The following is a 144,179-nucleotide window of genomic DNA, read 5'->3' on the forward strand; positions in this document are numbered from 1 at the left end:
GCTGCTCATTGGCTATGTGACTTGGCTGTGTCAGCTAACCTGTCTATGGTTCCCTTTTCTCATCTGTAAATGGGAATACAATGTTTTTCTATCTTTTTTTTTTTTTTTTTTTTGAGACGGAGTTTTGCTCTTATTGCCTAGGCTGGAGTGTAGTGGCATGATCTTGGCTCACTGCAAGCTCTGCCTCCCTGGTTCAAGCAATTCTCTTGCCACAGCCTTCCAAGTGGCTGGAATTATAGGCACTTGCCACCATGCCCAGCTTATTTTTGTACTTTTAGTAGAGATGGGGTTTTACCACGTTGGCCAGGCTGGTCTCGAACTCCTGACCTCAGATGATTCTCCCGCCTCAGCCTCTCAAAGTGCTGGGATTACAGGGGTGAGCCACTGTGCCTGGCCAATATTTTTCTATCTTACAGGGTTGCTGGGAATGTAAAATGAGATCATGTGTAACAGCTAAGATTTCTGAGTACTTGCTTTGCAGCAGGCATTTTTCTAAACATTGTAGGTCTATTAATGCATTTCACTGGTAGAGGTAGGTCTCAGACCCAGGCAGGCTCAGAATTCATGGTCTCATCCACTATATTATAATTTATGCAATGTGTTTGATAAAGTACTTAATATTAGTAGGAATGCAATAAATATTAATCTACAGAAAATCTGTCTATGTGTTTGTCCTGATTCTGATTCACTTTTTATCTAGGTTACAGAATCTAGACTATTGCTTTATAAGTTATGACTACTCTTTTATCCTACAGTCCAATTATTGGTAGACTCTGCAGTGTTCTCTGAGACTCCAACTTACTACCTTGTCCAGGGAACCGAGGTTCCCTCAAGACCTGGGTTCTTCCTGTTTCAGCCGTCTTCTAAGAGATCCCTCATGTGAGGCCTTCCTTCCTGTCCCCTGTGTCTTTAATCCTAGCAATCTTTCTATTCTGGTTTCTGTCATCACCATGAGAAGGACATAGTTGTGCTAATTTAATGAAGATGAGAGATACACAGAAGAGAATTAAGTCACTCTAGTCCTCTCAGCCAAGGTCATCCTATCCCAGCTGGGAGCTAGCCAGCTGACCCCTCAGACAGGCAAGCAAGTTTACCCAAGATCAGCAAAGTTACCTTGCCAGTTTCCCCAGATGCATGGACAGTAATAAACCCTTCTTGTTGTATGCTGTTGAGGTTTTGTTATATAACATTGTTGAAGCAATAGACGCATAAATGTTCAAAGTGATATCACATGGATGCAATCAACAAAAACCAGAATGTGGAAAATTGTCCAGGATAAATAATGTAGTTTCTTCTCTTGTCCTGTACATTCTCTTATCCCTGTATTCTGGAGGAAGAAATGTTATAGATTTAAGAAGACTTAAGAGACATATGAGCCAAAGGCAATGTAAGCCTTTTTGTGTGTCTCTCTGTGTGTGTGTGTGTGTGTGTGTGTGTGTGTGCGACAGGCGACAGGATCTCACTCTGTCACGAAGGCTGGAGTGCAGTGGTGATGTGATCATGACTCACTGCAGCCTCAACCTACTGGACTCAAGCAGTCCTCCTCAGCTTCCCAAGTCGCTGGGACCACAGGCTTGTGCCATGATGCCCAGCTAATTTTTAGAAAGTTTTTTGTAGAGACAGGGTCTCCTTACAGTGCCCAGGCTGGTCTTGAACTCCTGGGCTCAAGCAATCCTCCTGCCTCGGCCTCCCAAAGTTCTGGGATTACAGGCATGAGCCACTGTACTCTGCCAATGTCTGCAGCTTATATGAACCTTAATGCAAACAAAACTGCTATAAAAATATTTATGAAATAATCAAGGAAATTTAATATGGCTTAGTAGTATTAAGAAATTATTAATTTTTGCACATTATAATTGTACTATGGTTAAGTGTTTTTAAAGAAGACAATACTTCTAAGACATACATACTGAAACATTCATGGATAAAGTGATACGATGTCTGGGATTTTCTTTTTTCTTTTTTTCTTTTTTCTTTTTTTAGACGGAGTTTCGCTCTTTGTTACCCAGGCTGGAGTGCAATGGCGCGATCTCGGCTCACCGCAACCTCCGCCTCCTGGGTTCAGGCAATTCTCCTGCCTCAGCCTCCCGAGTAGCTGGGATTACAGGCACGCGCCACCATGCCCAGCTAATTTTTTGTATTTTTAGTAGAGACGGGGTTTCACCATGTTGACCAGGATGGTCTCGATCTCTTGACCTCGTGATCCACCCGCCTCGGCCTCCCAAAGTGCTGGGATTACAGGCGTGAGCCACCGCGCCCGGCCCGGGATTTTCTTTAAAATAATCCGATAAGGTAGAGAGTAGGAGAGAGGTATAAATGAAACAAGATTAGGCATGTATTGATAAGCGTTAAAGCTGGGTAATGAGTACTAGAGACTCATTACACTATTCACAGTATTCTATGTATGTTTGAACATTTTTATAATAAAAAGTAAGAAAGGAAAAAAAGGAAGGAGAGAAGGAAGGGAAGGATGAAGGGAGGAAATGAAACGTCCCAGGGACAGAGGATGAGCCACAAAATGAGGTCAGGACTTGGGACTTGCCATGAAATATTACTTACAATGAGAATTCCAAGCTGAGCTGTTAAGATAAGACCTACTTGTGTATCCTTTAGTGCTGAAGTAAGAGCAACCATGATACAGCCTCAGAGTAAATGTGGGAAAAAATACAGTAGGAAATATGCATGCAAGCAATAATCTTAAGGCCAAAGAAGGTTTAATGGCACAAAATAGAGTCAGCAGATCTTACAAATGGGAGAATTCACACCTGAGGAAATAAACACAATAGAGCAATCCTTAAGACATTAGAAAGAAAATAGCAATAATACAATAAAAATAGGAAGTTATGAGAAAGAATGTGCAATTTCATATGCATAACATATAATTATGAAGTAAGAATTAGAATAGTGAAGAATAAGAAGCAACTAGAAATCATAAAAGTGAAAAATACAGCTGATTATTATAGCACTAAAAAATTCATTAGCTAGGCAGCTGATTTATAACTGCTTACAACTGAAAAGACAATAAGCACATTGGAAGAAAGAACTAAGTCTCTCAAAATGTAGCTCAGAGAGATAAGAAATACATAACAGATGTAGAAACAAGGAAAAGCCCAGAGTTCCAGAAGGAAAGGAAAGATGGCATTATAGAGAAACAATCTTCAGAAAGATAATGGCTGACAATTTTCCAAAACTAAAAGAAGACTTGAATCTTCAAATTAAAAAGAACAAATGAGTACCAAACAGAATAAATTGGAAAAAAAAATCTATGCTCAGATACATTACAGAAAATTTTAAAACAATAAAGACAAAGTGAAAAAAAAAATCCTAAAAGCTGCCACAGAGAAAAGGCAAAATAGCTAAGGGAATGACAATTTGATTGATAACAAATTTCTCATCAATAGATTCCACAGGGAAAAGAAAATAAAGTGAAGAAAAAACCCTGAGGGGCAGGGCGTGGTGGCTCATGTCACGCCTGTAATTCCAGCATTTTGGGAGGCTGAGGCAGGTGAATCACCTGATGTCAGGAGTTCAAGACCAGCCTGGCCAACATGGTGAAACCCCACCCCTACTATGGTGGGCACCTGTAATCTCAGTTACTCAGGAGGCTGAGGCAGGAGAATCGCTTGAACCCAGGAGGCAGAGGTTGCAGTGAGCCAAGATGGCACCACTGCACTCCAGCCTAGGCGACAGAACAAGACTCTGTCTCAAAGAAATAAAAAGCACCTAGGAGGAAAATAATGAATCTAAAATTCTATACCCAGCTAAATCATTAATAATCAAAAATCAAGATAAAGAAGAAACAAGTTCATACATACAGAGATTCAGAAGTTACTAAAGGATATATTTCAGAAAAAAAGAAAAATGAGCCCAGAAGGAAGTGGCAGAGAAAATAAAAGTAAATCAAAAAATTGCCTGGAAAAGCAAAAGCATCTATATTTAAATATGAATATTATACTGTATTTAATTTTGTTTTTCTTCATTTCCACTGGCGTTACCCTGAATAGGACCAAAGTCAGCTCTCAGATAACTAGGATGGTTATTTCTAACTACTTTCCCCGCCTCTATTGTTACTCACCTCTTCTTCTCCACTCTGTAGTCACAGTGAACTTTCTGAAATGCAAATCATATAACCCTTTGAAAGTTTCCTAATGTTTTTGAGGATAAAGCTTCCAGAATAATATATGACAAGATAAGTTTTGTTTTGAGTGTCATTTTTTTGCTGCTCCAGGTATTTTTCCTTCCCCCCTCCCGAGAAAGTAGTCAGATTTTTGTGTTTTCCTGGGGTCTGTGTTAAAGAACTAAAAGGAGAGATTACAGGAAGAAGATAACTCATGTCCTAGATTTTCTTTGTGACATTTGGGCCCATGGATGTTAGCTTGTCCCAGAGAAGGAAAGGAAGGGGTCAAGAGCTGGATGTTTAAGAGAGACAGAAGTAGACAAACTAGAGGGCTGAGAGATATTTACAGAGTTAAGAGATGGGTTTCTGGAAGGTTTTCAATCACATGGAGACCCCGAGTCACTTGTTAGTAACACTTCAGACTAAGGACTGATAGAGGATGTTGGAGTGGATTAACGGGAACTAGGACGAGGCTGTCCCTTTGGTATCACAGAGAGCCATCCCTTCGGTATCCGGCGGGGAAATCTCTGCAGGCCCAAACTTGGCACTGGTGTTGCTTGCACCTGCTCTCGAGAGACCGTGTGAACATGGACAATGACCACATCAGCATAGGCCACTGTGCAGATTAGGCCCAGAAAGCTGTGGCTGTGTAAGCTCCCAAGACTCGCATATGACCCTTGTGGGGTGGGGCTGGAGTAGAAAGGAGCCCCAGTAATGACTGAGTGAATATTCTGATAACTAAGAGGGACATGGATTCAAAACTGATTAAATTTGGCTTATTAAGGTCAATATGCCCTTGTGGTGTGAATTAAAATGCCTGTCTCTTCTACCTGGGTTACCATCTTTGCATAATGTGTCCTCTCACACCCTCAGCATCACCGTCGACTGCCTACCCTGCCCTGTCCTCGGCACACAGGCCCACAGACCTATTGGCTTTAGCACACCATTCCTCTTTAACTCTAGGTCTTCGTGTGTGCTGCCCTTTCCCTTCTTCCCCTAGCAGCCCTTACCTGGTGAACTCCTGTTCAACTTCAAGTCTCAGCTTCTTTGAATCCACCTGTGATCCCATAACACCCTGCATTTTCCCAGTTATACCCTTTTTTTATACAAAGTTGTCATTGCCATGTTGCTTATTATATCTCCTGCTGGTCTGTGAGCTCTGGGAGGACAGAAATAATTCATGCCATACTTATAATTGTTTATCAGTGCACAGAGCCTGGCACACAGTGCACTCAACTGACATTTTAAAGTGAATAATAATAATAACCCACATTTGTTGAGTGCTTACTCTGTGCCAGGCTGGGTGTTAAACTCTGAATCTAGATTATTTTTATTTAATTCTCATGATATCTCCATTTAATAGATGTGGGAAAATAAGGTAAGTGAAGTAACTTGTCCAACCAGCGAGCGATGGAGATGGGATTTGAACTCGAAGTCTAACTCCAAAGACCATAAATGTAATTATCACCCTACAGTCATGAAAGGAGCATAGCTCCTGGTAGGCCAGGTGCCTCCAGGCTGCTGGGCTCTAGCAAGAGTGGCATTCTGATGAGAGAATGATCTTTTCACTAATGACAGCTTCCTGCACCCCATGTGTGCTGCCCGCTCCTTCCATGTTCCCACCCCTGCTGCTCTTGCGACCTTCCCCCACTTCTATAAACACGTGTGCTTCATGTACTCCTCTTGTGTCTAAGACATTGCTTTTCAAGGTGATGTCTCTAAAACCGACTAAACCTGTCTTTATTCATGTACACAGGAAAGACAATTCTCATGCGTCTCTTCAGTATATTTGAATCTCAGTGCAGTATGGTTCCCTGGACTACCTCCACTGATTTATAATCTGCTTATTCCAGATATTCTGAGCCCAACCTCATGGTTCAACAGAATAACATACTCAGCGTGAAGCATGACCACAGAGAAACAAAGCCCTTTTACTGGGTTTTCGGAAAAATAAAACATGAGGAATGGCATTACCTGCTCAGTTTGCCATTCCTCTTCCAATGCCTGATAGAAGTCTTGCATGTTCAGACTTTCTTCATTTCAGTATATCTCTGGTTTAATGTGGACTTGCTCTTGATATCCTTCCAAGACGAGGACTTAACTGTTGGCATCTCACCTTTTCCACCTGAGAAGATACAAACAGTAGGGTCCAATCTATAGCATCGTCAAATATACATGATATGATGCCTGTCCCAGAAGGCTTGGTGTATGTGAATCTCCAACCTGCTGAAGTATTTTCCTCTCCCTACTCCATTTGCATTCCCATTCTTACTGGCACTCCCACTTTTCAGAGAAAAGCCAGTTTCCCACTGGGCTCTGTTATGCGAGAAGTAAAGGACTTCTCCCTCACTTATTCACTCCTAAGACCCGGGCAAATGGAAAATGATCTATCTTACCTTAGGAAGAGAAATTTAACTATGACACTCTTTCCATGGGCTATGAAAACACTAACTTGTGTTTTGACTCTTGAAACATTTTAGAGTCGGTATTTGCCTTCTTCTAAATCCCAACAATTAGTGTGGCTCTTTTCTAAAGGGGTAGGAAAGTATTAGTCTCAGAAAATCCTTAAAATACAGTCTGACACCTATTAAGCTTTTTTCTCTTCCCAACTTCCAAGATTAGGTAATCACAAGCAGACTGACACTTCTGGAGACAACATTTCCAACTTTAGTGTTTAATATGGCTGAATGATTCTAATTGTAAGAATTCCAGGTCAGTGAGAAGGACAGAACATTAGCATACAGCAACATTAACTAGCCACTGGGGTCTTGGATTATTGATGTTCAAAGAGCACCATCCAGGAGCTCCATTGCTATACGCGTTGAGGCCACTGCATAGCCTATAGTAGGCAAACTTTAATTATATGTGGAATTGCCATTTGCCTGCATATGCATGAAACTATTCATTTTATCAACTACTTTAAACTCATCAAGATGTTATACACCTATCCCTTGGTTATTTTTCTTCACATCTTGACAGCATCAGTGCAGGAAACATGAGACAGAAGAACATGTAATAGACCAGGAGCCTAACAGATCATTAACTACGTCTGTGATCCAGAGCACGTAAATCTTGTTACATGGAAGGTCCTTTATTCTACTAACTAAATACCTTGATGATGTTGGGTCATGAAGGGTAGTGTAGAGATAGCTTACCCTAAGGTAAGCTAACATGCGGTGCACAAGAGAGGAGAAAAGAGAGTTTGCAAGGGCAAGTTTGGGAGAAGAAATCAGGAGGAGAGTGAGCAGGAACCTGGGGAGATGATTGATGGTTGAACACTCTTCTTTCCCATTCTCTTAGAAATCGGCTTGTTTGGAACCAGTGGGTTTCTCTGGTAACTGAAGAAAGGACTGAGTTTGAGCTGATGCAGAATAATTGAGGAGCTAGAGATGAGTGGAACAAGGCAGCAAGATTTCCTAGAAATATTGGGATGGGGTTTGGACTTGTACAGACCACAGAATTGAAGTTTTTATCCAAGGCTGACTAAGTCTCCAGGGAGCATGGAGCTTCCCAGTTCATGTCCTGGTTGCAAATGGATAGTTTGTCTGTCTCATATATTTTCAGTTCTAGCTAATTATCTTTGAAATGAAAGTAGAAAAGTATCAGTTTTACTTGCCCTGTTTTCAAATAACATCCTAGAGAATTTCTTCTAAATGTTAGATAAGTTAATATTTATTGTGACTTGCAATGAGCCAAGTTCTGTTCTTTTTTGTTATTTTACTTAATCTTCACACAAAATTTAAGAGGATGGCACTGTCATAATTTTCAGTTTTCAGATAAGTCATAAGAGGGCCAGGTAATTTAGTTACTTTCAAGATCACCGTGATAATTAGTAGAGGCAGGATTTGAATATAGGCTGCTCCTTGAATGACTATGAAAATGCTTAATGTTTTATAAGTTCCATAATTACCTTTTAAATTACCATTTATAATTATATACCTCTTACATTTCCTTTGTCATTTGGTTTATATCTTGGGTCTGGGTTAGGAGAGACTTTCCTTAGGGTGGGGGGTTTAGATGTAATCTTTTCTGAAAGCAGTTAGCAAGTTAGATATCCTCTCTGTGACCCTTTTACAGTTAATCTTCAAATCATTCCCTGTACTTACTATGTTCTAGGTACTGTGCTAGGTACTTGAATACATTCACAGTCTAGTATTCCATATTCATTTTCCATCTGTTAGATTTTATTATCATTTTCTTGTTAAATGTAAAAAACTTTATTATTTGAACTTCAAATAGAACAAAAAGATTTTGAAAATAACACAAACCTTCTTAAACTCTAATTAAATAACTCAAATATTAAGTGCATCAGATTTTGAAACAGTATTACCTTAATATTTGTTAGAAGACTCTTCAGTGTTGAGGCCAAACAATATTTATTTTCCAAACTGCATGTTGAGTTAATGATTTGAATTTTCCCACAATCTCGATTCACATGTGGTTTTTCCACCTTCAGGCAGAAAAAAATATTTGCCCCATATTTTTTTATTTTTGTACCGTGGGTCTTGTTGGGGGATGTACAGATTAAAGATAGCTGCAAATTCTTTACTACTCCCTTCGAGAGGTAAAGTCAAATTCCCCTCCCCTTGAATCTGGGCTAGCCTTACAGACTTGCCTGATCAAGAGAATACAGCAGAAGCAACATTCTGGGCCTTCTAAGCCTGAGACATAAAAACCTTGCAGCTTCTACCTAGGCCTCTCATAAGCCTCTGAAAACTTTGAGGTGCCAGGTAATTAGTTCAGCTACTCTGAGACTGCAATGCTGGAGAAGCCATGCAGGACCACAGATCAAAAGTCACAGCTGAGCCCAGCATTCCAGCCATCCCCACCAAGGCATCAGGCATATAATAAAGGCATCTTGGATTTTCCAGACTGGCCTGTCTGCCAGCTGAATACCACCAAGTGACCTCAGTCAACGCTGCTACATGAAACAGAAGATCTCCTAGCTGAGCCCTGTATACATTTTGGACCCATACAACTATAAGATACAGTAAAGGGTTGTTATGTGCCACTGTGGGGGTAGTTTTGACATGATAACAGATAACTGGAACAAAGATTTTTGAAATACTTTATGAACATTTAATTTCTCTAATGTAGAGAAAATTATATTTAGACATTGAAATAGAATGATTAAATAAGAGGATTTTAAATGTAATTTGAACAGGAGAAAACTCATTTAGGGCAAACTTTTTGTAGTTCCTACTGTTTTCATGTTCTTCATGTGCATTATAATGTCTAATTCAAAAGAGCTGTAATTTGGCTTTTTCCCTTTTCATTTGCTTATTTACAAATATTTTACTTTTTTTTGAGATGGAGTCTCGCTCTGTCACCCAGGCTGGAGTGCAGTGGTATAATCTTGGCTTACTGCAACCTCTGCCTTTCAGGTTCAAGTGATTCTCCTGCCTCCGCCTCCTAAGTAGCTGGAATTACGAGCATGCACTACCGTGCCCGGATAATTTTTGTATTTTTAATTGAGATGGTTTTTCACTGTGTTGGTCAGGCTGGTCTTGAATTCCTAACAGTTTCTCAAAGTGTTGGGATTACAGGTGTGAGCCACTGGCACCTGGCCATACTATTCTTTATCAAAGTAATGCAATGCACATGGCAAAACAGAAGAATACAGAGCAACTTATAATGTAAGCAATATCTCCCATCTTTCTTTGCCTCTCCTCTTTTCTCAGGGACAACCACTTTTAACTTTTCATGGCTTTAGTTCTACTCATGACTACCTCCCTAAACAATAGACCTCTAGTGCCTCTAGTGCTATCTATCTCTTGATTTATCAATATAAGACATTATTTTTTAGGCTGGGCACAGTGGCTCACAGCTATAATCCCAGCACTTTGGGAGGCCGAGGTGGGCAGATCACCAGAGGTCAGGAGTTTCACCAGACCACATGGTAAAACCCTGTCTCTGCTAAAAATACAAAAACAAACAAACAAACAACAAAAAAAAACATTAGCCAGGCATGGTGGTGCACACCTGTAGTTCCAGCTACTAGGGAGGCTGAGGCAGGAGAATCACTTAAACACTGGAGGTGGAGGTTGCAGTGAGCCAGGATGGTTTTACTGCACTCCAGCCTGGGTGACAGAGCAAGATTCTGTCTCAAAAAAAAAAAAAAGCCATTATTTATTGAGTCCCCAGTGCCGGAGTTCATTACCACTATCTTCACCTTCACTCCTAATTTTCATAGTTGTTATTTTGACTTTCTAATTGTATCGTTTTGTGCCTTTAACTAATTTTTCTTTTTATGTGATGCCTTGGAGTTTTGTTTAGAAAAAAAATGGGTTTACTAAAACTATGAAGATTACTGACAAATATCAAGACTATAAAACTAAGTCTTCTTTTTATTCGCCAAAGTTCTGGAAGGGAATTCACAAAGTTTATGTCTGAAAAGTAAATTGGTTTTAGGAGAGAGTTTAATACTCAATTACATTAGATCACCACAAGGAATTCTGAAAGAAAATTTGCTTTCATGCTGGAATCTACTTTCTTTGAGTAGAAAACACTTCCACATAATCACTTACATTAAATGGCACTAAAAAGATGCAGGAAAATTCATGAGTTATTTCATGTCAACTCAGGACAATATTCTGGTTAGTGTTGATTACAGGCTGGGCGTAGTGCTTCATGTCTGTAATCCCAGCACTTTGGGAGGCCAAGGTGAGTGGATTGCTTGAGCTCAGGAGTTTGAGACCAGCCTGGACAACATGGCAAAATCCTGTCTCTACAAAAAGATACAGAATTTAGCTGAGTATGGTGGCACGTGTCTATAGTCCCAGCTACTGGGCAGGCTGAGGTAGGAGGATCACTTGAGCCTGGGGAGGCTAAGGTGGCATGAGCCATGATCATGCCACTGTACTCCAACCTGGGTGACAGAGCAAGACCCTGCCTCAAAAAGAAAAGTATCCATTACAAAACTCTCCATTAGATAACTTCAGAATCTTCCTTCACAGCTATTTTGAAAAATAAATGATATATAGATTTAAAAAAAAGTACATAAAGCATTTGTAAATGGTTTAAAGAATGATTATAAAGAATATACCCATGTGACCACTACCCAGGATGAGAACAGAAATATTGACAGCACCCCAAAGCCCTTGTGTACCCCTCTCCAATCACAGCTTCCACTCACCCCCAAGGTACCATTAACCCAGCACCTGCAATCTTGATTTTTTTTCTTTTTTTTTTTTTTTAATAGTAAATATTGTTGGCTTTGTGGACCATATGGTATCTGTTGCAATTACTCAGTTCTACTATTGTGGCATGAAAGCAGCCATATGCTAAAAAATGGACATGACCATGTTGCAATAAAAGTTTCTTTTTTTTTTTTTTTAAAGACAAAGAGAGAGAGAGAATGGGGAGGAGGAAAAAGGAAAAGAATGAGGGAGAGAGAATGGGAGTATTGCTTTCTTGCCCAGGCTAGAATGCAATTTAGTAATGGGTATTGAAAACCTCTTGTATACTGATAATTATACTTAATGATGTAGTCAGGAAGGAATAAGGGAAGAAGATAACAAACAAACAGCCAACCAATATTTCATTTAAACCTATGAAATGCTATGCGATTACTGAGGAGTGATTTACTTCCAATTATATAGTCACTTTTGGAATAGGTGTGAGGTGGTAATGTATGTTTTGTGTGTTTGAAGTGGAGAGTTCTATAAATGTTTATTAAGTTTACTTGTTCCGGGTCTGAGTTCAAGTCCTGAATATGCTTGTTAATTTTCTATCTTGTTGATCTATAGAATCGTTAGCTATTCTTGTTACATTGATCCTTTTACCATTATGTAATGTCCTTCTTTGCCTCTTTTGATCTTTGTTGCTTTAAAGTCTACTTTATCAGAGGCGAGAATTGCATCTCCTGCTTTTTGTTTATTTGTTTATTTGTACTCTCTGGTTGGTAAATCTTCCTCCTTCTCTTTGAGTCTTTGTGTATTGTTGCATGTAAGATGGGTCTGGATGCAGCATACCGATGGGTTTTGGCTTTTTATCCAATTAAAATATATATAAGTTTAATACTGGCGTTTGATGCTAGCTGGCTGTTTTGCCCATTAGTTGATGTAAATTTTTCATTGTATTAATGTTTTTTGCTTTTTGATATATTATTGGAAAGGCTGATATTGGTTGTTCCTTTATATGTATAGTGCTTCTTTCGGAAGCTCTTGTAAAGCAGGCCTGGTGGTGGTGAACTCTCTAAGTACTTGTTTGTTCGCAAAAGATTTAATTTTTCCTTCGCTCATAAAGCTTAGTTTGGCTGGATAGGAAATTCTGGGTTGAAAGTTCTTTTCTTTAAGGATGTTAAATATTGGTCCCCACTCTTTTCTGGCTTGTAGGGTTTCTGCTGAGAGATCTGCTGTGAGTCTGATAGATTTCCCTTTGTGGGTAACCTGACCTTTCTCTCTGGCTGCCCTTAGTATTTTCTCCTTCATTTCAACCCTAATAAATCTGGCGATTATGTGCCTTGGGGTTGGTCTTCTTGAAGAATATCTTTGTGGTGTTCTCTGTATTACCTGGAATTGAATATTACCTTGCCTTGCTAGGTTGGGAAAGTTTTCCTGAATGATATCCTGAAGAGTATTTTCCAACTTGGATTCATTCTCTTCATCACATTCAGGTACACCTATCAAACGTAGATTAGGTCTTTTCACATAGTCCCATATTTCCTGGAGACTTTGCTCATTCCTTTTTATCCTTTTTTCTGCATTCTTGTCTTCTCGTTTCATTTCACTGAGCTGGTCCTCGACTTCTGATATCCTTTCTTCTGCTTGATCAATTCGACTGTTTAAGCTTGTGCATGCTTCGCCAAGTTCTCGTGTTGTGCTTTTCAGCTCCATCAATTCACTTATATTCCTCTCTAAATTGTCCATTCTCGTTAGCATTTTGTCAAACCTTTTTTTAAGGTTCTTTGTTTCTTTGCATTGGGTTAGAACAAGTTCTTTTAATTCACAGAAGTTTCTCATCACCCACATTTTGAAACCTGCTTCTGTTATTGGAACACACTCGTTCTCCATTAAGCCTTGTTCCGTTACTGATGAGGAATTGCGATCCCCTGTGGAGGGAGAGGCATTCTGATTTTGAGTATTCTCTGCCTTTTTAGGCTGCTTTCTTCCCTTGATTATATATTTATCCATCTGTCGTCTTTGTAATTACCGACTTTCTAACTAGGTCTCTGAGCGGACGTCCAACTTTTTGATTCCCAGCGCCGAAATCTGAGCAATCCACTGCGCCGGCCAAGACAGCGGTGTTAAGGTTGATGGTGCTTTTCAGCCCAGGAATCTCTGGACTCTGCACCAAGAACTGCCGCTTTAAGGCGCCAGCAAAACCGCCGCGCCGGCCACAAGAGTCGCCCTGGCGACCCATGGAGCTCCTCCGCTGGGAATCTCCTGGTCCGTGAGCTACAAATATTCGTCTGAAAGTGTGGCGTCCTCTCATTCTCTGCGCTTTCACTGGGAGCTACGTGCCCGAGCTGCTAGTGATCAGCCATCTTGGATCTCTCTCGATTTTATTTTCTTCATAGCTTTAAACACTATGGAGATACATGTTGAGAGATATATGATATATACAATTTTTCAATGTATATCTATTGTTTTGAAAAACTGTATATTGTTTAGATATACATTGTATATCTATAATACGTACTATATAATATATGCTATATACATATACAATATATATATCTAAATATTATTTAGATATATATATCATATATAGTAACATATAACAATAACAATATTGTTATAATAATAACATATAGAATATATTGTTACAACAATAACAATATTGTTTAGATATCTATTGTGTATATACAGCATATATATTATATAAACACAATGTATATCTAAACAATATAGTTTAGTTTCACTATGGCTCATGTCTGTAATCCCAGAACTTTGGGAGGCTGAGGTGAGTGGATCATCTGAGGTCAGGAGTTGGATCAGCCTGGCCAACATGGTGAAACCCTGTCTCTACTAAAAATACGAAAAATTAGCAGGCATGGTGGCACACAACTGTAATCCCAGCTACTTGGGAGCCTGAGGCAGGAGAATCATTGAACCCAGGAGATGAGGTTGCAGTCAGCTGAGACCATGCCATTGCACTCCAGCCTGGGCAACAAGAGTGAAACTCCATCTCAAAAATAAACAAACAAATAAATGAATAAATAAAATAACTAGAATAATTTCATATGTGTTCTATCATAAGCTTTTCCTTTTGCCCAATATTTTGTTTGTGAGAATCATCCAGATTGTTCCATGGTTTGTTCGTTCTCTTTGTTGTATACTGTTTCATTGTATGCATATGAGAGGATTTATTTCTCTATTCTGCTGTTGATGGATGTGTGAGGTTGTTCCTGTAGGGGGCTATTATGAACCACACTGCTATGGACCTCCTAGCTTCTCTAGGTATAAACCTGGGGTAGAATTACTGGGTGGTAGACTCTAAACACCTTTGACTCTACTAGAAATGTCTGTTTCCCAAGCGGTTGGAGGTAGATTTCAGGTGGTTATACTCCTGGTAACATTTCTATTATTCCACACACTTACCAACATCATATAGAGTTAAACTTTAATTTTTGCAAACCTAGTAGGTGTGCAGTATCTCATTGTGGTTTACATTTGTATTTCTCTGATTATTAATAAAGTTAAAGATGTATACAAATCTTCACTTACAATTAATTCTAGGTAAAATTATATGAATATCTTTACGCATTTTTATACACATAAACTAACCTCTAAAATGTTATAACAAATTCCTTTATCACCAATACCCCATACTTATTAAATACCTTTGACAATTGGAAAGGTGGAAATGGCCTTCTTTTATTTTTATTTCAAATTCTTTTGGTTACTAATACATTTAAATGTTTAAAATTACTTTTCTGAGGCATTTGACAGGGATATTTGTATCTCTTGTATTTTCCTATCGTAGATGGATTACTAGATAGTATTCTAGGTATCTAATTTCTAGTCTAAAGTTTCTAACCTTAAATTTCACTGACATTAGAAATATTAAGACATTGACTTTATATCAAGTCAGGTGTCGGGGGATTAGACCTCTAAGTTGTGATTTTTAGGTGAATTTCAGTACATTAATATTTGTGAAGCTACTCTGAACGCTCAGAAAGAATAAAACAAAGAGGAGTGACTTTTGCTTTCAGAAAGATAAAACAGGTGCATTTATGGAATTCTTGCTAAGTGCAACTAAACACCCTGGACATTATATATCAAACAAAGATAACGAGACTTTGAAAGGTGAAGAAAAAAAGGCAGATGAGACAGGAGCTCTGAAATCTGAAGAACAACACGGTGGTGAGGTCCCTGGGCTTCTTTTTGCCTCTTATATCGCAGATTGGTTGCTAAAGAAGCTGGCAACCCAGAAATGCCAATGGCCACAGACAAAATAAAAAGCCCCAACAAAAAGCCTTCTCCCTCTAGCTAAAAGACCAAGAAAGGGGCAAGACAGATACGTTTAGAAAACAGCCAATCTACTGTAGCCAAAACCAAAGAATAAACCATGAGAAAGGCTGAGCGGACAGCCCAGCCTTCTCCCCTCTCCGGGTGCCTCCACATACCTACCAGAGTCATGGCAGAGAAGGCAGAGGAAGAAGCCAGAAATTTCATTCTGGTTGGGTGATAATGAGACCACTCTTCTCCACGGCAGCAGTGGAGACCACATGGGGATCCCAGACTTCCACCTCTGCCCAAAAATAATGAGGTACCCCTCTCCCTCCCTTCTGGGGCAGTATCAGAGGGAGTCTAGTGAGAGTCAAGACTTTTACCACTGTCCAAAAAAAAGGGGACCATCTCCCTACCCCCATAACCATGTGGTGCTATGGAAACCATGAGTGGAACTCCTTCCCCTCGCAGCAGGGAGGCAGCAGTACAGGTCTTGTGGGTAGCTGGAATGCCCACCTCTGCTCAGCAATAATGAGGAGCCACTTCCTTGGTTTCAACAGAAGCTAGATGCTGGCCATAAGTCCCAGGCAGACAAAATTGAGGGTACCATAGGGCCACAGATCTATGTTTTCGCTTTCCATCCATCTGATGTTCTAGATCTAATTCAGGTGTTCCCTGGCCTCTATGATGTCCTTTGAATGTGTCAACTTGGCTTGACTACATTCCTCAGTTTTTCAATCAAACACGAATCTTGGTGTTGCTGTGATGGTATTTTGTAGATAAGACTAAAGCTCATAATTAGTTGACTTTTTTTTTCCCAAGCAGAGTCTCTTTCCTTTACCCAGGCTGGAGTGCAGTGGTGCGGTCTTGGCTTACTGCAGCCTCCGCCTCCCAGGTTCAAGCGACTCTTGTGCCTCAGCCTTCTGAGTAGCTGGGATTATAGGCATGGGCCACCACACCTGGCTAATTTTTTTTTTGGATTTTTAGTAGAGACGGGGTTTCCCCAGGCTGGTCTCGAACTCCTGCCCTCAAGTGATTCTCCCACCTCAGCCTCCCAAAGTGCTGGATTTACAGGTGGGAGCCACCATGCCCGGCCTCTGTTGATTTCAAAACAGTGAAATTATCATAGTTAATTTGGTAGGCCTGATTCAATCAGTTGAAAGGCCTTAAGCAGGGGTGTGGGTCTCCTTATGACAAAAAAATGGTGGCAGTAGGCAGCAGCTTTCTGCCATGCCCAAGAGTTCCAGTCTTCCCTTCCTGATAGCTTGTGCTATGGGCTTCAGAGTTACTTAGCCAGTCCTCACAATTACGTAAGACAATTCCTTGCAATAAATTATATCATACGTGTCTCCTACTAGTTCTGTTTCTCTGGACGAATCCTAAATTATCTACATGTTTTTTTACTTTATGGTTTGTATTATAGTGACTAACTCTAAGCCATCATAGAATGATGTAGAGCATAAACAATAAGTCAGTTCTCCTTGTGTGTCTTACTGGTCTGCCTCAGGATCAAGTCCAACAGTCGTGTGTTTACAAATCATGTGTAAAGAGAGACATCATGAGGTCTCTCTCTTTATCTCTAACATTTTCTATCTTCAATCCTTCTCTTCTGTCCTCCTTGATTCTATCCGCTCCAATAAGTTGTACATCGTTACTTCATCACTCTCTCTCTCCAAATCTTCCCTTGAGCTACAAACAAAACAAGATACTCAAAATTTTCATTTGACCCTTCAATCCCTGTGAATTTTCATGCTATTTCCCTCTTTCCCTTCACTGCCAAACTTTTTGCAAATGTATTCTATTTTCATGTCTTCCATTTGCTCACTTCTTGGCCCACTGGTACCTCCTTTTCATATCTACTACTCTACTGAAGCTGACCTCTTAAATTTTCAAGGTTCAGATACCTCCAGGCCACCCAATCCATGCAGAGCCCACCAGTTGCCCCTCAATATCCATTCTCCCCTTTTTCCTTTGTAATAGAATTCTGGGCAAGCTGTCTAGCTGAAAAGTCCATTTCCCAGCATCCTTTGCCTCTAGGAATGACCTGTTACTCCATTTTGGCCAATTAGATGTACATAATTGTGGAATAGCCTGAAAGGGGCTGTTTCAGCACTTTTTTTTTTTTTTAAAGGCTGGAGCAGGCCTTTCTCTTCCTGTCCTTTCTTTTTCTTCCTCAAGAACAGATGTAATGTCTGGAGCATTAGCAGCCACCTTGGATCAGTAGATGACCTTGAGGATGTAAGCTGAGTGGGATGGTGCAGAAAGATATGAGGACTTCAGCTTTGTCTTTAGTGGAATCAGGGAGTTGCATAGCCAGTATTAGACTGTTTTCCTCCAGACTTCTGATTTCTTTTACATAGGAGAATAATTGTTTTAATGTTTAAGCCACTGTAGCAGGATCTGTCACTAGTAGCTAAATACAATCCCTAATGGATACACCGATGATCTCTGATTGTTCATGCATTCATCTATTACATAAACATTTGTTTAGCACTTCTTTTGTGCCAGGTATAAGTTTAAATATGGTAGAAATTAGACAAAATCCATCAGGTTTGAAAGGCTATTTAGACATAGAAATGGAGAGGTCAGGGGGCAGTTGGGTTAAAAAACAAACAAACAAACAAAAAATATGTTGCTTAAAAAAGAGAGGCAGAGGAGGTGTAGTTTTTAGATATATTGCCCCATAGTTGCTCTTTTTTTTTTTTTTGATGAAGATTTGCTCTTGTCACCCAGGCTGGAGTGCAATGGCACCATCTTGGCTCACTGCAACCTCCGTCTCTCAGGTTCAAGTGATTCTCCTGCCTCAGCCTCCCCAGTAGCTGGGATTACAGGCGTCCACCATAACACCCAGCTAATTTTTGTATTTTTAGTAGAGACAGGGTCTCAGCATGTTGGCCAGGCTGGTCTTGAACTCCTGACCTCAAGTAATCCACCCGCCTTGACCTCCCAAAGTGCTGGAATTACAGGCGTGAGCCACCACGCCCAGCCCATAGTTGCTTTTTAAAGCTTCAATATTATCATCTTCATAAAGAAGATAGAAAGAGAGAAAAGTGTAGAACAGCCCAGGAACATTCCAGCATTTGGAGGACTGACAGAAGCAGAGCCAGGGCAGGGGTCCATTGATAAAAGGAAAACCAAAGAGGGTGCTATCATTGAAGACCAGAAAAGAAAATACTTCTGGAGGAGGGAATAGTCAGATGCTTACTGAGAGGTAGAATCAGACACAAACAGAGAACTGGCAGTTCTTAATCTTCAAAGGAAAACAACCGTGAAGCTAATGAAGCTTAGGCTTCACAGTTTCTCTCTAGCCCAGGCAGTTTCCATTATCTTGTGCTTAATTCTGTATCTGCAGTTTTCTATCAGTTTGCTTATAGACAATTCTCCAAGTTTTATACATTTGAGCTTCATAAAATCTAGATGTGCCCCTCTTCATTGCCCTTCGCCTCTCTGTTAGCATCCTGACCACGTGTACTTCATTGACTTTGCTTTTTTAGTTTCTAGTGACACCTCGTTCTCTTCCACTGTTCTGTCCTCTTCTCCAGCCATTCCCGAAATGAGAATATGGTCTAACGTTAGACCTCAACCTTGTTCTCTCTACACTATCCCTTTATCAAGTAAATCACTTATATCATCCTTATATGAACAACTCCCAGATTTGTATTTCCAGCACTGAGCTCTACCTCCCAAACATAGACAAAGAAGTATTCCCCTTCAAAATAAAAACATTTTTAAATAAAACTCATGAGCAAAAGAGGAAATGCATAAAAAGAGAAAGAAGTATATGCTTGATCCAGTCAGTGTTACCCACTGGTATGTTCTTTCAGCAAAGAAATAAGAGACAGCCTATTTTAGTTATCTAGTGCTGATAACTAACAAATTTCCCCGCATTTATCAACTTAAAACAACTTAAAACTTATTATCTCGCAGTTTCTAGAGGACAGCAGTCTGGATGAGGCTTAGTTAGGTTCTCTGCTTCAGGGTCATTCACAGGGTGCAATCAACGTCTTGACAGGAGTTCTAGTTATCTCAAGGCTCGTGTGGGGGAGGGACCCAGACCCACACCCACTCAGACGGTGCTGCCTGGATGCAGTTCCTCTAAGGTTGTTGGACTGCAGGCCTCAGTTTCTTGCCAGCTGTTGGCTAGAGGCAGCTCTCAGTTTCTTGCCACGTGGACCTTTCCACAGGGCAGCTGACACCATGGTCGGTGGCTTCATCAGAGAGAACAAGTGAGAGGAGAAGAGGGAGTGCCAGCAAGATGAAAGTTAGTCTTTTATAACCTAATTTGAAAGTAACATCCATCACTTTTGCCTTATTCTGTTGATAGAAGCGAATCTTTAGGTTAAGCTCCTCACATAAGGGGTGCAGATTGTACAGGAAGTGAGTGAGGAGGCAGGGATATCTGGGAAGCCATTTTAGAAGCACTCTACTGCTCAGTCCCTGTCCTCCAGGAACTCACAGTATAGCTGAGAAAGTGCCGGGAAAAGACTGGAAATTATATAAGTACCTGGAAAAAGACTAAGGTGTGCTGGCCCCATGACTGTCACGGTAGGTATTTGTTACTCTATGGTTTAGTCACTGTGTCCTTATCAAATTTCATGTAACACTTTTGAGATTTTCACTGGTTTTCAGTGTGTCTCTGAGATACATTCTGTGGGGGCTGCCCTCCTCCCATCCCACTCCAGAATAACTGCTTTAATAACATAAAATATAAGCTTAAAAAACTTATTAACTGCGCCGTTATGTGATTGTCCTATGTCAATAGGACCTGATTATTTTTTTACATTACAGCTCATTGTAAAGTATGGTGATTCCATTTCGTTCCCACTTTGTTGTGTTGAAAACTCCAGGAAAACACCCCTGCTCATTAAACTAGGAGACACCTTTATCAAGGTATGAGTTATCTGCATGAATACAGGAACTCAAATTTCCCAACTCATCTACAGAGTTTCATCATGCTATGGAAGAAAAACAAAATTGACTGACACACTAGCATATTCTAATATCTCTAAAAATTACTCAGTGATTTAATAAGTAGCACACAGACTTATTGTAATTAATCATAGTAACATAGAAAATCGTAATAAATACATAATTGCGATTAATGTATTTATTGGTTTACTTTGCACATAACAGTAAATACAGCACCCTTTGTGTTAGCACAGGTAGGGGCTCCTGACCGATCCCTTTTGTGCAGTTCCACCCCGCACCGTAGGGGGCAGGAGCAGCCCTTCCTCGCTCGGATTTTCCATGCTGCTTTGGTCTCTGTCAGACCCAACCAAGTCAGTATGAAAGGGGGGAACAGCCATGGAGACGGTAGGCCTGTGGTCAGGCTTGCTTTTTAAAGGGAGTACTCTTCCCGGTGATTAGGGACCTTAAAGCACATTATAAATAGTTGAACGCCAATGCGTGGTGCACTGCTGGAAAGCTCCCAGGGCCTCGCTCAAGCGCGACCTGGCATTTTCTCCTCCCCGCGCTCAGGCGGATAAAGGTGCGGTCCGACCCGTGGATGCTCGACCCGGAAGTCGCCGCGGCCGCCAGACAGGCTGAGCTTGCCTCTTGGCTGGTGAGCTTCGTGTAGCACCGAGTCCTTGGGCCGGCGGCCTTCTCCTCCCTCGGTCGCCACTGGCCCATGAGTCCCCATGGCGACGGCAGGGGTCAGGCCGAGGAGCGGGCAGTCCGAGTGGGGCCGCGGCGCTCCGGGGGCCTCCGCGGCGGCCTGGCTGTGTTCGCCGCCGTGGCCACCGTTTTCACGCTCACGCTGCCCCGTTCGGTGCCGGGGGGAGACTCGGGTAAAGTACTAGCAGGGTTGCCCCTCCTGCCCCTCTGCTCTAGTACCAGAACGGGCAGGGGCCGTGTCTGGCCTCCGCTCTTAGCATTCACTCTGGTCAGCCCTGGGCCTCCATCCGCCCGCCTGTGCGCAGCCCCGTATTGTGTGTTCTGAGCCCGCTTCTGTCTCCATTCCTGTCGTTCTCGTTTCTTTAGTTCTCAGGCTTTCGAGATGGGGCTTAACGACCTCTCCACTTCCCCCTATCTTTTTTCCTGGTCCTGAGTATTTACTTTGTATTCCCTTTGAGTCCACAAATACCACTCACCGAGTCCTTACTATGTTTCAGACGAAGGAACAGTAGTGGTGAACAGATACTGCGAGCGTACCAGTGCGGTTAGACAGTACACAAGTTAATGAATAAACAGCGTATTAACTGGTGATAAGTTATGGAGACAGTAGGCGGGAAATGTGATTGAGAGTGGGTCCTTCCGAAGGGCTATTCAGGAAAGGCCTCTAAAGAGGTGATGTTTTAGTTGAAGCCTGAGTATTGAGAAGGAACTAGCAATGCAGGATATTTGCAGGAGGACTCTTAACAAGGTGGAAGCCAGGTGCAGCTGTTTCTATGAAAAAGAAAAGCATGACTCATTGGCCATTAAATCACATTAATTGTTTTATATTTGAAGCAAGAAACAAGATCCAGATTTTGGTTTTGGTTTCAACGATGCCATATCATGGCCAATAATTTTGTCAGAATGGTGCTGTAATTTCCGGTGGTGAACCTATGGACTGAAAAAGCAGTTGTTGGTGCTTGACCAGTTATCTCCAAGTGGAGCAGCTTAAACAGCAAACATTTATCATCTCCCGGTTCTGTAAATCAGGAATCTGGGTGCTGCTTAAGCTAGATGGTCTTACTCAGAACAGGATTGCTGTCATGGTGTGGGCTGGGGCTGCGGTCTTCTCAAGGCAAAATTTGGGGAGAAACGCAATCCAGTTCTTTGCTATGTGGGTCTCCATGATTTAACTGACTTCTGTCAAGAAAAAGATGGAGGACACCTCTCTGTCTGACACCTCTGTCACTTTGTAACCTGATATTGTGAGTAATGTACTTCTTCCCTAGTTTATTCCTGCAAGTTTGTCGGTAAACCCAACCCATATTCAATGGGTAGAGGATTACACAAGTGAGAATACCAGAAGTTGGGGATCAGTGGAGATGATCTTTAGGGCTGCTTACCACATTGAAGATCGTTGATGTTCCATTTTCAAATTGTTACCTTGCTTCTTTCCGGTTCTGTTGCACGAATAGGGATAGTGTTTCATTTGTGTAGTAGGGAGTTTTTGTACCATGTTTCCAAGATTTGTATTTCATAATGGAAGTAACTTTATAGTTGTGAGAGTTTTGATGGTGGAGAACATTATTCAGAGATTAGATAGTTCCGTTACCTGTAAAAAAATTAAAAAATTAAAGAGTGACAGCTACTTACGGTTGGTTGAGTATGAAGGATGGGAGTGAGATTAGTAATCACTGACATTTATTGGGCACTTACTATGTGCCAGGTATTGTTCTAATATGGGTTGTTTTAGCCCTCCCAGCTACCCTTAAAAGGAGGTGCAATTATTATTTTCCTTTTATAAATGAGAAAACTAAGGCTAAGCTATGCCCAGAGTCACGCAGGTAGTAGTCAGGAAAAGAACCCAAGTACATTGACTTTAGAATGTGCCGTCTTGACCTTTACTCTTTGCCAAAACATTTTATGAAATTCCTTTCTAAATCCACCATCACATATATAGTGATATTGAAAATCTATTTGAAATTATAATTGCCTTGCCTTTATTAACACTGTGTTTTTTCCCAAAAGAATAAAGTTGTATATTTATCTTGAGTTACCAAACTTTAGTTGCTTTAATTTGGTTTGATGTTAAATAGTGGTTGCTTCTAATATTTTTATGTTCATTTTTGGGAATGATTAACTGTTTGCCAAGTATATGCCAATATGGAAAATTTGCTTAATCATATATTTGATAAATGTTGAATGTATTATTCTTGAATGTTTATGAATTATATTTTCATCAATAAACAGAACACATCTCAAAACCAATGTAAAGCATGTATTCTTCCTGATAAGTCTTACATTTTACTCCATAAATTTATCACATTGTGTGGTTTTGCCAAAATTATTATTTGTACCGCTTGACACATAGTTCATTTATGGGCAGGGGTGCTCATGGTGCTTTTGGGGGCACCATTAGTTTATACATGAGTTTATTTCAAAGATACTGTCTTTAACAGATGTGATGTCTGACAATGTAGTCTAATTAATATTGAGAAGTATGATTAAAAGTGAGCTGGTTTTTGTAAAGGTTAAGCACCTGCTGACAGCTCTGGCGTTGCTTTGCAGACAACAGAGTTGTGGTTCTCAAAAGGGAAGTACTTCAGAATTACTTGGGAAACTTCGGCCACAGTGTCAGTGGGTCTTACTAGGTTAAGGAGTTTGGAAGTATGGGCAAGGAATCTTCATTTTTAAAAAGCAGATTAATTCTGATGCAGGCAGACACAACTCTGAGGAACCCTTTGTGTAAAGGGTTGGGAGAAAGCCAGAACTCAGAAAGTTTTGAGGTTTTTTTTTTACTATTCACTTCCTCTTTATCACAATCAGTGTAAGAGTAGTATTTCCCCTTAGTCTTTATCAAAGATACATTTAAAAAATTTGAATGGGGGCATCTTTTGTATTTCGATTTTAGTTTAAGATTTGATGAGAACTGATGGAAGTTTGTCACATTCCAGATTTATCTTTATGGCAGCAGAACTCCAGCAAATAACCACATACTGACTTTTCCATGGCAAAGAGAACTTAGAGAAAAATAGGCTGTTTTTCTTAATGTTAAATATAATTCTGAATGAATTTAAAATGAAGAAGAATGAATAGTGACCTTGAAATTCTGAACTTATGGTGGCTTTGTCACAAAAAGATAGAAGAACAAAAAGTTGATGAAAATAGTTTGGAGCTAAAGACATGAGCGAATTCGTTGTGGAGTAAACTATAAAATCATATCCTTTACAGTAGTTAACAAAGGGAACAGCTCTTTCATACACTGTGAGACCATAAACTATTTAAAAAAAACATTTAGGATATAAAAAGTGCTGCTGGTTTCTAAGGTGCTCTTGGATATCTCTTAACAAATGTCCTTAAGTAATTGACTTAATCTGTCTTCAGGTGCCCTTATAGGACTTGCATGATGCAGTCATTCGCGTAAGACAGGGATGTCTTAGTAGCAAGGATGACAATGTGATGTGTCTTTTTGTTAACCTCTGTGTGCATGGCTTGAATTGATCTCTGTGTGTGGCCAGAGGGGAGAGGGGTTGATATCTTGGCAGGATCCTGAAATGGATAGGATAATGTTTTTAAAGTTAATGGGAGAGGGAAATGAAAACAACTAACCAGAATATAAGGCAATCTAAAGTGCTAAATAGACTCAAGCAGGTTCTATGGAGGAGGAAGAAGTGATTAATTCTGATGGAGAGGCTGGGGAAGCAGGTGTCTAAGGAAAGGTGTTACCGAGAAGGTGGCAATTGAACTAGGCTTGGAAGGATTTAGGGAGAGGATGCTAGGGAAAATACTCCAGGGTGAGAAAATGAGTGAGAAGAGGTGCAAAAGAGGGCCACTCCAGAGAAACAGTGGGTAATCAGATTTGACTGGAGGGAACGTAGGTGTCATGGGTATAAGCCTAGAAAAAGAACCTTGAAACCATAGAAGGCTTGAATGTCATGCTGAGGAATCTGAACTTCATTCAGAAAACAGAGAGCAGCCATTGAGAAATTTTAGACTAGGGATGCAATCCAGCTTTTTATTTTATTTTATTTTTGTGTGTGTGTCTATGTGTGTGTTTGGGAAGGGGGCTGGCAGGTGTTAATTACAGGTGATTTCAAAATGAAGATGAATTGAAGTAGAAGATTGGTCAAGTCTGTTGCCATAGTCCAGGCCAGAGAGACTAAAGGTCTAAATTGTAGCTGGGACAGAAATTAAAAGTAGAGTATTGGCATCTATGAAAGGATAGGGAATAGACAGTAGTACATTTCCTAATAGGTACTAGTAACTTTCATAAGTCATTCATCAATATCGATTCCTTACATTGTACTGGATTACAGTGTATAGGGATGTCAGAAAAAGTCCCTGAGCTCTGAATATTTAAAATATTAACAAATAGGCATTAAATTACTGCATCACAATTTTAGAAATAGTTGCTAACGGTGACGAACTGTAAAGGAGTATGTAAAGAATATTATTTGAAAAATATGTCTTATAGTAGACCTTACCAAAATAACCTGGAGTTAATAAACACTTGGAAATCGATGAAAGATATCCAGTGCAATTAATGCAGAGAAGCTATCCAAATGCCAGTTTTAGGGTAGTATGGCATATTTTATGGAGTGTCCAAACCTCAGATGTCTGCACATTTTACATTATCGCAAGGTTGCATCTTTATAAACTTTCATGCTGATTTCTTCAGGAATAATAAAGCATATTACGCTCTAATGCCCCAACAGTATTTGTATATTTGCATATGGATACAACATTTGAGAGGGAAAATAAGCATTTTTAAAAACCAGAATTTACCTATATTTCCACTGACCAGTTCTTAAAGACTATCAAAGATAGTTTGTTCAGTAAGACCTAAGGGAGAAAATATTCTTAGACTATTTCATGCTGTTAAATCTCTACAGATTTACAGTTTTATCCAGTCAAATTAATGCAAAACCCCAATGTAAGCATTTGGATTTTGAAAACTTTGGAGGAGTGTCATTCTGTATTAGTAATTATTGGTTTTACATTATTTTTTCACAGGGGAACTGATCACAGCCGCATATGAGCTTGGAGTAAGTATTAGTTTTATTGTTTAATCAATGCTCTCATTAACAGTTTTAGGAATTAAGAAAGTTTAATTAAGCATGGAGTAAAGTAGATTAATTTATTTTCAAACCCTAGTTTTTAGTAACTTATAAGTACAGTACGTGACAATTTACTTTAAGTTTTAAATCCAATTAAACTAAATTATAAAGCAAAGCCTTTACTATATATACAGTAGCTGCCTTATTATCACCCCAAATTTTGTATAAGCTGTAGAGAATAAAATAAATCGGGTTAACAGTTTTAATAAGTTTATTATTTAATAAACTTTATTATGGTGCATGATCCCTTTAGGCAAGACCTTAGGACTGTCAGTGTGGTGGTAATCCGATAGCAGTGTGGTCTTTCAGCTTTCTAACCAATATAGTATTTCAGAACCTGCTTTTTTTCAATAGCCTTTTAAATGACCCTAATGTACTGTGAACCCAGAGAACAAACTGCTTAAGAACTGACAATGAAATATGTCACCCTTTCTCAGGGTGGCGCACCATGTGATACACGCTGCCAAATCCACTAAAGAAAATATTTATTTGTATTGCCACAAGAGGATTACAATAGAAAACCACTATTCATACGTTTAGTCATTGGTGCATAATCTTCAGAGTTGCCTGAGAAAAGGGCCCTTCCTTTCCTAGATGAAAACCTTCTAACTGTTGCTAATTTTTCCATAGGTTGCCCATCCTCCTGGCTATCCTTTGTTCACGCTGGTGGCTAAACTGGCAATTATACTGTTTCCTTTTGGTTCAGTTGCCTACCGTGTCAATCTTCTCTGTGGCTTATTTGGAGCAGTAGCTGCATCGTTACTTTTTTTCACCGTTTTCAGGTAAAGTAGTTGATTAGTTAAAATTAATTTTGAGCAGTTGGAGATGTAGATTTCTTATGGCTCAAGTACATACATTTAAAAAAATCTTTTGCTTGGTTTCCCTAATACGTGATTTCACTTTCTTAATTTATAATAATTTCATATGCATTTGACCCCTCAAATGATTACACAGTTGGTTCTGTTTTGTACAGTGGAGTGAAGGTGTCACCAGTTCATTATCACAATTCTCTGGTTAGGCAGAACTAATAAGATTTGTCATTTTATGAAGATGCAGATGGGCCAGTTTACCTCAACAATGTGAGGTTCATCTTTTGGTAAATGGTAAATATCATTTAATTACTCACAGTATTGCTGATGGGCAGCTGCCTGTCAGGTCCAGGACTAATATCTAATTATGTTGTATTCTAAATATGAACATGTTGTATACTTTTTGAAATAAGGCTGTTAACTAAGGAAATCAATTTGGGATGTGGTTTTAGTAAGGTTTCACTTCACTCTATTATTGCTGTAGGGAAGGCAGGCAAATTAGATCCCAAGTACTTCATAGATAGAAGGCTTTCTTAGTTTGGAAGGCTACCCTGCTTTTAAAACACTGGTCATTAGTTTAGAATGTTGGTAACTCATTTGTCTTTGATGTTTCTGTCGCCTTCATTCTTAACTCAGTGTATCCTATACCTAAGAGGATTATAGTGAAAAATACAAATTATGCTTTCTGCAAAAAGAAGAACCAAATTAAAACACTTCTATAAGCTTTTGCATGTCTTATAAAACAAATGGTTTCTATATGTAAATATAATTTGAATAGGCACAATTTCAAATGTTATTTTTGAAGACTAATATTTTTATTTGTGTTAAAGTCATAATACTGCCCTTTAGCTAAATTCTAAATTCTCTTTTAATTATTTATAGAAAGATAACAGTATAACTATAACTCTGAAGTTTACTTTTAATCTGTATGTGAAAAAACTTTCAGATTCAGGTATTATAACTATTGCTCTTTTCTAGAATTTTTATATTATTAAATTTGTTGTTATTTTAGTCTTACAGATTTACAGTAATAGCCAAATCTTTAAGTATGAAGTAATTAATGTCTTTGCTTAGATTCATTAATGCCATGAATATTTTTCTTTTTCTCAATGGTTCGAGTAATTTTTATTAGAATTTTTTTTTTGAGTCTTTTGTAATTAAGAATCTGTCCGTATTTCCACTGAGAAAAAAACTGTTTTTTGTTTTTAAATATCTAGATTGAACAGGAACTTCCTTGTTCTGTATTGAATTAGTACATTATTAATTTTCACAAGATACTTTAGAACAAAAACATTTAAAGAAAACTATTCATTTTGATAGCTGTATTTTAGATCATTTATGTAACATATACATATATTTAAATATTATGTAGCTATAAACAGCTCTTTGTGCAAGTAAAGGGATTCATTTTCTAAAACTTTTCCTTGTTTTTCAACATATTAATTGTTGATGCCATTCCACATGAGAACCACTGTAAAAATCATAAATAAAAATCTTTAAAAAAAAATTACAGAATCCAGATAGCTCTGGACAGTACTTTTCTTTTGAGTTATCTATTTTTAAATAGCTTTTATTATTATAATTGATTATAATGGGTTTAGATTAGCACACTAGCCTGTAACACTTTTTGTTTAATATACGTGGCTAATGATATATTTTATACTTGCTGACATGTGCTTTAAATCCAAACTTTTAATAGGAGTAAATTAGGTGTTTGAGTGGTTTTAATAATATAGTATGTGCTTTGGAAAAGTTGCTTTCTCTCAGAAAAGGGATCTAACAATATTATCTCTTAACGTAATTTTAATATGAAAATACTTCATTATTTTGAATACAAATAATTGACAAGGTACACGTCCTTTGGGAATAACCTAGTTCAAGTGGCAAATCTGTTTTGTCAAACAATAGACACCCTTCAAAAAGGAGAAGCCATCTCTATGGTAATAGGACTAACTGTAGCCTATTGATTGAGTGGAAGAAGACATTATACAATGTCAGCTGGCTTGTTACAATTTCATTTGTTGTATGACCTGAACTTAACCTTTAAAACCTTTCTTCTGTGAATATAAACCCAACAGCAGGACACAGTTTTTGTACAACCATTACAGTGATGGCTTTTTTCCTGTCTCAGCATACAGTAAATGTGTTTCTTTGCAAGTTGACTCCCTTATCAGAATTTGTTTAGGAGACATTTCACTACTTTATTCATTTACAAACCAAATCATCATTCCATTTTGTTGTTGAATATTGAAGGGTTTTGATCCAGGAAACAGTTTTATTCTTTCTTTCCCCCATCACTTAAGAGACCATTACTGTACATGTAGGATTAGTGCTGACTGGTGTGCAGTAAATTAATTCTTTTAACAGGTTTAGGTTTTTTTCAGGTAATTGTTCACATAGCATTCACTATATTTAGCTCTTGGGATGGACATAAAGACTTTCTGTACCTTTTAAACAAAGATTTTATTTCAAAAGCAAATTTCTGTTTAAATGTGTTGATGTAAAAAGCTCCATTTTTTTCAGTAAACATGACTTAGATTGAAAGACCAATTTATTCGTTGTTTCCAATTACTATGTAATTTTTGCTTTTCTTGCATCTTTCTCTTGCTTTTAAAAGCTGTAAGATGTCATTAACACTGCATTTTTTGTCAATCTTCCCTAATGGTTGGCAAGAACTCATTTATATTTGCTTTTCTCTAATGTTGAAAGCATATGAGTAAAACAGCACATTGAAAGCCATATGTGTCACTGTAGTTTATTGAATTAAAAATAGTAAGATTGTGGCAGTTGTTTCTGTATGTATTTATTTATGTATTGTCACCTTTAGGAGTATTTCTAAGCATGCATTATGTTAGGGGAGTTTAGTACATTTCATTTATATGAAATAGTATTCATTTTATTAATGTGTACATCTGTGTTTCTAAGACTATGTAATATAGTTAGTGATTTCTGGAAACTGGGGTTTTCTTTTTTAAGGCTATTAAAGTAAATGATTTTTAGATTTGATAGTATAATATTTAAAATGTCCTGTTCTATTTGAAATTCACAAATCCTATTAATATAAAATTTTAAAGTTATCAATAATATAAATCATTAACATGAGCACCATTTAACATTGTTTAATGCTTGAATTTCAAAATGGTTGTCTAGGAAATAACAAACTAAATCTTAATTACTGAATAAAGAAGGAGTACTGAATTCACTATCATTAAACATCTGTATTCTCACTCTTCATATGTTCTGGTATCACTAAAAGAGAAGGGAGCATGTTGATAGCATTGTATACAAATTCTTTACCTCAGGGAAGACTAAATTGCTTATAATATCAGAGGAGGGTATATGTTGTGTCATTTATTTTGATAGTTACAGTGCAGGGGATGTATTCTCAACAGACCTGACAGTCAACCTAGCCTTTTCAAATTATTACGGACCAAATGGGACTATAGAAGAATTCATTCCACAATATTTGTTGAACACTCATGTGAATTGAAAGTAAAACTCTTAGTTTTTATAATCAAAATTCAGTGCTTATTTTAAAGAAAATAATACAAAGTCACTAACCATTAAATAGGCAGTTTTTCAAATTTTTTTCTAAAAGATATGGTTTCAGGAAACTCACATAAAATTACTTTCCAATGTCATTAATATTGTACAGTAAGACATCAGATCTCTTAATGTCAAGTGGATTACCTAAAATACAGGACTATTAATGATAGTGAAGGTATATTGAAACTATGGTTACCACAAAGAATGTGTGATCAATTTCAGTAATCCTTGAATACCTTCTGGCAGATTGTTTTGTGCCAACATTTAATTCATGGACTTTGTAATTTTATAATTTATATATTTTTAAGCATTATGTTGCTGCTAAAAATTAATTTGATTAAACTTTTGGAAGGCAAAGACTTGATTCTGAGCACTGTGTCTGCTATTCTTATAGCTTCTGCTAAGATTCCATTCAATAAAGAATAGAAAATTAAAATGCCATACCTTAGAGAATGCAGAATCTCCTGCTTAAGGGACATTTGGATTTTCCAGCTCAGAGAGTATTTTAGATTATTGCCATAGAGAATAATGTGAAGCTCTTCCTAATTTCAGAAGTAACTATGCGTAAGTAACAAATAGTCACCAAGTTTTTGTAGTGGAAGAAGAATGGAAAGTACTGGAGCATTAATTTCCATTCAGGAGAATATCTGTCTTGATCCCTGGTTAATTGATCATATATTTCTCTCGTACTTGTATTAAAATTGCATTGACTTAGACTACTTAAGCATATTAAGAGCTTGGTTCATTTGCATTTTCTTATAAGTAGAGGGACATATTAGGCTCAAATAGTAGCGCTTCATTTTAAAGGGAAAAAAGCAGGGCAAAAACTCTTTTTTAAGACTGTAGAGTCTTTTCTGACAGCTAGTCAGAGTTAGAATTAGTTCAAGGAAATGTTAATAATGCACTGCCTGGCCTAATCCCTTTGATATCACCAGGTATCCTCCTGTTCATGGGTTAATTGCTTTAAAAGCGAAGGCAATATTCTGAGCGGTGGGCCGCTTCACCTTTTCACAGCTGTTACCATTGAGTGACAACTAAATCCCATGTGTAAGATGAGGAAGAGCTCAATCTCCAATTGGGAGAAAATTTATGTAAACCACAATCCCTTCAGAATGTGCGGAAGTCATAGACTTTCTTGATTTACTCTGCTTTTCCCAGAAAGCTCTATTGTTCACTTTCCTAAGTCCCATCAACCCTTTGTAGCAGAATATCACAGCGGCAGCAGATAGCTTGAAATATATAAATGCTATCATAGCTCTGATTAATAGCAGTGCTTATGAGTCAAGTCTGATAACAGTGCAGCTCTCCACTCAATTTCAGATACTGCTAATGGAATCTGTCTTCTCCAATTGTAATATGAGAAGGCCTAATTTGCCATGGAGCTTGGAGCTGTCACCAGTAGGGGATTGTGGGGTCAGATGGGAGCTGCCAGGTTTTTGCCCTGCAGCTTGTATCTCTCACTTTGAATAGAGCAGCCCCCTGCCTGCCAGTTAGCTGATAGGCCGCCGTGGGGTTTATGCCACTATATACAATAGGAAAGGGCTACATAGGCTGACTTTATAATTGTGAAGCTAGCTCATATTTCCACAGCTACTGTGCCACATAATTTCTAATAAGTGGTTTTAACAAATGTCAGATTATGAAAAGTTTCCTCAATTACAAAAACTTATAAAACATTTAAATTGCTAAATCTGTTTCCTGCCGAGATTTTGCCACTGGAACTAGTCATCAGTTATTATAGTTGTAATAATAAACGCGCATATTTCTATAAATTACAAATAAAATTATAGTTCATAATTCATATAGATTTGGTACTTTTCAAAGCCATAAAAATAGACAATAGTCTTAATAAATTGAGATATTAAGATATACTTCATGACTTTGCATAAGACTATTTAATATTAAATCTCTATTGTTTATTAAGTTGATTAGTACTGCTGATGAAAGTAGTTTAATACCCTCATTCTGTTGACTTTAGTTATTTGGATGCTTTACATTTATATCCTATACTTTTAGTATTTTAACATTGTAAGAATTATGCAGCATCTTCTAAGTTTTCGGTTAAAAAGGATATAGTGTGATGATATGCTTTGGGCAGTGTCTTTGAGGATACTCCGATGGAATATACTTTTAACCAATTTCAGTCTTGCTACTGAATGCCACATACATTATAAAGATTGAGTGACAAGCTAATCTTGAGGTTTTATATGCTTTTACACATTTTAAACAAAATTGACTAAAATCTGTAACTGGGGAGTTATTTTAAACCAGGCTGGACCATCGTGCAAGTTATACGGCATACTGTGAAAACTTAGTTAAAATGTGAGATAAATTGCGGTTATTCTTATAAAGCCTAGCTCAATGTTTTCTTCTATGTATTGAGGAATAAGTTGATGGAGTACAATAAAATGAGCTGTTTTAAACTTTGATAGCTTTATCATTTAGTAGCTAATGCACAAATCTTAATTCTAATGGAAATTATGTGATTACATTTTATTTATGGAAGCTATTCCTAACCTCACTTGCATTTTAGTTTGCTTTTTTCCTTTTTGAAGGCTTTAAGTTTTTTACCCTAATTTTATTTAGTGGTTTTGAATCAGAAAAAATACTTTATACTTTTCATTTTAGAGTACTGGTAGTTAATATTTATATAGTTGAAAATTCTGAGCAAAACATTTCTCCTTTTGGTTAAACCTCATGAAGTAGAGCTAACCTTAGTAGGATTTTATCTGGAATCACAGTAAGTTTTTCTAAAATGTGGAAGAAAGGACTCATTTGCAAATTTATTAAAGATGGAAATGTTTTAAATTGTTTTAGGTTCAGTGGTGATGGCTTCAGAGATGTATTTTTTATATCATGTCCTAAATTGATTTATGTTCTTAGGTCTAAACTTGACAGTGAAAAGATTTATATTCTACTGCTCTCTCAGTGGCGTCATTATAATTTTCCCACAAGCACCTGGCACATATTGATACCCAGAACATATTTGTTGAAAGAATGTTGAGTGAGCTGCCACCAAAAGAAGGAGGCTTAGCAGGACTTCGGTTTTCGGTAACTTAGCTCCCTAGTTTGACCATTCTCCAGGTAGACTGGAGAGATAAATACATAGTGTTGATTGTGTGAATGAGCCTGAAGGGAACTTTTATATCATTTTCGTGAACAGGACCCAGAAAGATAAGAACATGGAAGGATGAGGGTAGTAGATTTGCTGTTTGTTTTATCCTCCTTTACCACGCTTCTTCCCTGTAGTCAACTGCACTATTTTAGTTGTCACTATGAATTGACACTAATAGTAATTTGTTAAACATTAATGCTCAGATGCTGCACTGTGGCCTGCCCAGTCAGATTCTGCTTACTTCAAGTAGGACTTCTCAGTACACTCAGAATAGACGTAGGGCATTGTACCCTCCATGTTGGGTTCTTTGCATGCAAGTAACACTGAAGACAAATACATTCATGAATTTTATGAGGCATGTCAAATGTGTGTTCGGAAAGAATTTCAGGTTTCTTTTATTTGCCTTTTGATTAAGGGTTAGACAAACATGAGACTACACATGAAAATCAAATACTGTGTAGTGGAAAGAAAAATACACCTTATCAATAGCAACCCTGTGTCAATGGTGTAAATTGTAACCTTGTGATTTATCCATTGTGTCAACAGATGAATAGTATTCCATCAGTGAGAAAACTACTACACAATCAGTACCTTTCTTAGGAATCTTATCTTAGTGTCATGAATTTTGTGGACCAAAAAAAAAAGACAGATTTTAAGCAGAGAATTCTGATGCTCATATTTGATGCTTAATAGCATCACATCATCCCTACTCCAGTGGAGGATTTCTGTCATTTGCATGATCTGGGTGAGAGTTTAAACACTTGACTACCCTTCCCATACTATCTGTCATACTCTTGATATGTCTTTTTTAATTGAATAAACACTGTGTTCTCCTGGAATGTGAACCACATGGTTTTCGTGTTAACCTAAGTAAAAAGCAATCAGGAAGATTTATCTCCTATAAATATACTGTAAAGTATATTTTATAGAGTATAAAGTTATTTATATAAAACAAAATGTACTTCAGTGACTTTTGGATTTGATATTTTGAATGATCTGTATCAGTGCTTTCCTCCATTATTGTGAAACCTTAGAATTAAGTTTACCTCTTTAACAGTGTAAGAACTTGATGTTGATTGTTGATACTGACAGTTTGTTGATACTGATTGTTGACTATCTTTTATAATACAAGGGTTATGTTATTAAAATGATCATAGTGGTGGAGTTTGAAGAATGTGGTCTTTTTTTTATATGATCTAATATGATTTTTATCTTTCTGTAACTCAGGTTAGATGATAAAACTGTGTGTTTCATTTGAAGGAACACCTTATTTGACCTTGCTCTGTTGGGGCTCTGTGAGAATTAAATTGAGAATGGAAAACATCTTTTCTCATATCTAATTCATCATAAAGTGTTCTTAAGTTAAACTAGAAAATAGTTTGAACTATTAACTATATATTAGCAAGTCCTGGTGAAAAGAATTCTCATTTTATTCACAACCTTGTTTGAATTTATCTTCTGTTTCTCCAGTTTGCTTTTATTTGGTTGAAGTGATAATCAATTTCAATAGAAAAAATATGTCTTTTCATTTTAATGGGCTAATTTTAAGATTCTGCATTAGCATATTATTAACTCTCAGTTGCTTTTTTAAAATAATAATTAAGAATTATTCAAATAAGAATTGTTTTAAGAGTTGTTCAAAAGAATAAAATGGAAATTGAAAATAGGTCTCCTGGATTGCCAAGTGAAAACACAATGATGTTTTCGATTATGTCATTTTTATTTGAAAAAAAATCATCAGACTTACTCTACGAGTAGATGACAATTGTTTGATTTTGGTGGTACTTTTATTTATAGTTCATCTATACTTTAGATTTTATGAACTATACAAGATAGCTTGTTTTGTGAACTCAGATCAACAATTTAATTTAAAGCTCCAAATTAAATAAAGTCAGATTGGGCATTCCTTCCATTTATTTTCAAAAGATTACTTAAGTCAGAAATTTGGACTACCAATTCATTTAATAGTATTGTATGCAAAAGATTTATGAATAATGTTTTGCTCTACTTATGTAATTTAACTCTGCCAACAAAATTTTAAATATATGTTGTAGCCTTTCCAGGTGAAAAACTTTTTATAAAGTATGTCTCCTGATTAGAGTTATTCCCAGAAAGAGATTGCACCTAACTTGTCTAATCACTCACGGGTTCCCTTCATTGATAGGGATGATAATTGGCCAGAATCATAAGATAATAAAAGCCCCAGCAATGAAAAAGGATAGTGGATTGATTGAAGGTGCTAGGAATTCTGTAGACTCATAGGAAAATGCCTTTCTTTTAAACTCATGATAAACAGATAATAAAAGTGCTTCTCAGTAATCTCTCTTGGCAAGTGTAAGACTAGATATGCCTTTAGATATATTTATTGTTATGATTTTTGTAGCATCACCTAGGTAAGCCTTCTGCACATTTAATATTTTTAATATTTTTATTTTATTTTGTTTTCCAGCTTCAATATTTAGTGCCTTATTGATATGGAGGGTTCATTGTTATTTGGCTCAATAAAATGTAAGATGGGAAATTCGATGTGTTTTGTTTGAAATTTCACAAAAATTTGAGAAAATTAAGGAACTTTCTTTGCAAATCAATATGTGAAAGGCAACATGAGTAATTGTGAACCTATATTTTATTTTATTTTTTAGAGACAGTCGTGTCACTCTGTTGCCCAGGCTGGAGTACAGTGGTGCTGTCGCAGCTCACTACAGCCTCAACCTCCTGGGCTCAAGCAGTCCTCCCACCTCAGCCTCCCATGTAGCTGAGAATACAGGCATGTGCTACCGCACCCATTTTTTTTTTTTTTTTTGGTAAAGATGAAATCTCACTATGTTGCCCAGGCTGGTTCTGAACCCCAAGCACAAGCAGTCCCCTGCCTCGGCCTCCCAAAGTGCTGGGATTACAGGGATGAGCCACCATGCCCGGTCTATATTTTATTATTCTCTTTGAAGTATTTGTCTTATAGACAAGGAATAAACTAATATGAAAATAGAAAGTTTTTAAAAATAAATTTTCTATACCCTTGCCAAAAGAATATTTAAACACTTGAATTAAAGTACAGAAGGATAAAATAATATTCCTTAGTTTCTGGAAGATCTGTCCATACAAACATCATTTTATTTAAGGTAAAAAAAAAATCAATGTAATAAATTAAAATGAATTCTTTAATGTTTCCCTTAATAACATTTGTTAACAAGACACCATTTATGTAATAGTAAAGGACAGCAATAATAAAGGACATGGTTCCTAAACAAAACTTACTCGAAGACCAAAACATCTTTTGTCTTAATTTTTTGCAGTTAAAAAAAAAAATTTCTTTCCAAATAATGGTGTAAGTAATTTTATCAAGCATTATTTTAAAATGTTTGGATTTGTATTGAGGTCATTAGAAACCATTACTATTTGGAGAGCATTAAAAACTAAAAGTAAAGTATGTCTAAAATAATATATATGGGAAACAGTTTTTCAAAAAATCAAGTAGTTTTTCTAGGGACACACACTCACATAATACATATGTACATAATGTGAGTGTGTGTGTGTATATATATGTATATATATAGAGATAGATAAATGTTTAATTAAAAATATACCAATATGCTGACAGGTTATTTAATATTATCAATGGTCCAACAATTATTTTTTGACTTTGTAATACATTATATAGAGTAATTTAAGTTCTTCAAGTCTGGTTTCTTTACAGTGTTTTGATTAGGTTACAGTGAACAATTCATATTACTCAGTCATTTTTTTTTTTTAGAAATATAAAAATCTATTTCATACTCATTTAATGCATTTAATTTGATGAGAACCTAGAGAAGGGGCAAATATCCTAGTCTTAATGAAAATATTTCAGGGAAAAGTTGCAAAAGGTGATGCTTATACTGAGTGTAAACAGTTAAGTGGGAGTTAACCAAGTGAAGGCAAAACAGTGTTCCACATACAGGTTAAATGTCCTTAATCCAAAAATCCAAAATCCAGAATGCTCCAATATGTGAAACTTTTTGAATACTACATGATGTTCAAAGAGAGTGCTCGTTGGAGCATATCAGATTTCAGATTTTCTGATTAGAGATGTTCAACTGATATGTGTTCTTCAAATATTCCAAATTCTGAAAAAATCCAAAATTTGAAACACTTCTGGTCCCAAGCATTTCACATAAGGGATCCTCAACCTGTATAGAGAACCTAATCAGCAGAGAAACCACAAAGTGGAGAAACAGCTCTTAAGTATAGGGACTTGGAAGTCATTTAGTGTTGCTGAAACATAAAGTTTGATGTGTTACGTTAAAATACATGATCATGAAAGGCTTTTTAATGTCATGATGAGGAGCTTGTATTATGTTTTATCATTAAAGGGGAGGTCGTTAAAGGGTTGGAGTCAGATAGGAGTGAGGTCAGATACGTTTTCGATCTCTTACGTCTTTGGCAATGGTGGGTATAGGACTGGAGGCAGATGGCTTACCATGTTGTTGGATTGATTTGGGTTTGAGGTGATGGTAATAGCTAAAATGGGACAGTGGTGTTATGGATGGAGAGAAGATTAGCTTTAAAAATTATTAAGAAATAAAATTGGCAGGATGTGTTATGTTTGACAGAGAGAGGGAAAAGAAGCTTTGATGATCACTATCAGGTCTCTTAAATAACCAGGCAGATAATGAAAGTCACTAAAAGAATACAGAAGTAGGAAATCATTTTTAAAAAAGAGAATGAGAAATTAATTTTATACATATTGACATTCAGGTTCTACGGGGGCATCCAGAGTTGCACTGTCATTGCGGTGTACCATAGTTGGTTGGAGATATTTAAGTCCAACAGTACAGGAGAATGCAGTGCTGGCAACAGATCTGTTTTTTTCAGTTTGTGGTTAGCAGTTGAAATCAGGATAGTGGATAAAATTACTCTAGCCACTTAGAGTATGTACAGTGAGAAGAGCAATTGTTTGGGAATGAAATCTGGGGAAATAACCAGCTTTAAAGAAATGAATGGAAAAAGAAGAGACATTCAGAAAAAACACAAAAGGAAGATCCAGAGCCATAAAAGAAAAACCAGGGGATTGTGGTCCCAGACATCAACTCAGTAAAGTGTGTTTAGGGAGGAGAGTGATCATCAACAGGGATCAACACAGCAGAGAGGTTCAGAAAGCCTGTTGTCACTGGGGACCTCAGCAAGAGCAATTTCAGTAGAAGGCTAGAGTGAGAACAGAAGTAGAGGCTGCAGATATGGACGTGTAAGGCTGATACTGAGCCTCACCCTTAATCTGAAATGTGTCTTCATAAAATCATCCCTGATGCCAACCTGCTTTGTAGTCATTTATCTCTGAAATGAAGCATGCTCAGATGATGCATAGGAAATGTGACTTGAGCAATATAATGAGACTGCTTTCTTACAGAATTAGTGAATTAACTGAAGACTTCCAATGTCTTCAGAAAATCATCATCCTTATCAGTACTGGCATCATCCCTTGATGTGTTGATGTGTCAGTGCAAATCACAGACACAACTTGCTGTGTCCTGATGTGGGGGTCACAACAGCATGCATGTGACGTCACGGCAGTGGGCCACAAACCTATATTTCTACATTGCACTCAGCCTGCAGACTGATTAATGCATGTGTACCAATCACTGGTAGACTTTCAGGACAAATAATTTGAAAAATCTTATGATTTTGAGAACAGCTTTTTAAATACTCTGTTCCATCACTGGCTGCTTTCAACAGTAGTCTAATCTTGCTTAACTGGCCTGTTCCATCTGCTAACAATTTGATGTTCCCTTCCCCAACCTACTTTCACTCCCTGGTATGACTTTAGCTTTCATTTCACTCATTTCATTGATGGCTCACACTGTCTGTGGTACAATTGGCACCCACAGCCCTTTGCTCATCCTTCTTACGTCCTCCCTTAGCCCCCTACTGGCTTTACTTCCTCTTCCGTTCAATCTAGGCCCCATGATTCATTCCTTTAACTCTCCCTCTTCTCCTTCTGTCCTTTTGCCCTCCTGTCCCTCTGACCTAGTAAAGCCCCAAAGGATGGCTCCATCCAGCTTCTCCAGTATAAAATAATATTTATTATTATAATAAAGCCTGGCTCAGGCTGCTACAGACCTGTCCACAGCTGTGTGGACTAATGCTGCTGCTCCATCTCCACGGTCTCTGTAGTCTTCAAACTCAGCTGAGCATTAATTGCCACCTACATAACCTTGTATGTATCCCTCCTGAGCTTGTGGCATTTTTCCACAACAGATATTTCAGATTTTCTCAACTTTTTTTTTTGAGACGGAGTCTTGCTCTGTTTCCCAGACTGGAGTGCAGTGGTGCAGTCTTGGCTCACTGCAACTTCTGCCTCCCTGGTTCAAGCAACTCGTCTGCCTCAGTCTCCCCAGTAGCTGGGATTACAGGTACCCGCCACCACACCCAGCTAATTTTTTGTATTTTTAGTAGAGACAAGGTTTCACTGTGTTAGCCAGGGTGGTCTCAGTCTCCTGACCTTGTGATCCACCCACCTTGGCCTCCCAAAGTGCTGCGATTACAAGCATGAGCCACTGCACCCGGCCTGTCTCAACTTCTTAATCCACTAGTTTGCATATGTTACATGGCAAGTAACTGTTTATTGATTCTGAGTCTTCGCATAAAGTAACTTTTTTTTTTTTTGCTTTTAGCTTTTTATTTTTGTATTAACAGGGGAGTCTTATACATATAGCTCTGATAAACTGACTCCCGATCTTCAGTCTGTTTTTGTTGCTGCATAACTGGATAAGGAATGAAGGAAAAACAAAAACAGAAAAACCCGATTTGGAAGACTTAGCTGAATCTATCTTTGGAAATAGAATCTATTAAACATGTATATGTTACTTGGACTTTTTAAAATACAACATAAACCCATATAAATGGTAGTTCAGTCATCTCAAGTTTTTTGAAGAGTGTTAGAATCTGTTGTTTAAATTGTCTATCATCCTGTTTACAAAAATCCAAAGTCATTTAGGTCTTAAAAATTATTTGGATAATTTTTCTTCCAAAGTGAAGAGAGTTAATGATTAGGCAGATATGGTAGACAATTTGGTCAACGTTTAAATAAGCAATAAATGGCCCACATTTTAACTGTCATAAAGTAAACTTTTAAAAAAGGCAATGTGTTGAAATATGTGCATTTTAAGGAGCATTCAGAGTTTGACTTATAAAATCCTATTGAAATCAAAGAAATTCATACAGGCTTACCCTATATAGATTATTGTATGAAAACATGAATACTAAAACAGATGGGTCCTCCAAAATGTTTCACATTCTGTATATCCTATGTATGGACTTACACATGACTTTCTGCTCTTAGAGGCGTGCCGCCTCTCCTGTTTTACACAAGACTAGGAGAACATGAGCATTTTATTTTCAGAATTTCTTCACACAGTTTCCGTGAAAATATTATGGGAAGTATACTAAGGAGGGAAGACGTTGTGTTCCAGTCAGAGTTCTTGGTTGCAAACAAGTGACTCTGGCTATGGTTAGCCAAGAAGAAACAGTAAAAGGAACTTGGGAAGAACTCTACAATTCAATAATAAAAACACAAATAATCCAATTTAAGAAATAAGCGAAGGATCTGAATAGACATTTCTTCGAGGGAGATATACAAATGGCCAATAAACACAGAAGAGGATACTCAGCAGCATTAGCCATTTGGAAAATGCAAATCCAAACTTCAGTGAGATGCCACTTCACACCAACTAGGATGGCTGGAATTAAAAAGCTAGATAGCAGGTGCTCACTGGGATGTGGAAAAATCAGACCTTCATATGCTGCTGTTGGGAAACAAGCAAATGGGAAGATCCACTTCGCTTTTGTGTGCAATACATTAGGACTACTGTAGACTTAGTTTGATTTCTGAGCAAGTTCATCTGATGCTAAAAAGGTTGAGATTTTAGATTTGATTTCCATTACTGGTTTTATAATCTGTTAGTTACCTTGTCTTCTACTACTTTACTCAGCGGTCTCGCAAATTATTTTTCTAATGCCGAGGAAAATCAGGTGAAGGAGTACATGAATTATTTATTGCAAAACCATCTTGACCTTAGTGGGGAGATGGAGAGAGAGGATTCAGATTATAGACCTTGCCGATATGGGATTAGTCTTCAGTAAAATACTAATGTACCTAAGTATAGTAATCTAAGGTAACTAGATAAATGTTATTAAAGCCAAAAATTTTACCTCATATTCTTCAATTTTTAAAACCTTATGAAATATTTGAAAGGGCAGTTAACATAGTTCATAATTCTAATAATTAATGTCAACAGTTCAAATGCTTTAGGATGCCTTCCTGAGTGAAAGAATGTGTTAAAAATCATTGTAGATTAGTGAAGGCTGAGTTTTCTTTCTGAGGATTCATTTATATCAGAATTTTATTCTGCTTAGTTTTAGGTAACACATTTCTGCAGGAATACTGTAGAAATTATGCTGTACTCTTTTCACTAAAATAGATTGGGAAGCATGTGATGTTTGTCCTATTACTGATGCTGTTAATTTTGGTCGCGTGGTTAAGATTGTGTCTAGCAGTTTTCATTACTGTTAAGTTACCATTTTTCCCTTAGTAATTCATCTATTTATAGGGAGGTGCCTTGAGACTATACATACGCTGTTACTCCAAAACCTTTACCCACTAGTTTTGGTATTCATTGATGATTATTAAGATGGCTGCCAAATGGTGATTTCTAATTCAGTCATTTTTTTCTACAATTATTATTTGATTTTCTATGGAAAGGCCAATGATACTCTCTTCTCACCTATTTATTTACATCAGTAGATGCATGGATTTTTGTGTATTCAGGGAGTTAGAAGCTATTACTATAATTATTTTTGATGCTTAAATTTTCCCAGATTTGGCCAGTGAGAACCTTTTTAAGTTGGCTCCTGTGTCCTTCTGTCATGCCCCCATCATTCTTTGAGCACTTCTTTACTTTCCAGCACAAGATGTTTCAGACTAATATTGTGCTAGAGCTACCTCAGCTCTAGAATTGGCCATTTCTTCAAGGATGCTAATTTTGGTTTTAAGTAGAGGAAGGACTCTTGTATCTTATGTTGACTTTCAAAATAATATTGACATATGAAACATAGAAGTTCCTTTAGAAATGTTAGAAATATTTTAATTTGTTCTCTCGTTCACTAAGTTTCCTTTGGGTGCTTAGGGCTAGATATTTCCCATATAAATGAAATTTAACTCCAATTCACATTTCAAAAGCAATGTTAAATTAATTGTTACAGACAATTAAATACTATAGATTTACAGAATGGGCTAAAAACCTAGGAATTGAAGAAACATTTGAGAAAGAAGTAGGATTTAAATAAATAGCAGGGAGGACATTAGATTCAGGACTACAGAATGAGCAAAGGTATAGTGCTAGACGTAGGCATGTCTTAGGAGGAAATTCTGATGAGCCTGACTAATTGGTGGAGAGAATAATGTTGATCAATAGTGAATGAGTGGAATCCAGCTTATTGGAAGCCTAGATTCCAGGCTTGCTGATTTAGAACTTATCCTTCAAAGCAGCACAGAGTCCTTAAGTTTTTGGGGTGGGTAGTCATAAAGAGTATGTTTTAGGAAACTCGATATGATGTTACGTTGCAGAATAGATTGAAAAACAGAAGACAAATTAGGGAACTCTTTAAATAATTAAGTCGAAGGCAGTAAAAGTACAAATAGAAAGGAGTGAGTAGATAGGAAATTAATTTGAAAGGAAGAAATAGCAATGTGTTGAATTAGGATCACTGGGAGAATGGGAAACTAAAAGAAACAGGAAACTGCTGATTTTTGTAAGAGAAAGAAAACAGAAATAAGATGCAAACAGAAACTCAAAGAAAAAAGAGGTTTGCTGATACTGAGATTTTTATTTAATCATTTAAAAATAATGATTGATTAAAGGCCATAGAACTACTCTGCAACTTCTTATACAAAAGAATATAGTTGAAAATTAATGATTTGGAGCTATAGAATATGATAATTGTTAGACACAGTAATGCTTGTTGAATTTTCTAACACTGTTAGAAATAGGCATTTCCCAATAACTTTCATTTTCATAGTTTTAGATTTATAAGGAAGTGGAAAGTTGTTTTGGTTTGATATGTGCTATTAAATTCAACCACAGTACCAGTCTCAAATCAAGTCTTTGAACTGAGATCCAGATCCCTGATTGTTTTAAAGGTACGGGGTTTGTTGGCATTTATGGGTGAGAAATTTGTTTCTAAGTGATTCTTCTGGTGTTACTGAAATTCACATTTCTATCTTCTTCTTTAGAAAAAAAATTAGTTTTAACTTCAGCTTTGTCTAAAGAAAAAAACGCAAACTAAGAACTGCACTGTATAGGATATTAAAATCATCAAATCTTGTGGTCAAGACATTCTTTGCCACGTGCTGAGAGATGAAAATAGAAGGTATCTGGGTTCAAACATTCTACCTGAAGTGAGAATGCATTTTTCTGAATAAATATTTTTTCATTTCATTAATTTTTACAATCAAACATTTAGGTCTTAACTAAATCATCCTTCTTCATGGGTAGAGCAATAAAATGACACAGGTTTGTTCTCTCTCTAGCTGCTATGTCTTCAGGTTTTCTGAACTGGCGTGAATCCTAGCAGTTACATCTGAGGACTGAACCTCATTCTAGCAATAGGTTTGTTTATTTGTTCATTAATAGGTTAACATATGAGCTTTCTGATTAAAATCCGTTGAAAGAAATTATTATATGAGGTAATGTATCAACCATATAATGTGTTGGAATAGTGCTGGGTGACTGTCATAATTTGCTGGTACAGTTTACAAAAAGGAAAATAAAGTTAGTTCTTTTTGTTGGGAAAGAAGATTTCATGTTATCTGTGTTTGCAGACTTTCTGGCTCATCTGCTGGAGGAATCCTTGCTGCGGGGGTGTTTTCATTTTCTCGTCTAACATGGCAGTGGTCCATTGCAGCAGAGGTTTTTAGCTTAAACAATCTGTTTGTGGGGCTGCTTATGGCTCTTACTGTACATTTTGAGGAAGCAGCAACTGCAAAGGAGAGATCAAAGGTAACCAATTTTGATCAAAGTGAAGTCAGTTTTTGTTTTAATTTTTAGACAGATGTGTTTTTTTTTAATGTTGGCTTAAATACCATTTATCTGTTCTGATTACTGTCAGGATAATCTAGCATGTTGAGAGAGAAAATGATCTCAGTCTTTTTTATTATGGATGGAACCACGACAACCCGTATAAAAACATGGTGCTTTTTTTCCCTCAGAGTTGAGAAGGTTTTTGGAGAATGAGAGGATTATGAACTCTCTTGTGTGTCCCATGGGAAAGAAAGGCTTGTAGGTTAATTCACCATCATTTGCTTATATTATCAGAAGTTGCCAAACTCTGAACTGGCCCCCTTAAATTATAGTACATTGACTCACTCCTTAATTGCCAAAAAAGGTCAAATTTGTAATTTACTTACCTAAAAGAAGAGTATCAAATGTAAAACATGAAGTAGTTCAGATGAGATTACAGTGAATTTTAAGGTAAACACTATCATCAAAATCACTTGACATGTAAAAGAACCCTATCTTCTAAAAACTTAGAGTCTACACATTGGGAAATGCCAAATCATCTTAGTATAGGCAGCCTTGTGTTGTTCAAGAGTGTAGAAACAAAAGAACATGATGGTTTATGTGTGGTTTCCTGTGATGCTATTAGAGGGGGTTTATGGGCTTAAAAAATGTCTGATTATCTTAAAAAATTATTCAATACACTTTTTAAAGAGTGAGAAAGCACACTATCAGGTTCAGGTGTAGGGACAGCTGCAAGGGGGTTTTGCAGTAGGGGAAAGAAATTAGGCTCAACTCAAAATACAAGGAAAAGTGGGAATTTATAGTCAAGGAGCAGGGTGGGAGTCAGTGGATAGAAAATTACTGAGAGGAAACATCAGGGGTAAAGGGGGATTCTAGCTAAACCAATTTGACTGAATTCTGGCTGAAAGCAGGCCAGGGAGATCAGACACCACCTAGGGAATGGTAGTGGATGAAGAACTTGATCAGATATTGAGGATGAGGGTTCTAACGAAACTGACTTGGCAGGGTTCATGCTAAAATTGGACAATGCAGAGATGAGCATGGAAACCCAAAAGTCAAGGCTCAGTTGGGAGGCGTTTAGAGGAGCCTGACTTGAATTTGGTCAAGGAGAGAATCTTTGTCGATTATGAAACTAACACACATTCAAAAAACTCAAAAACATCACCCAGAGATAACCAGGTTTCTAAATAAAAGAGATTATATTTCATTTGTTTAATAGGAGAAAAAACAATTGCTGAATTTCAATTATAGATGTTACTTGAATAGGCATTACACAATACCCTATTACTATTACAACTTACCTCTTTATCATACAGGATTTTCTAAAAGTTGGTTTGAAAACAGTTATTTAAGGTTAAACTGCAATTATTTGATGAACATGAAAATTATTAACAAAAATAATAGTGATAAATATTAGGGACTATTAAAGGTATAACTGCTTGTGTCTTAGAGGTTGATTTTTAACCTAGCTTATGAGACAAATGCTTAGTTTTGATATAAAAATGGCTTTTTTTTATTGTTCTTAGAATTTTAGGTGAATTTTTTACTTAATTTTTTTTAAAATTTATTTTCAGATAACTAAAATTGGTGCTTTCTGCTGTGGCCTCAGCTTATGTAACCAGCACACAATAATACTCTATGTTTTGTGCATAATACCTTGGATTCTCTTTCGACTTTTAAAAAAGAAGGTAGGTTTTTGAATTTTGAAAAATAAAAATGTACAATATTTTACTTAGATCTAATATAACATTTTTGTTATGAGAAAATTTCAGGCTTTAATTTTTCTTGGATTTCATGTAAAGCATAAATAACCTTAGGGCCTAACAATATTGACTGAAAAAAATAGGATTTACAGAAATTATGCAGTATTGATTGCAGTGGCATCTGGCCTGTTCCATAATTTTGTGACTGATTCTGAACAACACCTCAATGAAAGTAGGCTGAAAGGACTTAAAGCAACAGTATCAAATTTTCTTATTGTTTTATACATTCTAAGGCACAGAGTGGTGTGCCATCATACTTACTTACTCATTTAACTGTGCTGAGTCCCTGCCCTGTTCCATTTGCTTGTTCCAGGTGCTAAAGAGTCAGCTCTCAACAAAACAGACATCACTGCTATTGTGAACTAAATAATAAAATCTCTGGTAAATAACAGTGCTGTTTTCTCAAAACAGATTCCCTAGACTTAAAACTGATTTATTGTTATTTCTTCTTTCTCTGAAAGAAAAAAATCAAATATAAAGCAACATAGGAAAATGACTTCATTAGGCATTGAGAGATTTAGTACCCAGAGGTTAAAATAGTCTATATACAAAGCCAGTGCTAGAGTCTTTTTGCTATATTGTTTGTGTACAGACTCAGCTTTATTTATCCTTTTATTATTTGTTCATTATACCTGGCTATAATCAGAATTATAATAGAAAGCACATAAATAAAATTATCTAGAAATGAAAAATAATTATACCAAAGGTTTAGATAACTATATTTACTATACTTGAACACATTTTGCTTCTTAGCTTCTTAACAGCAAACCAAAAAGGGTAACCTGGAGGTTATAAAAGTTTTATGATGTGATTAAAAAGTAAGTAAAAGGGGCCAGGTACAGTAGCTCACGCCTATAATCTCAGCAGTTTGGGAAGCCCAGGCAGGTGGATTGCCTGAGCTCAGGAGTTCAAGACCAGCTTGACAACACAGTGAAACCTTATCTCTACTAAAAATACAAAACAATTAGCTGGTGTGGCATGCACCCGTAGTCCCACCTACTCAGGAGACTGAGACAGGAGAATTGCTTGAATCCAGGAGGCAGAGGTTGCAGCGAGCCAAGATCCGTCCACATCACTGCACTCCAGCCCGGGCGGCAGAGCAAGACTCTGTCACACAAAAAAAAAACGAAGAAAAAAAAAAAAGAAAACGTAAGTAAAAGGGAAACATAGCAGTTGACAGGAAATTACTTTTCCTTGGCACTGAATTTTGTGAAGTCAAACATGTAAGTCCTTATATAAAGCTTATTAAACAGCATAACAGGCAGTGTCTTTAACAGTGTATACAGCAAATTCTTTATATGGCCTTTTGTTATATAAATCCTTGATTAAAAATGGAGATATGAAATATAACTCAGTGAAGCTTTCCTATGGAATATGAGAAGGAGGCCCAAATATTTCTCTTGTGAATCAGTAGGGGTGGATGGATACATCTCCCTCTAGTATCAGTCATCTTACCCAGGCTTCTGACCTGAACAGACATTGGAGGGGTGCATTCTGAGCTCATATTTCATGTTCGTTGATTGAAAGGAGAGGCGTATACTTTGTATAAAAACATGGAGGATTCAGAGTTGATAATTTTGGATCCTGGACTAAGGGCATATTTTCCCTGTACTGAGGTGAGCTACCAGACAGTGCTGAAATTTTGAGAACTGTGACTGTTTATTTCCCATTAGTTAAAAAGCAGAGGCTAGAAAATAAGGCCTATCAATGAAGTAACAAGGTAGTTGGATTTCACTGTGAGGTGATGTGAAACAGAGCAGAAAGTCCCGAGTCAGTTGGTTTCAACCCTGGATGCTTACTTAGACCTAAGAAGCTTTTAAAAAGTCTGTGTTTGGGCTGGGTGCAGTGGCTCACACCGGTAATCCCAGCACTTTGGGAGGCGGAGGCGGGTGGATCATGAGGTCAGGAGTTCAAGATCAGCCTGACCAACATGAGGAAACCCCACCTGTACTAAAAATACAAAAATTGGCCGGGTGTGGTGTCGGGCACCTGTAATCCCAGCTACTCAGGAGGCTGAGACAGGAGAATCGCTTGAACCCAGGGAGCGGAGGTTGCAGTGAGCCGAGATCATGCCATTGCACTCCAGCCTGGGCGACAGAGCGAGACTCCATCTCAAAAAAAAAAAAAAAAAGTGTGTATTTGTGTGTATTTATAGATGTACATATGTATACAGTAATGTAGGTATATACATATATATGTATATGCACATACATACATAGGTGTGTGTGTGTGTATATATATACACACACACACACACACATATTTATGCTAAAACTTGATTCTACCCCAGAAAATTCTGATATAAGTGTTCTGGTGTTAGGCCCAGACATCAGTATTTTTAAGAAGCTCCCAGGTGATTACAATGTGCAGTCAGGACTGTGAACTACTTATTCCCCAACTGTCTGCAATAGCTCTCATGTAATTGTCTCCCTTTTTATTTCTCACACAAAAGGAAAATTCTGCAGCAACTGCATCTTAACCATTCTAAATTCAACTTTATAATATGCAGAAACTGTGCAAAAGTAAGCATGTACTTTCTTTAAAACCACCTTTAAAAATAGCAAAGGCATGTTGTGAGATTATTTCTCACACTCCTTTCATGCCATCGTTTTTTATGCATCTCATTACTGCTATAGAAATCTCAAATGAAATCAGTACTATAATAAAACACTTCATTTTCAATTAAGAATGTTTATTGGAAAATGCTAATATAAATCAACTGCTTGTTATACATCTGATGAATGTGAACCTTGATTCTTGTATTCATTCTCACATATGAATTTCTCTTTTTTGTAAAGGAAAAATTGGCAATTTCCAAATATGATATTTGTAGGAGACCACCTTTCCAAGTTAACTAACCAGTATTTGAATCTTGGCTCTAATACGTAAGAATTGATTGAATATACCAGAATTCATATTCTTTTTGGATTTACTATTTATAAAACATTGTCGATATTGTCCTTTGTTTAAGAAAAGTATTATACAAATGAGAAATACATTTTCTTAAATAAGGTATATGAAGTAGCATTGTTAAATATAACAAGTAATTTTCTTTAATAGTCCATCCTATATGTAAATTGAAGGGAAAAAAAGCATTTGGTTGAGCTTGGAGTTTGTATAAAAGCTAGTTTCATTTATGCCAAACATTTCTGTGAAATGTTCAAAATCATTGTCAAAAGAATAGTCAGTGTATAATCATAGTAATATGTATAGTTGAAGTCTACTCCTAATGGTGATGATGAAGCAAATTGGTCTTAGAATAGTATTTTGGGCGTATTCAAAATCAGCCAAACAGCACATAATCACTTCCAAGCAGGTTATCTTAGCTGTGCAATGCTGCTTGTCATGACATGGTTTTAAATGTAAGTGATGCAATAAACATGATACTCATGATCCTTTGCTAATATTATTTACTTCACTCAGCTTTCACTTGCCATGCAAAGGAGTTCAGGCTGATGCAATTTTCTAGTAATCCATAGTAATCAGAAGGTTTACCATAGTATTCTGTGGTGACTTAATATAAATTGGGAGATCAGCTCTGAGTAAACATATTTGATGTTTTCCTTGATATGTTCTTGAAGTTCCAGGATGAATCTACTAAAATAAACATTGTTGTACCACCCAATGTGCTCTGATGCAGGAACTCTCCCTGGGCTCTTTGTTGAAGTTGAGCCTGTACTTCTCTGCTGGGTTGCTGCCCTATGTCCACCTTCCCATCTCATCTTACCTTAATCACGCCCGGTGGACCTGGGGAGACCAGACAACACTGCAAGGATTTTTGACACATTTTCTCAGGGAAGAATATGGAACCTTCAGCCTGGTAAATTCATATTTAAAGCCCTTCTAAGGAAACAAGTGGCAAAACTTTGGTGCTCTGCCTGGGCCTTGATTGCAAAAACAATATTTATCAATGACAGTGGATCGAATTTTTATTTTGGTTATTTATATAACAAACTTGCCCCTCGGAATATGACCTTTGATATAAGTTAGAGGAAAGTCAGAATCACTTAATTTGACATCATATAGTTGTATATCCTGAATATATTTTTTAGGATAGCAGTCATTAAAAAGTCTTCCACCTACATTTGAAGCATTTCAGTCTTGTTAGCACTGAGTCACTATGGGCACTTGGTCTGTAAATAAAACTATCTGGAAAAGATTGAAGGAAAAAAAAATCCTCAAATTTTAAAATTTACCTTGACCAAACCACTTCTTCTTCTTTTTTTTTTTTTTTTTAACATATTTGATGAACAGTGTTTATGTTAGTATCTAGTTATTAAAACTGAAGACATATCTGTAAATGCCTCATAAGATACAAATTCACTAAATGGAAACAGTGTGCTCCAAAGAAGTTCAAAAGGCCTTGCTTTTCCTAAGACATGTTAGGGGAACACATTAAATGTAGTCGCAGTAAAGCTTATCTGAAAAATGAAAGGATAAGCAGAAGGTTTTTTATTTTCATATAGACATTATATCCGGTTTTTCTTTCTTGGTTTGTACTTTTGTGTCGTGTTTAAGAAAGCAAATCTCAGAAGAGTACATAGTATATAATACCACTTACACAAAACTCTAAACCATGCGAAAACTAAACAATCTATTAATCAAGGGTACATACAAAAGTGGTAGGACCATACATTTATAAAAAAAGAGGGAAATAACACCAAATTCAAGGTAGTAGTTACTACTGTGGGATAAGGAGGAAAAAGTCTTTGAGGGCTTTGTGAGATACCTTATGATATTGATGAGGTTTTGTTTCTTAAATGAATGATGGATCTATAGATTTTTTAAAAAGCACTTTGAGCCTTAGATATGTATTCTATATGTTTTTTATATGTAGGAGATATTTCACATGAAATAGATTAATAAAAAGGAAAATTATTAATTATTTCGACTTAGAGAATTTGATACTTTACATTTATACTCTGCTTTACTTATATTGGTTATTTCATAAAAATATTGTCTGAGGACCATTCTAGATTTGAAATTTATATTATTCATACATAATTGTGAAATTGTAGATGAACAGGTTGTAATGAATTTTAATCGAAGTGCTATAAAGACCTTAAGAAAAGTCTATAATGGAAATATAAAAAGGTTATTAATTTATTAACATGTTAATCATTTTTGCTGGAATAGTTTAACTGATTTCTAGCCAATTGTTATTTGTTTTTTGAGAGAGAGTCTTGCTCTATACCCAGGCGGGAGTGCAGTGGCGCGATCTTGGCTCACTGCAACGTCCACCCTCTGGGTTCAAGTGATTCTCCTACCTCAGCCTCCCAAGTAGCTGGGATTACAGGTGCGCACCACCATGCTCTGCCTTTGTTTTGTATTTTTAGTGGAGATAGGGTTTCACCATGCTGGCCAGGCTGGTCTTGAACTCCTGACCTCGTGATCCAACCACCTTGGCTTCCCAAAGTGCTGGGATTACAGGCATGAGCCACCGTGCCCGGCCTGCCAATTATTATTTCTGAAATTCTTACCAAAGGATGTCCCAATTGGTTTTCACTGACTTCTCTTTAAAAATTCAATAAGACTCTGATTAAAGACTTTGAGAGAAGAGAAATGTTGCATTGTACATTTAAAACCTGTATCTTTTAAACATACACACAGCCGAAAAGCATATGAAAAAGTGCTAAATATCACTAATCATTAGAGAAGTGAAAATCAAAACCACAATGCAATACCATCTCACACAAGTCAGAATGGCTTTTATTATATGAAAAAGTCAAGAAACATGCTGGCGAGGTTTCGGAAAAAAAGAATACTACTACACTGCTGGTGGGAATGTAAATTAGTTCAGCCATTGTGGAAAATAATGCAGCGATTTCTGAAAGAACTTGAAACAATTACCATTCAACCCAGGAATCCCATTATTGGCTATATACCCAAAGGGATATAAATTGTTCTACTATAAAGATACATACACACATATATTCATCACAACACTATTCACAATAGCAGAGACCTAGAATCAACCTAAATGCCCATCAATGGTAGACTGGATTTTTTAAAATATGGTACATAAACACCATGGAATTATTACACAACCATAAAAAAGAATGAGTTTATGTCCTAGCAAAGTAATGCAGAAACAGAAAACCAAATACCACATGTTCTAATTTGTAAGTGGGAGCTAAACATTAAGTACACATGGATACGTGTACTTGAAAGCAGAGGGTAGGAGGAGGGAGCAGATCAAAAAAACAATTGGGTACTATGCTTATTACCTGGGCGATGAAATAATCTGTACACCAAACCCCCTTGACATGCAATTTACCTGTATAACAAACCTGCACAGGTATGTTTTAAGTTAAGATTGTTAAAGTACAGTAGCCTAATAAAGCTTCAGTTTAATGCTTGTGCAAATAAACGTTTGTCTTTTGTGTTTAGGCCAAATCTGAAGTAGGATCCAGTATGTCTGAAATACTGCTGTGAGTATGAAATATTTGAAACTATTTTAAAATGAATTCTCTGTTAGTTCCTTTAAGTGATTTTAGGGATTTCTGAGTTTATCTCTTTGTAGCAAAGTATGTCTGAGAAGTAGTTTTTGCCTCTGCAGTTAACAGTTGTTTGTATTTACAGTCGTCCCTCAGTATACATGGAGTATTGGTTACAGGACCTCCTGAGGATATAAAAGCCCATGGGTACTCAAGTCCTGATACAAAATGACATAATATTTGCATATAACCTATGTACATCTGCTTGTATACTTTAAATCTTCTCTAGATGATCATAACTAGTACAGTGTAAATGCTACGTAAATATTTGTTATGCTGTATTGTTTAGAAAATAATGACAAGAAAAAGCATCTGGGAGTGGGGGCGGGAGGAGAGGAAAAAAAAGAAGCATCTGTGTATGTTTGTAAAGACAGTTCTTTTCCACAAATATTTTTGATTTAAGGTTGGTTGAATCCACGGAGGCAGACCCATGGATACAGAGGGCCAACTGTACCGTCAAATATTTTTAGCACCTCCTTCAGTAAGAGCTTAAAATGAGCAATAAACACACCAGTGAATGAGAATATTAGGGTACTACATAGAGCATTTGTAGAACTAAAATGTTTTAACCTTCAATTGGATATAAAATTACCCAGTCAGTGTAGTATTGTTTTATAAATAATGTATTGTTTGTTCTGGCTTTTACACTGTCTTTATTTTATGTACATTTTATAACATTGTATTCAGCACAATTTGAACAATTATTTTCTTGTTATTTTGGTTTTTAATTCTTCAGAGCTTAATTTATGTAATGTCTCCTATGACTTCTTTAGGCTATCCTTGCCATAAGCTCTGTCTTTGACTTACATATTTTTAACATCCAACCTTATTAGAGCTGGCTTAAGCAAATATATTTCCATCTATATTATTCAATAGTGTTATTTGAAAACTGGGTTAGTATTTGCTTTAAAACCTACAGATTAAGACAAGTGGAAAGATATCCATACCAACTTGATGCAAAATTTTGGAAGAAAATAGGTTTCTGTAACACTAAAGTAATGTCCTAGCTAATTACTAATTTGGAACTCTTGGGGCTGTTTGAAAAAAACTATGAGGAGAATATTTCAACTTTATATGTGAGGCAGTTCATGAGTTCTCACGATTTTGGTGTAATTTACTTACTAGCTTGCTTTCTTCCAGCCGTCCTTCCTTCCTTTCTTTTTAAACAACTTTTTTCTACTTCCAAAAAAGGTACATAATCTTTATAGAAAATACAGGTAAGCAAAATTACGAAAGTAAAAACTACCTATGAATCCAACATATAGAGATAACCACTATTATTAATCCGTTAATATTTTGGACTATATTTTTCTAATATTTTTAGGATTTTTGTTTATTTTTAAAAGTAAGATCACAGTAAACCTACTGTTTTATTGGCCTACTGTTTTTCACTTTACTTCATATCTTGAAAATATCTCCCTGCTATCAGTTACTTTCACATAACCTTTTGATGGTTCTCACCATTGGTTTTAAATATTTCTTTTTATGTGTGAGACTTTTGTGGCTTTCTCCTTTTCGTTGGGGAATGGAACAGGAAGCTCAGGTTTCTTTTCAGAAATAAAGATGACTCTGGGTACGGTGGCTCATGCCTGTAATCCTAGCACTTTGGGAAGCCAAAGTGGGAGGATCTCTTGAGCCCAGCAGTTTGAAACCAGAAGGAGTCTTGCTCTGTCACCCAGACTGGAGTGCCAGTGGTGCGATCTCTGCTCACTGCAACCTCTGCCTCCTGGGTTCAAGTGATCCTCCCACCTCAGCCACCTGAGTATCTGGGATTACAGGTTCGTGCCACCACACCCAGCTAATTTTTGTTATTTTTAGTAGAGACAGGGTCTTGCCACGTTGGCCTTGCTGGTCTCAAACTCCTGACCTCAAATCATCCACCTGCCTCAGCTTCCCAAAAAGCTGGGATTACAGGAGTGAGCTACTGCACCCAGCCTACAAAACATTTTTTTAAAAAATTAGCCAGGCATGGTGGCATGTGCCTGTAGTCACAGCTACTCTGGGGGCTGAAGTGAGAGGATCACTTGAGCCCAGGAGGTTGAGCCTCCAGTGAGCCATCATCATGCCACTGTACACTAGCCTGAGTGACACAGTGAGATGCTGTCTCAAAAAATAAATAAATGAAATAAAGATAAAGATAGTCATATCAATGTCTCTGGGCTTTTACTTTATTCTGCTTTGCTCCATGCAGAGGGACTCACTGCCTGCTCTTTTCTATCTACCTTCCAGAGATTGTTATAGCCTTAAGGATAACTGCTATGTTTTGCCTTAGCAAACCCTACATGAACTCCAAAGAACTCTCGAGAGTAATCCTAGACCATATGTCTAACTTTTATTAGTTGCACATAAAAGTCATCTATTGGGAGACTTGAAGGCCTCCTTTACATTAAAATAATAGCAGGTTGTATACCCAGAAAAAAGACTTGACAAAAGTGATGACCACTCACACTCATACTTTTGTGTGGACCAAGTCATCATGTACAATGAAGGTGTAATTTTAGCATTCCCTGAATGAGAATTTCTAGTCTTCAATTGTTTCAGATGGGCAGGAGTGCTGAAAAATGCAACTCGTGATTAACTTATGAGAAAATCCTTCAAAGTGATAGGAGCTAATCATCTGCCCTTTTTCAGTAAAGCAAATTAAATTTTTCCCCATGCATATCTCTAAATTGCAATCCTGTACAAGGAAATTATTGAACCTAACCTTAGGCAGTGAGCATCTTTTTGCACTTACACTTAAGCAATAGATCTCCAAGAATTAATTTTGAGACTGACTTTATTCCTTTTGAAGAATGGTTTGAAATGAGCCTCATGCTGAAATCAATTTTTCAAGTGTATTTGAAAATGAGTAAGGATATCCTCTCATAGTAGATGAGTCTTCATTAGTAAAATACACATTGTGTGGTGTCCATAATTATAGTATCACATTTTCTCCAGTAAAATTGCCAGTAGGGAGAAGAAAGTTCTTTGAGATGATATATAGAGTCATTTCTTTTTTAAAAATTGGAGACCGCTAGAACAGAAGCTATTTTAGAACTCAGCACCTGAAAATGCATATGTGTTAATGGAAGAATTTAGTTTAATTGTAGGAAAAAAAAATAATACATTTCTCTGAGATTGCTTAAATGTTTCTCGAACCAAAACAAATAATATAGAAAACAAGGAAGCCATGTAAGAAAAAAGATAACCCGCAAAAGAATAGCTGGGAATCATCTCTCATGGCCTTTGTTTTCTTCATATTAGATCTCCAGAAAGCTATTCGAATTAATTTTGTTATCAGTTGCTAAATCACTGTTGACCATGTCTACACTGCCAACAGGAAAAAATTCAAAAACTCATTTCAAAGAGCTTCCTACCAAACCAGTCAGGGATATTCTATACAGGAATCCAATATCAAAAATACAGAAGCATTATTTATTCTGATCCTATTCCAAATTAAGTAAGTTGGTAACCACATGTTACAATTGGAAAACATCTTGGAACTATTTAACTCTTTCTATTGCGCTTTGTCTTCCAACTTTAAAAGACAAAATTTTTAAATCTGACCACAGCCCTTATGATTGTTCAGTATATAATCAAATGTATCCTACAAGGAATATTTTATTTGGAATTAATCAAATTGTTTTCTGCCAACAATAAGTTAGGTTGTTTTTTGCAGTTCTCAAGTCACAAATATGAGGACCGAACTCTCATTCAACATCCAAGCCCTTGCAGTTTGTGCAAATATATGTTTAGCAAGAAAGTGAGTAATAGAATGCCTTTTTCTCTTATTTTTCTGTGTTCGTGAAATGAATTAATGTTTTCATTATTACTTTAGGACATTGCTAGTATTATTTTATATTTCAAATAAGTGAGTCTCCTAGCTATCTATTAAGATAAATATGTATTGCTTTCTTATTTTTATTCTGATTCTAAATCAATGATTTCAAGAAATTGAGCAGTATATTACTGTCTAAGTAGGCAGTCATTTGATGTCCTAAACTTCAGGCTTGATCTTTTACTCTGCCGTAACCGATTATTAATGCTGATCTTAAAAAGAAGCAATTATTTAAATTCCTCTGATGGTAAAAGTAACCCCTGATGAGAAAAGAAACCCTGAAAAATGTAGCACTATAAAACCTATTAATTAATTAATTAATTAATTAATTATCTAGTCTTTTGAATGTGTGTATTTGTATGCAAATATATATTTGTCTATAGTTTTGTTTACTTAACACTTAAACATGGTATTATGAACATTTTTCCATACTATAAAAATACTTAAAATCATTTAAATGTCTAAATAACATCCTATGACCACAGGAGAATTAATTTAAATGTTCTTCTATTGAGAAGGCTTTAGATTGCTTCCACTCTTTCCACTATTATAAGTAATGCCAAAGCATTTTTATGGATTAATCTTTATTCACATTTCTGGTTATTGCTTAAAGATTTATGCCTGCATGTCACATAACTGAGTCAATGATTATGAATATTTTTAAGGCTCCTGATATAGATGTTATTAAAGTAACTTTTCTGAAGGATTATACTAACATACACTGTCATACTGCTGCATTCACACCAGCATTGAGATTTATCATTCTTAAATCTTTATTATTTCAAGCACGAAAATATTTCTGTTTTGCGTACATTTGATCACTCCTGTATTTCTTCTGTGAATGTTAGCTTTATATTCTTTACTGCATAGTCCCAAGTTGTAGTTCAAGTTTATTACTATATTTTGGTTATTTGTTTCAACTCAGATTTTAAACACTGACATCTCTCTTTGATCCTAGTTAAAAATGGAAAGTTTTTATAGATCTAATAGCTTATAGTCCTGTGATATTATTATTGATATTCATGTATATGTATATAAATATTTTAGATATATTTTTATTATTTTTTGTAGGGACAGGCAAAATCCATCGTTAATATGGCTTTTTACTGGAATGTTTTGCATTTATTCATTGTTCTTTGCTTGGAGAGCAAATTTAGATATTTCAAAACCACTTTTCATGGGTGTGGTAAGTTTTACTTAGATATATCATTGACCAGAATGTTTGAGAAGAATGTACAAATTTGCATTTCATGAATCTTATAGAAGAGCAGATTACTTGAAGAATAGTTAAAATTGTATTTACATTTTTATAAATCAAAGTTAAATTATTGAATCAGTACAGCTAAGGCCTCTTTTTAGGATAAAAAGAATGCAATGTTTAATTAACACACTCATTAAATAGAAAAATAAATGTAAGGTAGATTTAAGTCAGTCGTGTGTGTGTGTGTGTGTGTGTCTGTCTGTGTGCATGCACGTGTGTGTGTGTGTACTTGCAAATATAGGCACAACAGCATTTCTTCTGGAATTTTTTTAATAGCAAAAGGAATATGAATTGCAATTGAGGGCACTTAACCACATACTCCCTTATTTCTTACCTCCCCCGTCCCAGGCCTAGGCAAAAGAGCAACTGTGTTTCTGTTTTCCTTGGCAGCAGTCTCTGAGACTAGAGTATTTCTTCTACTTATAATAGAATCTCTGTAAATATCAATAGCTTTTTTTTGACAGCTGAAACCAACTGGTCTTTGTGTGTGTGTCTGTGTTCAGGAAGCCTAATAAATAATACCCTACTTGATCACCTCAGTTCTGAATCAATTGAGAAACAAGGTAGGAGAGTCACCTTTATTACTGATAATACTGAGACTTGAAAATGTGGCTTATATCTGTGGCCAAGAAGGCTTCCTGTTTTAGTATCTCAGAGTGAACAGATTTACCCACTAGTCACAGGCAGTACTGTGTAGGGCAGGTCTCTTCCCATGTCTCCCCAACCCCACTGGTGCCATAGAGACAGACTCTGTCCCTGGTCAGGTGCTTCCTGTGGGTAGCTCAGTTCCAGGAAAAAGTGAGAGGAAAAGGGAAGGCCCTGCAGGCTGAGTCCCAGCTCCCAAACTCCCCAGTTGGATCAGTCCCTACATCCCACAGGAGGAAATACATGAGGGGTCAGAGAGAGGCCAGGACAGTGGAGCTTCTCCCTGTGGAAGGAAATATCAGGAGTAAAGCAAAAGCATTTCTCTACCTCTTTCAGCCTGTGTATTACTGGAGTTCAAGAGTAAGGCCACAGTATTGAAGTGAATGTGTGGATCTAAAAAGGGAGATGCACCTGTCAAACTGGGAAGGAAGAATGTTTGAAAATAGAACAACGATATGACCTGGGCTTGGATTGGGGAAATCAACTAACAAAATCTGAATGACAACAGGCACATGCAACTAGGTGTATGCAGTATATTTAAAAAATATATAAGTACCTGACCAATAGCATAAACTGGTCAACTGGACCTACTGGTCTCTTTCACAGGTGGAACGATTCTGGATGCAGAGCAATGCAGTAGTGGCTGTCCTCGCTGGCACTGGTTTGGCTGCACTTGTGTCTGAGACTAACCGAGTGCTGAATAACAGTGGGCTTCAGTATCTGGAATGGCTTTCTGCAACTCTTTTTGTAGTTTACCAAATATATTCTAATTACAGGTAACATATGGTTATTTTTGTGAGAAGTAGCTGTCAAGCCAGAGATAGCTGAATATTTAGATTCAAACAGTGTATTTTGTTTTTAACTTCTACTGGTTTTCAAGACTCGAAGTGAGACAGCGTTGGTTGAATGCAGTAGTTCTTTAACTTTTGGGGTTGTTAAACCTCCAGAACCAGACTCTCAGCATGGGTGATATATGGTTTCAGGCCATTACAAACAAGGGTTTAGGTGGTGCATGTAGACTATTTGTATCTTTTTCTCTAAAGAACCCTAGAGATACTTTTAGAATCTGTAGTATAGGTAAAATCCCATGACCTGAAATAACACTTAGGTGGAGAGTAAAATGATTTAGGGTCTTTTTGTATATCCTAAAATAATTCACTTTATGCTTTATTTTATGTCCAGTTGACCCTGTAGTAGTAAATATTAATTTTTTTTGAGACAAGGTCCCATTCTGTCCCCTAGGCTGGAGTACAGTGGCATGATCGTAGCTTACTACAGCCTCGAACTCCTGGGCTCAAGCAGGTCTCTGCCTCAGCCTCCTCAGTAGCTGTAACTGTGGGCACATGCCATTATTAGCATGCCTTTTTTCTTTTCTTTTCTTTTTTTCATGGAAACAAGGTCTCACTATGTTGCCTAGGCTGGTCCTGAACTCCTGGCCTAAAGCAAGCCTCCCTCTTCAACCTCCCAGAGTGGTGGAGTTACAGGTGTGAGCCACCACACCAGCCTTAATTATTTTTAAATTAAGTTCTAAAAGTTTCTTAACTCATGTATTATTAATATTACATGTATTTCTCAAAATCTATTTAATAATCATTACAATAAGAATCTTAGTCTAACATAAAAGATGTCTTAGATTATAGTTCATTTATTTCCAGCAATATCAAGTACACATTATGGAATTGGAAGACAGTCCCTTGGAATTTTGCTATAGTGAGATTTGACTGGTATAGTTTTAAAGGGTTAATTTTTCTCTTTTAACTTTAAAAACCAATGTTCTTATCATTCAACCCTGCAATCCTATTACTGGATATATACCCAAAGGAATATAAATCATTCTGCCATAAAGACACATGCATGCAAATGTTTATTACAGTGCTGTTCACAATAACAAAGACATGAAATCAACCAAAATGCCCATCAATGGCAGGTAGGAAAAAGAAAGTGTGTTCCACGTACACCATGGAATACTATGCAGCCATAAAAAGAATGAGATCATGTCCTTTGCCAGAACATGTTGGAACTGGAGGCCATTATCCTTAGCAAATTAACACAGGAACAGAAAACCAAATACTGCATCTTCTCACTTGTAAATGGGAGCTAAATGATGAGAACTCGTGGACACAAAGAGGGGAACAACAGACACTGGAGCCTACTTGAGAGTGGAGGCTAGGAGGAGGGAGAGGATCAGAAAAAAAATAACTATTGGGAACCAGACTTGGTACCTGGGTGATGAAATAATCTGTCCAACAAACCCTGTGACACGAGTTTACCTATATAACAAATAACAAACCCACATATGTACTCCTGAACCTAAAATAAAAGTTAAAAAAAAAACATTGTCTTTATAATACTGGGGTACAGCTGGGGGTAGAAAGGCCACCAAGAGGCCTTGAGAGAAGGGGCTGCATGTCCTGGACACCTCTTCACTAGCTTGAGAAGGTTCACCAAGCCTACAGTGTGTGTCCCAACCTTTTTTAATCCCAGTTATCTCCTGGCTCAGGCTATTAGGGCAGTCCAAGTTCAGCATGAGACATGTTTGCACAGGCTAGGTGTTTTTATCTTGTTTTGATTTTTTTATTTGCCTCAGGGAAATGGAATAGCACCTTTGCTAGGTGGCACAATGTGCCTCATCACTCTGTAGCGTAGGGAATCAGGTAGGAAACAGTGATTTTTACATGAATTACAAAGGCAGGGATAATATTCTGTTCCTGGAGGTGCTCATTTGCTTCATGATACTAACCCGGTGATTCAGCTTTAGGCTGTGTTTCTCAGCTCCATCCAATGTAATGGACCTGGTCATAACAGAAAGGACATTGCTTGTCTGATTTTTCGATACTTACTACTGTCTTGTCGTCGTCTTCTGTTTTCATATAATGGTCTCAGAATTCATGCCAGTTTTTCTTTGAAGTTAGAAAGTTCACTTTATTCTTGAAAAGAATGAAGTTGTTGGCAGTAGCAAATAATGCCTGGAGAGAAGTAAACAACTCAGTAAACTCTTCCTCCCCTTGCTTCTCATTGGTCTCATCCTCTTAGCGATTTCTTGATCTCTAAAGGCAGAGAGGAACACAGGAGGCCTGTGATTCACGGGGAGAAGTGGAACGATCAACCTCTGCCTGCAAGAAAATCATACAAATTCAAGTCAGAAATGGGCAGATTTCCTTTTGCGTTTCTGAAGGTTCCTTTGAGTAAATGGAATTAACATGAAATTGCCTTAAATTCCAAGTGGAATTAGAAATCTTACTTTCTAAAGATAAATTGGATTGCACTTGGGGGGAAAAGGGACCGATTCTTATGCACTGATTCCCTTTTTGTGGAAGTAAGCAGTAGACTGATTTTTTTCAATTGCACAATTAGCTGCTGCTTTTTTATCAGACAATAGTGTTCTCTTCAAATTATATATTATTTTAGAATATATTGAAACACTAAATGTTGATTGTATAATAGGAAAGGAATGACATAGAAAATAAGCCCAGTGTTACAAAAACTGTAGCAGAGTGTTGCTATTTTAATTTTTTTTGGATCCTTTTATTTAGCGTTTGTGACCAAAGGACCAACTATGTGATCGATAAATTTGCAAAGAACCTTCTCACATCCATGCCTCATGATGCAATTATCTTACTCAGAGGAGATTTGCCTGGGAATTCTCTCCGTTACATGCATTACTGTGAGGGATTGAGACCTGACGTTTCCCTAGTTGATCAGGAAGTAAGTATATGAAAAATATACTTAGAATATAGCAATGATTTAAAAATGTATGTTTTGAAAAAAACTATCTTCTTTAAAACAGTGGATGGGTACAGTTTTCGTGATCACTGTTAGGTAGAATATGACATTCTTTCGTTTAATAGCGTAAGTCACACTAGTTGCCTCTTTCTCCTTTCAAAACATCTAAACTGAATGTTTTAAGAATTAATGTTTTTCATGTTAGATTCATAATATTTTAGGTCTCTAGTTCATGTGACAAACCATAAAAGTGTTTGCTGTATTGTAAGTCTATTTTTAAATTGTTATTTTATATTCAGCTAACTCAGCCATTCAAATTAACCTTGCCCATTGGTTCAAGGATTAAAAAAAATGATATTGAGTATGAAATAAATCATACTGTAGGTAAGTAAACATTTCACTCAAAACAAATTATTAACCACAATTATGCTATAGAATTTTTACATAAACTTTGTTAAAACTATGACGAAAATACATTAGGAGAGGACTTGTGAAAATTTTACGGGCTATGAAAACAATTTTTTTAATTGAACTATTAAAACTATAAGATTTATTATTTAAGCCATAGATACATAAAAGGGAAGAAACCTATCTGGTGTTTTTAAAGCAGTCATTAAGAAAAGAGGAATTCTAATCTTAAAAGAATAATATGAATTCAGTTGAACAAATTTTTAGGCATAGTACTTAAATGCATTTTGTTGAATTAATGAATAATTATAATTTTTGGAGAAAACTTTATTAACAGATTTATAAATAGACAATTTTATGTTTTTATAAGCAGTTGCATTTATATCATGTATGCAGATTGATTAATTTGATCTTCAGTCTCGTTTCTGACGGAAGCTAGGTTATGTGTTAATAACATAGTTCGACACTGTGATTTTAAATACTGTTTAGGATGTCAGCTACTGCACTTGAGAAGCATGGATTAGAAAGTGAATTAGACCTAAACTCAAGTCCTCATTCTGTCACTTCCTGGATATGTGACATGGGGCTAATGATTTTTCTCCTCTCAGAGCTTCTGTTTCCTTATTTATGAAATGGAAGTCATTATTAAATAAGTTAGGGTGCATCTGAATGCAAGACACAGAAATACCTGACTTAAATTATTGATTTTTTAGCCTCACATGACAAGCAGTCTGGAGACAGGTGATGTTAGGATTGATAATATGAGTAGTTCAGGGACATCAGTTTCTGGGGCAGCTTTTCTGCCATTCTCTTGACTTTTTCCTCCCAGTCACAGGATGGATGCCCAGTTCCAAACATCACAACCTAAAACAAAGCATGGTGCTTCTTCTGGGGCATCTCCCACCCTTTTTCTACTTATTGAGACTAACATGTGCCCCAGAACCCCCCCAGGAGACCTCCACTCAGGCCCCACTGACCAATACCTAGTCATATACTCACACCTAAACTGCTCATTAGCAAAGGAGAATGACTAGACCTGAGAGTATTGCAGCCTGAGCCATCTGATCAAAATCAAGATTGCATTAGTGAAAAAGAAGAAGGTATTCACTGTTGAGTGGGCATTCAACAGTGTCTGATACAAGTATTCTCACATAGCAAGGTTATTATGAGAATTAAATGAGGAACAATAAAATCCATAGCACACAGTGGGCATGTAATTAATATTAATATCCTCAAGAACTGAAACTATTGGGTAATGAAGCCTAATTCAGTAAGGATTTTTGAGTATTTACAATTTACACTTAGATTAAAATTAATTTGTCATTCACTAAATGACATGCTTTAGCATAAGTAAAACATAAGCACAATTTCTCAAATGATGAGATCCAAACATAACAAAGCTTTGGTGATGTAAATGGGAGTCTCTTCTTTAAAAAGAGTTAATAGATACATATCAAAGTATAGAATTAAGTATGAAATATAGAATTAAGTAAAACGATTTTTTCTAAGTAAATCTTTTTAAATCAAAGAACTTATAAGGATATGTAATTAATATAGTGCTACTAATAAATTCAGATAATTTGAAATGCCAAAAGAGTTTTTAACTTTGAGGCCTAGATTATTACATGACTGAGCTTCTCCAGGGCAGGGATTATATCTTATTCATTATAGATAAGCATACTTGTTTTTTTTGAATGAATAAAAGAATGGCTGTTTTGTCTACATTGTCTAGTCTGGCCGTCAAAGGCATTTCAACTTCAGCAAACATAATTTGAGAACTGGCTGCGTGCGGTGGCTTACGCCTGTAATCCCAGAATTTTGAGAGGCCAAGGCAGGCGGATCACTTGAGGCCAAGAGCTTGAGACCAGCCTGGCCAACATGGTGAAACGCTGTGTCTATCAAAACTACAAAAATTAGCTGGACGTAGTGGTATGTGCCTGTAATCCCAGCTACTCAGGAGGCTGAGGCAGGAGAATTGCTTGAACCTGGGAGGCGGACGTTGCAGTGAGCCAAGATCGCCCCACTGCACTTCAGCCTGGGTGACAGAGTAAGAATCTGTCTCAAAGTAGTAATAATAATAATAATAATGAATTGAGAACTATTCTATGCCAGGCAGTGTGCTAGGTGCAGGGACACAGAGATGAAAAAATACAGTGCCTGTTCTCTGGGAGCTCACAGTCTGGTGAGAAACAGGCTCTAATAAAGCTGGGTACAGAGTGCTAGAGGAACATGTCATTCTGGCTGTGGAGACAGAGGAGGGCATCAGAGGAGGTGATATTTACACTGGTTCTGAAGGTTGAATACATGTTCTCTAGGTCAGTGGTCCCCAACCTTTTTTTTTTTTTTTTCAAGATGGAGTTTTGCTCTTGTTGCCCAGACTGGAGTGCAATGGCGCAATCTCGGCTCACAGCGCCCTTCACCTCCTGGGTTTAAGTGATTCTCCTGCCTCAGCCTCCCCAGTAGCTGGCCACCATACCCAGCTAATTTTGTATTTTTAGTAGAGACATGGTTTCTCCATATTGGTCAGACTGGTCTCGAACTCCTGACCTCAGGTAATCCACCCGCCTCAGCCTCCCAAAGTGCTGGTATTACAGGCATGAGCCACCGCACCCAGCCAGTCCCCAGCCTTTTTTACACACAGGGACCAGTTTCGTGAAGGACAGTATTTCCACAGACTGGTGATTGAGGGTGCAGGTGGCGGTGGGAAATGGTCTCAGGATGAAACTGTTCCACATCAGATCATCAGGCATTAGATTCTCATGAGGAACATGCAACCTAGGTCCCTCACATGTGCACTTCACAACAGCTTCACGCTCCTGTGAAAACCAAATGGCGCCACTGACCTGATAGGAGGTGGAGCACAGGTAGTAAAGCTGGCTCGAGCTGTGTGGCCCAGTTTGGGGACCCCTGCTTCAGGTACAAGAATAGGGGAAGGTCCTTCTGGGGAGTCAAACACAGGAGGTAAATTGGAAGAAGGTATTAATGTGACTGATGATAGTCATAATAAAATCTAAGGTTTATATCACTAAAAGAGTAATCAGTGCCACATCTTCAGTTGTGCTTATATTTTCAATTATGTACATATTAGGTTGGTGGAAAAGTAATTGAGGTTTTTGCCATTACTTGATAAACTTGATTCTTATTAAGAAATACGTTAAAAGGCTGAAATTATGTGTGACTTTTCTGGCAGATGATGACTTACGAGTGGTATTTACCCAAGATGGCAAAGCACTTGCCAGGTGTCAACTTTCCTGGGAACCGGTGGAATCCTATGGAAGGAATATTACCTAGTGGAATGATCACATTTAATCTTTATCATTTTCTTGAAGTAAATAAACAGTAAGCATTCTTTTTATATAATAGCTTTTCTAAAATCTTAAGCTTTTCTAAAATTGTTTCTGTAGCAGCAGTGCCTCATCCAAAAGACCAATTTTCTGTACCTATTTCCCTGTCACTGGTGAGATTATCTTTGTAATTAAATTGAATATCTGTGCATAAATGAGGCCAGGCAGAAATAAATGTTATTGTTCTGGGTAAAGGAAAAATAAAGACAGATTAGCAATAACAGCAAATAAGATCTTAGTACAATTCACAGAAATTGGAGATGTGCCTGCCTACTTGAAATCATTGCAGGTGGATGGCAAGCAATTACAGTTTCCCCCTGATCAACACCATGGCCCCCCTTTTAAGTATAAAGCAAATGTTTTCAGGAATAATCACTATATAAAAATAGCTTAAGGATTTTTATAAAGGATAAGACATTTTTATAAATAAGAAAAACACCTACAGTTTATACTAGCTGAGATAAAATTGTGAATTCTACACTTGAGAACATAAAATTATTTGTAGTTAAGGTCAAGAATAAATAACTCCCCCAATGGTATAGTGTTGAACATTTCTCCTGCCATGAAGTGCTTGAGATTGTCCAGAGCTTGAAAAAGAAACACTTAGTTCACAGTTTCTTTTTTCTTCTAAAGAAGACTTCAGAATGTCTTTGTAAATCCCAAAGTTAAATTATCCCTTGCTAAGAACATAATAATGTGGTATTTTGAGTGTTTAGAGCTGAAGTTTATGTGGCTCATGGAGTAAACGAAAGTAATGGTATAAATGTGCTGTGAGAGTAACATTTAATTATTCTATTCTAGAATAAGATATTAGGAACCATTAACATCCCCAAATAGGCATTTTTAGGAATTTTCAAGAATTCAGTCTCACAAGCATTTACTGAATGTCTGCTATGTTACAGCTTGTATTAGGCCCTGGCAGTAGAAAGATGAATAAGACTCAGTTCCAAATCCAAGTAGAACACAATCTAGTTGCGTACATACATAGATGTGAATATGACTAGCCATAATTTGGTGGGATAAGTTCTATACTAGCAATGCCTTGTAAAGTGTCAGACATAGTAAATGCTCAATAGGTATTTACTGAATAGATGATTTAACTGACAATATATGCCAAGTGTTCTGGCAGCATGGATGAGGAAGCCATTAATTCTGCTCGGGGACATTCATTCAGCATTTATTTAATAAAACTTGGGTGTCTAAAGTGTTCCAGGAATGATATGATGGAAATATCCTATGTTCTTTGGGGAACTCTAAACAATGCAGAAAAGTGTAAAGACAATCAGTATCATCTGTCTCCCAGGGACAGCTGCTGTTAAAATTTGGATAAATATTTTTGGATTCCACTCATCTTTAACATAAGTTACTTACTTTTAAAACACATACCCATACTAATACATACTGTATTTTATATAGCTGAAATATCATTTTCTGTTCAATTTTTTTTACCTACCATTATAAGCATTTCCCCATGTATATTATTGTCATTTTTGGCTAATATTCTCTAAGATGCATAATAATTTAACAGATATTCTATTTTTTGGATATGTTCTTTGTTTCTAGACTTTTGCTATTATAAGATGATATGAACATTCTGCCCCATAAAGATTGCTGGATAAATATGACTTATAAATATCAGTTTTTTAAATAGTTTTTAATTTAAAAAGTTGCTATTGGCATATTTCACTTAGTGTAATGCCTTTGAGAACCATCCTAGTTGCTGTGTGTATCAATAGTTCATTCTTTTTGTTGCTAATATTTCATTGTAAGGATGAACCATAGTTTGTTTATCCATTTACCTGTTGAAGGACAGTTGGGTTGTTTCCAGTTTGGGGCATCTGTAAATAGAGCTGCTATAAACATTCATATACAGGTTTGTGTGTGAGTATGTTTTTCTGCATAGGGTTAGGATTGAGTTGTTTTCTTATTGTTGAGTTTTGAAAGTTTTTTATATATTCTAGGGACACAACCTCTGTCAAATATGCAATTTGTAAATACTGTCTCACAGTTAATTGCTTGTTTTTTACAAGTGTCTTTTGCAGAGTGAAACTTTTTTTGTGAAATCCAAATCCAATTTTTTTCTTCTATGAATTATATTTTTGGTATCACATCTAAGAACTCTTTGCCTAATACCAGGTCATAGAGATTTTCTCATGTTTTCTATTGTGAGTTCTATAGTTTTGTTTTTGGGTATGGATGTCAAATTGTCCTCACACTATTACTACAAAGATTCTCCTTTCTTCATTGAATTGTATTTGCACCTTTCTCTCTCTCTACAAAAGAAAAAAATTCTGGAGTTTTTGATTGGTTTTAATTTAATTAGTGTTTTTGTGGGTTTTTTTCATCCTTTTGTCTCTAACCAACCTATATCATATTTATAATGGGTGTTTTATAGACAGCATATATTTGAGCCTTATTTTACTATCTCAAATTTATCTTTAATTGCTATGTTTACACAGTTTGCATTTAGTGTAAATATTGATATGTTTAGATGTATGTCTTATCTACTATTATCTTTTTTTATTGGATTAATTGACCTTTTTTTTTTTTTGAGACGGAGTCTCACTCTGTTGCCCAGGCAGGAGTGCAGTGGCACAATCTTGGCTCACTGCAACCTTTGCCTCCCAGGTTCAAGCAATTCTTTTGCCTCAGCCTCCTGAGTAGCTGGGACTACAGGTATGTGCCACCACACCTGGCTAATGTTTGTATTTTTAGTAAAGACAGGGTTTCACCATGTTGGCCAGGCTGGTCTCGAACTCCTGAGCTCAAGTGATCCTCCTGCCTTGGCCTCCCAAAGTGCTGGGATTACAGGCGTGAGCCACCATGCCTGGTCGACTTTTTGTATTTCTTTTTAAAACGTTTATTGAGTCTTTTTACTATATCTCTTGGTAAAGTTTTTGTTGTTGTTGTTTTGGTTTTTTTTTTTGTTTTTTTTTAAGCTGGTTGCTGTTGAGAATACAGCATCCATACTTAACTTTTCATTGTCTTCTTAGAAGAAATATTTTACCACTTCCCGCAGAATGTAGAGCCCTTACTGCCATATGTGTCTTTTACTTTTGTGTCATATATTATGTCAGATGTGGTCATTTTTATTTCAGTTTCTCTTTTTTTTTTTTTTTTTTTTTTTTTGAGACAGAGTCTTGCTCTATTGCCAGGCACCAGGCTGGAGTGCAGTGGCGTGATCTCGGCTCACTGCAACCTCCACCTCCCAGGTTCAAGCAATTCTCCTGCCTCAGCCACCCAAGTAGCTGGGACTACAGGCATGTGCCACCATGCCCAGCTAATTTTTGTATTTTTTAGTACAGACAGGGTTTCACCACGTTGGCCAGGTTGGTCTCGATTTCCTGACCTCGTGATCCACCCACCTTGATCTCCCAAAGTGCTGGGATTACAGGCGTGATATTTCAGTTTCTCTTAAAGAACTTAAGAGAAAAAAATAGACTACAATTTTATTCAGTTACTTACCAGATCTGTTGTTCTTTCTTCTATCCTGATATTCCAGATTTTCCTCTTGTATAGTTTCCCTTTATTCTGAGGATATTCCTTAAGCATTTCTTTTAAACCAAGACTATTAGCAATGAATTCTTTTAGTTTTCCTTTATCTGGAAATGAAGGATATTTGTGGAACTAGAATTCTGGGTTGATAATACTGTTTTTCTCAGCATTTAAAAAAATGTTACTTTGGGCTGGGCACAGTGGCTTATATCTGTAATTCCAGCGCTTTGGGAGGCTGAGGCAGGAGGATTGCTTGAGCCCAGGAGTTCAAGACCAAACTTGACTACATAGGCAGACCCTGTCTCTACAAAAAAAAAAATTAAAAATTCGCTGGATGTGGTGGCGCACACCTGTGGTCCCAACTACTTGGGCAGCTGAGGTGGGAAGTTTGTTTGAATCCAGGAGTTTGAGGCTGCAGTGAGCTATGATTGTGCCACTGCACTCTAGCCTGGGCAACAGAGCAAAACCCTGTCTAAGAAAAAAAAAGAAAAAGTTACATTTTTTTTGGCCTGTGTAGCTTCTAATTAGAAATCCACAGTTATTCAAATAATTTTTCCCCTAGGTGAAATTTATTGTTTTTCTCTGGCTATTTTCAAGACTTTTTATTTGTCTTTAGTTTTTAGCAATTTGATTATGATATATTTTAGCATGGATTTCTTTGAGTTAACTCATTTGGAGTTCACTGAGTTTCTTCAACTTATAAGATTATATCTTTCACAAAATTTGGGAATTATTTCTTTAAATAATTTTTCCTGTTTCACAGTCTTTCTTTTCTCCTTCCAAGATTCTAATGAAATGAATTTAGACCTTTTGGTATTGTCCCGCAGATGACTAAACTCTGTACGTTTTAGTCAATTTTTTTTTTTTTGTTTAAACTGTATCATTTTTAAAAATCTATCTTCAAATTCCCTGGCATACTGTCTCGCCAAACTTATATTAAGCCATTTGGATCCTCTTTGTATATTTTACTTTTTTGTTGAGCTTCTCCATCTTTCCAACTGTTTGTAGAGTATTTGCCCTCCTTCTTGATGCCTGGTTATAATAGTTGTTTTAAAGTCTTTGACAATTCTAGCATTTGTGTTATCTTAGAATTGACATCTGTTGATTGTTTTTTCCCTTATGAGTTGACATTTTTCTGCTTCTTCATATGCTGAATAATTTTGGATTGTATCCTGGACATTTTGATTATTTGGGTCTTATATCCCAAGGAGAATGATGACTTTTTGGTTTGTTTGTTACCAAGCCTTTGGCTAGGTTAATCTCAGGTTGCAAATTCAGGCCTGCCTTCTGTGAACTGTGGTTCTAATACCAATGCTGTTTCCAAAGCATTTGCAGTGCTTTTTGGATCAATCCCATGTGTGTGCTACTGTTACCGGTGGCGAGTGTCCAAGTTACTGGCTGCAAATATGTACAGGTCAGCAGCACCCTCAATTCTTGCCTTCTCAGAAGAAAGAATTCAACTGAGGGGTATAAGGCAGAAGGAGAGACCAAGGCAAGTTTTAGATTAGGAGCAAAAGTTTATTAAAAGCTCTAAAGCAGAAACAAAAGGAAGGAAAGTATACTTAGAAGGCAAAGCAGGCGACTTGAAAGACATGTGCCCCGTTTAACCTTTGACTCAGGGTTTTATATGTTGGCTTACTTCTAAGGCCTTTTGTCCCGTCTCCCCTGATTCTCCCCTGGGGGTGCCCTGCCTGGATGCACAGTAGCCTGCTGGCACTTGGGAGATGAGAATGTGCAGTGTGGGCCGGGTGCAGTGGCTTACGCCCATAATCACTTTGGGACCCTGTTTAGGGTCAGACCTGTGCATGCACAGCTCAGAGATAAGCCAGGAGCTTATATACAACGTTATGGGATTGCTCTCTTTATTGCTCTCCTTTCTCTGGTCACCCCGTTACTTTCCAACTTGCTAGGACCTTCCTTTTTGGTTCTCTGGCCGGAAAGCTAAGGCTTTAATCTCTTTCTTTTGCCATGCACTTCCTGTGACTGTGTCTGCATCTGGAGCCAGGCTGAAGGACTGAAACAAAAAGCAATGGAGGTTAGCTCCACACTCTTGGAATCACAGTGCCTCTGCTTAGAAGGAAGGGTTCCCCTCCCTCAGAGTCACTGTGCTGCTGCCTCCACTAATGCCATGGTGTTGGCTGGCACCTGGGAAAGGAGAGAAGGAAAAAGACCTGGGGGATTTCCTCTACTCTCTCCAAACTTTAGGAGTCCCCTTTTCTACTCCTTGGGCTACAAAAAAAGGGGGACTTTTCTTGGAACTCTTTTTGGCCTTATTTGAAACATACCTCTGAGTTTAGAGCTTCTTTTTACCCCCATGGAGGGAGAAAAATGGTAAACTTATCCCTGATGTGGTGGAACGTTTAATTCTGGTCATTTTTCTCAATCTTGTTTCTACCTTTTACTTTTCAGAGTCCTCAGATGGCTGCTCCACATATTCTGTGTCCAGGAGTTATAGTTGTGTACAGTGGGAGACACAAAGTAGACTGTAGTTACTCCATCTTCCCCAGAACTAGAACTCTTTTTTTTTTTTTTTTATAAATAGAGATGGGATCTCATTGTGTTGCCCAGGCTGGTCTCAAAGCCCTGGCCTCAAGTGATCCTCCCTCCTCAGCCTCCCAAAGTGCTGAGATTACAGGTGTGAAGCCCAATGTCCAGCCTCTATTATGTTTTGAGTCTGTAAATTATATCAGATACCTCATTAATCCTAAACAGCTCTGAAAGATAGTTGTCATTCCTGTTTCACAGATGAGAAGACTAGACGCAGGTAGTTATTTTTCCAAAATCATGTAAGTAATAGTGGGAAAAAAAATCTAAAAATGATGTTTCATGAATTATATTTACTTAACATTTAGAACTTTAAATTTTAAGTACATCATGTATTTTTCTGTTTTAAATAGAAAAGAAACATTTGTTTGCATAGGAATTCATGAAGGTGACCCATCCTGGAAAAAGAACTATTCACTTTGGCCATGGGGGTCTTGTGACAAATTGGTTCCTTTGGAGATTGTATTCAGCCCCGAGGAATGGATTAAACTTACAAAAAATATCTATAACTGGACCGAAGAATATGGAAGGTATGAACAGCAGTTGCCTTTTGGTGCATATAAATATAGCAGTTTTGAATACCCCTAAAAAAGACATTTTGAGATGCCTTTTGTTTTTTTATTGCTAATATTGTTACTTGCTACCCACAGAATACCAAAAAACAACAAAAAGAGAACATGTCTTTGTCATCATCCTATTTACAGAACAAGGGGGAGAGAGGAGGGAAAGGGGTGCTGTGGTTGCGTGAATTCCATGATGGTTAGATGCATGGCACCTTCTACTTCCGGGTCTTTGAATGCTGTTTTGTCCACCATCCTATATCTCATTACCCTAAAAGTGGAAGAGGTTCATTAACTGCAGTTGAACTTTAAAAGGCATTCTGTTGTTTATGGTAGTTTCCATATGTACAAACTTGTCATATTTTTTATTTAAGAATGGCAGATAACTTCTCTGTGAGGGAAGACTCAGATTTGAGTAGCTCTGTTTTCACAGTTTCTTGGCATCAATCTGGTTACGTTGTTGGGGCATTACTAGCCTTCCTTTAAGCATTTCTACATAGAATTTACTCTTTCCTATATAGAAAATGAGTCACTATCTAGACTGCTCTACCTATGGAGTAGTGATTCTGTTTTTTTTTTTTTGAGACTGAGTCTCGTTCTGTCTCCCAGGCTAGAGTGAAGTGGTGTGATCTTGGCTCACCACAACCTCCATCTCCTTGGTTCAAGTGATTCTGCTGCCTCAGCCTCCCCAATAGCTGGGACTACAGGCATGTGCCAACATGCCTGGCTAATTTTTGTGTTTTTAGTAGAGACAGGGTTTCACTATGTTGGCCAGGCTGGTCTCAAACTCCTGACCTTGTGATCTGCCTGCCTATTGCTTATAATTTAAGAGCAACAGACAAGATTATATTTTAAAATGCTATAAGGTTTTTTTGAAAAGTCAATATGTACATGTGGATAATCAAAGCACTGCAGGACCACAAGAAAAAGCCAGAACAGCTGACAACTGGTACACATACATAACATTGCTCATTATCCTCAATCTGTCAAAATATATACATAAGAAAATTTTTAATTAAGAGAAGGAAAAATCAAATGTCTTGCCCATTGTTCTTTGAGCAGCATCATAGCTCCAGCAGTGATTTTCCAAGTCAGGAGTCCCCTCTCTTCAGGCTGATCCCCTTGTTTCACAGCCCTTTGGCTCTTACCTCTGTCCATAGAGTGACCTACAACTCACCTCTGCCCTGCTGCCATCTAACATATAGTTCTTAGGAACAGCTGGCTCTCCAGGTACTTGCAGTGTCTTTCCATTAATCTCTGTTTGCTCTCTTCAGGCATGGGAGCTCACTATGCAGATTAAGAACACATTTACCAAAACTCAAACTTCCTTATAATTCAACTTATTTAGGAGAACAAGTTTATCCATTTGATCACTATCAGTATTTCAAGATTCAGCTTCCTTTGTTGGCCTTGTCAGATTATAAAAGTCATGGTATATCCATTGCAAAAATGTGGAGGATGGCCGGGCATGGTGGCTCACACCTGTAATCCCAGCACTTTGGGAGGCCGAGGTGGATGGCTCACCAGAGGTCAGGAGTTTGAGACCAGCCAACATGGTGCTACTCCATCTCTACTAAAAATACAAAAATTAGCTGGGTGTGATGGTGGGCGCCTGTAATCCCAGCTACTCAGGAGGCTGAGGCAGGAGAGTCACATGAACCTGGGATGTGGAGGTTGCAGTGAGCAGAGAACGCACCATTACACTCCAGCCTGGGCAACAAGAGTGAAACTCCATCTCAAAAAAAAAAAACTAAAAATGTGGATGACAGAAAGATACTACTGTTTTTTTGTAACTACAGGTTTGATCCATCTTCTTGGGAATCTGTGGCCAATGAAGAAATGTGGCAAGCAAGGTAAACTAATCTATGTTTTTGTGTTTGTAGTCTGTTTTTAAATGTGACAGAGAAGTAGCCTATGGCACTTTTAATTTTGACAGTAGGGGTGAGTAGTGATCATAAAAATAGCATTTATGAGCATTTATGTTTTTGAGGCACTGTACTAGTCTTTATACATGAATATCTCAGTTCATCCACACAATAACCTATGAGGAAGTTATGATCCCCATTTTATAAAAGAGCAGACTGGATGTGGAAAGGTTATTTGTCCAAGGACATATACCTGGTAGTGATGAAGTCCAAATCTCACATCTGTCTGCCTCTGGAACACTCATATCTCCTGTGCTTTCTTGCCTTAACTAAAGTGAATGTAATCCATTGAGTAGAAGTTAATCATTACAACCTCGCCTCCATTTGTAATGTGCCTGTTAATTAGTTAAGCACTTAATACTCACTAGAGGCCAGGCACTGTGCTAGGCATTGAAGCTACACATTTGAATATGACACAGTTCCTATCCTCATGAAGCTTATAGTCTAATGAGCAGAGAGACATGTTAAAGGAGATTGAAATGTTAATCTGATGGATGCTGTACTTTCCTGTTGTTCAGAGAGGAGAGAGGTCATCCTGTCCTGGATGGAACATTTCATAGTAATGCTACTGCTTCTTTTGGTTCCTGTCATTGTTGTTTTTTTTTTTAAAATCAAAATAACACTAACAAACAAACTTTGGCCTAAGTATTAATGTAAAAGTCCTAAGTCATGCAGACAGGAGTATCTTGTACATATGGAGTGCTTCCTTCAGCAAAAATGTATTGATGCCCAGTCTGAGCCAGGGACTGTGCACTGAGAACAGTGACAATATAAAGAGCTTGCATAAGTTTAAAGAAGTCTTTGCAAATATATATATACTATAGCTTATGCAATAGTATTTTTGAATAAGTCAGAAAATGGCATATTTTGTCAGTCTAGTCATAGAACAAATTTGCACAATTCACTGTGATTGGGTGTGGGAGAGCTGGGAAGAAATCACATAAAAGAAGAAAGCAGGTCATTATTTGGGCAGGTATTGATTTAATTGGTGTGCTGATCACAACCTGGATTAGTTCATGGGGTCTAAGGGTCTAACTGCCTTTGAAGAACTGGGCACACATGGCATGAGCTTCGTGATGGGTACCTTCAGGGATGTGTTGGTAAACTCAGCAAGTTTCCCTTTTCCTGGCTTCTCTTGCATAATAATAACGTACATTTGGAGGCAGAATGATATGTAGTAGTGATGATGAATGGAAGCTTTCATTCTAAAGGATTTACTCATTAGTGTGAATGCGGCATCTTAGTGGGTGAGTGGAGGGATTGTTGCTGGTTCAGAGCAAATGTCCATGAATATGAGAGAATTGAAAATGATACAAAGGACTTTGTATATTCCTTATCAGTGGAGAAGCCTGGAAGATTTAGCCCTGAATGTGCAATTGGCTGTATGATTTTAATGAAGGTTCCTATCCCCACTCCCAGGATGAAAACACCGTTCTTCATCTTTAACCTGGCAGAAACTGCTAAGATGCCTTCAGCAATGAAAACTCAACTCTACACTCATGCATATGACGTATGTTATACTTTTATTATTATACTTTAAGTTCTGGGGTACATGTTTGTGGGGGACGGTAGGGATCCGCCCAGCCACACCTGGCCGTCTCCCCCTTTCAGCTTCCTCTCTCTCTGGTCGGGGCGAGGGGGCGATAGCTCGGTCCGCAGGCTCTCCCAGCCACCTTTTGGGCTTATGCGTTTGTTTAGGTCTGTGTGCCGATCCGGGACACCATCCTGGATTATCCTGGATTATTACACAATTCCGTGCTTGTAATTCCCAGTGCTCGACTGGCAAAGATCCTCTGTTCTGTGTATTGCTGAGGCTTTGGGGGAAGTGCTATATCTGGACTGGAGTGCCAGAGCCGGGGAGCCTCTGACTCGCCAGTCAGATGCACTTTCTGGGTGAAACAGCACCCCTCTCCACCTCGGTTTGCCCTGCCTGGGCTTTGCTTAACATTGAACCAGACCTATTGAAATATACCTGGTACTTCGGTTGGAGCTAGGAGCTCTCTAGATTTCTGCTTCTCTCTCACTGGGTTCTGTGCGCAAGAATTGTGTCTATTTGGCCATCTTGGAGAGTGGTATTTCTATTTCTAGATCCTTGAGGAATCATCACACTGTCTTCCACAATGGTTGAACTAATTTATACTCCCACCAACAGTGTAAAAGCATTCCTATTTCTCCACATCCTCTCCAACATCTGTTGTCTCCTGATTTTTGATTGCCATTCTGAGTGGAGTGAGATGGTATATTAGTGTGGTTTTGATTTGCATTTCTCTAATGACCAGTATTGTTGAGCTTTTTTTCATATATTTGTTGCCTGCATAAATGTCTTCTTTTGAGAAGTGTCTGTTCATATCCTTCACCTAATTTTTGATGGGGTTGTTTTTTTTTGGTAAATTTGTTTAAGGTCTTTGTAGATTCTGGATATTAGCCCTTTGTCAGATGGGTAGATTGCAAAAATTTTTTCCCATTCTGATGGTTGCCAGTTCACTTTCTTTTGCTGTGCTGCAGCTCTTTAGTTTAAGTAGATCCTGTGTGTCAATTTTGACTTTCGTTGACAATGCTTTTGGTGTTTTAGTCATGAAGTCCTTGCCCATGCCTATGACCTGAATGGTATTGCCTAGGTTTTCTTCTAGCGTTTTTATGGTGTTAGGTCTTATGTTTAAATCTTTAATCCATCTGGAGTTAATTTTTGTATAAGGTGTAAGGAAGGGAGCCAGTTTTCCCAACACCATTTATTAAATTTTTATAAAATAGGGAATTCTTTCCCCATTGCTTGCTTTTTCTCAGGTTTGTCAAAGATCAGATGGTTGTAGGTGTGTGTCGTTATTTATTTCTGAGGCCTCTGTTCTGTTCCATTGGTCTGTATCTCTGCTTTGGTACCAGTACCATGCTTTTTTTTTTTTTATGACTGTGGCCTTGTAGTATAGTTTGAAGTCAGGCAGCATGATGCCTCCAGCTTTGATTTTTTTTTTGCATACGATTGTCTTGGCTATGCAGGCTCTTTTTCGGTTCCATATGAAATTTAAGGTTTTTTTTCCGATTCTGTGAAGAAAGTCAATGGTAGCTTTGAATCTATAAATTACTTTGAATTTATAAATTAATTTCAATTACATAATGGTAAAGGGATCAATTCAACAAGAAGAGCTAACTATCCTAAATATATATGCACCAGTACAAGAGCACCCAGCTATATAAAGCAAGTTCTTAATGACCTACAAAGAGACTTAAAGTCCCCCACTATTATTGTGTGGGAGTCTTATACCCCACTGTCGATATTAGATCAACAAGACAGGTAATTAGCAAGGATATCCAATACTTGAACTCAGATCTGGACCAAGTGGACCTAATAAATATCTACAGAACTCTCCATCCCAAATCCACAGAATCTACATCCTTCTCAGCACCACATCATGCTTACTCTAAAACTGACCACATAATTAGAAGTAAAACAAACACTCCTTAGCAAATGCAAAGAACGGAAATCATAACCCTGCCACCACCCCTAGCCTCAGCCAGAACACCCTGAACCTCCGCTTTAGATCCCTGCTCTCTCCTTGTCCCCTTCACCCCTCACCTGCTCCTGAACATGGCATACCCCGCAGCCAGCTCCCTTACTCCCCCTTCGAGAAGTGGTGGGGTTGGAAGTCATTGTCCGTGTTCATGTCTTCTATCTATCTGATCCCTCCCAAATCGAAAAGCACCTCAGGTCTTTCTCCTCTGATCCAGACACTTACATCAAATAATTTAAATATCTTACCCAGTCTTATGAACTTACCTGGTGTGATCTGCATATTATCCTCTCCTCCCAGAAGAGAAGGAAAGAGTGTGGCTTGCAGCACATGCTGATGACCTTCACTGGCAGGACCCTACTAAACCTGTAGGGGCGGCTGTTGTCCCCCGAAAGGAGCCAGCCTGGGAATATTCAGCCCACAGATCTGGGCATCTTGTAACTACATGATTACTTGCCTCATGGCAGGCCTTAAAGCTGCCCATAGGCTATAAATTTTGAAAAACTCAAAGAAATTTCCCAGAAAGCAGATGAAAACCCTGCCCAATTCCTCTCCTGCCTGACAGAGGCTCTCCAGAAGTATACCCGTGTTGACCCTGCCTCCAGAGAAAGGCCTGTTGTCCTTAATACCCATTTCATCTCCCAGTCTGCCCCTAACATCCAGCATAAACTCAAAAAGCCTGAAGATGGCCCTCAAACCCCACAACAAGACCTCCTTAACCTGGCTTCAAGGTCTTCAGTAATAGGGATGAACAAAGTAAAATAGACAAGGCCCAAAGAGATGGTGCTAAATACCAGCTTCTAGTAGCAGCCATTTGCCAACCTGGCTATGGCACCCAGGAGTACAAAAAACCTGACAGCAGAGCACTTCCAGGTGCATGTTTCAAGTGTGGCAAGGAAGGCCATTGGGCACGGGCATGTCCCAATCCACAGGTGCCAGAAAGCCCTTGCTCCATCTGCCAGCACACAGGCCACTGGAAGTCTGACTATCCTCTCAGCAGGCAGACAGAAAAGCCTGTACCTCCAACCCATAACCCCTTCACCAAGACAAAAGGTGAAGAATCACTTGCACCCTTGCAGCTCCTTGGCTTGGCTGCTGAAGACCGATGAGGCCCAGGGCCCCATCTGCCATCACTGCATTGGAGCCCAGGGTAACTCTACTAGTGACAGGTAAGCCGATCTCTTTTTTTAATCGATACCAGGGCCACATACGCAGCTTTGCCTGAATTCCCAGGACCAACTCATCTCTCTCCAGTCTCAGTTGTGTGAGTTGATGGACTCGCCTCACATCCACAGGCCACCAAGCCCCTTCCTTGTTCTTTATTTAATACTGTTTTCTCACACTTTTTTTTTTTTTTTTAATCATGCCTTGCTGTCCTACTCCCATTCTAGGCAGGTACCTCCTAGCCAAATTCAGAGCTTCCATCACCTTCCTCTGGTCCCCACAACCAGACTCTCTCCTCCTCCTCTCCGCTACCACACCAGCCCTTGACCCCTCCCACCAGTACCCGCTCCCCACCTCCCTTGTTAATCCAATAGTGTGGGATACTACCATCCCTTCCGTAGCAGTACACCATGACCCCATCAAAATCCAATTAAAGGACCCCTCCAAATTTCCTAGGATTCTTCAATGTCCCATCTCATTAATTCATCGAAAAGGCTTACACGGCCCTCTCAGGCGAACCCATTCTCCATATAATACTCCCATACTCCCTGTCAAAAAGGCAGACAATTCTTATTGACTAGTCCAGGACCTCCGGGCTGTCAATCAGGCAGTCTCTCCCATCTATCTAGTAGTTCCCAACCCTTACGTGCTCCTCTCATCCCTTCCAACACAACCCACTATACCGCCATCGATCTGAAAGATGCCCTTTTTACCATTCCTCTTCATCCTAACTCCCAAAATCTTTTTGCCTTCACTTGGACTGATCCTGACTCCCTCCAGTCACAACTCACATGGACCATCCTCCCCCAAGGTTTCAGGGACAGTCCTTATTTCTTCTGGCAAGCTCTGGCTCAAGACCTCACCTCTCCCTTTCTCCTAGTCAGCTTCTCCAGTATGCGGATGACCTCCTTATCTGTAGTCCCAAGGGGAACTCTCAAACTCACACCATTACCCTTTTGAACTTTATCGCTAATAAGGGATACAGGGTCTCCCCCTCCAAAGCACAACTCTCCACTTCAACAGTAACATACTTAGGAGTCCAACTCTTTCCTGGGACCCGAGCCATGACCTCAGCACAGACAGCACTAATAGACAGCCTGCCCCCACCCATCTCAAAATATGAAATCCTTTCTTTCCTAGGGCTAGCAGGTTTCTTCAGAATATGGATTCCCAATTTTGCCCTCCTAGCCCACCCCCTCTTTGAACCTGCCAAAGGCCCTTTAAATGAGCCCCTTCACACAACATAATCCCAAGCTTTCACAAACTTAAGGCTGCTCTTGTCACTGCTCCTGCTCTATTTCTGCCTGACATCTCTCAGTCATTCACTCTATACACAGCTGAAAAACATGGAATAGCCCTTGGCATCCTTGGCCAACAAAAAGGAAGTCCCCCCGCCTTTGCTCCCGTAGCTTACCTCTCTAAACAACTAGACACCACTGCTCAAGATGGCCAGCCTACCTCTGAGCCCTAGCAGCAGCTGCCACCCTAGCCTTGGAAAGCAAAAAACTAACATTCGGTCAAGACACCACCATTCACAGCTCACATAATTTATAAGATATCGTCTCCTCCCGAGCCCCACGTTCCCTTTCCCCTTCTCGTATCCAACTACTCCGTGCCCTCTCTCGAAAAACCTGAGTTCTGCCTCTCCAAAAGTGCTCCCCTAACTCCTGAATCTCTACTTCCACTGTCTTCCTTCCCTCCTACTCACTCCCATATTGAAGTCCTTGATCACTTACAGCCTCATTTCCCTAGTATCTCCCCTGAGCCTCTCCCCGATCCTGACGATCAGTTATTCATAGATAGCTCCTCTTCTAAACCAGCCAACTCCCATGAAATCGCTGGTATGCAGTTGTCAGTCTTGACTGAGTAATTGAAACTAAACCTCTACCCTCAATGGAACCTCCTCCCAAAAGGCAGAACTCTCACTAGAGCTGTAACCCTTTCCAAAGGCAAATGCGTCAACATTTTCACAGATTCCAAATACGCCTACTACATCCTTCACTCCCATGCCACTATTTGGCAGGAAAGAGGATTTCTTACTGCCAAAGGAACCCCCATCACTAATGGTCCCCTTATTTACCAATGCCTCCAAGCTACACAGCTCCCAGCTACGGCAGGAGTTATACACTGCCGAGGACACCAGACAGGATCAGATGAAATCTCAGGAGGGAACAGAAATGCCAACAAGGCAGCAAAAGAAGCCTCCCTTTCCTCTGTCCCTGCCCCTGTTCCTCGCCCCTGTCCTCCTCATCACTCTCACAGTCCAACCCCAGCATTGCCCTACTGAATTGTTCACTACTGCAACAAGGAGCCTCCTTCCAGAGGAGCTGGATAGTCAAAAATCACAAACTCATCCTCCCTCAAGAACAAACTAAGGAAATTCTGGCAGCTCTTCACCAGTCCTTTCATATCGGTGCACGCCCCCTGTACCTTCTCCGTCGTGCTTAGGTCTCTTCTCCACCTATTTACCACACTCAAGGACATATCCTCTAACTGTCATGTATGCTCTAACTTCCTCTCAAGGGGCCCTCCACCCTCCTCCCATCCCCACACATTAGCTAAGAGGATCACTCCCAAGAGAAGACTGGCAAATAGACTTCACGCACATGCCTCCTGTCAAAATAAACTAGGTTTCTTCTTACCCTTATAGACACCTTCTCTAGGTGGGTGGAAGCGTCCCTACCTCCTCAGAAAAGTCTGCAGTAGTCTCCCAAATTCTTATAACAGAAATCATCCCTAGATTTGGTCTTCTGCACTCCATACAATCGGACAATGGCCCTAGCTTCATCTCCCGAATCACCCAACAAGTCTCTCAGTCCCTCAGCGTCCAGTGGTGCCTGCGTATCCCATACCGATCCCAGTCATCCGGAAAAGTAGAAAGGGCAAATGGGATCCTTAAGACTCAGCTAACCAAACTCACTCTTGAAATCCAAAAGCCCTGGACCTCCCTTCTGCCCAAAAGCACCCTCCTTAGCCCATTTGAGTTACTGTATGGATGCCCTTTCCTCTTACAAAACAGAGGCCCCCTCTTAACTCTCCACTAGGAGAGTTAACAACACTCTTCCCTCATCCGACACCTCCTCCACAAACACCCCAGCCGGACCCTCCCAAGGCCTCGCGAAGGCCCAGCTAACCAGGCCCTACTCCCAAGAGAGTATGTTTTCTAAAAACCCTTAATCCCACAAGCCTTAAACCAAAATGGGAAGGCCCCTTCCAGGTTCTCCTCACTACCCCCACGGCGGCCAAATGCTCAGGACTTACTTCTTGGTATCATCTTTCCACGTTAAAACAGGCCCCCAACGCCCCCACTGGTCCGTCTACTCCTTCCTCGCCAACCACTCGTCAATACTGCAGCGTCGTCCTCGGGCCAACCAGACTCCACCTCACATCCATTCCAGAGGACCTGCCACCAAGACAATTAGGCAAAATTACCCCATTTGTTCCTGCTCCTTTCTTAGAAATCAAGTGTTATAACACCCTTAAATGGAAATTGCTTACCACATCCTCCTCGAGGGAATGGCCTTACTCCCTCTCTTGTTTGCAGTAGGTGTATATACTGTAGTCCCCTCAACGTGGAACAGCAAGCAGAGAGCCTTCACTGCCATAATTTTTTGCCTAATCATTGCACTAATAGCAGGAATAACAATCACTGGTAAATAATTACCCCCTTTTTTATGTCCTGTCTCTGTTCTTGTCGCTTCACTGGCTTCCTGCACTGTCTCACAGAGGATATTACATGGTTCTTTCCTGAAGAACCTACTCTCTCATTTCTAGATTGGATAACTGACCTTACCTTCCAAGGCACCCTGTGCAATTTCACCCCAGATAAAGTCCAGTTTTTTGCCTTCATCCTTACCCTTTGCTTATTTGCTACTCCTACACCCTCTCACCAACACCTACCCCATTCCTTTGCCACGCTACCTGCACCACACTCTCGACTCAGTTCCAACTAAACCATTGTAACCCAGCTCTGGCAAGCAACTGTTGGCTGTGCCTCTCTGTCTCGGACACTGCCTACACTCCATCCCTGTCCTCACACAAGACTGGATCTATACCAGAGTAACCTTTCACCCCCACTTTTAATTAGGGAGACTGTTTCAATATAATTTACAGCAACTAATACAACTCTCTAAATCCTTCACAGAACATAACAAACCTCAGTGTCCCACTGGACAAGCAGTTCTGTTATTACGCCGATATCTCACCTCCGTTGCTCCCTATATCAGTCAAGCTCAGCCTCTACTAAACCCCATTGCCACACAAACAGCTCTGCTCTCTCAGGCCCCACTGTGCGTTCAGCGCCATTCCCCAACCATCCACCACGTAGGCCCCCCGCCCCCCAACAGTGTAACTTCACAACTCAAACCCTCCATGGATCATACCAACCAAAACATATTCAAAACTACCCTCTGCTTTTCAAGCCCCCCAGAACTCAACATCACCCTATTCCTTAATAAGAATTCAGGCTTCTGCAATGGCAGACACTGTCCCTGCTTAAATCTCCATCCCTGGCTGCCTTCCTATGAAACTGAGTCACCTAAAACTCAAGACTGTCCTCCACCCATTCTTTACCAAGAACTCCTCTCACTGGATTCTGGTAGACACCAAACGCTTCTTACTACACTGGGAAAATAAGGCACCGCAGGGCACTCAAACTCCTCTTAATGCACCCCTGCAGCCACTCACTGCAGCTGCACTTGCAGGGACGTTAAAAAACAACAAATTTTCACATCTCTTCAACATACACAACCAATTCTGTCTGCCAAGCTAAAGTGTCTTCTTTTTATGCAACACCTCCACCTATATTTGCCACCCCACTAATTGGACTGGCACCTGTACCCTAGTATTTCTCAGCCTAAAAGTTAATATAGCCCCAGGTAACCAATCCTTATACATTCCAGTCTGCACTTCTGTCTGGCACCGCCGGGCGGTGCAGCTCATACCTCTGCTGTGGGACTAGGAGTAGCTACAGGAACTGCAGGCATTGCAACAGGAACTGCCGGGCTTTCCAACTCTCTCTCCTACTATGGCTCCCTCTCCAAAGTCCTTACAGACAGTATAGAGGACATGACCAAGTGCATTTCTACCCTCCAAACACAAATAGATTCACTGGCTGCAGTTGTCCTCCAGATCCACAGAGGCCTCAATCTACTTACCTCTGAAAAAGGCGGTCTCTGCATCTTCCTATACGAGCAATGTTGTTTCTATCTCAAGCAACCCAGATTAGTGCAAAATGCAGTCAAAAGATTCAAAGACCGAGCCCAAAAATGAAAAGAAAACAATTCTTCTGCCTGGACCTCCTGGGATCTCAGCTCCTGGACCCCTTGGTTGCTCCCCCTCCTCTTGGTCTTTGGCCCTTGTCTCCTATGTCTTTTCACCCAGTTTTTGCAGAATCGATTACAAGCCTTTATCTGCAGCACAATACAAGACATGATACTCCAGGACTACAACTTGCATGCCAGCCTCACCCCAGCCAGCGTCCCTACTCAGCATGAAACAGCTAGAAATGAACAGTGCCCCTTCTCCCTTTCTTTTACATATATAACAAAAGGCTGGAATGTTAAGGTCGTGGCAAGGCAAGCCCATAGACCCCCTCCCCATTCTCCCCTGGTAAGCCGAGCTCACAACAAAAACAGCCTCAAGCCTTGTAAACAGGGCACCTGGGTTCCAGGATGTGGTTCCACCCAGCTCTCAAACCCAGGATGGTGACCCAATTAAGCAGAATGTTAACACCTAAGAACCAGGATGCAGCTTTTCTTAGAATAGCACCAGCTACCTGCAAACCCCTTATATAACTCCCATAGTCTGTAGGCCAGGCTGTGGCCTTCGCCGCCTGTGGTGAGGCAGCTGGCCTGGCAGGTTGAAATAAACTTTCTAAACCTCGCCCTGGGTCTGCCTCTCCATCCTTTAGGTCAACCTTACAGTTTCATTCTCCCCATCACTTTCAGGTACACCAATCAAATGTAGGTTTGGTCTTTTCACATCCCATATTTCTGGGAGGCTTTGTTCATTTCTTTTCACTCATTTCTCTCTAATTTTGCCTTCTCGCTTTATTTCATTAAGTTGATCTTCAATCTCTGTTATCCTTTCTTCTGCTTGATTGATTTGGATATTGAAACTTGTGTATGCTTCATGAAGTTCTCGTGCTGTGTTTTTCAGCTCCATCAAGTCTATGCAGGTTATTCTAGTTAGCATTTCATCTAACCTTTTTTTCAAGGTCCTTAGCTTCCTTGCATTGCATTAGAACATGCTCCTTTAGCTCGGAGAAGTTTGTTAATACCCATCTTCTGAAGCCTGCTTCTTGTCAGTTTGTCAAACTCATTCTCCATCCAGTTTTGTTCCCTTGGTGGTGAGGAGTTATGATCCCTTGGAGGAAAAGAGGCATTCTGGTTTTTGGAGATTTCAGCCTTTTGCACTGGTTTCTTCCCATCTTCGTAGATTTATCTACCTTTGGTCTTTGAAGTTGGTGACCTTTGGATGGGGTCTGAGTGGACGTCCTTTCTGCTGATGTTGAAACTATTTTGTTCTGTTTGTTAGTTTTCCCTCTAACAGGCCCCTCTGCTGCAGGTCTGCTGGAGTTTGCTGGAGGTCCACTCCAGACCCCGATGGCCTGGGAATCGTCAGCAGGGGTTGCAGAACAGCAAAGAATGCTGCCTGTTCCTTCCTCTGGTAGCTTTGTCCCAGAAGGGTACCTGCCACGTGCCAGCCAGAGCTCTCCTGTAGGAGATGTCTTTCAGCCCCTGCTGGGAGATGTGTCTCAGTCACAATACACAGGGGTCAGGGAGCAACTTGAGGAGGCAGTCTGTCCCTTATTAGAGCTCGAATGCTATGTTGGGAGATCTGTTGCTCCCTTCAGAGCTGCTGGGCAGGAACGTTTAAGTCTGCTGAAGCTGTACCCACAATCACCTCTTTTCCCAGGTGCTCTGTCCAGGAAGGTAGGGGCTTTAAGTCCCTGATGGGCTGCTGCCTTTTTTCTGAGATCCCTTACCCAGCAAGAAGGGAGTCTAGTGACAGTCTGCCTCCAGAGGCCTTGCTGAGCTGCCGTGGGCTCCGCCCAGTTGCTCTGTAAATTTCCCAGTGACTGTTTATGCAGGCAAGGTTATAACTGCCCACCCGAGCCTCAGCAATGGCAGATGCCCCTCCCTACACCGAGCTCAACTGTCCCAGGTTGAGCTCAGACTGCTGTTCTGGCTGTGAGAATTTCAAGCCAGTGGATCTTAGCTTGCTGGTCTTTGTGGGGGTGGGACCCACCGAGTCAGATCACTTGGCTCCCTGGCTTCAGCCCCCTTTTTCAGGGGAATGAGCAGTTCCGTCTCGCTGGTGTTCCAGGCGCCACTGGGATATGAAAAAAAAAAAAAAAAAAACTGCTGTGGCTAAAACGGCCACCCAGTTTTGTACTGGAAACCTGGGACACTGGTGTTGTAGGCACCAGAGGGAATCTCCTGGTCTGGGGGTTGTGAAGACCATGGGAAAAGCACAGTATATGAGCCAGAGTGTCAGGAAAAGTCCCTAATGGCTTCCCTGGGCTAGGAGAGGGAGTTCTCCCACCCCTTTTGGCCTCCCGGGTGAAGTGATGCCCCACCCTGCTTCAGCTTGCCCTCCTTGGGCGAGCACCCACTGTCTAACCAGTCCCAATGAGATGAACCTGGTACCTCAGTTGGAAACGCAGAGATCACCCGGCTTCTGTGTTGCTCTCGCTGGGAACTGCGCACTGGAGCTGTTCCTATTCAGCCATCTTGGCAGAAGCCCCTGTTACACTTTTATATATAGTGGTGGGAAGGTGATGGTGATTGTTCAGGATGGTTAGAGGGTGTATCACATTAGAGTTTTCATCCTTTTATTTCCATCTTAATTTGTATGGTATAAAGCAGCATGTATGAACAAATGCTCAATTGTATCACGATATCCAAAGTAAATGGCTGTGGTAGGCAGAATAACACCTCCTACCCAAAATAAATGTCTATGTCCTAATCTCCAGAACCTGTATGTTACCTATGTAACAAAGCGGGGTTCGGGAGGGATTAAGTTAGGAGTCTTGAGACGGGAGTTATCCCAGATTATCCAGGAGGGTCCAACATAATTATCAAGGTCCTCATAAAAGGGAAGCAGGCAGGTCAGAGTCAGAGAAGTGGACGTGATGCAGAAGCAGAGGGCAGAGAGAGACAGAAATGTGAAGATTCTACACGCTGACTGCAGATGGAGGAAGGGGCCAGGAGTGAAAGTGCAGGCCACCTCTGGAGGAAGCTGGAAAGGGTCAGGAAACAGATTCTCCTCTAGAGCCTCCTCAAGGAACACAGTCATGCTGGTTTTATGACTTCTCACCTCGGGAAGTGCAAGGTAATAAATATATGTTGCTTTAAACCACAGCTTTAAACCACATGTAATAAATACATGTGGCAATTTGTTACAATGGCAATAGGAAACTAATATAATAGTTTCATATAAAACAAAGTCTGGCAGGTTGCTCTCTATGCAAAAGTCATGACCTGGCTCCACTTGAAATGATAAGGCCATGGCTTGTTGAGATTTCATGGGAAGAGATCAACAGTCATGGAGGCTGGCTCTGTCTTCTGACTGTGGCCCCAGGAAGGCAAATGAACCTTTGGAAGACACAGCCACACTGAAGCTCTTGCACAAATCTGTCCTCTCTGATGGGAAGTGGGAGCAGATACAGGAGACTTGGTGTGGCACTATTTAAGAGTCTCTGCTTTTCTGTGACTTATGCACTGGGCACTTTGGACACTTGCAGAATCTGCTATGTAGGAAACTAATATCCTGACAAGGGACAATGAAAACAGAGCATAGGACCTGTATGTCTAAGCAGCTGAGATATTTTTGCTCTCTCTAGACTGCTGTGGTTCTGCTCAGCCAGGGCAAGTGTTTGGTGCTAAGTCAAAATAGCCTGGTGTCCAATCAACATGACCACTTTTATTCCTAAATTGTGATCGCTGGTTCCTTATTTATTCACTTCTTCATCCACTTACAAGGCATTTCTTAAGCACCCCCTCCATACAAATAGTGTATTGGAGACAATCAAGTCTTATCCCTGCTATTGAAAAGGTATCAGTTTAGAGAAGGAGACAGAAGATCAGGTCCTCAGTCAAAGTTCATTCTTGTGAGTTCTGTGAGAGGCATGCAGAGGTGCTACGGAAACCCAGAGCACTGGACTGGAGCAAGCTGGGGAGTAGGCTGGCGAGGGAGGGAGGGAGGGAAGGCTTCCAGAGGGGACGTCATTGGAGTGTCATCTTGAAAGATCAGAAAGAGCTAACCAGACAGATGGTGGGGCAAGGAGGCGAGAGAGGGAGGGGAGAGCAGTCCATAAGGAGTCAGCCATGGGGGCAAAGGCAGAATCCTCCGAGGCACCCCACTTGAGGACAGCAAGATACCTGATTATAGACGGCAGCATGCTGGAGTTCTGTCTGGCTGTAGGGAGGCCCAGCTTCTGGGCCCACTCTGCCATTAGTTGTCAACTGTGAGTCAATGAACCTTTCCAGGCCTTGATTTTTTTTTTCTAAAAAAGAAAAAACAAAGGGGGCTTTAAACATTAAAAGATTGTCCTTCATATCCTGTTCATAGCATAATGCTGTTTATCTCCAATACCTTGTAATTCTATGAAAAACGAGCAATATTTAGTTGGGAGAGATAGGAGACTTACTTACTGTTTTATATTCTCATCAGTGGTCTCTCCCATGGTCAGTTGTTAGGCTACTACTAGAGCTCGTTTGTGGATTTGTTATTGTCCCTTTGGGTCAGCAAGGTTTATTTTTTTTTAGTGAACACAGATTATTGGTATCTCCTTTGCATAGTCTCCAGATGTATGACAGTGTTTACAAGACAAGTGAGGCCAATTATTTGGTGATAATTACTTAATTACCACCCCCGGTGCTAGTTTTTCCAAGACTGTTCTTGTTAGGTATAAAGAATATTTTTGTTGCAGGGTACATTATCCTACTCAGTAGCTCATACAGAACATTAAGTTCAGGTGACTTAATAATTTAGGCGTGGTTGGGGAGCAGGACAGGGAGTAACCAATGTTATAGGAATAAATTGGATAATTTGAAGATGTCCGAAACTAACAGAATACAGTCCACTGAGACTAATGTCACAGTAACACATAAATACAGAGGAAGAAATATAATGCCACATAATGAGAAATGACGGGCTTCTTAAGATATGGCACATGTAGCTTAATAGGACATCTGAAATAAGTTGATAATGTTTCAGTAACAAAGTGTTCCAGAAAAAGGTAGTACAGTTTTCCTGATGCCTGAAGACTAGTAGGTGGGTTATGAATGAGCCTCCATTCCCTGGAGTAGTTGGGGAAATGCTGCTGGAAGTGTTGGCATCTGGTTTGGACTTCAGCACCTTAGTGTGGGGCGGTGGGGTGGGGATGGTTAATGGGTACAAAAGTATAGTTAGAATGAATACAATCTAGTATCTGATAGCACAGCAGGGTAACTACAGTCAACGGGAATTTACGATACATTTAAAAATAACTAAAAGAGTATAATTGAATTGTTTGTAACACAAAGAAAGGATAAATGCCTGAGGTGATGGATACCCCATTTACCCTGATGTGATCATTATACATGGCAAGCCATATCAAAATAATCTCATGCACCTTATAAATATATATACCAACTGTGTACCTGCAAAAATTAAAAACAGAAAAGTAACAAACATCAATCTAAGTGGCATAGATTTGTATAGAAATATGTATTATACTTAATATTTTTTTTTTCTTTTTTTTTTTGAGACGGAGTTTCGCTCTTGTTACCCAGGCTGGAGTGCAATGGCGCGATCTCAGCTCACCGCAACCTCCGCCTCCTGGGTTCAAGCAATTCTCCTGCCTCAGCCTCCCAAGTAGCTGGGACTACAGGCGTGCGCCACCACGCCCAGCTAATTTTTTGTATTTTTAGTAGAGACAGAGTTTCACCATGTTGGCCAGGATGGTCTCGATCTCTTGACCTCGTGATCCACACGCCTCAGCCTCCCAGAGTGCTGGGATTATAGGTGTGAGTCACTGCACCCGGCCGTATTATACTTAATTTTTTAAAAAAGCAACACTTAGGATTTTGAAAACTAAACAGTTCCTGAATGCCTGCTTTAAGTATGGGGCAGTGTGCTACAGCCTTTACACCCATGTCTTATCGGGGAGGGCTCGTGAAGAGAATCCACTGGAGAAAAAAAGGATGGTGAGGAAAGGGTAAAGAAGCTTTGAAAATTTTACCAAGAGGATAAAGGGTAGGAGTCTTGACAATCACCTTGCTGTATATGGAAGTGCGTGGTGATTCTCTCCCATTTTTTTCTTATTTATTTTTTCTAACTAGAGATGGGGTCTTGCTCTGTGGGCCAAGCTGGTCTCCAGCTCCTGGTCTCAAGCAGTCCTCTGGCCTTGGCCTCACAAAGTGCTGGGAGTGCAGGCGTGGGCCACCATGCCCAGCCTCTTCCCTATGGTATAAAAGGAAGGGAACTAAGGGGGAAATTTGCTTTAAAAGGCAGCTGGAAGACTGACGGTTATTAACTGTTGAAGGATATATCAAATCATGGATTGTGGAATTTTTCATGAGAGTGCTATTTTAAAATAGGTATGCATTTGTCTGCCCCGGAGTGGGAATTGGAAAAATAGACAGTATGATTGGGTTTCTTTTAACTAACTGATGTCATGTCTAATTCAAAAAGCCTTGTTCCTTGGAGAAAGCACTATTGCTTTTCTGTGCTCTCAGAAAGTCTACAGGTAAATGACTGTGAATACATCTTTAACTTGACAATCTCCAAGAAAGCTGTGACATTCCCAAATAAGCAACTGTAATACTCTGTTTTGCAGATTTGTATCTTCTTTTTTACTTGTTAATTTTTTGATGTGTTTTCTCTAGAAAACTCCCTATCAAAAAAAAAATCTTAACTCTATCCAATTAATACTCTCTTTGATGTTGAAAAATGAAATTCTAAATTCCTATGGGCACACTTTTTAACTATCCAAATTGTAAATTACAGGATACTGTGAAGCTTTTCAGTATCTCACTTTATGGATGTCTCTTAAATTCTGTCACACCCAGCCTCTATGATAATGAATTTGTCTGGATTGTTTTATCTTTGCTATTGTTATTAGTGTTGTTTTTAATGTAGAGAGAAATTTCTGTCAAAAATATGGGACAAAAATTTAAATTCCTTCAAGTTCTTTTTCTGGGCAGTCTTCTAAAGAAATCTGTTTTTTTTTTTTCTTCTCTCCAACAGCTAAATTTAGAGTTTCAACCCTTCTACTTGTTGAGTAAATAGCTTTCCATGAATTAAAATTAAATCCCTTCCCCAGAACATCTTTCTGGAGGAAGAGCATTTTGTCCTGACACAGTGTGTCTTAGGTTTCTCCTGCAACATCCGAAAACCTCAGAAGCAGTTTTACATGCAGCATATTTGCCTCCCGCTACTGTAATAATTACAGTAACATCCCTGCATTTTCTGCATGGCCTAGCAATGATTAGATTTTTACTGGAGGCTGCTTGGATTTTTTTTCTTGTTGTTAATTCCTCTGTGTTTTTTTTGATGTTGTTTTTGAAAAAAAAAAGAATTAACAATGGAATACCAACATTTCTGCTGTTTTCTAGCTTTATAAGGAGATTGTCTATTTACAAAAGGAGCACCCAGTGAATTGGCACAAGAACTATGCCATTGCCTGTGAGCGGATGCTGCGCCTTCAGGCAAGAGATGCAGACCCTGAAGTCCTGTTATCTGAAACCATCAAACATTTTCGCCTGTATTCTCAGAAAGCACGGAATGATCCACAGCACGCTGATATTTTAGGTGCTGTAAAGCACCTAAGAAAAGAACTGCAAAGTCTGAGAAGTAGGAAGAATGTCTGAGACAGCAACATATGAAAAACCTGCTCATCATTCAGCTTCCAAAATTCTGAAGTCCAGAACTTTTTCTTCAAGAAAAGAAACTGCATAAAACGTTTAAAACTAAGTCATCTCTGAGATACAGTCATCTCCCAGATACAAGTAACATGGTCCGGCAGTACTGTTTCATGGGATGTTGAGTGACTAAGATCTCCCACTTATGCAAAATTCTGTTTATCCCATGTTACCAAATTAACATTTCAGTGAGAAGCTTTTGAAAAGTCTTCTGACTTCCGGTCTTTCACCAGATGACTGTGCTCGATTAGATTCTAGAAGAGAATGAACTATTTTCATATAACTAAATATTGACCATGAACTGTTTAAGGGCCATGCTTATTGGGATCAGTTTTAAAGGTTAAATTTTTTTTATAGTAATACCAGACCAAAGACTTTTTATGTTTTCTGGAAAAAAAAAAAAGAATGAACCTTGTTAGGCTTTAGGTGAGAGTACATTTTTTACAAAGTAGCTATGGTTGTTACATAGCCTTACACTTCAAGCTAAACACCAACTGGGTGATATTTTGGAAAAAGTTTCTGTTTTACTGTCTTAGATCATTCTCTTAAAAAAAAAAAAAAAAAAAAATTATGTTTGCTGCTTTCAGTTGCAGAAACTGATTGGCAAGTAAAAAGGATTTTGCATTTGCTTAATTTTATATTTATGTTTTACTTCTATTTGGACTCAGAGATCTAGCCCCAATAATTAGTAGGCTCCTGCTGCTAAAATGCAAAGGGGAAAAAAAAGGGCAGGGACTGGGGGGGATGGGGAAGGGGCTCAATAAATTCATTTCTGTTACAAGCATCTTTTATACATATTACTAAAGAGAACATAGTAAGAAATGCAAATAATAGTTCTTTATTTTATTATGACAGTTAATTAATAGCAACCTGTTTTAATGAATAAAGTCACTCAGAGTCCTTCAGCACTTCCTAAGTAGAGGCCAGAATCTGTAGGGCTTCTTTTTCCCCCAATTGTATAGCTCCTAGACTCCAAGCACTATATAGGGCCCTGTATAGAAATGCTCACTAATGAAGAGGGAGGGCTAGAAGCTTGTCTGCATTCAAAGATCACTGGTGAGTCATTCAGCAAGAAAAGGCCCCTTACCAGGAATAGTCACAGTTCCGTGGCATTGTACTAGCAAAAGGGTCTGATCAAAGGTCTCCTGTGGAGCTTGCATGGTTCCCTTTCATACTACGACCATAATTAAAACCACTAATTCTCTTTTAAAATGCTGCAGGATGCCATGTAGGCATCTGTCTGGAGTGTCCTTTGTGATGTCATAAGCTGTTAAGGACCAGTGCCGAGGGCTTTTGAGTGAAATGCCAGTCATGAAGGTGCTTCAAGACAAGGGTGCCTCTAAAAGCTTGACAGGGCCTTGACTGCACAATTCGAGCTGAATTTGCCCCTTGTCAGCTGCCAGTAAATAAATCTCAAAGGGGGAAAAGCTGAAGTTTCATTACCTGATCCATGGGGCTTTGTTGGTTTTGGCATCACACAGGGGAAGCTCTTGCCCCTCCATTCTCTGGATTTGAAGATGTCCATTGGAGCCTGCAGTGCCTGGACAGGGTTCAGAGCGGAACCTTTTGAAGAGTGTCAATAGTTGTAACAGTTCAGCTGTTAGGAAGACAAATAAATGGAGGAGCTCATTAATCCGCTTTTGGCTCTCAGTGCCTTTTGCCCTTTTATCACAGCCTTATTAGGCTCCTACTCATCTTGAACCAGAAAAAAATGAATTGAAGTTGTTGAGTACTAATTGGCAAAGACTTTTAATCATGGGCCAAGAACTTTCACTGACTTGAAAGTAACTTCTCCACAGGGAAGAACCAAAAACCTGGTTTACCTTAAAACAAAAACCTGCTGGAGTTCAGCGTGGTGTAAAAATGTAAGGAAGCGTTGATAAATTGTCTAAGTTTATCCATTTGAAAGAAATTGTTTAAGATTATGATATTTTCTTTAAAAAAAAAAGTACAATAAAATTCAGACATTCCTTAGGAAAGCATTGTCTTTATTGGTTCAGAAAAGAGATTGCACGCGTATGTGTGGTGGTCGTGTTTGTTTCTGAACATCTACACACAGGTATGTGAATATTCATCTCTGCATCTACATATGCATGTGGTGTTTGAGGAACCTTATTAAAAGTGATATTTCCTATTAGTAGCCTTAAGAATGACAGATGAAGACCTCTCCGCTGTTAAAAATTTTTTAAATGTGTGTCTATACTGTGGAGATACGTGTATGGCTGAATGTGCTTTGTGTATAGATTATTGTCAAATGGTACACAGATTATTTTGTACGTGTCCAACAATGGCTTTGGGCCACTCTCTGTTAGAGTAACCAATGATATGATTGCCCAGAGTAGATAGGATCTTAATGATTTAAGTTTCTAAAAACCATGGGTAAATGAAAACCTAGTACCCTGAGCTGAGATTTAGAGATGTTGGGCTTCGTTCCCAGATCAACTACTTTGGAGAATCCTTTCCTTTCTATTAGATGAGGTTAAACAAGTTGCTTTCTTTTTCTTTCCCTTACTTTCCTTGGCTAGTGTACAGACACCATAAAATCTGATAAAAGGGGTTTCCTGTAGTCTGACCCCCGACATTGAGGAGACTGTGATGGAGGTGACTTCTCATGCAGGATTTGGCCAGTGTTCTCCTAGCGGTGTCCCAGGAGTGCCATGGGTTGGCAGGACGACAGGAACCCCACAAAGCCAACTTCTGCCCGGACTTTGGCCTGAGGAGCCAGTGGGAGCCAGTGAAACTGTCTGCCTCTCCACGTTTCAGGGCCCTGCCGCCCTGGCACCAAGGCTGACACGCACCAGTGAGCAAGTGTGGCGCCCGTGTTATCTGACTAACCACTGAGTGGACTGCGCTCCCTATGCCTCCCTGTTCCCTTCGATGGGAGTGTGCTTGGTTCTTGGTATTGACTTGCCTTTTTTTGTTGTTTTTTAAAAGGACCCATTTTTAAAAATGCTTCTGTTCTCTTACTCAAAATGTAGCCAAAATAGAATCAATTACTAGTGTATTATTTTAAAAGCTCCAAACAGAAATTGTAAAATGTTATTTCTGCTCATATTCTTAGTGTTTTATTTTGGTAGAGCCATAATGTTTAGCCTTTATGATATTTAAATAAAGCCCATTTTGAGTGTTCGGATTATTTTTATGATACCCTGCTGATAAATCTTTAAGTCATCAGGCTAGGATATGAAGAGTAGTTTTTTATGTCTTAAAAGTAAAATATTGTGAATCTTTAATCATAGTTCTCATCAGTATCCCTCAGAATTTTTAAATGTTAAATGCTGTAATATTTAGGAAGAAATTTTCTACCAAAGCTTGAAAAACAAAGGAATCCTATTACTCTGACTTCTGGTATGTTTTACTTAAAATTCTGTTCCAGCAGGCTTCAAGTCTTATGATTAGGTAAAGAAAACCACTTCAACCCAGTAAGAGATTCACATTTTGTTGTGAATGCAAAACCATTCTAATGCTGATACAAACAAATAAGTAATGTTTCCAGGGATTCTGGGAACATCTAAAGGCCAAGATCTTGGCACAGCATTACAGAGCAAACAAGGAGCTAAAGCTTTAGCAGTGATCATATTCAATGAAGACATCATTGTCAGTACCCTCTAAAGGGCTGTTTGATTTGGATCAGCACAGACAGTGTTTTTAAAACAGCCCCAGGAATAGTACAGAGTGCTTACCCAGCTATAGAAAATTAAACAGGAATATATCCTGAAAAGTGGGTTTTTCAGGGAAACAAAAAAATCTGATTGCGCTTCAACAAAGTAACATACATTCGATGGAAACTGTATGTATTAGAAAGATTAGCTCATGCCATATTGAAAAAAAAAAAAAGTTGGTGATGTCACATGAGAAGGACAAGTAGTAGCAGTTCCAACACTGTAAATGTGAAGCCAACAATTTGTGGCCTGAAAGTGGAGTTGTCTGACTGTCTGACTCTTTGCTGCAGATCCAAAGTTAGGGGTAATGGTTAATTTTCAATACAGACATTGTGGTAATACTAGAAAGTTGGGTTGACAAGGTTGAGAAAGTTACAAGATAAAGGTCAAGACACAAAGGCACATAATTGGGCCATACTCCTATCCCAGTGATCCAACATCACAAAGCAACTGCAGAGTTGCAAGTCTTCTTGTACATAGTTGCCTTTATATGAGTATAAAAGTATAATAAAAGATAAATAGAAATAAGCCAAATCTAAGCTTTAACCCTTTCAAAACTTAATTGTCTAGGATTTGTTATAATTCTTATATAAGTAGTATGGGGTGATGTACAATAGATGGAAACGGCTTTTTTTTTTCTGTAGACGGATTCTCATTCTGTCTTCCAGGCTGGAGTGCAGTGGCGTGATCTTGGCTCACTGCGACCTCTGCCTCCTGGGTTTAAGCAAGTCTTCTACCTCAGCATCCCAAGTAGCTGGGACTACAGGCGTGCACAACCATGCCCGGCTAATTTTTGATTTTTAGTAGAGACGGGGTTTCACCATATTGGTCAGGCTGGTCTTGAACTGCTGACCCTGTGATCCACCCACCTCAGGCTCCCAAAGTGCTGGGATAACACGTGTGAGCCATCATGCCTGGCCAGAAATGGCGTAAAATCTTTTTATTATTAAGTTCATTGTATAATAAACATTGCAAACTAGTAAACGGAGATTATGTCCTGTTTTTAAAATAACAGTCATAATCATCTATTTAGAAGTGCTACCTGAAAGTATTTGTTGGAATGTAACGTTTTAAAGAAGGTACTTGCTATTTTTCTCAGCTAAGTGAAATACTCCCTTAGGTAGTTGAACTGTTGAAGGTATCTTTAATACCAGTGGTTGTTCACATATAAAAGTGTGTGTGATTAAAGCTGAAAGAGGAGGCCGGGCGTGGTGGCTCATGCCTGTAATCCAAGCACTTTGGAGGCCAAGGCGGGTGGATCACCTGAGGTTGGGAGTTCAAGACCAGCCTGACCAACATGGTGAAACCCTGTCTTAAAAAAAGAAAAAAGAAAACTGAAAGGGGAACACTGCTCAGAAAATCAGACCCAGTTTTCTCATCCTTGGATTTTGGTGTTATGGGACCTAAATGAATCACCCATTACCCTGGATGCTTGCATATTATCTAAGACACAAGAATTCAGGGCCAGGAGTGATGGCTCATGCCTGAAATCCCAGCAATTTGGGAAGCCAAGGCAGACAGGTCACTTGAGGCCAGGATTTCAAGACCAGCCTGGACAACATGGCCAAACCCTATACCTACTAAAAATACAAAAATTAGCCGAGTATAGTGGCACACATACGTAATTGCAGCTACTCAGGAGGCTGAGGCATGAGAATCACTTGAATCTGGGAGATAGATAGAAGTTGTAGTGAGCTGAGATCATGCAACTGCATTCCAGTTTGGGCAACAGAGTGAGACTCTGTCTCAAAATAAAACAAAAAAAAAGAAAAGGAATTCAAAAAAGAAAGCATTCCCCATGATGCCCTGGCATGCCAGAACTTGAACTAAAAAACTGTAATAGTGTGTCCATTGAGGATTTTGAGGCTAGGGTAAAAGATGGAAAGAGTAGAATCTACTTATAGTGTCTTCCCTCAAAATAGGTTTTGAAAGTAGAAGGGAAACACACAATTTTATTTTTAACCATTCCTTTTAAAGTTATTATAGGCCTGTGCAGTGACACATGCCTGGAATCCCAGCACTTTTGGAGGCTGAGGCAGGAGGATCACTTGAGTCCAAGAGGTTAAGACCATCCAGGGCAACGTGGTGAAACCTCATCTCTACAAAAGAAATACAAAAATTAGCTGGGCAAGGTGGCATGCACCTGTAGTTCCAGCTACTCGGGAGGCTGAGGCAGGAGGACCCCTTGAGCCTGGGAGGCAGAGATTGAAGTTAGCTGTGATTGCACCACTGCACTCCAGCCTCAGTGACAGACTGTTTCAAAAAAAAAAAAAAAAAAAAAAAAAAAGTTATAAAAAAACAAGGGCTTTTAAAAAGTACTCTTGCAAAAGCTGTAGAAACTTTAAAGAGGATTGTTTATAAATGGAAAATGATCTATTTATCAAAAAGCTAGGGTTCTTTTGATTGTTAAAAGCCAGTCTAACAGGTGAAAGAAAGTTTTCAAAAAAGCTCATTCTTAGAAACATAAAAAACTGGAGTTCAATTTATGCAGAGCTTAAAACAAGCAAGTTCACTGATACAGAATACTCGTACTGTTTTTATTTAGAATGTCATAATTTTCCACTAAAATTCTAGCATATTCATTCAGCATGTGGACTGTATCTACACAGTTAAGTCTCTCTTTCAGTGATTAGAATTTTAGCCATTAACCTATGCAGTCGCCTGTATCCACCTGGAGGCCGTTCCTCCACTTGCAGGATTGTGCTTTATTTAGACTGATTGTCAGACTGTGGGTCATGAAGTCAGTTGGGTGGGATTTGACCAGTTTTTTCTTAACGAAATAGAATTAAAAATACCACAATGGACTGGGTGCCATGGCTCACACCTATAATCTGAGCACTTTGAGAGGCCGATCACCTGAGGTCAAGAGTTCAACACCAGCCTGGCCAACATGGTGAAACACTGTCTCTACTAAAAAACACAAAAATTAGCCAGGCGTGGTGGTGGGCACCTGTAATCCCAGCTACCTAGGAGATTGAGGCAGGAAGAATTGTTTGAACCCAGAGGTGGAGGTTGCAGTGAGCCAAGATCATGCCACTTTAGCCTAGGCAACAGAGCAAGACTCCATCTCAAAAAGAAGTAAAAAAAACACAATGTGTTCAAGGTAACAAGCTTTTGTTTCATGGAAGCTTCAGTTTCATTTGTGTATGTATGCACATAGGCATGTGTGTATAACATGTCATACTCGTGTATGTAAAGACATTGATAAATGTGTATACTGAGTCACAATATAAACTGTACTCATTGTAGATCGTAGTAAAAAATAAATTTGAAAGTCACTGGTTTACAAGAATTTAACACCAGGCTGGGTGCAGTGGCTCACACCTATAATCCCAGCACTTTGGGAGGCTAAGGCAGGTGAATCACTTGAGGTCAGGAAGTCAAGAACAGCTAGGCAACACGGCAAAACCCCATCTATACTAAAAATACAAAAATTAGCCAGGCATGGTGGCACACACCTTTAACCCAAGTCACTCAGGAGGCTGAGGCTCAAGAATTGCTTGAACCTGGGAAGCGGAGGTTGCAAGTGAGCCAAGATCACGCCACTGCACTTCAGCCTGGGTGACAGAGCGAGACTGTGTCAAAAAGAAAAAAAAGAGAGCCAAATCAAGAATGAACTGCCATTCACAATTGCAACAAAGAGAATAAAATACCTAGGAATACAACTAACAAGGAACGTAAAGGACCTCTTCAAGGAGAACTACAAACCACTGCTCAACGAAATAAGAGAGGACACAAACAGATGGAGAAACTTTCCATGCTCATGGTTAGGAAGAATTAATATTGTGAAAATGGCCATACTGCCCCAAGTAATTTACAGATTCAATGCTATCCCCATCAAGCTACCAGTGACCTTCTTCACAGAAATGGAAAAAACCACCTTAAACTTCATATGGAACCAAAAGAGAGCCCGCATAGCCAAGTCAATTCTAAGCAAAAAGAACAAAGTGGGAGGCATCACACTACCAGACTTCAAACTCTACTACAAGGCTACAGTAATCAAAACAGCATGGTACTGGTACCAAAACAGAGATATAGACCAATGGAACAGAACAGAGGCGTCGGAGGCAACACAACGTATCTACAACCACCTGATCTTTGACAAACCTGATAAAAACAAGCAATGGGGAAAGGATTCCCTGTTCAATAAGTGGTGTTGGGAAAACTGGCTAGCCATATGCAGAAAGCAGAAACTCGACCCCTTCCTGACACCTTACACTAAAATTGACTCCAGATGGATTAAAGACTTAAACATAAGACCTAACACCATAAAAACACTAGAAGGAAACCTAGGCAAAACCATTCAGGACATAGGTGTAGGCAAGGACTTTATGACCAAAACACCAAAAGCATTGGCAACAAAAGCCAAAATAGACAAATGGGACCTAATCAAACTCCACAGCTTCTGCACAGCAAAAGAAACAGTCAATAGAGTGAATCAGCAACCAACAGAATGGGAAAAAATTTTTGCAGCCTACCCATCTGACAAAGGACTGATATCCAGAATTTACAACGAGTTAAAACAGATTTACAAGAAAAAAACAAACAAGCTCATTCAAAAAATGGGTGAAAGATATGAACAGATACTTTACAAAAGAAGACATACATGAGGCCAACAAACATATGAAAAAATGCTCATCATCACTGGTCATTAGAGAAATGCAAATCAAAACTACATTGAGATACCATCTCATGCCAGTTAGAATGGCGATCATTAAAAAATCTGGAGAAAACAGATGCTGGAGAGGATGTGGAGAAATAGGAACACTTTTACACTGTTGGTGGGAGTGTAAATTAGTTCAACTATTGTGGAAAACAGTGTGGCGATTCCTCAAGGACCTAGAAATAGAAATTCCATTTGACCCAGCAATCCCATTACTGGGCATATATCCAAAGGATTATAAATCGTTCTACTATAAGGACACATGCACACGAATGTTCATTGCAGCACAGTTTACAATAGCAAGGACCTGGAACCAACCCAAATGCCCATCGATGATAGACTGGACAGGAAAAATGTGGCACATATACACCATGGAATATTATGCAGCCATTAAAAACGAGGAGTTCACGTCCTTTGTAGGGACATGGATGAACCTGGAAACCATCATTCTCAGCAAACTGACACAAGAACACAAAATCAAACACCACATGTTCTCACTCATAGGCGGGTGTTGAACAAGGAGAACACATGGACACAGGGAGGGGAGCACTATACACGGGGGTCTGTTGGGGGGAGGGGGGGACAGCAGGGTGGGTGGCGAGTTGGGGAGGGATAGCATGGGGAGAAATGCCAGATATAGGTGAAGGGGAGGAAGGCAGCAAATCACACTGCCACGTATGCACCTATGCAACAACCCTGCGTGTTTTTCACATGTACCCCAAAACCTAAAATGCAATAAAAAAAAAAAAAGAAAAATAAAAGAACACCAAAAAGGTTAGTAAGGAATCATCCAGTGTTAACTGTCACAACTAATCTAGTTTAAGAAACAAAGAAACTGAGGTCTATACTAAACAAGTGACTTGATTAACCTCACAAAGCTAGGTAGTAACAGCACTGAGACTAGGACATAAGCTTCTTGGCTCAAACTGGTAGTTTTCCCACTTCAGTCCCAGTTATAGGAAACCAGCTACATTCCACCATCAACTCTCCGGCACATTAAAGTCCTCAAGTAATGCAGCCATTTTAAAATTAGGATAAACTTGTCTAGAGGTAAATGATGTGTGAAGTTAACTATGTTGCAGGAAATTGTTGAAAAACCATACCTTGAACTGTCCCCTCTCCAACCCTCCAGAATATAATTTTCCCCCTTTACTTTTAGACAGGGGTAGTTGTATCCCTGGCTTTTTGACTGAGAATTTCTCTACCCATTCTGGACTTAGGAATATATACCCAAATTAAAAGGTTTTAGTGTGACAAGAAAAAAGTCACTTTGAAATCCAGGAACTTATTAGCATAAATTACATTCCCGCTGAATCAGCTGCTAGAAGCTCAATTTGAAAAACGTTGCACTAGTTTATATATTTCTTCCCCCTCTTAAGTAGACATCAAAACACAATCATATTTTTATATTTTGGACAAAGAAATATGTCCCAGCTCCACTGGAATTAGACTTTACCTTCCAGAAACGGAGCCCACCCAGCGCTGGTATTCATGATTCTTCTCTTTGGTTTAGCCACTTTATTTAAAATGCTAAATGTCCACAGGGCAGAAACCTCTTTGAAGACCTAGGGGTCTGATTTTCTAAATGTGAACCTTACATATTCAATGTGTAGGTGTCAGTGATTTCTCCCAAATTTGACTCTTGGTCCATATGTATATGATTTGTGAAAATATATACCATAGTAAAAATAGTAATAATAGCTGTTATTATAACAATCTTGGTGACATGTTATCCACTGAATTGCTTCACATAAATTTCCTTCATTTACTCTCAGAATTAATTTGGTCCTTCATATTTAGGAGGCAACTAAGTTTGGCACCTCTCATGAAATGAAAATCCCCTTCTGATGTGACCACACAAACCATGCTACATGCACTTTGTGCATTTGATAAAGATATATAGATATATAGATGACCTATTTCACAGGGTTGGCTTTTACTAGGACAGAACTTTTCCTCTTTCACTCATCCCTTGCTGAATAGTTGATTTAAAGAGCCTAAACCTGGTAAATATGTGAGCTCACTTGTACCAAGAAAATGTGTCAACCTATACAAGAAAAGAACTTTATTTTATGGGATTGCATAAAATCCCGTAATTGTGCTTATATTGTCATGTGAAACATGTGACCTGCTTATTTTGGATACAATAGATATTCTATTTTCCTTTTTTATTATCATGCACCTGGATGAAGTCAACACCTTAACACCTTCATCTCATCTCTTAAAAGCTCCCATAGCTATGTGCCGTCTCCTGTGGGAAGTCACTATGACTTCCCTCCCAGGAAAAGGGATAACTAGTTTATATTGCTTGCACAAAGAAGCACATGCAAGGATGTGGGTCTAGAGTGTTCATTTTTCCCCTAAAAGAGCAAAGAGCCGGCCCAGTGGCTCATGCCTGTAATCCCAGCACTTTGAGAGGCCAAGGCGGGTAGATCAAGAGGTCAGGAGATCGGGACTATTCTGGCCAACATGGTGAAACCCCGTCTCTACTAAAATAGAAAAAATTAGCCGGGCGTGGTGGCTCACGCCTGTAATCCAAGCACTTTGGAGGCCAAGGCGGGTGGATTACCTGATTGCAGGAGTTCAAGACCAGCCTGAACAACATCGTGAAACCCTGTCTTAAAAAAAAAAAAAAATTACAAAAAATTAGTCGAGTGTGGTAGTGCACACTTGTAGTCCCAGCTACTCGGGAGGCTAAGGTAGGGGAATCACTTGAACCCAGGAAGCAGAGGTTGCAGTGAGCCGAGATCACGCCACAACACTCCAGCCTGGTGACAGAGCGAGACTCCATCTCAAAAAAAAAAAAAAAAAGAGCAAAGAGCAGAAACTGAGTTATTTTCAGAACATAACGCTTTTTCTGGATTGCACCAGAAGCACTGTATTGTATAGTGATTAGACCTCCGGCTCTGTCACTTCCTAGCTGTGTGACTTGGAGTAAGGTTTTAAAGTTCCGTGTGGGCCAAGCACAGTGGTTCACACCTGTAATCCCACCACTTTGGGAGGCCAAGATAGGAAGATTGCTTGAAGCCAGGAGTTTGAGACCAGCCTGGGCAACATAGTTGAGACCTCATCTCCACAAAAAAATTGTTAAAAATTGCCAAGCTTGGTGTTGGGTGCCTGTGGTCCCAGCTACTCAGAAGGCTGAGGTGAGAGGATCGCTTGAGCCCAGGAGGTTGAGACTGCAGTGAGCTGTGTTTGTACCACTGCACTCCAGCCTGGGCAACATAGTGAGACCTTATCTCAAAAATATAAAAAATAAACTTCTGTGGACCTTAATTTCCTTTTCTGTAGAATGGAAATATAATAGACTACCTCATGATGCAGCTGTAAGAATGAAAAAGGATATTTATGAAGTGCATTGAACAGTGCCTAGTATAGACCAACTGCAAGTAATGTTCACTGTTTTCATTAGTATGCCAGTAATAATAGTTCTTATCGACCCAGCATGGTGGCTCACGCCTGTAATCCCAGCACTTTGGGAGACCAACGTGGGCGGATCAGGAGGTCAGAAGTTCAAGACCAGCCTGGCCAAGATGGTAAAACCCCATTCTTACTAAAAATACAAAACTCAGCCAGACGTGGTGGCAGGTGCCTGTAATCCCAGCTACTCAGAAGGCTGAGGCAGAGAACTGCTTAAACCCAGGAGGCAGAGGATGCAGTGAGCCAAGATCACGCCACTGCACTCCAGCCAGGGTGACAGAGTGAGACTCCATCTCAAAAAATAAAACACACACAAAAAAAGCCCACAAAAAACAATTAACAGTTCTTATCTACTTTCTACTTCTTGGTAAAATAAATGTTCAAAGCCTCCTGGTACTTTGTTTCTCTCTTGTATGTTTAAAAATGTCTTTACTAAATATGCATCTGGAAATTTTAAATAATTCAAATTACAATGAAACTTATAAATTATTTAAATTATATGAGTACCTGGGAATTAGAGGAGAGTAACCAAAAAGCACTAAGCAGTTGATGAAATCAGTCCGAATAATAAGGAAAACACATCTCAATCTGTGCACACGCATGCACACACACAAAGTAAAAATCATGTGCTCACAACTCATTTTCATGAGACCTCATTACCATGACTGTCCTTCCCTCCTTCTAATGGCTTCCCCAAACCATGGCCCCTCTGGAAGGAGGCATCTGCATTATCTCCTCCCCTTCCCAAACTTAGATTTCACCGTCTATATATTTGATCTCAGTCTACCTTCCCCTTCTACTACAACGAAGTGTAGACTTTGTCGGTCCCAGGGACTTCTCAGAGAACAGTCTCCCCCCAGCACAGCTGCTGCAGGGGCTTAGAGGACTGACATGGGGCAGGAAGCTTGCACTTCAGAGCACAGGGCCCCTGCTGGACGTTCAAAAACATGCTGGGGGATAGGGTCATAGATCACTGAGCTGGGGTGAGTGGAGAAGCCGAGAGCATGTTTTGTAAATGAGCACCCCATTTATTCACTTCTTAATTTTTTTCAAACAGGTGAAGTCTTGCTATATTGCCCAGGCTTGTCATGAATTCCTGGCTCAAGCAATCTCTCACCTCAGCCTCCCAAAGTGCTGGGATTACAGACGTGAGCCACCATGCCCAGCCCATTCACTTATTTTTAGTACATTTAATCAATAAACATTTTTTGAGTTTCTACAATGTGCCAGGCCTGAATACAAGGTTTTCAGAAGAGAGCCAGACAGGGGCCCTGTCCCCTACAGAGCTTCCATTCCAGAGTGGGAGAAGCCAAAATGCAAGTCCGAAAATCTGCCCAAGGACCTTTTTTCACCACTGCTACGTTCTACCCAACCAAGCAATCAAACTCAAACTTGCTTTCTCATTGTTAAAAGTGATGCTTCCGAAATGTTTACCACCACCTGCTCAACACAAGTTCACAAGTTTCCCACCTGTTGATAGTCTGCATCTCATTCTTGGGCTATCTGGAGCCCTGCTGAATCCACAAAGGGCTTCACTGGACGCTGAAATGGTCATTAGACCACACTTTTGTTTTGGCACATCTCTGCCCGCCTTTCCCACACCAACATGCATAATTCTCTGCTTTCCTTGGCTACCCTTTATCCTTCTGCTGGTCTCAGCAACATTGGATTAAAAAAACATGTGTGGCCAGATGCAGTGGCTCACGCCTGTAATCCCAGCATTTTGGAAGGCTGAGGTGGGCAGATCATGAGGTCAGGAGTTCAAGACCAGCTTGGTCAATATGGTGAAACCCTGTCTCTACTAAAAATACAAAAATTAGCTGGACACGGTGGAACATGCCTGTAGTCCCAGCTACATGGGAGGCTGAGGCAGGAGAATCACTTGAACCCGGGAAGTGGAGGTTGCAGTAAGCCGAGATTGCACCACTGCATTCCAGCCTGGGCAACAGATCAAGACTGTCTCAAAAAAAAAAAAAAAATTTGTGCTGTCTACCTGTGGCAAAGAAATATTCCCACCTTATCCATTGCCACCCTAGTAACAGAGAAAGGAGGCAAGAGGTAATAAAAGTGTGTCACCTGCCCTTAAGCTTGGTGCCTAACTCTCCTTAAAGCTACCACTCAAATTTCTAGGGGGATGCTGCTCTCATTCCGGCTCTCATCCCATGCCCCTGCTTAGCTTCATTGCTAGGAAAGCAGGCCCGCTTCCACAAAGCAATGAAGAGAATCATTGCTTCTGCAGCATTCTTGCCAAAAATATAGAACCTCAGTTTAGCTTGTTTGTTTTTGAGACAGAGTCTTGCTCTGTTGCCCAGGCTGGAGTACAGTGGGGCAATCTCGGCTCACTGCAAACTCCACCTCCCAGGTTCAAGTGATTCTTGTGCCTCAGCCTCCCGAGTAGCTGGGATTACAGCGCCCCCCGCCATACCTGGTTAATTTTGTATTTTTGGTAGAAACGGAGTTTTACCATGTTAACCAGGCTGTTCTCAAACTCCTGACTGCCCATCTCAGCTTCCCAAAGTGCTGAGATTACAAGCATGAGCCACCAAAGCCGGCCTCAATTTAATCATGAAAAAACATCTCACAAATCCAAATTGAGAGACTGTCTACAGAATACCTGACCAGTACTCTTCAAACATGTTAAGGTTATGAAAGACAAGAAAAGACAGAGTGTCATGAATTTAAGGAGACTAGAGACAGGACAGCTACGTGCAGTGTGGGATCCTGGACTGGATCCTGGGACAGAAAAACACTATTGTTACAAAGAGTGGTGAAATCTCAATTTAAATCTATAGCGTGGTTAATAGTATTTTACTTAACGTTAGTTTCTTGGTTCTGATCATTACGTAAGATATAAAGGCGAGTGAAGTTGGGTGAAGGGTAGACAGGAACTTTCTGAACTATTGTTGCAACTTTTCTGTAATTCTAAAACTAGGAATAAAAGAGGTGTTTTTTTTTAAGAGTTTTTCTTTTAAGTTTTAAAATCAAGGCACTCCTTTTCCCCCTTACTCCTTGTCATTCTCTGTTAACTACTGCTTTAGGCCTTCAGAAAAAGAAGAGATAGAACAGTGGTCTTTATGACTTGGGTGCACCAATGATCAAAGAGACACAATCCCCAAGGCCAAAGGCCACAGCCCTGCTACCAGCCCAGTCATCAGGGTAGGTAGCTCTAGCCCCGGGCCTAAGCCTCCTCCTAGTGGCTGTCTAGGTGGACCTGGGTTAGAACTGGGCAGCCCCAGGGAGCCTGAAGCTCTGTTTTCAGCACCCTGGGAGGCTCCGGAGAGGCCGATGGGATTAAATTCCCCTCAAAGCCACCAGGCTCACACCCAGCTTGAAGACAGCAGGATCTAGTCAGGGATTATTCCTCCAGTCCGGGTTTCTCTCTTCAGGCAGCCACTGCGGAGAAGAGGGAGTGAAGGCAAAGCACCCTTAATACCCTACTTCTTTCAAAAGATGATTCAGGTTTTTGTAGCTTCATTAGCATTTGCAGATAAAAATACATTTTAAGTGGCATTATGCTAAGTAATTATTCTTACAAGATGTGAAATTAAACACATTTTACTCAGCATGAAATTATTCCTGCCACGGACTGAGTTTTGTGACAGCTTGAGAGTTTGGACAGTGGGTTGTAAGAAGGGGAGAGGCAATCTATGTATTTAAAAAAAAACAACCCAAAATATTTCACCAAAGGTAAGTCCTTGTAGCGAAATGATTTTGGCTGGATGGAATATTAAACCTGCTACTATAAATTTCACGCCTTGCATTCTTAAAGCAGATGCAGAGTGATGATGCCAAAAATTAATTGGAAATAATGCGACTTGCCTTGTGTACTGTATCCAGTAGAGGGCATAGCAGATAAGCATTGTGTGCGCTGGTGACTTAGCACCAACTGATAAGGCGTGTTTGTAATTGCTTCTGTAAAGATATGTAGCAGCATGCCTGGATGCTTATTTACATTTAGGAATGTGTTTCAGAATAGGAGGTTTAGATTTATAACTTTGGTTTTGTCTGTCAATACATGGGAGACTTTTAGTTGTTGCGAGCATTATATTTACCAATGCGCAATGTTAAATTGCTGGATTTAATTGTTACAGTACAGTGAATTATTCTATTATTTCTTACTTTTTATCCCAAGGAAAATTCAAACTTTCCAGGCTTAAGGGCAGGATAAAATGGCTCTGAGCATGTCAGCGTCTCAAGAGCACATTATTTTCTTATTGGATTGTATTAACTTTACAGATGGAAATTTGAAGGAGAATTAGAAGGCTTAGAGATGGGAAATTTGGAGAAGAAAAGAATAATGTCCTAGGATTTCTGGAGGGGCTAACTGGTAAGTCATTTTGAAAGCCGCTGATGCTAATTCTCATAGCAAAAGACATAGCAGACCCTAAAATTATCAGGAACGAGGCACAGAATTGCTAAGAAGGAAGCGAATCTTGTGTCACAGTAAGAATTGCCAAGGGATTATTCAGGTTCTCCTTCTCTCATTCTCTCCTTCCCTCCCTCCCTGTTATAATTGGCACAGATTTTTCTTATGTAAACTCCTAATAGTGCACCTGTCCACAAGCTGGGCGGAGAGCATTTGACAGTTCCACTTAGTTTAAAAACCAAACACAGTCTCCTGCCTCAAATACACACATTTGTTCTGAAGGGATAGCAACATGACATATATAAACAAACATTCATCCATAGGCACTCTGATTTGCAGCCGAAGGAGAAGTTGGAGGGGGAGTGAGGTCACAGCATAATAAAACCAAACAGACAGTCATGCTAAAGGAAAAGGCACCAGCCTCCTTCCCGCTACCGCCCAGGTGTCAGGCGGCTGCAGAGGGCAGCCACAGGCTGTCCGGCCCACGCTGGAGGATTCAGCCCTGGGCCAGCCACCAGCCTGGTGGGTGTGGAATCCTGGTGGTCGCCACCCCTCCTCCTAGACTCCACCCCTCCTCTGGAATGTTGGATGCTTCCATAGGATCCGAGGTGAGAGGAGCCCAGTCACAGAGCCTGCTTCTGGGAAGGCCCTCGGTGGGAGGGTGGGGGCGGTGGAGGAGACTTGCTTTTCACTCTGCGCCCTTTTTGGCTTTGAAACATGAGCAAGTGTTACCCAATCTTAAAATGGGTAGACAGGTAGTTGGTTAAAGAAAGAAAAAGAGAGAGGAAAGGAAAGGAGGAGGGAAGGAAGGGAGAGAAGGGGAGAGACAGGAATCTAAAAGGGAAAATTGTGGAGAAACAGGACGTGGCCTAAAGGAGTGATGAGCCAATTCCTAGACTGGTTCTCAAGGTCAGCCTCTCCTGCCATGTGAATGACTCTCCCCCTCTTGTGCTTGTCATAAAGGAGTAACTGTCCTTTCTCCCAGGTGTCTGCTCTGTGGCAGATCTCGTTATCTTTTCTCCTTTGAAACTTGAGTTTGTTGTTTATATGACTACTGTTTCTTTACAAATGGCCTTCTCTGGCCCACGTGTGTATGCGAGAGTGGGGTGGGAATCCTTACTCCTTTGGGAAGGGGGAAAAAACAGGCAGAGAATGGAGAGAGGCTGTTCACCATTAGAAAGGTTGTGACAGAAGAATTAGACCCTCAGGATTATAAGTTTAGGTCTCAGGGTGAGTTCAAGTTCAGTGTGAAAGTCAGGGCCCCGAGTTCTGCCTTTCAGTCACCCCTCAAAATCCCATTGCTATTACTGTCACAGAAAGCTGTACATGCACCCCAAGTGGCAAGAGCCAAGATTTGGCTTCTACATTGCTGCAGCTATCAAGAAAACGTCTAGATCTTGCCTGTCTTCTCAGATAGCTACTTTTCCTGTCTAAAAATCTTTCCAACCAGAGGCTGTATTTTAATACTGCAAACAACTACCCCCGTGGTATATAGGTCGTGGATTTAATGCCAAGCACAGAATCCATTCCAGCTAGTTTAAGCATTACATGGCTGACAGAATGATGAGGAGGGTGAGGAGACAGGCTCCAGGTTTAACCTTCCCAAAGGTGACTCTCCAAGCTTCTCTGCAGAGCCTGGCCGCCAACGGAACTGCGGCCTTTCACAACCGGGAAGCTCCCTAACAAGATGGGAAGCTACTGCTTCTGTCCCCAACTCCAGAACCATGACACCCCTCCCACTCTCAGAAGCCACCATGGTCAGGAAGTTACTGCATTACTGCACCTGCTATAACCAGAGCCACCCCTGTGGCCACTGGAATCCACACAAATTAAATGGCCTACCCAACAGTGCCTTTCAACACACACAAAGCTAGTGATTCGACCCAGGGAAACTAAGTATCTCCGACTAGGCTTGCCGACAGAAAGAATAGTAGGCTGTGTCTCACTGCCACCTTCCGAATCCCACGAGTGTATCTGATGGTCAAACTACACTCATGTCCAGAACCCTCCCCACAAGGGCATTTGGGAGGCACGTTTTCATTGTTGAGCCTCTGCAGTAAACAAGGCATTTTAGAAGGCAGTTGCCTTAAATGTTGAATATCTATACACCATATCTGCTACTTTAACAATTATAAAAATGAAAACGTGGGTTTTTTTTTAAAAAAAAAAAACGAATTTGCAAACGGTACACGAGAGCAAATAGTTTTTTTATCTAAAAACAAATGCACATTCAGAAATGGATAAATTAGTAATGCAGAATTTTTCAACAAGGGTTTATGGGTACTGAGATCAACCCAAAATAACGGGGGTTAAGAATTACATATTTCGAGAGAGATCCAAGATGGCTGATGACTAGCAGCTCGGGCACGTACCTCCCAGTGAAAGCGCAAAGAACGAGAGGACGCCACACTTTCAGACGAATATTTGTTGCTCACAGACCAGGAGATTCCCAGTGGAGGAGCCCCACGGGTCGCCAGGGCGACTCTTGTGGCCGGCGTGGCGGTTTTGCTGGTGCCTTAGCACGCCAGTTCTTGGTGCAGAGTCCGGAGATTCCCGGGCAGAAAAGCACCATCAATCTTAACACCGCTGTTTTGGCCGGCTCAGTGGATTGCTCAGATTTCGGCGCAGGGAATCAACAAGTTGGACGTCAGAGACCTAGTTAGAAAGTCGGTAATTACAAAGACGACAAACGGATAAATATATAATGAAGGGAAGAAACCAGCGTAAAAAGGTAGAGAATACTCAAAATCAGAATGCCTCTCCCTCTACAGGGGATTGCAATTCCTCATCAGTAACGGAACAAGGCTTAATAGATTACACGTGTGTTCCAATAACAGAAGCAGGTTTCAAAATGTGGGTGATAAGAAACTTCTGTGAATTAAAAGAACTTGTTCTAACCCAATGCAAAGAAACTAAGAACCTTGAAAAAAGGTTTGACGAAATGTTAACGAGAATGGACAAGTTAGAGAAGAATATAAGTGAATTGATGGAGCTGAAAAACACAACACGAGAACTTCGCGAAGCATGCACAAGTTTAAACAGTCGAATTGATCAAGCAGAAGAAAGGATATCAGAAGTCGAGGACCAGCTCAGTGAAATGAAACGAGAAGACAAGAATGGAGAAAAAAGGATGAAAAGGAATGAGCAAAGTCTCCAGGAAATATGGGACTATGTGAAAAGACCTAATTTACGTTTGATAGGTGTACCTGAATGTGATGAAGAGAATGAATTCAAGTTGGAAAATACTCTTCAGGATATCATTCAGGAAAATTTTCCCAATCTGGCAAGGCAGGGTAATATTCAACTCCAGGTAATACAGAGAACACCACAAAGATATTCTTCAAGAAGACCAACCCCAAGGCACATAATCGCCAGATTTATTAGGGTTGAAATGAAGGAGAAAATACTAAGGGCAGCCAGAGAGAAAGGTCAGGTTACCCATAAAGGGAAACCTATCAGACTTACAGCAGATCTCTCAGCAGAAACCCTACAAGCCAGAAAAGAGTGGGGACCAATATTTAACATCCTTAAAGAAAAGAACTTTCAACCCAGAATTTCCTATCCAGCCAAACTAAGCTTTATGAGCGAAGGACAAATTAAATCTTTCGCGAACAAACAAGTACTTAGAGAGTTTACCACCACCAGGCCTGCTTTACAAGAGCTTCTGAAAGAAGCACTATACATATAAAGAACAACCAATATCAGCCTTTCCAAAAATATATCAAAAAGTAAAGAACTTTAACACAATAAAAAATTTACATCAACTAATGGGCAAAACAGCCAGCTAGCATCAAACACCGGTATTAAACTTATATATATTTTAATTGGATAAAAAAGCCAAAACCCATCGGTATGCTGCATCCAGACCCATCTTACATGCAACAATACACAAAGGCTCAGAGAGAAGGAAGAAGATTTACCAATCAAACAGAGAGTAAAAATAAACTAATAAACAAAAAGCAGGAGATGCAATTCTCGCCTCTGATAAAGTAGACTTTAAAGCAACAAAGATCAAAAGAGGCGAGGAATGACATTACATAATGGCAAAAGGATCAATGCAACAAGAAGAGCTAACGATTCTATAGATCAACGAGACAGAAAATTAACAAGGACATTCAGGACTCGAACTCAGACCCGGAACAAGTAAACTTAATAAACATTTACAGAACTCTCCACTTCAAATACACAAAACATACATTACCACCTCACACCTATTCCAAAAGTGACTACCTAATTGGAAGTAAATCACTCCTCAGTAATCGCATAGCATTTTATAGGTTTAAATTAAATATTGGTTGGCTGTTTGTTTGTTATCTTCCCTTATTCCTTCCTGACTACATCATTAAGTATAATTATCAGTATAAAAGAGGTTTTCAATACCCATTACTAAATTGCATTCTAGCCTGGGCAAGAAAGCAATACTCCCATTCTCTCTCCCTCTTTCTTTTCCTTCTTCCTCCTCCCCATTCTCCCTCTCTCTTTCTCTTCCTTTTTCCTCCTCCCTATTCTCTCTCTCTTTCTCTTTTTTCTTCCTCCTCAAAAAAAAAAAAAAAAAAAAAAAAAAAGAATTACATATTTCTGGCCAGGTGTGGTGGTTCAGGCCTGTAATCCCAGCACTTTGGGAGGCTGAGGCAGCGGGTGGATCACCTGAGGTCAGGAGTTCAAGACCAGCTTGCCCAACAGGGTAAAACCCCGTCTCTACTAAAAATACAAAAATTAGGCTAGGCACGGTGGCTCTTGCCTGTAATCCCAGCACTTTGGGAGGCCGAGGTGGGTGCATCACCTGAGGTTGGGAGTTTGAGACCAACTTGACCAAAATGGAGAAACTCTGTCTCTACTAAAAATACAAAATTAGCCAGGCATGCTGGCAATGACTGTAATCCCAGTTACTCAGGAGGCTGAGGCAGGAGAATTGCCTGAACCTGGGAGGCGGAGGTAGTGGTGAGCCGAGATTGCGCCATTGCACTCCGGTCAGGCAACGAGAGCGAAACTCCATCTCAAAAAATAAATAAATAAGCAAGCCATATGTGGTGGCACATGCCTGTAATCCCAGCTACTTGGGAGGCTAACACAGGAGAATCACTTGAACCCGGGAGGCAGAGGTTGCAGTGAGCCAAGATCATGCCATTGCACTCCAGCCTGGGCGACAAGCAAAACTCTGTCTCAAAAACAAAGTATCTATTTCCTCTATCCCAGCAATACATGGGCCAGTGCAGTTGTATCTATTTATGTGACATCCAAAGCACATTAATCAGGACATTGGTTAGAACACGAGGAAGAGCAAAAGATAGCCAGTTTTACCCAAAGCTAGAGGGAGACTTCTCTGAAGATGAGAAGTGAGAAGGGAAACTATTATATCATCAATGAAATGGGTTAAAGATGCAGAGTCATCTTGCCAGTCTGCAGGAATTGGATCTGCATGCTTCCAAAAACAATCAGAGGGCCTTCATGTAGGAAAGTCATGCAAAACAGAAACCAGAGCATCTTCTGTTTCTTTTCTGCCATTTGAGAAGCCATCCTAATACTACTTGGGTGTGAGTGTAAGCACGTCCTTGGGACACTGCCTGAAGGCAGAGTAGGAAGTATAAGAACTGGGACAGTTATTTATGCTACAAGAGCAGCTTACGATAACAATTTCTGGGAATTCAAAATGAAAGGACCCAGGAGACTTCAAGACACACTCTTCCAAGGCTCTCAGAAGCTGGATGAGCACTCATGAAGAAAAGCATTCCCTATGACCAAATAACAGAGACCACCAATTACAAAAGAGACAGGAGGTGCAAAGGAGCAGAAAGACACAGCAGAGATTATCCTGCGGGGAAGCCTCCCAAAGCCTCAGGCGGTTCGTGATGGAAGTTGGAAGTCCAACTGAGAAGCAGAGCGCGAAACAGGGGTCTGGGTCCTGATGGCGGTGCAGAGTGTGGTTCCCTGATGTCCCCTGCATCAAGGTCTGTCCCATTGTGCCTTGAGGGGAAGCAGAGCCAACTGTTTTAAAGCTTTGAATTACTTATGACTTTCAGCATAGACAGTGACTGCTTTAATATTATCATTTATTTACTTATTTCATGTTTTTTAAAGTATCTGGCATGTGTCAAGTAATATGAAAAACAGGATACTTTAAGGGGTTTATACTTTTATGAGGAGCTAAGATAGGTAAAGGAGCAATTGCATTATAAGATATACTTGCTCTAATAAGGGAAACATAGAGGGCTGTATAGGAAACCTATCTAGACTCAGAGTGGAGGATGTCAAAGGAAGCTGGTTGGCAGACGGGACTAACTGAGCTGGAAGCGGGAGGAGAGTGAACAGCAGAGGGCAGATGACAGAGGAGTGTTGAAGTAGGAGGGGAAAGAGGACTCAGGAACAGCGATGAGCAGGTGCAAAACCTTGAAGGAGAGCGAGAGGACAGCACGTTCAAAGAATTTATAAAGTAATGCCGAGTGGTTGAAATGCAGAATTTAGGCCAGGTGTGGTGGCTGACACCTGTAATCCCAGCAGTTGGGGAAGATAAGGTGGGAGGATCACTTGAGGACGGGAGTTCGAGACCAGCCTGAACAACATGGTGCGACACCCCCCACCATCACCACCACCGCCCCCCCATCCTAGGCCCCCACTCCCCGTCTCTTAAAAATGAAAATAAAACAAAAACACACTCGCTGGGTGTGGTGGTGCAAGCCTATCTCTGAAAAACGAAAGAAAAAAACTATTTGGGTGTGGTGGTGCGAGCCTGTAGTCCCAGCTACTCCAAAGGCTGAGGTGGAAAGGTTGCTTAAGCCCAGGAGTTTGGGGCCACAGTGAGCTATGATTGCACCACTGCACTCCAGCCTGGGTGATGGAGCAAAACCCTGCCTCAAAAAAAAAAAAAGTGCAGAATTTGAGTAAGAAATGAGGCTAGTGAAGCATAAACCAGCGGATAACGATCTTGAGAGCTAGAGTAAGAAGTTAGGTTTTATCTGGAGGGCAGTGGGAAACTAGGGGGAAAGATTTGAAGCTGGAGAGTGATGCCACATAAACATGGAATGACCGTGGTGACAGCAGTGTGGGGAACAGACTGGGTGGGGTGGGGCACAGTGGGAAGGAGAGAACCCCATCAGAGGTGGCTGCAGTTACACAGGGCGATACTATGGTCTGAACTAGGTCCGTAACAGCGGGGAGAAAGAAAAACAAACATATCCTAACAACCAAACCCTGAACAGGCTCTTAACACTGCCCAGCCATCAGGGCCAGCGTGACTTCTCACTCTCTAAGACAAACATCCCAAGCTTTCTTTTCTCCACACTTCAGCTCCCGCTCCCCCACCTCCGGGCTATCCCATGTAGTTGAGAAAATAGAAGTCTTTAGATGGGATTTTCCTCTTCCCTTGCATCATACCTATCTGCTTCTGTGTCTGTCTTCTGCTCCTCCACGCCTGAACCGCCGCCTTCTCGAGGACCCTCTCTGTTCCTTTGGGTCTCTCCTCTGTGCCTTTCTCTTGCTTGCTCTTTCTCGCCCTCTCTGCGTATCACACACGCCGGTGTCCTCCATCTGGAGAGACGCTTTGGCTTTCACTTCAGCTTTTCCCTGTTAAAATCCTTCACACCCTGGCTCTGCCTCTCTCCCGGCTCACCTGGGTTCATTCTCCTCCGTGCATCTGCACTTCAGCCACACTGGCTCCAAACTCTCCAAGCCCTTTCACCTGAGGGTTTGTGTAAAAACTACCCCATATGCCTGAAGAAAAGTGTTTCTTTGCACTGGGTTGAAAAATGTTTCCTCCAAATTCTGGACTTATTTGAAAATAGGATCTCTGGGCTGGGCCCAGTGGCTCACGCCTGTAATCTCAGCAATTTGGGAGGCCGAGGCATGCGGATCACAAGGTCAAGAGATCGAGACCATCCTGGCCAACACAGTGAAACCCCTTCTCTATTAAAAAAAAAAAAAAAGAAAGAAAGAAAATAGGATCTCTGTAGATGTCCATTTGTAAAGGTGAAATCACACTGGATTAGGGTGAGTGTTAAATCCAATAACTAGTATCCTTATAACAGGAGAGGACACACAGAGATAGAGACAAGGAGGGAATGTGACCGTGTGGAGGTGCAAGCTGGAGTGATGTGTCCATAAGCCAAGGAATGACAAGAAGTGCCAGTTTTCAGAGGAGAAAGGAGAAAAAGATAAAAAGAGGTTAGGCAGACAGGGCGGCTCCTCTGTCGAATCCTTTCAAACAAAAGCACAGCCTGCAGGCACAGATAAGGGAACTTGCACTGGAGGGCTTGCCTGAGACCTGCCACAGCTGTACAGATAAGAAAAGACACAGGTGACTTGCCCAGACATGCCCACAATGGAAAAGTCCGTCCCCTGACACATGTGCAGTAAGGGGAACAAAGCAATACGGAGTAACTCCAGCTAAGGGCCCACAGGTGCGTTAGGAAGATGGGGTGGAGCTACCAGAAATGCGTGTCTTATGCAAATGAGACACCCAGGCTTCGTGGATTTCCTATAAAAGCCTTTGTATGCAAGTGTAAAAACGGTAACCCTCTTCCGGGTCCCCTCTCTGCAGCAGAGAGCTGCCGCTTTCACCTATTAAACTTGCGCTCCAACCTCACCCATTGTGTCCACAGTCCTGAGACAAAGAATTCTGGCTGATACCTCACAATGAGGAACTGCTACATTGTGGTACATTGGTGAGACTGTAACAGTTTGAGGGAATTTGTTACTGCAGCCACACCATTCTTCAAGCGTGACTGACACATCCCTTCCCAGGCATCTCTTCCTAAGGAGGTCCTTCCCTGCCTACCTTACCTAAGAGTATCATTCCTATTGTTCTCTTTTTTTGAAACTAGTTTATTTTCTTTATAGCTCTTAGCATGAGAGGAAGTCATGTATGTATTGTTTCATTTTTGATTTTGTTATCTGTTTCATACACTAAACTGTAAGCTCCCAGAGGGCAGAGACCGTTATTATCTCTCTCTCTAGTACTGGCCTCAAACATAGTCACTATCCAGTAAATGTTTGACAAACTAGTGAAATAGTGAGTGAATGAATGAGTGAATGAATGGGATATTCAGAAGCTAGAGTGACAGGACTTGTGACTGGTTTGATATGCGGGGAAGGGGCTGCAGTGGGCAGAAATTCCAAGTCCTGACTGGAGTCCTTGCTGGATTTGGGTGTCCTGAGCAAAAAAGGAAGAGCAAGTTTGGAAGGGAAGAAGGCTAATGAGCTCAGTTTTGGAGTTTTAAGGCTCAGGTGCCCATGGGGTATTCAGAAATAGATGTGCAGTAGCTGGTATCCCTGTTCCTGCCTTTCTCTGCTCTCACTCCTACCTTCCCCACCCCCAGCTATTTGCAACACAATAGCCAGAATGAGCCTTTAAAAATAAAAGCAGATGACATCCCCCACTGCTCACCATCCTCTGATAGTGCTAACATCTTATTTATTTATTGTCTGACCTCCCCTGTTCTAGTGACCTCTATGCTTCATGAGGATGGAATTTGTGTCTGTTTTGTTCACCACTTGTACATCCAGCACCTACAACAAGTGTCTGGCAGACAGGAGTGGTCAGCAAGATATATGTGATATAGTTAGATGATATTCCAGTTGGAATCCAAATTATGAATCTGGCAATCAGTAGTGCCTTCTGGTCTAGAAATGAGGACTGGAGGCCACCAACAGATAGATGATACATGAAGTCCCTGCAGTGGATGTGACCTCCCGTGGGAAGGACATAGAGTAGGACTAAATGAGGGGCAAGGAAAGGGCCCTGAGAAACATCAATCTTTAACACAAGGGCAGAGATGAGGCCAGGCACGATGGCTCACACCTGTAATCCCAGCACTTTGGGAGGCTGAGGCAGGTGAATCACTTGAGGTCAGAAGTTCGAGACTAGCCTGGCCAACATGGTGAAACCCCGTCTCTACTAAAATACAAAAATTAGCTGGGCATGGTGGTGGGCACCTGTAATCCCAGCTACTCGGGAGGCTGAGGCAGGTCGGGAGGCAGAGGTTGCAGTGAGCTGAGATCATGCCACTGCATTCCAGCCAGAGCAACAGAGGGAGACTCCATCTCAAAAAAAAAAGAGAGAGAGAGAGAAGGGCAGAGAAAGTGGTGTCCCGAAAAGAAAGAAGGAAGCAGCCTGTGTGATACCAAAAGACACAGGGGAAAGGGCATTTCAGAGAAGGGGTGATCGAAAATCCAGGCCACTATGAGGAAGCAGTCTAAGAACAGAGAAGTGAGGGTGGTTTCCTAGGATGACCGTAGAGAGTCCAATCTCAGTCTGGAAGAATGAGTGAAAATGAGGATGTGAAGACAGGAGCTGAGCAACTGACATGCATGTGAATGCAGCCCTATCCCAGCATAGAAAGGACACTGTTCATACCCTGGGAGCTGGTTAGGAGAGAGAAGCCAATGATTGTCTGGGAAAAGGAAACTGCAAAGTCATCTCAAAGATCACTCTTTCGGGTTTGGGCGAGGTATCCCGATAGAAGAAGCAGGCTGTCGATGGAACAGGTTCTCATTATTTGTTTGGCATCTGGCTGCTATTTGGAGGGCTAAATACACCATAGGTAACCCTGAATACCCCAAACCCATATGTTCCTCTGACCTCATGTTGCTTCCACTCTCTCTCTTTTTTTTTTTTTTGGAGATGGAGTTTCGCTCTTGTTACCCAGACTGGAGTGCAATGGCATGATCTCGGCTCACCGCAACCTCCGCCTCCTGGGTTCAGGCAATTCTCCTGCCTCAGCCTCCTCAGTAGCTGGGATTACAGGCACGCACCACCATGCCCAGCTAATTTTTTGTATTTTTAGTAGAGATGGGGTTTCACCTTGTTGACCAGGATGGTCTCGATCTCTTGACCTCGTGATCCACCCGCCTCGGCCTCCCAAAGTGCTGGGATTACAGGCGTGAGCCACCGCGCCCGGGGCTTCCACTCTCTTACAAAGTTCAAAGCCCTGAGCATGGCATATAACGCCCTTCTGTAGATGCCCCCATCAGCCATCCCACACTTTTCCCGTCACTGAAGCCTTCACTCCTATTTATGAGGTACTCAGACCTACTTGCTACTGCCCAAAGACACCTCATTCTTATTAATAGCAGAGGGGAGCCAGTTTTCAAAAATAATCATAATAACATGTATTATATAACATCCTTTCAAAGTTTCCTAATCTAGAAAACTGGGTAGTACCTTGTCATCATAGAAAGAAAATTCATGAGTTTTGGAGTCCAGTGAAATTGGATTTGAATCTAGGCACTCACTGGGAAAGTTGCATAGCCAAAAGCAGAAGAATGAAACTAAACCTCTTCTCTTCCCCATATACAAAAATCAACTCAAAATGGATTAAAGGCTTAAACATAAGACCCCAAACTATAGAAATACTAGAAGAAAACCTAAAAAAATTCTCCTGGACATTGATCTAGGCAAATGATTTGTGACTAAGTCCTCAAAAACACAGGCAACAGAAACAAAAATAGATACATGAGACTAAACTAAAATCTTCTGTACAGCAAAGGAAGCAATCAACAGAGTGAAGAGACAACCTGTTGAATGGGAGAAAATATTTATCTGAAAGAAACTAATATCCAGAATACATGAGAAACTCAAGCAAGTCAACAGGAAAAAAGGTCCTATTAAAAAATGGGCAAAGGAAATGAATAGATAGTTCTCAATAGAAGACATACAAATGGCCAACAGGCATATGAGGTACATTTTTTGAATGCTCAATAGAACTAATCCTCAAAGAAATGCAAGTCAAAACCACAATGAGGTATCATCTTAACCCCATCAGAGTAACTATTATTAAAAAGACAAAAATTAACAGGTATTGGTGAGGATGTGGAGAACAGGGAACACTTACACACAGTTGGTGGGAATGTAGACTAGTACGGCCACTATGGAAGACTGTCTGGAGATTTCTTCATTTTTTCTTTATTTTTTCTTTTTTTAAGACGGGGTTTCACCATGTTGGTCAGGCTGGTCTTGAACTCTTGACCTCAGGTGATCCGCCTGCCTTGGCCTCCAAAGTGCTTGGATTACAGGTGTCAGCCACCACGCCCGGCCAGGAGATTTCTAACAAAACTAAAAATAGAATTACCATTTGATTCAGCAATCCACTACTGGGTATCTACCCAAAGAAAAGGAAATTAATATATCAAAGAAATACCTGCACTCACTCATTTATTGCAGCACTATTCACAATAGCAAAGCAATAGCAATAGCAAAGATATGGAATCAGCAGATGAATGGATAAAGAAACTATGGCATATATACACAATGGAATACTATTCTTCCATAAAAAGAATGAAATCCTGTCATTTGCAACAACATGGATGGAGCTGGAGGTCATTATCTTAAGTGAAATAAGCCAGGCACAACAAGACAAATATCTCATGTTCTCACTTATATGAGGGAGCTAGAAAATTTGATTATATGAAGGAAGGAAGTGGAAAAATAGCCAACAGAGACTGGGAAGCATGAGTGGGGTAAGGGAGGAAGAAGAGAACTGGATCGAAGGGTACAAACATATAGTAGTAAAACAGAAGGAATAAAGTCAACGTTTGATAGCAGAGTGGGGTGACCAGACTTAACACAAATGCATGGTACTTAGATGCCCTAAAAACCCCAACTTGATCATCATGTGTTATGTACTCAGAACAAAATTTCCAATGTACCCCATAAACTTGTACGAATAACTAAAAAACAAAGCTCTGTGACCTTAGGCAAGTGACAATTTCAATGAGCCTGTTTTCTTTTCTTCAAAATAGAAATATTGAAATCTACCCTACAAGACTACTGTGAGCATTAAATTAGATGGTACAATAGTGAGTGCTCAGTAAGTGTTGGCCTTCACCATCCCTATTCACTGAGCCTCTGCTTCCTTAAGGGTGGCTTTGAGACACAGAGAAACTGCTCTGGACTGGACGTGAAGAAATTTGGATGCTGGTCCTCATTCCGTTTCTTCACATAGCATGAGGACTATGATTTCTACATGGTCTAGGGCGAATGTGATATATCAGAGATAGTGCAGGTGGCATCTGGCTGCTATTTGGAGGGCTAAATATACCGTAGGTAACCCTGAATACCCCAAACCCATATGTTCCTCCTCTGACCTCATGTTGCTTCCACTCTCTCTCTTTTTTTTTTTTTTGGAGATGGAGTTTCGCTCTTGTTACCCAGGCTGGAGTGCAATGGCATGATCTCGGCTCACCGATAGTGCAGTGTTTGGCACCATCTGGCTGCTATTTGGAGGGCTAAATATACCCCCTTAAAAGGGGGTAAGGTAAACATAGCGACCTTTATTTTATTTTTACTTAGCTGATACTTCAAGTGCATTTGCTGTGAGTCAGGCACTGTGCTAGGCAGAGTGGATGCAGTAGTATAAAAACTAACCACAATCCCTCCTCTGACACATTAAGGAGGCTGGGGCTAGGGCCTCCATTTTGCATATGGTTGGAGGATGTTTTCAAACCTTCTTTTCATGGATAGACCCAGCTAGATCTCAGCTTGGCTTTTCAGGTCAACCAACAACTAATCTGAAATAAGTTACCTGCTGGGGCTACTTTCTGGGCTGTGTGGGGTGAAGCCACCAGCAGATGGTAATTCTGTTCTTGCAAAGCACTGAGTTTGAATCCAACTGTGCAAACTTCTAGTTCAGCAACCTTACCCGACTTCCTGAACTTCCCTGAGCCTCATTTGCTACCCTGAATAATGGACACATTCCCTATGTGGGAATATACTTTGGTAATAAATGTGACAGTTGATACCCCATCTATTTCACTCACCATTGCATAGTGGCAGAGTTACAATCTGAAGAAACAGATGCTTCCAGAAGCTGTTCTAAAACAGGAGGGTAATTCTGATACTGTAGACTATAAACAACAAAACTGGGTGAAACTAATTACTGCAGTAAAAATTCATGATAGTTGAGTTGTTTTCTTTCCAATAGATTGTGGGCTTCCCTAGGGTAGGGACTTTGATAGGCCTGGCACATAGTAGGCATGCAAACAGTGCTTACTTTGATGCATAGAAGTCTGTCAATCAATGAATAACGAAAGCAATATTCTAAGCAAAGTGCAGTGGTATAGACCCAAAAACATGGCACTTCATGGTTAGGAAAAATGAGAAGTTCAAACATACAAAGGATATAGGCGAGAATTTGTGGAGCTAAGTTTGGGGTGAATGATACTATCTTGACAGTAAAGAGTCTTTTATGTCATAGAAAAGATTTTTATTTTTATTTTTTCTGGGGGGGTGGGCAGGCGGAAAAGCAAGATTTTTTTTAATTAATAAACTTTATTTTTTGGAATAATTTTAGATTTATAGAAAAATTGGTCAGAAAATACAGTTTCCGCCCTCTCTTACTCCCTCTTTTATTCCCCCCAAGTTTGCCCCATTAACATCTTACATTAGTATGTTACATTAGTTACAATTGATGAACCAATATTGATATATTATTATAAACTAATGTCTATGGTTTACATTAGGGTTCACTCTTTGTGGTGTTCAGTTTTATGGGTTTTGTGTCATATGCCCACAAGTCTGAATCACACAAAACAGTTTCACTGCCCTAAAAATCTCCTGTGTTCTACCCATTAATCCTCCTCCTCCTTCTCTGAAACCCTTAGCAACCATGGATCTTTCCACTGTCTAAATTTTTGTTTTTTAAGCACACATACTATATGATTCCAACTATATGACAAGAATGTAGCCTTTTCAGAATTACTATTTTTCTTTTTTTAAAAAAAAAAATTTTTTTTAGAGACAGAGTCTCGCTTTGTCACCCAGGCTGGAGTGCAGTGGCATGATCATAGCTCACTGCAGCCTTGAACTCCCCCCACCTCTGCTTCCTACTAGTTCGGACTATAGACGCTGGTTACCATGCTTGGCTACTATTTTTATTTTGTAGAAACAGGGCCTCACTACATTGCCTAGGATGGTCTTAAACTCCTGGCCTCAAGCAATCTTCCCATCTCATCCTCCCAAAGTACTGGGATTATAGGTATGAATCACACCAGGCTTGGCCCAGACTGGCTTATTTTACTTGGCAATGAGCATGTAAGGCTCCTCTAAGTCTTTTTGTGGCTTGATAGCTCATTCCTTCTTACAGAGTAATATTCCATTATATGGATGAGGAGTATGACTGTAAAACACCAAAGAGTATGGTCATAGGGTAAGATCATGTTTAGCTTTGTAAGAAACTGCCAAACTGTCTTCAATAGCGGCGATACCATTTTGTGTTTCCACCAGCAATGAATGGAAGTTGCTGTTGCTCTGCATCCTCACCAGGATTTGATGTTGTCAGTGTTTTGGATTTCATCCATTCTAATAGATATGGAATGGTATCTCACTGTTGTTTTCATTTGCAGTTCCCTAATGTTAAGCATTTTTTCATGTGCTTATTTGCTATCTCTGTATCATTTTTGGTGAGATATCAGTTCAGAGCATTCATCCATTTTTAACATTGTTAAATTTAAGAATTCTTTGTGTATTTTGGATACAAGTACTTTATCAGATAGGTGTTTTGCAAATATTATCTTCTAGTGTGTAGCTTGACTCTTCATTCTCTTAAGTGTCTTTTGCAGAGCAGAAGTTTTAAATTCTAATAAAGTTCAACTTAATGATTCTTTTCTTTCATGAATTATTTGTGTGTGTGTGTGTTGTGGCTAAAAAGTCATCACACAATCCAATGTTACTAGATTTTCTCATATATTATCTCTAGAAGTTTTATAGTTTTGCATTTTACTTTAGGCCAATGATCCATTTTGAATTAATTTTGCAAAAGGTGTAATATTTATGTCTAGCCGGGCACAGTAGCTCATGCCTGTAATCCCAGCACTTTGGGAGGCTGAAGCACGCAGATCACGAGGTCAGGAGTTCGAGACCAGCCTGGTCAGCATGGTGAAACCCCGTCTTTACCAAAAATACAAAAAATTAGCCAGGCATGGTGATACACACCCATAGTCCCAGCTACTGGGGAGGCTGAAGCAGGAGAATTGCTTGAACCTGGCAGGCAGAGGTTGTAGCGAGCCAAGATCGCTTCACTACACTCCAACCTGGGCAACAGAGTGAGGCTCTGTCTCAGAAGAAAAAAGATTTACCATTAGTGAGTTGTGATTGATATATGTATGCCCTTTGCAGATGACAAAGATTATAGCAAGAAAGAGTAATATCAGAAAAGCGTCTGCATCTACTGTATAACAAGATTGATAGACATACTGTATAATGTTTTCAAAGTTTCCTATACAAAGTCTAAAAGAAAGTTAATGCACTGGGTGTGGTGGCTTACCTCTGTAATCCCAGCACTTTGGGAGGGCAAGGCAGGTAGATCACCTGAGGTCAGGAGTTTGAGACCAGCCTGGCCAACATGGCCAAACCCCGTCTCTACCAAAAATACAAAAATTAGCCAGATGTGGTGGTGAGCACCTATAATCCCAGCTACTCAGGAGGCTGAGGTGGGAGAATCACTTGAACCTGGGAGTTGGAGGTTGCAGTGAGCTGAGATTATGCCATTGCACTCAAACCTGGGCAACAAGATTGGAACTCTGTCTCAACACACACACACACACACACACACACACACACACACACACACACACACACGTTAATGCCAGAAGGAAAAAAACAAAAACAAAAACCTCTCTTAGAGAATTGTCCTGCTTCCTTCTAATAGGTTGTATGCACTGTCTAATTAAGTATCCTTTCTTGCTCTGGCTGCCAGGAAGCTCAGGGCCTAATCTGATGCTAAATCACAGTAATTCTATTACACTTCCTAGTCAGTGCTTGCTTCTTCCTCCTTTCCATGGCTTTGCTTTTCTAATTTTAGTTGAATGACTTTATTGTAAGTTGCTTCAAATCCTTTTCAGAAAGAGGTGCATATAAAAAAAAATTTAACAGCTCAATTCTAAAAAGCCACGGTTGGCACCACTTGCTCTTTGTAATAGCCTGGGAGGGCCCCCAAAGTGGCCTGGTGCTTTATCTTTACAAACACATGTCAGCCAGAGCAGCGGTGCTCACCGGAGATCTCGGGAGACAAGGGCAAAAATCACCCGTCATTTTCTACTGAATGGGTGTCTGGAGGACCATTCAGGCTCCTAGTGGCTGGATTTGGTGGGGAGGATTAACGTGGAGAGCCCTTGGAAAATCAGCATTGCTCCTGCCTGCACCGGCTATTGTTCCAGAGGTGAGTGTTCTGTCTATTTTGAAGATAGAATCTCTCTCCTGCCTGGCTCCCAGCCCTGCAAGCTTTGGATGCAGGGTCCCATGCCCTTTCCCCTGACTCTGGGCCACAGGCCTCTCCCGCCAGCCCTCTGTGCCAACTGGCAGAGGGTGCTCTTGTATAGCAGATCTGACTCCCTCCCACGCCTGAGCTTCTGATGCCTTTCTGTTCCTGCCTGCTGTCTTAACCTGCTGGGGGCCCAGGAACCCTCCAAGCATAGAGGGGAGGAAAATTGCTGTTTTTCCCTAAAACCTGGCCTCGTCTCTCCCCAAAACCACTGCTGAGCTGGCTGCATTTACCTTGAGACTTGTGTGCCCCTCTCTCCCTCTCTGTACCCCAATTTTCCCCAGATTGAACAGAGGCTGTATACGCGTTAGGGGACTTGGGAGTTCAGCTTGCTTATACCGTATCATATACGTGTTCATAAGTGGATAGGAGGAGGCAGAGAGACAGAGAGAGATGGAGAAAGGAATGGGAAAGAGACTGCCTTCTTAGAGCTCTGCAATAATAGATTTCATGATTTAATTGGAAATTTAGTAAATCTGCTAAAACATTTAGTGGTTTAAATTTTTCCTGTTCTGCAAAGAAACAAAGGCTTCTGGTTTACTCTGTCTTTCAACAACTTTAATTTCATTTGTAGATTATGGATGGAAGTAGCATTTCCACTTGATTGCACACTAGGCATTAAGAAGACAAAAACCTTCATTGTTTGTGGTCCTCAGAATTTTTTTTCCAGACATTAAGCTGTAGGTGGCATTCTTTATACCTGACATCAGAGCACTTTTGTCAGGCGTTTAGTTGACAGGATTTACTGCAAGCCCGTCCTAGGTGTGTGAAGCAGGGAAAACAAGAAAATATTTCATTCAGGTGGACAGAGAGAGAAGCGAAGAGTCCGATCAGGCCGATCGGGTAACCGCTGCTTTTCAAACTGTGTAATTAAAGATCTTTGGAGTTCTTCGAAGGGAATTAATTAGTAGAGAAAGGCTGTTTTGTTTACAGTCTTTATTATCAACATAATCAAAAGCAAGTCTTGTTATTGGTGGCAAATTGGACTGTATTCTCCCGAAGCCAAGAAGGCCTCCTGCGGCGCTTTTCTTGTTTTCCGAGGTTGGCTCCATCTGCAGTTAACTTGCCCTTCAGTGTCAGGGACAGAGTGGGATGCAGTGCACCGAGGATGGAGTAGGGGAGGGGCACACTCCGTATTGTCAAAACACCCTCGGCCTTGTTCCCGTCACTAATCACCCACCTGTGCGTGGTGCAGCAGTGGGTTGGGATTAATGTTTAGGTTCACCTGTGTGGATGGCTTGTTCATGACTGTTTTCAGGTCTGAACCATGTACCTGGGAAGCCCTAAAAAGATCATATGGTAACATGTCACAGTGGATGTCACTGTCCCCGCCTGGTGGCATCAGAAATACCTGCACTGCTTCATAATAAATGCAATTTCTGGGTCCCACCCAGTCTGGGACCTCCTGGGATAGGACTCAGGAATCTGTTATTAACTCACTACCCAGGGGCTTCTGATATGCAGCCAGGTTTGGGAACTACTGATCTAAATTATTTGGTAACCTAGGACATGAACATGAAAAGGGGAGAAAGGCAAGGTACCCAGGAGATGAACTCAGGCCAGAAAAGGCCAGTCACAACACATTAGACCCACGGCCTCCGAACAGAGACTAAAGCTGCTGGGCGGCAGGACCAGCTGACCAAGTCCAGCAAAAGACTTGAAGGACTAACCCGTGCACCTTGGCTGAGCAACGAGGGCCATTCCCCAAGCTGAGAGAGACTGCATGACAGCTCCAGCCCCATTGCCTATGTTCCCCCCAGGATCCCATTTTATGGTACCAGGAAATGTTCCAAAGGACCCACAGATTTAGAGGAAGGAGCCCTAGTTGATAGGATTATCCAATGTGTGACAAGTAGGTCTCGGTGGAGTCTGGGTTTAACAGGCCCTATGTGATCTGATCATCTATGTTAGAATATTCTGGAGCCTATCTTGTCTTAGTCATGTTAAGCACTGAGACACATTTTCCTCAGTTGTTCCCAGTTGGTCTTTAGTTGGCCACCTATGCAATCCTTACCCATCATTTTCTCAGGATTTTATAGGCGATCTAGCCGTAGGCCCTTAGTTTCCATTTCCTTTTTCTTTTTTTTTTGAGACGGAGTCTTGCTCTGTTGCTCAGACTAGAGTGCAGTGGCGCAATCTTGGCTCACTACAACCTCCACCTCCTGGCTTCAAGTGGTTCTCCTGCCTCAGCCTCCCAAGTAGTTGGAATTACAGGCACCCGCCACCGTGCCCTGCTAATTTTTGCATTTTTAGTAGAGATGAGGTTTCGCCATCTTGCCCAGGCTGGTCTCGAACTCCTGACCTCGTGATCCACCTGCCTCAGCCTCCCAAAGTGCTGGGATTACAGGCATGAGCCACCACCCCCACCCTTAGTTTCCATTTCAGTGAAAAGCTTATATTGTAAAATATAAGGGTGGGGGCATTTAAAAAATGTTTTAAACAAGTAGAAGGGTTTAAGGTGAGGAGTGAATGTTCTTCCTATAATCTCATCCTTCGGAGATAATCCCTGGTAATGGGGTCAACTACCTCATTTAAAGATGTGGATACTAGGCTTCCGAGAGGTGAAGTCAGTCATTCTGTGGCAGAGCAAAGGCAGGGGTCCTGACCCCTTCGCCCAGTGCACTTTCCACCCCCTCCTCTGTGCAAGAGGCCTCTCCTAGCACCTCAGGCCATTAGGAACTTTTTGATGCCATCACCAGGGAGGTGACTAACCCATTCCCCATGTTCTCAAAACCTGAAGCCACACCTCAAACCCAGATTCTTCCACATTACAGGAAATGTGGCTGATTCCTCCTCCCTGGTCTTTATAGCCATCTGTTCTTCATCACAAGGCTTCACTTTTCTGAATCCGGTTCTCAATGAAGAAAGCAGAATTGTGCGGGCTTCATAGTGTTGGCGGGCTGCGGTCAGTAGGCGGAGCCACTGCAGCCATCTTGGAAAATGCCTTGGGAAGTGTCAAGAAGTTGAAGCAGGCTGAGTTATGGCCCTAGGAGAACCCACTGGGCTATTCTGAGAGTTCTCCTAATGGCCTTCTCACTTTTGCCTAATATTCCTGAAAACTTAAGCCTACCTGTGGTTGTTGTATTTTTCTACAACATACAGTCAAACGATGGGGTGGAGAGTGGGCAGAGTTGTAGAATTAAATATCCTCAATTCCCAAGTAATGGGGGAGAATCTGGAGCAGTATGGTTATAGAGGCAACACTACCACCACCGCCCACAGCAAACTTAGACATTTAACAACAAAGGTGGAGGTTTAAGCTTCGGCATGTGTTTTGTTGTTCACTAGACCTAGTGAAGAGTCACACTTAGCCTGTTCACAGTATGTGCGGAGTCCTAGTACAGCAAGAAGTATCACTGTATTATCCCGCATGCATTAAGCGTTAAGCATCAAACATGTGCCAGGCATCAGGATTGGTGTTTCATGTAAATTACTGCATCCAGTCTACTCTAGAAGAAGGTGTTGTTATCCTCTCCATTTTATAGATAAAGAGATTGAGGCCAGGCATGGTGGCTCACACCTGTGATCCTGACATTTTGAGACTTGGTAAGGCCAGCCACTTTTGGGGGCAGGAGGATTGCTTGAGCCCAGGAGGTCGAGGCGGCAGTGAGCTGGGGTCGCGCTACTGTACTCCAGCCTGGGTGGCAGAGCAAGACCTATCTCAAAAGAAAAAAAAATAGAAATTTAGACTCAGAGAAGTTATCCAAGGTCACACAGCCAGTTGCCAATAGAGGCAGATTTCCAATCCAGGTTGATGTGATTGCAAGCCTGGGAGTTTATAAATATAAACGCAGGCCTGGTGTCAAATCTTGGCCTATATTCACGGCATCCTGAGACGCAGCTTGTCGAGGAAGGTAGGGACAGCTAAAGTGAGGACTGGTTTTCCACTCTGCACCCCAGCAAGTGGTGTCTGAGTAGGGCTGTCCACAGCTGCTATGTTGGGTAGAATTTGGGGGGGATACCATATTCCCTGAAAACACAAGTGCAGACTCAGCTGGGTTTAGGAGTCTGTTATTCAGCCTGGCTGATTTATTTATTTTATGTTTAATCCCCTTTTCCCCTAGAAAAATGATCTCCACCTCTTTTGAAACCCTTTGCCAGTAGTTCTGTTGACTGTAGTAATGTATACTGACCACAGCAATTGATAAAGAAATAAAGATTTCTGTCAGATCTCAGGGTGGAAGGAAGCTGAGGGGCTGCTAATCACTAAGAGGGACCCATCCAGCTGGGGAGTAGTTCCAGAGTAATTCCAGAATAATTCCAGAGTAGCCAAGAGGTCAGAGTGGTGGGTTTTTGTTTTGTTTTGTTTTGTTTTTTGCCATTTTAAAATTCATGTCAGTAAAGCTAGGTTCTCCATGTGCCTCTCTGAGAAACCTCTTGCTTTTTAAGCTTAGTCTGAATCTCCTCTGTATTTGCCATGCCATTGTTGGAAGAGACCTTAATTTTCATTCTTTTCTTTTCTGTGGGCCCCTCCCTCCTCCCCAAATGTTTCAGCATCTGTTAATCCCAGCTGGAAACCTCAGCAGATAAAAGTCGTGTTCTGTGTAGATTGCTTCCAGAACAAATACAGGGTGGTAGATAATTCAGCATTCAGTTTCAGGAGGGTTTAGTGTGGGGGCTGCAGAGGACAGCACCTCTTCCTCATAAGACATCCAGTGAAAGCCAAAGGAAAGTAATTCCCAAGCTCAGATGGAATGCATGTAGATCAGGTTCATTTCCAGAACTGCCGCTGCCTGCATTTAGGTGATATTAGAAGCCACCATGACAGCAAAGTAGTTTTATGCATAGCGGCTTAGTGAGCACTTCGAGAACTAGTTTAGTGAAGCTATCAGGTTGAAAAATACCAAGTCACAAAGTTTTAATGAAACTAAGTGTGGATCAACGTATCATAAAGAGCATCCAGGACGACTTAAAAGATCCTTGGGTGAAAATTAGAATGGATCTTTGGGATTTATTTGGCAAAGCTGTCTATTTTGACCTTTTCCAGTTTCATATTAAGGCTACTGAAAGTGTGTTTTGTTTGGCTGAGGCTGGAGGGGGACAGCAGCCATTGGTGCCATTACACTGATGGTGCCACTGAAGTTTAGCTGCATTAATTGACTGATAAGGGCCTGGGCATCAAATAGCAGAGAGAAAGGCCATCGGAGATTTTCTTGCTTTTTTTCTCTCTGCACTTCATTTACATCTTAAACCATATTGGTGATCCAGATTTGAATAAAGCCACAGCTTAAGCAGTGATTAGATCTCAATAGCTTGGATTTCTATGAAATTGCTGCATTTTTACTAGATGTATTTAGAAATACTGGTGAAAACTGACACCTTGGGTAACTTTATCATTTAAAACGGAGCTCTGAGTGGATAAAAAAAAAACCCAGCTAAAATGGGGGTATTAGTTGCCAGGCCTTTGACTCAAGCAGTGTCAGGGGTTAGAATTAGACAAAAGCCAAGCTCAGCGTGACTTGGACAAGAAAGAACACAGATAAATCAACCTACCACCTTCTTATAAGCCTGCTCTCCCAAAAATGTTCATCGAAGCAGTGATCCCATCACCTGAAGGAAAATAAGGAAGCCATAACGGATATATAATGCAACAAGGAGCTTTTTTTTTATTTTGAGATTTTTTTTTTAATCGTAAAGCAATATTTTTAACTCTAAGGTTAACCTGCTAATCCTTAAGCTGGTGATATGACAGTGTCAAATGTGATGGGATTTTGTGATTCTCATTATTGTTATGTATTGTTCTTTCCCTGGTATTCCATATTAATATTTATAAATGCCCTTTTTATAGAAACAAGAGGACCAAAACCCATTATTAAATTTTTAAAATGGACAAACCTCGCATCCAATATAGTTGATTACAGTTTAGAACAAAAAGGATTTCGTTCAGTGGTAATCCACTTCTTGTCTCTCATTGTTGTTGATTTGTGTAGACAGCAAAGCTCCTGATGTTATTTTTTTTTTTAACTACTGTTTGCACAAAGTAACATCCAAATGACAGAGAATAACAGAATATTGATTGCACTCCACAAGGAGGAGGCGGAAAACCACCCCGTGCAGGTAAGAGGGCATAATGGAGAAAAGGTGAGTGTTTTAAGCGCGAAAGTCACCCACCAAGAGCAACGCAAGATGAAAGAATCGATTACAATTTTTAAAAGAGGAGGTTGTTCATTCAGTTGTTTTCAAGTGCCTCATTTTACTTGACAAGTGGCCTCAGAAGGGTTCAGTGGGCATCCATGTGTGTGAAGGAGGAAGTCTCCATAATAAAGAGAGGCGAATCCAACATTTCCATGCCCTACCTATAGAGGAGAGTCAAAATTGATGCCTAATCTACCCAGTCTGTTCTCTTTTAGCACCATCAGATGCAATCCAGGGTCAAAGAGGAGGAAAAAAGTCTCTTTGCTTAGAGACACTACTATGTTGCAAGATCTGGGTAGCCAAAGCCTTCAGCCTCAGTGAGGAATATTTACGGAAGGAAGATGTTTCATGGCTGACTGGCCCCATCACTCCCTCTGTCTCCAATAGGGCCTGCATAATTCATTGTAATTAGCAGGAGTGTGTAGGAATAATTGGTTGTGGTTTTGGGAAGGGGGTGACTGAGTGGCCTGGTTTTGCAGAAGAGAAGTCAATGAGGAGAAAAGGTAATATTTCTGCTCCCGAAGCCGAGAACCCAAAGCAGTGATAACAGATTGTTAGAAATATCTCAACTCATCCTTTTGGAGAGAAGATGTTTTCATAGGGGATATCTTTATTCTTGTTTGTAATTTTTCCCGCCTGCTCAATACCTAAAGCCAGGGCTTCAGAATCAGACCTGATTTGAGTCCTGGCTCTTACCCTTCAAACTGTGTAATCAAGGGCATGTATTTTTTATTTTTTTATCTTTTTTGAGATGAAGCTTTGCTCTTGTTGCCAGGCTGGAGTGCAATGGCACTATCTCAGCTCACTGCAACCTCTGCCTCCCGGGTTCAAGTGATTCTCTTGCCTCAGCCTTCCAAGTAGCTGGAATTATAGGCATGTACTACCATGCTCGGCTAATTTTGTATTTTTAGTAGAAATGGGGTTTCACCGTGTTGGTCAGGCTGTTCTCAAACTCCTGACCTCAGGTGATGCGCCTGCCTCGGCTTCCCAAAAGTGCTGGGAGTACAGGCATGAGTCACCGCGCCCAGCCATAGGCATGTTATTTGGTCAAGTTTCCTTGATGATAAAATAGGGAAACTAGCACCTACTTCTTGCTGTTGTGAGGATCGAATGAGAGAACTCTATCTTGGACAGATGTAAGTCTAAGACTGCTCCTGGCACACAGTAAGCATGCAAGAAATGGTAGCTCTAATTAATAAATTTATGACTTGGAGATTGGAAACTCTGTTTCTTTGTGGATAATTTTACCTGTTTTTTTTCTCTCCTTGCTTGGGAATTATAGCCCATGCATGTGGGTTTTTGTAACTCTAGGTTTGCACATGCAAAAAATAAATCAAGTGGGATATGTGGGGGCCTGGGTTGCTTGAGGAATTCCATGCTATGTTTGGCCTTCTAGAATAAAGCACTTGGGCATTTAGTTTTAAACACATCTAAGGTGTTTTCCTATACCAATAAGGAAAGAGAAGTCAGTATTGACGGCTAGTGGTTCTGACAGTTATTCTATTAGAGTGCAGAGTTACGGCCACAGAGGTAGTGTCTCGGTTCCCAGCTGAGTAGGATTGTATGTTCAAAGCAGCAATGGCGTAATCCAATTCCAATGAAACCCAAGTTTGGTGGAGCAATGAGAAGGCTATTCATTGTGACCAATCTTTATAGAAACTGGCCTCGCCTTCTGGGGAATGAGTCTTATGTTTCAAGCACGTGTCATGGCCCGGGTTTGCAATGTGGCATTAGTTCAGAAAATATGCGAAGGATGAAGGCTTTTCAGACTTCTCAAAAGTTTGTCAGTCTCCCTCTTCGTGAAGCCTTAGTGCTCTGCTGTCTTTAAGCATCTTCATTTGAGTTTCTCCTTGAGGGACTCCTCCTGAGTACGGCTGGAGAGCTTTGCCACAGGCGCATCTCTCCTTTCCACGGGACCTCTCAGGCCTCCTCCACACTCTCCTCGGGCAGTTGGCGATCTGAGTCAGTCTCACCGGCTTTCCCTGTCTTCCCCCTTCCACCACTTTCACTGCCCCTAAACGGTTCCTCTCCCACTGACTTATTGGAATTTGCCTGTCCTCTGGTCCCTTTCCTCGGGAGGACCCTGAAGGAGCAAGCCTGGCACTGGAGTGGAAAGCCCAATAAATGCCTGATCAGAATTAAATACTCATACTCAGTAACTGGCACTAGCCTGGTGGAGCGGTAACTTCTCCTCAGATAACACTGCCTTTATTCCAGGCCCCTTTGATGCCCTTCCTCCCTTGACTCAGGCCATTGTGAACTCCGGCTGTGGCTGCAGCAGCCTCCTGTGCAGTTGGAGCCTGCCAGCTCCTGCTCCCACCCCCAGGCTTCCGTCTCTCCACAGCCCTGGTGCATGCACACAAAACCCAGGAAACGTGAGAGTAAACACTCCAGAGCAAACTTTGACTAAAGGATGGAAGAGCCAATGGGAAATCTTCCCCTCTCCGATGCTTTTCTCAGTGGGTCCTCAGAAAGCCTCCCTAGGGGATTTGTCCCATTTGCCCATGGGAGTAACCAGCTCTGTAATCCACCCCTAAGTTGGCTTTCCTTCCTCCTTTTTTTTTTGACGGACTCTTGCTCTGTTACGCAGGCTAGAGTGCAGTGGAGCAATCTTAGCTCACTGCAACCTCTGCCTCCTGGGTTCAAGTGATTTTCATGCCTCAGCCTCCCAAGTAGCTGGGATTACAGGCATGTGCCACCATGTCCAGATAATTTTTATTAATAGTAGAGATGGAGTTTCACCATGTTGGCCAGGCTGGTCTTGAACTCCTGTCCTCAGCCTCCTTATAGGCGTGAGCCACCGCACCCGGCCTTTGTTTGGTTCTTCTTGATTTTCTCACACCAGAACCCTAGGATGGGTTGTCAAAATAAACTACTGACACATAGGCTCTGATCTCAGACTATCCTTTTTGGGAGAAGCCAAGGTAAGGCCTTCTTTTAAACAGAGGACTCTTTCTTCTTCTTCTTCTTCTTTTTTTTTTTTGGCTTTTTGTTTTTTTCACAAATAAGACTTCTTATTTGCCACTATTGTAAGTCTGAACTTTAAACAGATTCTTGGACTGGTGGTTCATATCCATCGGCTCATTCAACTTTAGCACCTGGCTCGTCCCCAGTGGCTTTTCCAGAACCACTGCCTTCACCATGAAGCTCCATGAGTTTTCCCAATTCAAACTTGGGCTTCTTCAGCATTTTTACTTTTCTAACGAAGACATCGTGAGAGGATAAATAGACTGGCAAGCCCTTTCTGTGTCTTTTCTAATGCTGTCTGGAATCAGTTTATTGACCACTTCTTTCAAGTCATTTGTCTGCACCTCTTGGGTCATGATTTCCATCATCTTCTTCCGGATTTGGCGGACCTGTTGGTGCTGAGCATAAGAGGTCTTCCGTATCTGATTGCTGCGTTTTTTAGTAAAACCGACACAGAGCAGACGAAGCAAGTAACCATCGGTAGTCTTGACATCAACATGAGCTTCAGTCATTGTCTGACATTTTTTGACCATGGAGCATACTTTGTCACGGGTAAGATCCATGCCATGGAAGTTAGTCAGGCAGTTTTTGCCCTGAACATCTTCAGTAATCAGCTTGAATTTCCTAAATGCAACTTCATCATTCTGCAAATCAACAAGACTAACTTCAAACACTCGACCCTTGAGGCCATCAGATGCAATTTTGGTTCCTTGGGTCCTGGTGACTAGCGTCTTTCCAGTATTTCTTATGTTGAACATAGCGGGTGCTTTCACGTCATACCAATCTTTCTTAGAAAATGGATCAACCACTTTCTTCTTGGCTCCCTTTTTGCCGGCTTTCGTAAGGCGCTTGTTCTTGCCAACCGCCATGGTGCTGCTCAGAGAGCCAAAAGGCACAGAGGACATCTTCAGAAGGCTTTATATCTCCACGGGTGGAACTTCCATGCTGCAGGGTATGTGTTGGGGTGTGCACTTCCTCCAAGCCCCCAAAGCTACCAAGGCACAAACTCCCATGGCTTTTGTTCTGCTAGATTGTCAGGGCCTGCTTATGTATCACCCCTTTTATACTGAATTCAACAGCAGTGTCTCTTCTTTCTATATCCCGGTGCCTAGTACACTGTCTGGCAAGCAGTAGATCATTTAAAGTATTTTTGACGAATGAATGAATGAGGTAAAAGCAAGTGAACCATGACTGTCCCCATACTGGATATTATAGTCAACTATTTACTCTACTTAAACCCCACCTACATCCCAAAATAATGTAAATGTAATACAACATAAAAATCATATAGGCCAGGTGCAGTGGCTCATGCCTGTAATCCTAGCACTTTGGGAAGCTGAGGCAGGCAGATCACCTGAGGTAGGGAGTTCAAGACCAGCCTGACCAACATGGAGAAACCCCATCTCTACCAAAAGTATAAAATTAGCATAATTTATAAATGAAGGATGTAATTCTCCAGATTACAGGCATGATGGCACATGCCTGTCATCCTGGCTACTCAGGAGGCTGAGGCAGGAGAATCACTTGAACCCAGGAGGCAGAGGTTGCGGTGAGCCGAGATTGCACCACTGCACTCCAGCCTGGGCAACAAAAGTGGACTCTGTGTCAAAATAAATACATAAAATAATAATAATAAAACAGAATTAAGTTAAATTTTAAGGGAAGAAAGAAGAGACACAGTCTCCTGGATATTTCCAACACACACAGAACGCTTACTTTCACCACCGCATACCCGCTTCAGCGGCGTCCCTGCATTATCATCGTGGCTGGGCCCCTTGCAGTGGCTACTGAGCAGTTGCACTCACCTTGGTCCCCTTCTCCTGCCTTCCCAGGTGACCCTTTAGGAATCTGCATAGATTTTCCCTCAGAGATTCCTCTAGGGGAAGTGTAAGTGTGTCTTTTTTTTTTTTTTTGAGGCAGATTTTTCACTTTTGTCACCCAGGCTATATTGCAGTGGCGCTATCGTGGCTCACTGCAACCTCCACCTCCTGAGTTCAAGCAATTTTCTCGCCTCAGCCTCCCAAGTAGCTGGGACTACAGGTGCATGCCACCATGCCTGGCTTTTTTTTCTATTTTTTGGTAGAGACAGGAGTTTCACCATGTTGGCCAGGCTAGTCTGGAACTTCTGACCTCAAGTGATCTGCCCGCCTCAGCCTCACAAAGTGCTGGGATTACAAGCATGAGCCACTGTGCCCACCTGGGAGTCTTATGTCAAGGATATGAAGATAGAAAGGATATAACCTTTCTGTGAGGTTTTAGGACCATTCAGATGCACAGTGAGTAGGCACACAGTGTCCATGTTTCACCTGAGCTTCCTGTAATAAGAGACCAAAGCATCTTGGAAAGCTGGCACCAAGAGAAACTTCTTAAAAAGTATCTTAGGATGTCAAGAAGCTCTGTTCATGGAAGAGAGTGTGGCAATTTGGAAGACAGTGTGGTGATTCCTCAAGGACCTAGAAATAGAAATTCCATTTGACCCAGCAATCCCATTACTGGGTATATATCCAGAGGATTATAAATTGTTCTATTATAAGGAGACATGCACACAAATGTTCATTGCGGCACTGTTTACAATAGCAAAGACTTGGAACCAACCCAAATGCCCATCAATGACAGACTGGACAGGGAAAATGTGGCACATATACACCATGGAATACTATGCAGCCATAAAAAATGATGAGTTTGTGTCCTTTGTAGGGACATGGATGAACCTGGAAACCATCATTCTCAGCATCACACACTGGGGTCTGTATGGGGGGGAAATAGGGGAGGGACAGTGGGGGGTGGGGAGTTGGGGAGGGATAACATGGGGAGAAATGCCAGATATAGGTGATAGGGAGGAAGGCAGCAAATCGCACTGCCACGTGTGTACCTATGCAACAATCTTACATGCTCTTCACATGTACCTCAACATCTAAAATGCAATTAAAAAAAAAAAAAAAGCTCTGTTCCAGTTCCCTTGCCCTCTGGAGCATCACATGCAACTGCAGTATCACATGGGAAGTTTTTCTACAACCAGATACTGAGACAAACGGGCAGGAGGCAGGACCTGTGGGAGAATGCAGCTCCAGGGACCGAGCTCCCCCCAGAACCAAGAAGGTGCCACACCTCAGTGTTGTCCCCGCAGAGGGGAGCCAGATTCTCCTGCTGGCTTCTATGGGGTCTTAAAGAGATAAATACTATAAAGCATTTAGAACAATTGGAAGTTTGTTTTTTTTATTTTTGAGACGGAGCCTTACTCTGTTGCCCACACTGGAGTGCAGTGGCGTGATCTCTGTTCACTGCAACCTCCGTTGGGTTCAAGCATTTCTCCTGCCTCAGCCTCCAGAGTAGATGGGATTACAGGTGCCTGTCACCACGCCTGGCTAATTTTTGTATTTTTAGTAGAGACAGGGTTTCACCATGTTGGCCAGGCTGGTCTCAAACACCTGACCTCAAGTGATCCTCCCGCCTCAGCCTCCCAAAGTGCTGGGATTACAGGCATGAACCACCAAAAGTTTATTTTAAATTTAGTTTCCCATTTAATTCAATGAGATTTTATTATTTTTTTCAAGACAGAGTCTTGCTCTGTCACCCAGGCTCATGCAGTGGCACAATCATCGCTCACTGCAGCTTTGACCTTTGGGGCTCAAGTGATCCTCCCACCTCAGCCTCCCAAGTTCCCAGGACTACAGGCGTGTGGCCTCATGCCTGGCTAATTTTTAAGAAATCTTTTGTAGAGATGAAGTCTCGCTATATTGCCCAGGCTGGTCTCAAACTCCTGGACTCAAGCAGTCCACCCGCCTTTGCCTCCCAAAGTATTGGGATTACAGTAAGACACTGTGCCTGACCCTACATAAGAAACTGAGCTTTTAGCAACATCACTGCTACAGGAGTCATAGTTGTAGAGGACTTAGTTTAATCCTGTATTGCTAAAAGCCATGATTTATCAGTTACGATGCTTTTGATTGTAAGTGACTGTATTCGTCAGGGTTCTCTAGAGGGACAGAACTAATAGGATATATGTATATATGAACAGGAGTTTATTAAGGAGAATTGACTTACACAGTCACAAGGTAAAGTCCCACAATAGGTAGTCTGCAAATTGAGGAGCAAGGAAGCCAGTGGAGGATCAGTCCAAGTCCCAAAGCCTCACAAGCAGGGAAGCTCACAGTGCAGCCTTCAGTCTGTGGCCAAAGGGCCAAGAGCTCCTGGCAAACCACTGCTGTAAGTCCAAGAGGCCAAAAGCTGAAGAACCTGGAGTCTGATGTTTGAGGGCAGGAAGCATCCGGCACAGGAGGTAGATGAAGGCCGGAAGACTCAGCAAGTCAAAGACCTTCTATGTTCTTCTGCCTGTTTCATTCCAGCCACTCTGGCTGCTGATTAGTTGGTGCCTACTCAGGTTGCGGGTGGGTCTGTCTCTCCCAGTCCACTAACTTAAATATGAATCTCTGTTGGCAGCATCCTCACAGACATACCCAAGAACAGTATTTGCATCCTTCAATCAAGTTGACGCTCAGTACTAACCATCACAGTAACAAACTGCCAATCAATTTGAACAATAAGAACATTTATTATATCACATAACAGAAAGAAAAGAGGTATAGTAAGTTCCAGAGCTGTTGATTCAGCAGCTCAAAGACGTCATCAATGATCCAAGACCTCTCTGCTCTCCCATCTGAAGTAGCCTCACCTTGGGGCTGAGAGTGTGATGGCTGCGGTGTAGTGTAGAGTGAGATGGTTGTAGACCTAAAATCCAGAGGGAAACGAGAAACTACCTCTTCCTGTGGTTTCTTTTAGGAGAGGAAACTTTCCCCAAAAGTTCCCTCATCACATTGTTCTTTTTTGAGAGGGATTCTGTCTGTCTCCCAGGCTGGAGTGCAGTGGCACAATCTCAGCTCACTGCAACCTCCACCTCCCAGGTTCAAGCGATTCTCCTGCCTCAGCCTTCCTAGTAGCTGGGATTACAGGCGTATGCCACTGCGCTCAGTTAATTTATATATATATATTTTCATACTAAGTTTTATTGTATGCTGCTGCCAGTGTATATAAAACAATTACCCTTGTGAAATAGAAATTCATGAAAATTCAGAGAGGTAGATGTTAAGGACTGACAGAAGTGGAAGTTTGTATATTATGGCACATGTGTTAGAGGGATAAGCTTTTGCACAGGCTTCAAATGTAGCTGTCTTGAATAGTCACTGGATTCTAAGAAGCGGTTTGGGAAACCTTTGAAAGATTCATTTTACTACAAAAAGGAACAGACTTTCTGGGGTCAGAAGGGATTTGTACTTGAAGATATCCCAGTCAGCAGAGGGTCATGTTGAGCATTCTGCAGAGAGAATTGTTTCAAGTCTGTAGCTGCCTGGGAAAGTTTTACGTGGTTGAGCCTGGCCTCCAGCTGGAGCTGTTGAACCACTTTCTTCATAGCAGCAATGCTGCCGGAGCCAGGCATGGTATAAGGAAGGGCCAGGCGGAATTTGTGGGTCGGCAGGTCATGGGCCGTGGGTCGGCGGGGCCAGACAACTGAGCAGCGCCTAATTTTGGTATTTTTAGTAGCGATGGGTTTCACCGTGTTGGCCAGACTGGTCTCCAACTCCTGACCTCAGGTGATCTGCCCACCTTGGCCTCCCAAAGTGCTGGGATTACAGGCATGAGCCACCGTGCCCGGCCCCTCATCAGATTTTATCTCACATTTCATTATCTAGAATAAGGTCACAGCTTAAGCTAAATTATGCTCTAATAAGAAATACTCCTCAACTATCAGCAGTTTCAGATTGCAAAGGAGTATTTCTTCCTTCGTGCAAAGTGTGTTGTGGTTCCAGAGACTTTCTGGGGCAGCTCGCTCTGTGAGTTGGCTCAAAAATCTTGTGGACACCTGCATCTCCATTCTTCCACAATCCTTATGGCAGATGGGGAGTGGTGGAGGGTCTTGCACAACTGTTTCATGCTGAATCCCTGAGTGATATTTGTCATTTTTGTTCATGGCTCATCAGTCATATGGCCCCATTTGACTACAAGTATATGGAGAAGTATAGCCTTCCTAAGCCCTAAGGAAAGACAGTAGAATCAGATGTGGAGGTCACTGGAAAATCTCCACCACCATCCCTAATCCTGGCCAGTTACCCGAGAAGGTGGCAGTAGGAGGGCAGTGGAATAAGATTAGGCTACTCTTCTAAGGTGGGATGAATGTTGAGGAATAAATCATAAATCCACTCCAGGTGGTCTGACAATTAAGAAAACAAATAAAAGCCTTTTAGATCTTAGAAGATGACACAAATGAAAAAGTAGTTTAGTCTGTATTGCCCATGTATTGACTACCCAATCTCTGATTTGATCATCAGAAAAAAGAATGACAAATCCAGTCACCTGTGTTAGACTCTTACCTAAACACACTACCACTTACCACCTGAAAAGTTCCTTCTGCCTAAACAATGTGAATTTGGAGACACAGATGTTCCATACAATATCAGGGTTCATTTTATTTGCACATCACTATTTAACGTTTCAGGGTTCATAAAACAGTTTTTGATCCTACAGAACAATCTTTATTAAAGTAAAACTCTATTCAATCTCTAGCAATCAAATTCAGTCTCAAATATGAGGAAGAAATTAATGGGCAATTTTTGGAAACTCTTTTCCTACAAAACCAACACAGGACACTTTATAAAAAAAAAAGGGGAGGGTTTCTCATGGCCTCTCAATTTCTCAAAATGAAACCTGGCTTCTTCCTCTCTAAAAGGGAGCCTCTGCCACGTTTGAGAAACGCTCTTTTTGGTCTTGGCCATTCAGTGACCAGCTGCATCAAAAATCCCTAGAGAATTTTAAACCTCCCTTCTTCACCACCACCACACACACACACACACACACACACACACACACACGGTAAATAAATAAATATAAGTGGAAGCAACTGGAACCTAGAGATTCTGCTTGAGTGGCTCTAGTATGTGGTTCAGGAACCTGCACTTTTAAAAAGCCTCTCAAATGATCATGATGTGCTTCTGGTTTTACATCCCAGCTGTCTGTCAACAGGCAAAGGGTCTCTTATTGACAGTTATTTTCTTCACCTGATGGTTAGTTTATCTAACAAGTCGTGGTTCTCATTAGGTTGTTAGGGCAACAGAGTGATCTTTATTGAGCCTAATAGAATAATAAATCCAGTTGGCCGGTCACTTTACTGTGTGCAAGTCTAGTTGTTTGTTTCTTGACACTATTCAGATGTGGATGTCTCTGAAGGAAAAATAGATCCTTCTTTCTGGTTTGACTTTGTGTAGAATGAATGTTAATGTAACTGAGCCCACCAGTACTGTAGCATTTTCTCTTTATAAATGAAAGTGGTTGCCAGTATTCTTGCTTGCCTTTTACAGTAGCAAACATTTAGTGATAAAAACCTTGCTTCTGTTCTCTGTATGTCAGTTTATTCATCTGTAAAGTAGAGACAATAATGACATCTATTATTATAAGGGATTGTTAAAAATTAAACAAGACAGGCCGGGCACGGTGGCTCACACCCATAATCCCAGCACTTTGGGAGGCTGGGGCAGGCGGATCGCCCGAAGTCAGGAGTTTGATACCAGCCTGGCCAACATGGTGAAACCCCATCTCTACTAAAAATTCAAAAATTAGCTGGGCGTGGTGGTGGGTGCCTGTAATCCCCGCTACTCAGGAGGCTGAGGCAGGAGAATCCCTTGAACCTAGGAGGCAGAGGTTGCAGTGAGCTGAGAACACGCCACTGCACTCCAGCCTGGGTGACAAGACCAAAACTCTGTCTCAAAAAAAGAAAACAAGACAGAACAGAGTACCTGTAAATAGACCCACATACACATATATCCAATCAAATTTTGACACAGATGCAAAAGAAATTCAATAGAAGAAAGAGAGCCTTCAACAAATGGTGCTGGAGCAATTAGACATCCACAGGCTGGCTGTTCCTGATACAAAGAAGAATTCCAAACGGATCACAATCAATAAATGGGAAAACTATAAAACTTCTAGAAAAATACAGGAGAAAATCTTTAGGATCTAGGACTAGGCAAATAATTTTTACACTTGACACCAAAAGCATGATCTCTTAAAAAAGAAGATAAATTGTACTTAATAAAAATTTAAATTTTCTTCTATGAAAGACACTATTAAGAAGATGAAAAAACAAGCTGCAGAGTGGGAGAAACTATTGCAAATCACTTATCCTACAGAGATAAGTAATATCCTAGTATCTAGAATAGAAAAAGAACTTTCAAAACTCCACAGTAAAAGCAAACAAACAACCAAACCATTTTCTTCACCAAAATGAAGAGCAACATTACAATAGAAAATGAGCAAAAGACGTGAAGAAACATTTCATCCTACAGGATACACAAATGGTAAACAAGCACATGAACCCATATTCAACATCAGCCATTAGGGAAATGTAAAACACAATCACAGAGAAATACCAGTATATACCTATCAGAATGACTGAAATAAAAAATAGTGACAACACCAAATGCTGATGAGGATGTGGAGAAACTGGACAGATCAGACATTGCTGCTGGGCATGTAAAGCAGTTTGGCAATTGCTCGGGAACCTAAACATGCAATAATGATACAACCCAATAATTGTATTCCTGTTTGTGTGTAGATGTCAGTATTCACTTCCCGGGGATAAACACCTGCCTCCCAGGTATTTATCCCCGGGAAGTGAATACTGACATCTACACACAAACCTGTACACCAATGTTTACAGAAGCTTTATTCATATAGTCAAACATTGGAACAGGTGGATGGTTAAACTGTGGTACTTCCGGACCATGGAATGCTACTCAGCAATAAGGAGGAATGAACTGTTGATACATACAGCAATCTTGATGGATCTCCAGAGAATTATGCTGAGTGGGGCAGGGACTGGGGGAATCACACATTACATGCTGCATATTTCCACTCATACAACATCAAATTCAATGGCCAGGCGGGGTGGCTCACGCCTGTGATCCCAGCACTTTGGGAGTCTGAAGCAGGCAGATCACCTGAGGTCGGGAGTTCAAGACCAGCCTGGAGAAAACTTGTCTCTACTAAAAATACAAAATTAGCCAGGCATGGTGGTACATGCCTGTAATCCTAGCTACTCGGGAGGCTGAGGCAGGAGAATCACTTGAACCCGGGAGGCGGAGGTTGCGGTGAGCTGAGATTGCACCACTGCACTCCAGCCTGGGCAACAAGAGCAAAACTCCATCTCAAACAACAACAACCACAAAAACACCAAAATTTATAGAAATGGAGAACAGACTAGTGGTTGCCAAAGGTTAAGGAGGTATGGGGGTGACAGGGAAGTAGGTATGGCTATAATAGGACAATATAAGACAGTGGTCCCCAACCTTTTTGGCACCAGGGACCTGTCTAATGGAAGATAATTTTTCCACGGAATGCAGGGGGATGATTTCAGGATGA

The 144,179-nt window shown here is 40.2% G+C and overlaps 2 protein-coding genes, 1 long non-coding RNA gene and 1 pseudogene across 5 annotated transcripts; 1 reads left to right on the forward strand and 3 right to left on the reverse strand.

Annotated features, from left to right (window-relative positions):
* Window positions 1-21,024: 21,024 nt before the first annotated feature.
* Window positions 21,025-95,445, forward strand: TMEM260 (transmembrane protein 260). The gene is made up of 16 exons (XM_012450989.3): window positions 21,025-21,302; window positions 26,122-26,153; window positions 26,856-27,007; window positions 44,548-44,725; window positions 46,321-46,434; window positions 50,150-50,329; window positions 52,900-52,940; window positions 56,665-56,748; window positions 57,895-58,009; window positions 59,336-59,505; window positions 62,263-62,434; window positions 66,051-66,199; window positions 72,597-72,773; window positions 74,603-74,656; window positions 76,148-76,238; window positions 92,004-95,445. The coding sequence occupies exons 1-16, from the start codon at window positions 21,143-21,145 to the stop codon at window positions 92,256-92,258; spliced, it is 2,124 nt and encodes a 707-aa protein (XP_012306412.2). The 5' UTR covers window positions 21,025-21,142; the 3' UTR covers window positions 92,259-95,445.
* LOC105716388 (uncharacterized) lies at window positions 76,241-85,044 on the reverse strand. Of its 3 annotated transcripts, XR_010338598.1 has the most exons (4): window positions 84,555-85,044; window positions 82,897-83,025; window positions 82,660-82,801; window positions 76,241-77,767 (listed from the first exon to the last, which is right to left on the reverse strand). It is a non-coding gene; the product is annotated as an uncharacterized LOC105716388 (long non-coding RNA). The 3 variants fall into 3 exon arrangements; XR_001107273.2 differs by lacking the exon at window positions 84,555-85,044 and having other exon boundaries at window positions 82,897-83,720; XR_010338599.1 differs by lacking the exon at window positions 84,555-85,044 and having other exon boundaries at window positions 78,501-82,801; window positions 82,897-83,720.
* A 39,401-nt stretch (window positions 95,446-134,846) lies between the features above and the next one.
* On the reverse strand, window positions 134,847-135,649 carry LOC105716386 (small ribosomal subunit protein eS1-like; annotated as a pseudogene).
* Window positions 135,650-140,025: 4,376 nt separating this feature from the next.
* On the reverse strand, window positions 140,026-140,205 carry LOC110568275 (guanine nucleotide-binding protein G(I)/G(S)/G(O) subunit gamma-5-like). Its single transcript, XM_064365739.1, has one exon. It carries the CDS (start codon window positions 140,203-140,205, stop codon window positions 140,026-140,028), a length of 180 nt encoding a protein of 59 aa, XP_064221809.1.
* Window positions 140,206-144,179: the final 3,974 nt, after the last annotated feature.

The sequence above is a fragment of the Aotus nancymaae genome, unplaced genomic scaffold (genome assembly GCF_030222135.1).
Source record: "Aotus nancymaae isolate 86718 unplaced genomic scaffold, 86718_ANA_hifiasm-v0.15.2.pri h1tg000062l, whole genome shotgun sequence".
In the NCBI taxonomy this organism is placed as follows: Eukaryota; Metazoa; Chordata; class Mammalia; order Primates; family Aotidae; genus Aotus; species Aotus nancymaae.

Coding starts and splice junctions, on each gene's coding strand:
- TMEM260 (XM_012450989.3), top strand. CDS start 21,143: ATGAGTCCCCATGGCGACGGCAGGGGTCAGGCCGAGGAGCGGGCAGTC. Junction 26,154..26,855: donor CAGCCGCATATGAGCTTGGA/GTAAGTATTAGT, acceptor ATTTTTCCATAG/GTTGCCCATCCTCCTGGCTA. Junction 66,200..72,596: donor TTTCTTGAAGTAAATAAACA/GTAAGCATTCTT, acceptor TGTTTTAAATAG/AAAAGAAACATTTGTTTGCA.
- LOC110568275 (XM_064365739.1), bottom strand. CDS start 140,205: ATGCCTGGCTCCGGCAGCATTGCTGCTATGAAGAAAGTGGTTCAACAG.